The sequence below is a fragment of the Schistocerca cancellata genome, chromosome 6 (assembly GCF_023864275.1).
Source record: "Schistocerca cancellata isolate TAMUIC-IGC-003103 chromosome 6, iqSchCanc2.1, whole genome shotgun sequence".
NCBI classification, from domain to species: Eukaryota; Metazoa; Arthropoda; class Insecta; order Orthoptera; family Acrididae; genus Schistocerca; species Schistocerca cancellata.
In genome coordinates, this window is record NC_064631.1 from 303,455,709 (window position 1) to 303,599,887 (window position 144,179).

Sequence of the window (144,179 nt, forward strand, 5' to 3'; positions counted from 1 at the left end):
TACTGTTAGCAGAATATGGAATCGGTGGGTTCAGGAGGGTAATACGGAACACCGTGCTGCATCCTAACGGCCTCGTATCACTAGCAGTCGAGATGATAGGCATCTTATCAGCATGGCTGTAACGGACCGTGCAGCCACGGCTCGATCCCTGAGTCAACAGATGGGGACGTTTGCAATACAACAACCATCTGCACGAACAGTTCGACGACGTTTGCAGCAGTATGGACTATCAGACTATTGCTGCGGTTACCCTTGACGCTGCATCACAGACAGGAGCGCCTGCGATGGTGTGTACTCAACGACGAACCTGGGTGCACGAATGGTAAAACGTAATTTTTTCGGATGAATTCAGGTTCTGTTTACAGCATCATGATGGTCGCATCCGCGTTTGGCGACATCGCGGTGAACGCACTTTGGAAGCGTGTATTGGTAATCGCCATACTGGCGTATCACCCGGCGTGATGGTATGGGGTGCCATTGGTTACACGTCTCGGTCACCTCTTGTTCGCATTGACGGCACTTTGAACAGTGGAAGTTACATTTCAAATGTGTTACGACCCGTTGCTGTACCCTTCATTCGATCCCTGGGAAACCCTACATTTCAGCGGGATAATGCTCGACCGCATGTTGCAGATCCTGTAGGGGCCTTTCTGGATACAGAAAATGTTCGACTGCTGCCCTGGCCAGCACATTCTCCAGATCTCTCACCAATTGAAAACGTCTGGTCAATGGTGGCCGAGCAACTGGCTCGTCACAATACGCCAGTCACTACTCTTGATGAATTGTGGTATCGTGTTGAAGCTGCATGGGCAGCTGTACCTGTACACGCCATCCAAGCTCAGTTTAACTCAATGCCCAGGCGTGTCAAGGTCGTTATTACGGCCAGAGATGGTTGTTCTGCGTACTGATTTCTCAGGATCCATGCACCCAAATTGCGTGAAAATGTAATCACATGTCAGTTCTAGTATAACATATTTGTCCAATGGATACCCATTTATCATTTGCATTTCTTCTTGGTGTAGCAATTTTAATGGCCTGTAGTGTAAATACTGAACGTGTGCAACACAGGACGACGTTTGCAGGCTACCTCACGGGCGACTACAAGCTTCCGCTGACAGGACCAGGAAGCGCTACGAGCCGCAGGCCCGAGGCCAGCCGAGGGGAGGAGGAGATTAGCGCTTAACGTCCCGTCGACAACGAGGTCATTAGGGACGGAGCACAAGCTCGGATTAGGGAAGCATGCCTAAGGAAAGCTGCTGTGCCCTCTGGAAGGAACCATCCCGACATTTGTCTTAAGCGATTTAGGGAAATCACGGAGAACCTAAATCAGAATTGCCGGATGCTGGTTGAACCGTCATTCTCTCGAATGCGAGTCCAGTATGCTAACACTGCGCTACACCGCTCGGTCCGAGGCCAGCTGAGCGCACCGGTGTGCGGACATTTTCCACGCCGGACGTTTGCCACGATTTTACCTGCTCCGAGGGGCTGGGTCCCTCGTCTCCCCCCTCCTCGCCCTCATCGCCGTCGCGCAGTCAAGGTACTTAGTGAGCCTTTCCACCGGTTTACTTAACATAGGACCAGAATCTCTTTGGATTTTCCGCCACATTTCTAGAGAGACTTTCGTTGTGGAAAATATTAAGTGCATCTCGCATTGAAATCCACACCAAATTTCGAGCCTCAGTAAAACTTCGTCAAGCTTGGAGGTTTTGTGTTCGTCTAAATTATACGTGCCTTTTTCGGTGCTCCTGCAGCAGCTTTCTGTCGTGTTTTGTGTACCATGGGGTCTCAGTTCCGTCTGTTATTAATTTATTTGGTATGATTCTCTCGAGTGCTGTTGATACTATTTCTTTGAACTTAAGCCACATATGGTCTTCACTTACATAGTTTGGAAGGATTGGAGACTGTCTCTTAGAAAGACGTTAACCGAATTTTTACCTGCTTTTGTAAATAGATATATTTCGCGTTTACTTTTGGTGAATTTCTTTGTTACGGCATTGAGCCTCGCTCGACTGTATGTTCACTAATCCCTGTATCCGTCGTGATGCTCAGGATTAATTGTGGCTAAGAGGAGTCACAATTTGAATGGCCTCTTGAACTAATTGTTCAAAATAACTTTTTAAAAAGCATTTAGAACAATTACGGAATATGATTTCTGTCTACAATAGGGTCTGAAAATGTATTTTTGTCAACATACGGAAGGTAGATTTAAGTCACTGCCAGCTATAATTGTATGAGTAGCGTACCTATTTGCGATGAGACTCAAGTTTTCTTCGAACTGTTCAGCCACGGTTTTATCTGAGACCGGGGGTCGGTAAAAGGAACCAGTTATTAATTTATTCTGGTTGTCGAATATAACCTCTGCCCATACTAAGTCACAGGAACTATCTGCTTCAGTGTCGCTGCTGAGCTGAAACACACATTACATTATTTTTCCTTAAGTTGTGCTTCTTGTTTCTGATGTAGTGCAGATAATTACAATTACGGATTTTCCCTGCAAAACATAGGATGCTTTCTCTGTGCCCCTGTAAATACCAGAGCTAAACAGAACAACAACGTACGTTACAAGCATAGCATTCTGTATTACTTAATTTCCTTATTTATAGGGCGGCCGATGTGGCCGAGCTGTTCTAGACGCTTCAGTCTAGAACCGCGCGACTGCTACGGTCGCAGGTTCGAATCCTGCCTCGGGCATGGATGTGTGTGATGTCCTTAGGTTAGTTAGGATTAAGTAGTTCTAAGTTCTAGGGGACTGATGACTTCAGCTGTTAAGTCCCATAGTGCTCAGAGCCATTTGAATTTGAACCTTATTTCTAACATTTTAAAATTGTAGTCGACATTAGATGACATGTCAATAATAAACTAATGTTTCGCCGCAAGGGACATCGGATTTTAGAGCGTAAATTAATATGGAGTGTGTCGTTCTTCTTTTCAAACATTCACATACCCATTTCTTCTTTACTTATTGTCTTTTGGGCATGCAGTTGTAGCAATGAAAATAGGCACAAATGCACTCATGAAAGAGAAATGATTAGCGCACATTCGCATTCTCTTTACACCGTTCCTTTCTTGTTGCTCCCATGGCGATGGACTGTTTCTATAGCAATCAGTAAGTGTGAAAGGAAGCTACCGAACAGACAGAGGCATCTATATTTATACTTGGCGGAACTAATTACTTTCGTTTCCCAAAAGTTAAAAATATTTCTAATTCGGTAAAGAAGCTCTGTATTTCGCCAGGATGTCGAAGAAGAAGGTGCCTTACGTACTAGTTGTATCGAGTAAGATGTGGAGACGGCGGTTTGAAAGCGGACAGAAGAAGTACGAGGAAGGGCGTCCCTTACGCGAGGGATCGCTACTCAAGCTACCTGGCGAAGGGGCAAGTGTGGCAAATGTCTGGCGTGGCAAATGTCCGGCAATCGAGCGCACCTCACCAGCACCAAGATTTCCTGTCCTCAGACAGAAGTGTCGGTGTCGGCGCTGAGTGGCCCTCTGTAGGTGTCCGGCTTGCCCAGCCGCAGTCGTGGCCAGCCTGCGCGCTTGTTTGTTACGAGGCAGGGAGCTCTGCACTGGGCGGTCCGCAGCCCGTCAGAAGCGACAGTTGCAGGGAGCGGGCGGCTGCCCACCGTCCTGCCTGTCCACTGCGCGCGGCACCTGCAACCCTCGAGCCGTAGCCGCGCTGCTGTCGCAGACCATCTGCCTTCTCACTCAGTCCGTAATGAAACAATTAATGAACGTCCAATGTCAGCACAGTGCTCTATGCAAAAAGAAAACGTAACTCTAAGAGAAGAAGGGGGAGAATCTATCTTAATTACAATTATGTACAAACTGAGAACAAAAACACAAGAATACTTTTACAGAAAGTGCTTGCCATGTTTCATACCAATTTACAATAGTTAAACAAAAACAAAGGTACCCGAAGCCCACACAAGGAGTGGAAAAAAATTAAAGGACTGTGGTCAACAAGATACACAGAAAGACACGTAGAAATTACATACACTATGTGATCAAAAGATTTACAAAACAAACATCGAACTGCAAAGTCATCCGTGTGGTGACAATGACTATGATCATTACCTGATAGTGGCTGAAGTCAAGAGGATAAAGAGAAATGACTACAGTCAGAGAAATGCTAAAAATTTATTAGAGAAATGCTAAAAATTTATTAGAGAAATAAGTGGAAATTCTCAGAGACATTTCCTACGTAACAGTTGTGCGAAGAGCTCAGTAGATAATGAATGCAACGTACTGTAGAAAATAATGAAAGTACAATAGATAAAGCGGAAGCAAATTAACAAAACCCACGAGCAACTGAAGAAACTCCGCAGATTATGAAGTCCGCAGCTAAGAAGTCAACAGTTTCTGTAGGATCAAATAAACAGGATGCACACACTGAGTAAACAATTTTTCACTGGCTTCTTACTTGTGCTCTTTTCTTACATTAACTCATTGTTCTCAATCTTTGCGTAGACCATCGAAAGTACAATATGATCAAAAGTATCTGGACACCCCCAAAAACATACGTTTTCCATATTAGGTGCATTGTGCTGCCACCTACTGCCAGGTACTCCATATCAGCGACCTCAGCAGCCATTAGACATCGCGAGAGAGCAGAACGGGGCGCTCCGCGGTACTGACGGACTTCGAACGTGGTCAGGTGATCGGGTGTCACTTGTGTCATACGTCTGTACGCGAGATTTCCACACTCCTAAACATCCCTAGGTCCACTGTTTCCGATGTGAAAGTGAAGTGGAAACGTGAAGGGACACATACAGCACAATAGCGTACAGGCCGACCTCGTCTGTTGACTGGCAGAGACCGCCGGCAATTGAAGTGGGTCGTAATCTGTAATATCCAGACCAACACACATGAATTCTAAACTGCATCAGGATCCACTGCAAGTGCTATGACAGTTAGGCGGAAGGAAAGAAAACTGGGATTTCATGGTCGAGCGACTGCTCATAAGCCACACATCACGCCGGTAAATCCCAAACGACGCCTCGCTTGGTATAAGGAGAGTAAACATCGGACGACTGAACAGTGGACAAATGTTGTGTGGAATGACGAATCACGGTACACAATGTGGCGATCCGATGGCAGGGTATGGGTATGGCGAATGCCCGGCGAATGTCATCTGTCAGCGTGTGTAGCGCCAACAGTAAAATGCGGAGGCGGTGGTGTTACGGTATGGTCGTATTTTTTATGGAGTGGGCTTGCCCCCCTTGTTGTTTTTCGTGCCTCTGTAACAGCACAGGCCTACATTGATGTTTTAAGCACCTTCTTGCTTCCCACTGTTGAAGAGTAATTCAGGGATGGCGATTGCATGTTTCAACACGATCGAGCAACTGTTCATAATGCACAGTCTGTCGTGGAGTGGTTACACGACAATGACACCCCTGTAATGGACTGGTCTGCACAGAGTCCTGACCTGAATCCTACAGAACACATTTGGGATGTTTTGGAACACCAACTTCGTGCCAGGCCTCACCGACTGACATCGATTCCTCTCTTCAGCGCAGCACTCCGTGAAGAATGGGCTGCCATTCCCAAAGAAACCTGATTGGACGTGTATTTTGCTTGAGCGGAAGCTGTCATCAAGGCTAAGGGTGGGCCAACACCATATTGAATTCCAGCATTACTGATTGAGCGCGCCACGAACTTGTAAGTCATTTTCAACCAGCTGTCCGGATACTTTTGATCACATAGTGTATCTCTTACGCGAGATTACATTCCAGCACTTGTTCATTGTAACAGCTGAGAAAGGTTTCCTCCCTTTTAATCTTATTTCTATAGAAGATGCCACTCCGATGGCACATTGCATCACAAGGTGCGAGGATAAATTAATTATTTATGGGAGGTAAAAGGTATATGTGGTAAGATGGTCATATGTAACGAGAAGAAAGGCACCTCTAATTAGCACCACATGCACCACGTGCACCACATGCCTAACCGCCATCTCCTTCCCAGAACAGTTAGCACGCAAATTTGCTTATGCATGTTACCAATTAATGCTCTAGCAGGTCTATCAATTACCTTAATGCCTAAGTTTCGTGTCGTGACTTAGGAGATTGATTGGATACTGTCGCTTCATACACCCTGTTCAAATCCGTTTCGTTTCACCTATAGCCGATTGGTTTTATCGTCTTGTCATACGGTTCTCCGGTCTTCTTCATTGTTTTCGTTAAGCATTTCGGTATCCACTAATGCTGGACTTAGCTATTGAGAAATCCCTCTAATTCTCAAAGCAGTCGCACCTTCCAATCCACTATGACAATACCATTTATAATTGGTTCATATGAACCTGTAAAACAAATGAGAGATTGCTCCACAGTCACAAAAAGATACTGACTAATTAGAAATTGACAGATAAGAATACAGCTCGGCGACAATCACTTTTACTTATCTGCTTGCATACTAACTTCATTTTATATGGTGAAGTGGTTATTCCTCTTCTTTCCTCTGACTTCCTTTGCCTTTTAACGAATACAGTCTGCATACCAGGTGCCCTCCTGAGGGGTTCTTTGGATTAGTTCGCATTCCTCATTTCTTCCTGAAAAGAAATACCTTGAGAAACAAGGCATACGCACAGTATGCCGATTCCCGCGGATGGTGATTAAATCAGCAGTTTCCTTGAACTGTGGCAGTTCACCTGAAATGTGATGATGAGCCGCCTATTCCCGCACCTATCGAATAAACTATAGGCACAACGCACTTTTACAGTTGGCTACTACCATTAAGCATCCTCATACAGGTCAGGATATTTCATTCTCCATCCAAACAGCAGCCTACTGTAGAGCATATTATATACCGGGTGATCAAAAAGTCAGTATAAATTTGAAAACTTAATAAACCATAGAATAATATAGATAGAGAAGTAAAAATTGACACACATGTTTGGGATGACATGGGGTTTTATTAGAATAAAAAAAAGTATTACTAGACGCGTGAAAGATCTCTTGCGTGCGTCGTTTGGTGATGATCCTGTGCTCAGCGGCCACTTTCATCATGCTTGGCCTCCCAGGTCACCAGACCTCAGTCCGTGCGATTATTGGCTTTGGGGTTACCTGAAGTCGCAAGTGTATCGTGATCGACCGATATCTCTAGGGATGCTGAAAGACGACATCCGACGTCAATGCCTCACCATAACTCCGGACATGCTTTACAGTGATTTTCACAACATTATTCCTCGACTACAGCTGTTGTTGAGGAATGATGGTGGACATATTGAGCATTTCCTGTAAAGAACATCATCTTTGCTTTGTCTTACTTTGTTGTGCTAATTATTGCTATTCTGATCAGATGAAGCGCCATCTGTCGGACACTTTTTGAACATGTGTATTTTTTTGGTTATAATAAAACCCCATGCCATTCCAAGCATGTGTGTCAATTTGTACCTGTCTATCTACATTATTCCGTGATTTATTCAGTTTTCAAATTTATATTGACTTTTTGATCACCCGGTATTTGAACGCTTCAAACCTTTAATAATATAGGTGCCATAAGACTCCGCTCAAATGCTACAAAAACCCTACTAGCTTCCACCTTTGCATGCCTTCTACCATTCGCCCCTAATCTGAACAACTGTTTTCATTGTTTCTTGTATTTCCTCAAGTTAGCCACATGGTGCATACGAAGTGACCGCTTGGTTCTCATTGTCTCAATTTCGATGACATTCGAGAAAGAAATCTTCAAATTCTGGAAGAACCACAATAGATATTAAAAGCTTTTTACAAAGATGCCAGAGCTGCCCCTTTGTGTAGCTCCTTTCTCTTCCAAGCACGTTACCTGATCTATTCAATCGCTGACCGAAGAACTTCCTTGTGTCTACTTGTTCGCCGGCCAGAGTGGCCGTGCGGTTCTATGCGTTACAGTCTGGAACCGAGCGACCGCTACGGTCGCAGGTTCGAATCCTGCCTCGGGCATGGATGTGTGTGATATCCTTAGGTTAGTTAGGTTTAATTATTTCTAAGTTCTAGATGACTGATGGCCTCAGAAGTTAAGTCGCATAGTGCCCAGAGCCATTTGAACCATTTTTTGTCTACTTGTTCCCATACGCAGTAAACTGATCACTTTTCTTATGCTGTCAGTATGATGCCAATTCTTCAGCACACGAATAGGAATCTCGTCTGTGGATTCGTGGAGTGGTATACACAATTCTTAATAGTGGAACACAAATCCGAAAAAATCTATCGGTGATGACCAAGCAAACGTCTTACTTAGTCTCTGCACTAAGGAGTCTCAATATGACGGACTTTTTCCTCTGACATCATGTTTAATGACCTCTTAGCAATGGTGTTCTCTGCTTCTAACAGCTCTGATTCCGAAACCCAATCGCACTACCGTCTCCTACACTTGTTCCATCCAAGCAGTGCTCGAAACTTAGTCGTACTGCGTTGTCCTCTTCCTTAACCTCTACAAAGCATCGTTTCATATTCATACTCGCGATAGTAATCGAGGAAAAATAGCACAAGGATTGCGTCCTCTGAAAGAGAGGGAATGACAAAGAAGTTAGCGATAAGTGTCTGTGATTGGTACAGGGAATCTATGAGTACTTGTTTCGTGACCGGCACTGTCTCGTCCTCTATCGCGCCTATGATTTTCGTTTTCTGTGGCATTAACACCGGCCACTCGGCTCATTTCGCGGGCGCATAGAATACACTTTTATTAATAACTGACACACGGCTCCCTGTATCAATAAAACACTGTACATTATTATGAAAAGGAAGTTGCCACTCACCATATAGCGCAGGTGCTGAGTCGCAGATAGGCACAACAAAGAGACTGTCACAAAATAAGCTTCCGGCCAACAAGGGCTTTGTCAAAAATAGACAACAGACACACACACTTTCACGCAGACGCAACTCACACACACGTGACTCACAGAGTCTGGCAGCTGATGCCAGACTGTCTCTTTGTTGTGCCTATATGCGACTCATCATTTCCGCTATATGGTGAGTAGCGACCATCCTTTTCGAAAATGGATACACTGTACATTCTCATTTATAATATTTACAGAGTATACTGGACAGGAAACTAAACCAGTACTCCCCTTTTCCCGCAATCGGTCTTCTCTTACTGCTTCTGTCTCCACGAATAGCAACATGCGATCCACTAGCCGCCAGTAGGAAATACCCGGTCTAATTCTCTCGAGTCAGCTCTGTGCGTTGATTGGCATCTCCTTCAAGTGTCGCGTTATGTCGGGAGTCAGGGCCTCGAACCTCTATGATGCTCGCCGAAGGTACATCATCCCAGGCGAGTTCATTATGAGCGTACTCATGCCGTTCATTGTAACGGTTACGTGCGAATCATTTGCTTCTCCGCGAATCCGTATTCTACGGCTGGTTGTTTGCACGTTGGGGCCAGTCTCTCGCTCCGTTTACATGGGCTACCAAAACCGGATTTCGTAAACCCATTTCCCAATACCATTTCTGGGTGGTCGTGTGAACACTTCAAAATTGATTGGGCAAATCCGTTTCTGGTTGCCGGTTTTCCGATTCCGCAGTCGATTTTCGCTCCCATGTAAGCGCACACGGTTTTGAAACGTGCTTGGACTGTCAGGTTTCGCCTTGTTTTTAAAAACTGTCCTTTTTAGAGACGTCCATTCCTCTGCAGCTGTACTGCCTACTAAGCTGAGTTGCAGATAGGCACAACAAATAGACTGTCAGAGACCACAGTCTGTGGCAGATGAAGCCAGTTGCCTCAGAGGAATTCAAGCGTATCTCTTTTTTATTTAGTACTTCCGTATGCCACTTCTTTGGGCAAGATTTCAGTTAGATTAAATCATGGTCAGGCAGAGATTCCGAAATCAGAGTCGCTAATCGATGAAAGAAGGAAGTGCAAAACTGTTCAGGGAAATTCTGAAATACAGAAATACAAGTCACTTATGAATGAAATAAATAGGAATTTAAGGGAAGATAGAGCGAATGATTGCATGAAATATGTGAAGAACTAAAAAAAAGTCATGATTGTCGGAAGGACTAACTCAGCATACAGAAAAGTCGGACAAGCTTCGGTGACATTAAAAGCAACGGTGGTAACATTAAGTGTGCAATGGGAATCCATTCGTAAAATGCAGAGGAGAGACGGGATAATTGGAAAGAGCACACTAAAGGCCTTTATGAGGGGATAGACTAGTGTGACGACGCGATAGAAGGAGAAACAGGAGTCGATATAGAACAAATAGGGGACCCAGTTTTGGAATGAGAATTGGAGAGAGTTTTGGAAAACTTAAGATCGAATAATGCAGAAGGGACAGATAACATCATTTCAGAATTTCTGAATTGGGGGTAGTGGCAATAAAATGACTACTCATGTTGGTGTGTAGAATGGGTGAGACTGCCGATATACCACCTGACTTTCGGAAAAATATCGTCCACTCAGTTCCGCAGATTGCAGGAGCCGAGAAATCCGATCGCACGATCAGATTAATAGCTCATGCATCCAAGTTGCTGTCAAGAATAATATATAAGAGCCTGAAAAAGAAAATTGAGGATGTGTTAGATGACGATCAGTTTGGCTGCAGCACTGATAAACGCGCAAGAGAGGCAGTTAGGACATAACGGTTGATAATGGAAGCAAGACTAAAGAAAAATCAAGACAAGTTCGTAGGATTCGTCGAAATGGAAAAAGCGTTCGACAGTGTTAAATGGCGCAAGATGATCGAAATTCTGAGAAAAGCAGGGGAAGCTATGAGGAAAGATGTGTAATATACAATTTGTACAAGAGTCAAGAGGGAACGATAAGAATGGAAAACCAAGAATGAAGTGCGCAGTTTAAAAAGGGTGTAAGGCAGGCATGTAGTCTTTCGCCCGTACTGTTCGATCTATACATCGAAGAAGCTATGACGGATATAAGAGAAAGGTTCAGGAGTGTGATTAAAATTCAAAGAATATCTGTGATATGCTACGCTGATGACAACGCTATCTTCAGTGAAAGTGGAGAGGAATTACAAGATCTGAAGAATGGAATGAATGGAAGATGGTATCTTCATAATAGTTAAGGCTAACCGGCCATTGACCTCCTCCTCCTGTGCTGGGTGCACACGTATTGCCCGAACTCTTACGGGACTCGGTAAGATTGTATGCCGCGAGTAATGAGTGTAATGGGCCGGGGCACTACGAATGTAGTGTGTGGACATTAAGTTGGGAATGCGGGTCTCACGGGGAGCGTGAAAGGGATAAATCCCTGCAGTCGCACTCTGCTCTGTGCCCTGGGTGACTCAGCGGGATAGAGCGTCTTCCATGTACGCCGGCGATCCCGGATTCGAGTACCTGGCGGGGCACACATTTTCATCTGTCCCCGTCGATGTATATCAGCGCCTGTCGACAACTTTCTCCGAGAGCTGCATGGTCACCGTTGGTATCTGTTCTTTTGGACTTATCGGTAAGAACAAATACTATTTTCATAAAGAATGAGGAGGTTCTCCAGAGAATCGGAGAGGAAAGGAATATGTGGAAAACACTGACAAGAGGAAGGGACAGGGTGGTAGAACATTTTTTAAGACGTAATGGAATAACTTCCATGATACTAGAATGAGTTGCAGTGAGTTAAAACTGTAGATGAAAACGAAGATTGTAAGACATCCATCAAATATTTAAGGACATAGGTTGCAACAAGTGCTACTCTGAGATGTAAACGTTAAACTCAAAGGAATCGTAAGGGGCGTCTGGGAACTGGTTGCTTTGAACCATTTCCCTAAGTTATGCTACAGGATTCTGATTCGTCTCCCCGAATGGTTTCGGCATTGGAATGCTCAGCTTAACGAGTTCTTGCGTGCCTTTTGGCCAAAACTCGTCCGGGAAAGCCTCACGGAATTCTCGCTACGACATACGTGTACACTAACATTCGTAAACGTGCCGTAGCTTCTTTTCAGATATGCCCGCAAACAAAATTAATTTTAAGGGGAGAGTTTCGTGATCCTGGGAAAGCATCTTGGAGATGATCAATCCACATAAGTGGATGAATCAGTTAACTGGGTCTGGAAAGATGCTGTACTTGTGTACAGAGACGAAATGGCACCGATTCTCGTCTTCTTCTTCGTCGCTGATCTGTTCCTTTCCTAGTATCCCCTCTGACGTATTGCAGTTCCACTTCAAAATATTTCGTCTCTTTTGCACATTCTCTTTCGGTCTTCACTATATTGATTGTTGGTGGGCGAAATTTTACCTGGCATCGACTCTCCGCGCATGATTAATTAATGTAATTCGTGTAATACCTTCTGGTTTCTCTTTTCAATTTCATTTCTGGTTCTCCTTGAAGCGTAGTAACGACTGCACCACATCACTATCACTTATCCCTACTGCCTGTGTTTGGTCAGATCCTTCACTACATTTTGTGGACATAGGTCGAACTTGCGGATTTAGTGTTTCTAGGTCTTCTCTAAAATTGCTAAATTCTCTTTCACATCGCGGAACTTTCCGGCCTACTTCTTGTGACAACACAACGTGGTCTTTATTAACTTCGACAAGGACTTTGTGGATTTTATCCGGATCTAAATGGGTTCAAATGGCTCTGAGCACTGTGGGACTTAACATTTGAGGTCATTAGCCCCTTAGAACTTTGAACCATTTAAACCTAATACTAAAATGTAGACTTTCACGGGCGGAAATGTCATGTCCATTTTGATTATCCGGGCTGTTACGCCGTGGTCGGTTAATGAATTTTGTCTCAATTCCCAACGTTTCGTCCCCGTCTGCGGGAGACATCTTCAAGGGGGTCTGTAGCTCGATGGAAGGTCCAACACACACGCTAGCTCGCTACTGACGAGTAGCGAGCTGGCGGGTGTGTTGGACCTTCCATCGACGAAACGTTGGGAATTGAGACAAAATTCATTAACCGACCACGGCATAACAGCCCGGACAATCAAAATGGACATGACATTTAAACATAACTAATCTAAGGACATCACACACATCCATGCCCGAGGCAGGATTCGAACCTTCAACCGTAGCGGTCGCGCGGTTCCAGACTGAAGCGCCTAGAACCGCTCGGCCACACCGGCCGGCTATCCGGATCTGCCATAGCCGTTTTTATACCACCGATTGCACTATTTTCCACGGGTAAAAATACACTTTCCTACTCTCTCATTGATTTCTGCTTGGTCATCCGTTACTTCTCCCATCTATATGAGTCAGGTCTCCCTCCAAGAATCTATTGCTTCTAATCTCGTAGTTAGTCAGTCTCCGCTCTAAATTCTTCCGCTATGTTCTTGGTCTCCGCCATGACAGCGCCTATCCTCTTGCTCTGGTATTCTGTCGTTTTCTAGTTTCCAGTTAACGTAATCTAATATCTTTTCTAGGTTTGAATAGGCGGCCTTTCGTTCGTCTCTCGCGATTCTTTGCTCTTCTCTTGCAACTTTTTGTTCTTATCTTGCGACTTTTTGTTCTTCAATTTATGGCATTTTACCTAGCTGCAAAGCGGCAAGGTCGAAGGCGGGTGCTGTTGTTTGCTCCGCATGCGGGGTCCCGTCGGCCGTGCTGGGGTCACCGCCCTCTGCTTGTGTATGGGTGGGCTGTGGGCTGGAAGCCTGCCGCTGCGGCGAGACAACCTTTGTCCGGCTACGACTGAGGAGAGGGCAGGCCACCCCATAGCCTGTTTACGTGTTCAGCTGTAGCGACCTTCGCCGGTTCTCTTGTGTCAGGTAACGGGACCGAGGGATTCTCTGCCACCTACGCGAACGCTTGGCTCCCCTCCTTGTCTGGAGTGCTGCTGCTGCTGTCCGCTGTTCTTTTCGTGCCTAAAGGGGTTGTCTTCCTCACACTTACTGCAATGACAGCTAACAATGCTCAACGGACTAGTGAACTTGTGCCCTCTGTGGACTACCCACAAGCGAATCTCAACCTGATTTACCCCTTTGTTCAATTACACTCATTTAAATATTTTTTTCCCGAAACAGTATAGAAATATGAGACCTGAGTTTCTCCTGGCGTATACAACTTTCAAATAACTTCCGGGAATTCAGCCAGGTAACACTTTCAGCGACCGCCGATATTTCGGCGGGAGAACACCCCGCCATTTTCAAGGCAAACTGCAACGGACAGGCGGCGTACATGCAAATTTAAAACCTCGGTTCTCGGACTGAAGCAGGAAAGATAACACACGCACTGAACACTAGTGCCACCAAAGATGACCAAAGTCAGAGCTATCGATAGTGAGACTATGAATTCGTAGGTGAGGTAATGTTGACTCCGTCCCTCTGTTTTTTGACAAGAGAGAGAGCCGGATTCCAAACAGAGTTTAAACAGAAACCTCCATCCCTGTTACCGAGGTTGCTCGCTAATTTAGTCTCAACTGCCTCCCTAATAACACTGTCCCAATAGCTGCACGTGCATACCGATATCTCGGTGTTATTATATAACATGGGGTGACCAGTATCCAAGCAATGTTCGGCAATGGCAGATCTATTTGGCTGCTGTAATCGTGTGTGCCGTTTATGCTCCACGGTCCTGATAGTTTGATCAATATATGCCATGTCGCAGCTACAAGGAATACGATATACACCTGCCTTACGCAGTCCAAGTGCTCTAATTTTAGATGGAGGTCGGAAAACACATTTCACATCGTATTTCCGTAAAATACGACCGATCTTGTTGGACGTGTTTCCTATGTAAGGCAAAAAGGCAGTAGACTTAGGTGTTGACTCAGAATTATCATCAATCACCCGATGTACATTTGGTCGATAGCGCAACGCACGTTCAATCTGTCTATCACTATAACCATTTTGACGAAATGTAACTTCAAGATGGGACAGCTCAGCTGGCAAAATCTCAGCGTCAGAAACGACATGTGCCCTGTGTACCAAGGTACGAAGTACCCCTTCACGCTGAGCCGGATGGTGACAACTATTAGCCTGTAAGTACAAGTCGGTGTGAGTACGTTTCCTGTAGACTGCATGTCCCAATGATCCATCATCCTTCCTCCTAACCAACACGTCAAGAAAGGGAAGGAAACCATCCTCTTCCACCTCCATCGTAAAACGAATGTTCGGGTGGATCGAGTTCAGATGTTCTAGAAAGACATTCAAATTCTCCTTACCATGAGGCCAAACAACTGCGGTCGCTGAAAGTGTTACCTGGCTGAATTCCCGGAAGTTATTTGAAAGTATAGAAATAATTACAAAGGAAAACAACTAGGTAATACCAACGCACAGTCATTTCAAGAATGCAAACAGAACAGCAAACATCTGCTAAAAAGTGATGTCTTTTGAGTCATCAGTCTTCTGACTGGTTTGATGCGGCCCGCCACGAATTCCTCTCCTGTCCTAACGTCTTCATCTCAGAGTAGCAAACGCAACCTGCGCCCTTCAGTTCTTTGCTGCATCTATTCCAATTTCTGTCTTCCTCTACATTGTTACCCCCTACAGATCCCTCTAGTACTATGGATGTTATCCCGTGGTGTCTTAACAAAATGTCCTACCATCCCTTCCCTTTTTCTTGTCAGTGTTTTCCTTATTTCCGTTCCTTGCCGATTATCCGGAGAACCTCCTCATTCCTTATCTTATTAGTCCACCTGCTTTTCAACATTCTTGCGTAGCACCACATTTGCAACTCTTCAACTGTGCGGTTGGTCTCGGCGGAGGTTCGAGTCCTCCCTCGGGCATGGGTGTGTGTGTTTATCCTTAGGATAATTTAGGTTAAGTTGTGTGTAAGCTTAGGGACTGATGACCTTAGAAGTTAAGTCCCATAAGATTTCACACACATACACACACAACTCTTCGACTCTCATCTGATCCGGTTTTCCCACAGTACACGCTTCGATACCACGCAATACTGTGGCCAAACGTATAATCTCAGAAATTTCTTCCTCAAATTAAGTCTTATGGTTGATATTAGCAGCAGGCTGGTGTGGCCGAGCGGTTCTAGGCGCTTCAGTCTGGAACTGTGTGACCGCTACGGTCGCAGGTTCGAATCCTGCCTCGGGCATGGATGTGTGTGGTGTCCTTAGGTTAGTTAGGTTTAAGTAGTTCTAAGTTCTAGGGGACTGATGACCTCCGATGTTAAGTCCCATAGTGCTCAGAGCCATTTGAACCATTTTTTATATATATTAGCAGACTTTTCTTGGCCAGGAATTCCCTTTTTGTCAGTGATAGTCTACTTTTTATTTATCCTTGCTCCGTCCGTCATGGGTTTTTTGCTGCCTACATAGCATAATTCCTTGTCTTCGTATAATTCGTCATCCCCAATTCTGATGTTACGTTTCTCGCTGTTCTCATGTCTGCTACTTCTCATTACTTTTGTCTTTCTTCGATTTACTCTCAATCTACATTCTGTACACTTTAGATTGTTCATTCCATGCGTCAGATCCTGTAAATATTCTTGACTTTCACTGAGGATAACAATGTCATCAGCGAATCTTATCGCTGAGATCCTTCCACCAAGAATTTTCATCTCACTCCCGGACCTTGCTTTTACATCCGTCATTGCTTCTTCGTCTTACACGCTTTTTAATCTGAGGTCTTCATTCTTAGTCTTTCACTCTTCTTGTTCTCTCTTGACTCCTGTACAAATTGTGTATTACACATCTTTTCCTATAGCTAACCCTATTTTTCTCAGAATTTAGAGCATGTTGCACCAATTTACATTGTCGAAGGCTTTTTCCAGGTCGAAAAATCCTATGAACGTGTCTCGATTTTTCTTTGGTCTTGCTTCCATTATCAACCGCAACGTCAAAATTGCCTCTCTGGTGCTTGTACCTGTCCAGGAACCAAACTCATCGTCATACAACACATCTTCAGTTCTCTTTTCCATTCTCTTGTGTATTATTCTTGTCAGCATCTTGAATGCATGAGCTCTTAAGCTGATTGTGCGATAATTCTCGCACGTGTGAGCTCTGCAGTCTTCGGAACTGTGTGGATCATGTTTCTCAGAAATTCAGATGGTATATCGCCAGACTCATACATTCTACGTACCAACATGAATAGTAGTTTTGTTGCCACTTCCTCCAATGATTTTAGAAATTCTGATGGTTTGTTATCTGTCCCATCTGCCTTATTTGATCGAAAACTGATTCTAACAGTGGGTCCTGTTTCTCCTTCTATCACATCAGACAGATCTCCCACATCTTGGAGGCCTTCAGTATACTCTTTCCTCCTATCGCTCTCTCCTCTGCATTTATCAGTGGAATTCCCTTTGCCCTCTTAATATTACCGCCCTTTCCTTTAATTTCACCTAAGCTAGGTTTGACTTTTCTATACGCTGAATCAGTCGTTCCGATTATCGTTTCTTTTTCAATTTCTTCACATTTTTCATGCAGACATTTCGTCTTAGGTTCCCTGCACTTCATATGTACTTCATTCCTACGTTTTCTTCTGTCAGTGGGAGGATGAGTGGCTAGAAATAAGCTCCATCTAGTAAAGCCCACAACGCGGCCATGGGGTACCTTCTTCCAACCAAGTCGACGGGACGAGGTCCTCCTCACTCGTACAGATCACTGTGCGGCACATTTTGTAGGACTGTGTATACTTTTCCTACCAGCGGTCCACGGCGGATTTACCGACACACCTTCACTCTATTCGAAGTATCTTTCAGACTAATGTGGTTCGAGTTTTAAAGTGTAATAAACTGTCCAATATTTTTCCAACATTATAGGGTAATGGTTTAAATGCGTTCACAGGGTGACTGGCTCACCCATGTTTTTTAACAGCGCGGCGTGGTAGTGGGGGAAATAGGAAGCGAGGCTTTGGTACTCGGGGCCGGGCATGGCCGCGAGCCGAAATCTTGTCCACCCCAAGTCTAGAACATGATGCTTTATCTTTTTCCGCCTACAACAGTGTTCACTAAGGTGTAGCATTACAGAAAAAACGTGTAAAAACATCAGGTAATGACAGTTCGTTATATGAAGCACCGATAACATAGACACAGTTGAGATGCTAACACACTCTATGTATTTCGGATGTGAAGATTGTTAAGAGTATACAATGTGAAATAGCGCATTCTCTTAATTTTTCAGGCGGTTTGAAGGGTTTTGTGCTTAGTTGTAGAAGCAGACTTCCTTACTTAGTTTATGGCGAAGCTCCTCCGTTTTTGTCAAGTGATTTCTTTTTTTTCTTTATTTTGAGATTCATTGTTTAGTTCACAACGATAACGGTACCACCAATCTTTCCCAGTCCTCCTCGCTTGGCCATTACACGTACATATTATCTGCAGTCGTCTCAGGGTCGCGCTGCTGTATTTTCTAGCATAAGAAAAATGGCTCTGAGCACTATGCGACTTAACTTCTGAGGTCATCAGTCGCCTAGAACTAATTAAATCTAACTAACCTAAGGACATCACACACATCTATGCCCGAGGCACGATTCGAACTTGCGACCGTAGCGGTCGCTCGGTTCCAGACTGTCGCGCCTAGAACCGCACGGCCACTCCGGCCGGCGTGACGAAGAAGACACTGTGGAAACTATTGCTATTTGTATAGAGTCATGTTCAGTACAGGTGCAACCGTACCAAAAGCGCTTTTTCCATCTGTTGCTGAAAGAAGTTGAATTAATATCTTCTATCATCGTCAGCTGTTAAATCCATCGGAAATTTATTACCTATTGGGGTGTTTTTATCATATAGACAGCTGAGTACCCTTCACTGACTGGGTATATATTTAATCTAATCTTCTGTTAGTCCATCTTTTCCTTCCTCATCTCCTTGTCCTTCTGTCCATCTCCTCAACCTCCTCCTCCCTCTCTCTTTGTACATGTTCCTGCCAACCCTCTCTCTCCATCTCCTAACCCTCTCTCTGCCCATCTCCGCTTTTCTTTCTTTGTCCACCTCCTTCTCTCGCCTCTGTCTGCCGAATTCCTCCTCTTCTCTTTCTGTCCATTTCCATTTCCATTTCCATCTCTCTCTGTCCATCTCCTCCTCTACTCCTTCCCCGTATCTGCGCCCAACTCCTCCTTTCCCTCTATGTCTATTCATCTCCTTCTGGCCTCTCCTCTCTCACCTTTATTGCCGCTACCACAATACAAGTTTGCTGGTTCCTACCCCGGAAGTATTTCTTTCCAGATAGTAAGTAGTATGTGTACTAAGTTGGGTTGAAATCGATCCACGGGTTTAGGAGGAGCTTTTTACCCGTGGATTTACCTACGTACACGCGTATCACATACACTCCTGGAAATTGAAATAAGAACACCGTGAATTCATTGTCCCAGGAAGGGGAAACTTTATTGACACATTCCTGGGGTCAGATACATCACATGATCACACTGACAGAACCACAGGCACATAGACACAGGCAACAGAGCATTCACAATGTCGGCACTAGTACAGTGTATATCCACCTTTCGCAGCAATGCAGGCTGCTATTCTCCCATGGAGACGATCGTAGAGATGCTGGATGTAGTCCTGTGGAACGGCTTGCCATGCCATTTCCACCTGGCGCCTCAGTTGGACCAGCGTTCGTGCTGGACGTGCAGACCGCGTGAGACGACGCTTCATCCAGTCCCAAATATGCTCAATGGGGGACAGATCCGGAGATCTTGCTGGCCAGGGCAGTTGACTTACACCTTCTAGAGCACGTTGGGTGACACGGGATACATGCGGACGTGCATTGTCCTGTTGGAACAGCAAGTTCCCTTGCCGGTCTAGGAATGGTAGAACGATGGGTTCGATGACGGTTTGGATGTACCGTGCACTATTCAGTGTCCCCTCGACGATCACCAGTGGTGTACGGCCAGTGTAGGAGATCGCTCCCCACACCATGATGCCGGGTGTTGGCCCTGTGTGCCTCGGTCGTATGCAGTCCTGATTGTGGCGCTCACCTGCACGGCGCCAAACACGCATACGACCATCATTGGCACCAAGGCAGAAGCGACTCTCATCGCTGAAGACGACACGTCTCCATTCGTCCCTCCATTCACGCCTGTCGCGACACCACTGGAGGCGGGCTGCACGATGTTGGGGCGTGAGCGGAAGACGGCCTAACGGTGTGCGGGACCGTAGCCCAGCTTCATGGAGACGGTTGCAATTGGTCCTCGCCGATACCACAGGAGCAACAGTGTCCCTAATTTGCTGGGAAGTGGCTGTGCGGTCCCCTACGGCACTGCGTAGGTTCCTACGGTCTTGGCGTGCATCCGTGCGTCGCTGCGGTCCGGTCCCAGGTCGACGGGCACATGCACCTTCCGCCGACCACTGGCGACAACATCGATGTACTGTGGAGACCTCACGCCCCACGTGTTGAGCAATTCGGCGGTACGTCGACCCGGCCTCCCGCATGCCCACTATACGCCCTCGCTCAAAGTCCGTCAACTGCACATACGGTTCACGTCCACGCTGTCGCGGCATGCTACCAGTGTTAAAGACTGCGATGGAGCTCCGTATGCCACGGCAAACTGGCTGACACTGACGGCGGCGGTGCACAAATGCTGCGCAGCTAGCGCCATTCGAGGGCCAACACCGCGGTTCCTGGTGTGTCCGCTGTGCCGTGCGTGTGATCATTGCTTGTACAGCCCTCTCGCAGTGTCCGGAGCAAGTATGGTGGGTCTGACACACCGGTGTCAATGTGTTCTTTTTTCCATTTCCAGGAGTGTATATTCAACATGTTACGCACATATTTGCACACATAGTTCTGGTGTATTTTGCCCTGCAGTCTGGCAAGCTTCACAGAACAATTTACATGTAGAAATATTTAATTTGAGTATTCATTGCGCCTTTCATGAAGTGTAGGCCTAAAAATGGAATTTATTACGTTCTTCCATTAGCTGACAGAACTTCAGACTGCCTATTTGTTTGTGCGCTTGCGTGATTGGAAAAGAATATCAGCCAAGAAGAGTTTTCTGCAGTTATTAACTTAGACATGCTAGTTTTGCTGCATTGCTACAGTTATACCTGACATGAAATGTGAAGTGTCTGTTTAACATGTTATTTGTAACTATTTATGTACGAAAATAACAATAGAGCACCTAATTTGAGAGTTCACAGTCCTCTTTTAGGCAGAAATGTTGACAGATATCAAATGGTTCAAATGGCTCTGAGCACTATGGCACTTAACATGTGATGTCATCAGTCCCCTAGAACTTAGAACTACTTAAACCTAACTAACCTAAGGACATCACACACATCCATGCCCGAGGCAGGATTCGAACCTGCGACGGTAGCGGTCGCGCGGTTCCAGACTGAAGCGCCTAGAACCGCTCGGTCAACCAGCCGGCGACAGATATCACTCGACATAAACAGAACATTTGTTTTATATCGCAGACATATTATGCTTGGTGGGACATTGCAACACTTGAAAAGCATCATAGAACAATTTAGATGCGAACATTATTTAATACGATAGTCCATTGTTCTTAGACCGTGTCCTACGTAAGCGTCAGAAGCGACCGACAGCGCGCGACAGCTTCAGAGGACCCAACAGCACCGCAGGTGTGGTTACGGAAATGTCCACGGGCGACATCCATGGCGCTGCCTGTCCTCTGCTGCAACTGGCGACGTTTGAATTCAAACGTGTTTGAATCTCGTCGCTGCAGTATGCACGACAGTGGGAGCGACAGCAACGAGTCTTCTTTGCCAAGCAGTACAGCGGACGCCCCGGCAGCTATGAAATACTTACCATCCGATTTTAAGAAAACGATTCGGTGAAAAAATTTGATTCTTCAACATCCTACAGCTTGATATCTTTGTCCGATAAAGGTCTGAATTTCTTTTCGTCGTTTGTCATAGCCGCACGAGAGTGAATACATGGCTGCACAAGAGTTTGCAGAGGTAAAATCGCATTGCGTAGAGTTTCGTATAGTTCATTTTAGGCCATACATTGTTGGTGTGAAATGTAATCAATACACCCAAATTGTACTTAAAGTTGAGCGCTGAATGATATCTCTTTTCATTCTTGAGATATTCTTATATCCGCGGAAGGGTCGCTCGCGGCACGTCAGAATCCTTTCCTGCGCATCAGGAATCAAGTGGTTGTAAAAACGGTCGTATCTCATAAACGTTTCAGGATACAGAAACGTCATTTCTTTGGAAACGACAGCACATAGGAAGGACTATTTTATCGTATGATTAACACTCGATACGTTTTTGTCAAACGTGTGAGAAGAGCGAAAACAAGACTCGCTATAAATTACACCCTGAGGTTTTGTCTGAATTTTCATAGCCAAACAAAGAGAGAGAAACAGGCAAACGGCGTATCAAAGTGACCAGCGTGAGCTCTAGTTTTGCATGAAAATAGTTAATTACTTGAAAATAATCTGGGTATTTAAGGAAAACTTCATTACTGAGTTGAGGAAAAATTGAAATACCGTATTTCACGAAAAGCTGCCACTAAGCTATGGAAATGAAGTGTCAAAAAGTTCATCTGTTCAAGGCATAGGTATTTTACACATAATAAGAGACATTAATGCGATTTTAAATATCAAAAAGGCTTCCTTCGAATCAAGTATCAAAGTTAGAATTTTCGAAAACAGAATACTTGAGGAATGCAAATGAGGTGTCAGTAAGATCATGTTTACTGAATAAAACTTGAAAATAAAAAATGAAAGAAATCGGTCAAATATTTTGTTCAAAAAATGTGTGTGAAATCTTATGGGATTTAAATGCTAAGGTCATAAGTCCCTAAGCTTACACACTACTTAACCTAAAATATCCTAAGGACAAACACACACACCCATGCCCGAGGGAGGACTCGAACCTCCGCCGGGATCAGCCGCACAGTCCATGACTGCAGCGCACGAGACCGCTCGGCTAATCCCGCGCGGCAAATATTTTGTGAAATGAAATGTGTAAAAGAAATAAACATATCAGAGCAACATTCTACGTGCTTCTGAATGATGCTCGAAATCATGAGGTGCATGAAATGTTTCTCTAATATTTTTTATTTCGTACATTTAGTCAAATCATTGCACAAAACGTTTGACTTTCTTCTCAAAAATTTTGAATAATTTACTTATGCAGACTACTTAGACTAATTGAAACGCTTGGCCTTAATGTTGACTACAGATTAAATGCATCTGCAACATCAAACATGGGTAAAACTTCATGGTTGTTCACTGTATTTTATGAGGAGTTTAATGTGTGTGATATATGTAGTGGGATAGGTGTGTATACACTTAAAGATTAAGTACTTTGGCGTGACCTTAGAGCACTAGCCCGCGAAAGGCAAAGGTCCCGAGTCCGAGCGTCGGTCCGGCTCACAGTTTTAATCCGGCAGGAACATTCATATCAGCGCATTCTCCGCTACAGAGCAAAATTCCACTTTGAAGACCTTAAAAATACACTTAGCGCTGCTATGGAAACTGTATACACAAAACTTAGTATATAGATTTGCATCTGAATCAGTTAAAATGTAATAAGTAACTGCGACCGAACTCATGACCTTCAATCAATTGACATAGCAAACGGGGAACGCTACTGATACTCCACAGGTAGGTCTCGGGTACCACGATCATTCTTTTTTATTTATGGTTGTCAGTCACTCTTCCATATTTATCGGCTGTTAAAAGTTCTTGATTACGTGAAAAACGTTTGTCTTTAATTTCTTGATGAGATAGTCGAATGCTCTTCTGCTCATCCACTTGTATTCTTCGAAGACCTTGGTGACCTTCGTAGTTGATGAAATCAATTATGAAATTCTCCCTGAATGTTCCTCCCTTTGTAATTTCAGGTAGGACATTCCTTTTCGTTTTACTTTCCTGAGTAAAGCTAATTTTGTAGCCTAACTCTCCAGCTATAAAAACTTCCAGGCAGATTAAAACTGTGTGCCGGAACGAGACTCGAACTCGGGACCTTTGCCTTTCGCGGGCAAGTGCTCTACCAACTGAGCTACCCAAACACGACTCACGGCCCGTCCTCACAGCTTTGCTTCTGCCATTTCTATTCCATTTTTCTGCACAAATTCCGGAACTCTCGGAACCGGGGCGATGCAAAATTTTTTTGATGTGTGCAATTTATTTTTATTTTACACATCTAGACCCGTAGGACCAGAAAGCAGTCACAGATTGGTGCTAACACCTATGTGTCATTTTGTTTACCTCTTTGGATAAAAATAATAGTCCAGTGATACATCTCTAACACTTCCCCATTGAGTCCCGGTGGCGCTCTACCACGAGAGTTATCTATTATTGCAGATTCAGCAAACGAATTAATATCTTGCAGTATCGTTAGCTGTTAAATTCATTTGGTGTTTATTCGTCTGTTTTCATCATTTACATACGACGGGTATTTTTCAATCGCAAAATACGGTTATTGCGTTGCACATATATCCAAATTATTTAAAATTTTATTCCAGTGCGCATTTAATCAATGCTGTTAAATAATGATGTGTCCTTTGGTTACTGTTTAAAGTCCCTACACACACACACACACACACCAACCGACCGATGGACAGAATGGACCTGAATAGCCGCTTTGGCTTACTGACCAACTAACTTTTCTTGTCGGGCGTTCGGTCGAGTATGACCTTCGGCAACTGATCTCCCTCCACTTCAAGCGAATCATCCTCCACCCCGCACCCCCACCCTACCATTCTTCTTCTTCTTCTGCCAGTCCAGGGTTGCACCTACCGCCTGTACCGCTCTTACCATCTAAAAAAAATGGTTCAAATGGCTCTGAGCACAGTGGGACTTAACTTTTGAGGTCAGCAGTCTCCTAGAACTTAGAACTACTTAAACCTAACTAACCTAAGGACATCACACACATCCATGCCCGAGGCAGGATTCTAACTTGCGACCGTAGCGGTCTCGCGGTTCCAGACTGTAGCGCCTAGAACCGCTCGGCCACCCCTGAGGGCTCTTACCATCTCATTCTCGATCTTCCAATACTTGTTTTGCCCCATGTTTTATAATCAATTTCTGCTTTAGGAAGTCTTTGTGGCGACATACAAAGAACATATTCTTTATATTTATCTTTCTATGGGATGCCTTTTGGGTTATTGCTTGGATCCCTAATTGTTCCCTTATTACTTCGTTTCTCATTTTGTATTCCCTTGTGCAGCCTTTCACAGATCTTAGAAATTTCATTCCTGATGCTTCTATTGCCGTAAATCTTTCTCTCTCAGCGTCCAATACTACTTCACCGAGCAATCTGTGTCGTGGCGACTTCCCAACCAACGTTCGTCAGTCCTCTACGCCCTGAAAAAACTAAATACTCCAAACAGTAAACGAGGTATTTATTTACTCAGTTACTTTCCGCGGCGACAAAGTGGCGTTGCAGCCATTGAGTGAGCTTGGACGGGACGAGTGTAGATTGCACATGAAATTCGTTGTTCGTTCGGTCGAATGGTGACTGTGTAGGGTCCTTTAATGTTAATCACAGGGCATGCTGACAACAGTGCTACTTCTCCTGAAGCGTGGTGTATCGTTGCCTAGCAGTTACTTCCGTGTCCTCTCGAGTAGTTGAAGCGTCGATACGAATACGTCTTTTGTGTTACTGAGTGGAAGAAACTTCAGTTTTGATGCAGGTATTGTAGTGTTGGAAATTGTGTTTCGAGTACAGCTAACGAAACATTTTAAAGTTCTTGGGGAGCTTTAGAATCTTTGAACGAAGTGAACGCCTATCTTCAGAAGTGAGGTGCATTGTACCCGCAAGAGATGTGAGGCCGTTGACTGTCACCTATTTATTTACCATGCGGCACCATCTGCAGTTAAAAAATCGTATAAGAGTTTTAAATGACTGTGTATGTAGAATAAAAGTACTGGAAAACTGATGTGTGTGCTCCTAGGTTTAGTGGTGCACTTAGTTGTTGATGACTCTGACACAAAGAAGGGAGAGTGGAGCCCAGCAGAAATACACTGACTCAGACAGATAGGCAGCTGTAAAAATCGTAATCTCGTGAAATGTTTCCTAGTATTCTCTGCGACCGTTTCTGTTGAATAGTGCAGTACGTTAGTGGGGGGTAGGCTTATAATGTCAAAACGTATTTTTCTCGTTACCTACATCTTCACTTGAAAAAAATCTCTATCTCTTTCTCCAAATGGGCGTGCATCTATACCGTGTGAGCCTCGTATCACAGACTTCTGCTCCTTTTTGCCGTGCTGTTGAGTAATGAAAGCTCGACAACAGACTACTACTCTGCACACTACTAAATGAGAGGATTTTCTTCTTTAGTAAACGACATACCGTCTATGTACTTTTTACACACAGGAAACACTTTAAACAATTCTCTGTCTGCTTGGTGAGTACACTCCTGGAAATGGAAAAAAGAACACATTGACACCGGTGTGTCAGACCCACCATACTTGCTCCGGACACTGCGAGAGGGCTGTACAAGCAATGATCACACGCACGGCACAGCGGACACACCAGGAACCGCGGTGTTGGCCGTCGAATGGCGCTAGCTGCGCAGCATTTGTGCACCGCCGCCGTCAGTATCAGCCAGTTTGCCGTGGCATACGGAGCTCCATCGCAGTCTTTAACACTGGTAGCATGCCGCGACAGCGTGGACGTGAACCGTATGTGCAGTTGACGGACTTTGAGCGAGGGCGTATAGTGGGCATGCGGGAGGCCGGGTCGACGTACCGCCGAATTGCTCAACACGTGGGGCGTGAGGTCTCCACAGTACATCGATGTTGTCGCCAGTGGTCGGCGGAAGGTGCACGTGCCCGTCGACCTGGGACCGGACCGCAGCGACGCACGGATGCACACCAAGACCGTAGGATCCTACGCAGTGCCGCAGGGGACCGCACCGCCACTTCCCAGCAAATTAGGGACACTGTTGCTCCTGGGGTATCCGCGAGGACCATTCGCAACCGTCTCCATGAAGCTGGGCTACGGTCCCGCACACCGTTAGGCCGTCTTCCGCTCACGCCCCAACATCGTGCAGCCCGCCTCCAGTGGTGTCGCGACAGGCGTGAATGGAGGGACGAATGGAGACGTGTCGTCTTCAGCGATGAGAGTCGCTTCTGCCTTGGTGCCAATGATGGTCGTATGCGTGTTTGGCGCCGTGCAGGTGAGCGCCACAATCAGGACTGCATACGACCGAGGCACACAGGGCCAACACCCGGCATCATGGTGTGGGGAGCGATCTCCTACACTGGCCGTACACCACTGGTGATCGTCGAGGGGACACTGAATAGTGCACGGTACATCCAAACCGTCATCGAACCCATCGTTCTACCATTCCTAGACCGGCAAGGGAACTTGCTGTTCCAACAGGACAATGCACGTCCGCATGTATCCCGTGCCACCCAACGTGCTCTAGAAGGTGTAAGTCAACTACCCTGGCCAGCAAGATCTCCGGATCTGTCCCCCATTGAGCATGTTTGGGACTGGATGAAGCGTCGTCTCACGTGGTCTGCACGTCCAGCACGAACGCTGGTCCAACTGAGGCGCCAGGTGGAAATGGCATGGCAAGCCGTTCCACAGGACTACATCCAGCATCTCTACGATCGTCTCCATGGGAGAATAGCAGCCTGCATTGCTGCGAAAGGTGGATATACACTGTAGTAGTGCCGACATTGTGCATGCTGTGTTGCCTGTGTCTATGTGCCTGTGGTTCTGTCAGTGTGATCATGTGATGTATCTGACCCCAGGAATGTGTCAATAAAGTTTCCCCTTCCTGGGACAATGAATTCACGGTGTTCTTATTTCAATTTCCAGGAGTGTATATTTCAACAACATTCGCAACGGACCGATTTACAGTTCATAGCAGCCCTAATCTCGAATCTCTTCTTTCCTGTGACTTCCTTATGCATTTTCACTGATCTCTTCTCCCATGGAGCCCGGCGCAACACCGCTGCGGGGATCCGCTGCGCGGGGAAGACGTTAAAGAGCGGCAAGTGTGGCGAAACGCGAGCCACCACCAACGTCGCCTCGTTCCCGAGCCGTTGCTTCCCTTGCCGTTCAGTGAACTTGCGCATACTGAAAAGCCGCACACTCAACACATGTAGCCCATTTTTCACAATACATTAAATAAATGTGTCGGCGATCATCATCCGCCAGTCTTATACAGGGTGTTACAAAAAGTTGCGGCCAAACTTTCAGGAAACATTCCTCACACACAAATAAAGAAAAGATGTTATGTAGACATGTGTCCGGAAACGCTTAATTTCCATGTTAGAGCTCATTTTAGTTTCGTCAGTTTGTACTGTACTTCCTCGATTCACCGCCAGTTGGCCCAATTGAAGGAAGGTAATGTTGACTTCAGTGCTTGTGTTGACATGCGACTCATTGCTCTCCAGTACTAGCATCAAGCACATCAGTACGTAGCATCAACAGGTTAGTGTTCATCACGAACGTGGTTTTGCAGTCAGTGCAATGTTTACAAACGCGGAGTTGGCAGATGCCCATTTGATGTATGGATTAGCATGGGGCAATAGCCGTGGCGCGGTACGTTTGTATCGAGACAGATTTCCAGAACGAAGGTGTCCCGACAGGAAGACGTTCGAAGCAATTGATCGGCGTCTTAGGCAGCACAGGACATTCCAGCCTATGACTCGCGACTAGGGAAGACCTAGAACGACGAGGACACCTGCAATGGACGAGGCAATTGTTCGTGCAGTTGACGATAACCCTAATGTCAGCGTCAGAGAAGTTACTGCTTTACAAGGTAACGTGACCACGTCAATGTATGGAGAGTGCTACGGGAGAACTAATTGTTTCCGTACCATCTACAGCGTGTGCAGGCACTATCAGCAGCTGATTGGCCTCCACGGGTACACCTCTGTGAATGGTTCATCAAACAATGCGTCAATCCTCATTTCAGTGCATATGTTCTCTTTACGGATGAGGCTTCATTCCAACGTGATCAAATTGTAAATTTTCACAATCAACATGTGTGGGCTGACGAGAAGCCGCACGCAATTGTGCAATCACGTCATCAACACAGATTTTCTGTGAACGTTTGGGCAGGCATTGTTGGTAATGTCTTGATTAGGCCCCATGTTCTTCCATTTACGATCAATGGAGCACTTTATCATGATTTAATACGGGATACTCTACCTGTGATTCTAGAACATGTGCCTTTACAAGTACGACATAACATGTAGTTCATGCACGATGGAGCTCCTGCACATTTCAATCGAAGTGTTCGTACGCTTCTCAACAACAGATTCGGTGACCGATGGATTGGTAGAGGCGGACCAATTCCATGGCCTCCATGCTCTCCTGGCCTCAACCCTCATGACTTTTATTTATGGGGGCATTTGAAAGCTCTTGTCTACGCAACACCAGTACCAAATGTAGAGACTCTTCGTGCTCGTATTGTGGACGGCTGTGATACAATACGCCATTCTCCAGGGCTGCATCAGCGCATCAGGGATTCCATGCGACGGAGGGTGGATGCATGTATCCTCGCTAACGGAGGACATTTTGAACATTTCCTGTAACAAAGTGTTTGAAGTCACGCTGGTACGTTCTGTTGCTGTGAGCTTCCATTCCATGATTAATGTGATTTGAAGAGAAGTAATAAAATGAGCTCTAACATGGAAAGTAAGCGTTTCCGGACACATGTGCACATAACATATTTTCTTTCTTTGTGTGTGAGGAATGTTTCCTGGAAGTTTGGCCGTACCTTTTTGTAACACACTGTATACGAGTGCAACACATCACTTTAACATAGTGATATATTACACTACATTCGTCAGACACTGCGACGATAACATAATATGCAAAGCAGTGAAGTCTGAGAGCTATCTGATTGTACATAGCATGGTCAACAGATACTACAGACATAAACATCTCGTGTTACAAGTCATTATAAATAATGTATATTAGACAGCCATTACTACTAGAATGATGATTATGACGATTATGCGTTCGTTCCGGTGCAAAAACTTCGAAGAGGTTAATATTTAAGCCACCACGTTGCTGAATAGTTTATTAATTAGTAACTTCATGCCACCACCAACACGTTGCCATACATACGCACAAGTCAAAATAACGCTCCTGCCTCACAGCGCCATATTGAGGGAACGTAAGGTAGTTGCCAAATCACTCTGTAATGTCTAACCAAATACAAAGTTGTAATGACTAAACTTGGCAAATAACTGAAACTAGTGTAGTATTGTACTCTGTTGCATTTTAATGTTCTGTCTAGCAGTGAAAGCTTCAAATTATTGCTATCAAAACAAAACTATTCTTTGTAGATTAAATGTACCTCATAATGTACACGCCTTTGGTTGGCTTCGAAGAACTGGTGTTATTTTGATTCATGAATTCTTGACTAGTCATTATCGGATAAGCTTAATCAAGTAAAACAATGATATTTCATTGGTATGGATATTACAAGTCGTTTGAGACACCGACACCTGTTTTTATTACAAAAGCTAAGTTTACAGACATGACATCCCGGCCCCAGGTGTTCTGGCATTCCACTTAGGAGACATAGCTATAAAATTTACTCTTGGATACGGTCTAGCCACACCTAATGTGCTGCCTATTATCGAGGCAGCAACGTTCCGACGCATAAAGAAGTTTTCCTCCCGGTGTGAGGGAGAGGAGAAAGACGAAGATCTGCGGCAGGATAAGAACTGCGTCGCTGTTCGAGGTACTTTACAGGTGAGCCACGTCACATTGCACTACTGACGTCATAATATGCTGCAAAGCGGTAAAGTCTGAGAGCTACTTGATTGTACAAAGCTTGGGCAACAAATATTACGGGCTGCGACGATTTGCTGTAAATGAACGTGTTTGTCGTTATAAGCATCCCGCGAGACAAGTCATTATAAATAATACATCTTAGACAGGAATCTCTGCTTGAGTGATGATTATGAAGATTATGGGTGTAAAACAGAAAAAAATTCAACAAAACTTTAAGGTAAAAAATTCTCAAAAATCTCTACTATCTCCCTCTCTCCATCTCTCTCCCTCCCTCTCTCTCTCTCTCTCTCTCTCACACACACACACTCACACACGCGCGCGCGCACACACACACACACACACATACATTTTCATAATATTTATGGATTTCACCGAGAGTAATAGAAGGCTCGTCGGCCGTTGTGGCCGAGCGGTTCTAGGCTCTTCAGTCCGGAACTGCGCTGCTGCTACAGGTTCGAATCCTGCCTCGGGCATGGATGTGTGTGATGTATTTAGGTTAGTTAGGTTTAAGCAGTTCTAAGTCTAGGGGACTGATGATCTCAGATGCGAAGTCCATGGTGCTCAGAGCCATTTGAACCATTTGAAGAGAAGACTCATCTGCGAGATTTATGGGGGCTACGATATGTTTGTTACTTATCTCATATCATACTCTCCTTCAAGGAAAAAGTTCCTGTTCCCTTCGCATCAAATGGATTGTTGAGACATCTTGCTAGCGAATGAGAGAGTCTTTCGAATGTAGTGAACTGATTTTTGCCTCCACAATTTAACAGCGAGGCTTAAATCTGGGGCAAAAAGTGTGAGCTGCTTGGTCATTACGGTACCACAGCATATCGCTCTAACATTTTGACACTTAAATTTACCTTATTCGTCAAGTAACTGGCCACATGCGACGAAATAACGCATTATATCTTGACTAAATTATTAACGACTGTGGGAGGCCGTGATCTGATTTGAACAAATCCTTTGGACAGAACTGCTGTCTGGGCACCTCATAGTGGCTGCTGAAATATTGGGATAAGTCAGATCCTTCTAAACACTCGTCCACTTTGACTAATGACGTCATCGCAAGCCCAAAATGCGACACAAAATTGATTTAAAAATGGCGATCAGAACGCGATATTCACCAGCTCTCCCGGCACCAAAGTGTAAAATCAATTAGAAAATCCTACAAAAATAAAAATTGAACCTAATGGGGAAACCAAGGCGAAACGGGAATATTGGGCAGAGAGAAATAAAATTATCGAATAAAGGCGTCAAAATCACGAAAGTACTACAACATACAAACTAAAACAGCCAGAAGAACACGATGCGGCAATGAAGACTCAAAAATGGAATTTAAAAGCCAGTCATCAATATAAGAAATCAAAAGGAGTACCATTGCATATGGCTAAAAGTGGCGGCAATGAAAGAAGCGTTGTAACCAGAACAACACTTGACACCTTTTTGCCCCAAAGTACTGACAACTACGGTGTCCTTTCGCGTTAGTTTGTCAACCATATCTGGGCTAGTGTACCCGTCGTCGATGTAAGTACAGTAACCTTTTCCGAGCAGCTCATGAGCCATTTTCAAAACAATTCGGGTTTTTTCCCTTCAGAATGCAAAATGTCGTAATTTGCATCCTTACCAGTATAAACGATGTAAAACGATATAGCTGACCGAGAATAGATTATCTTGACCGACGATAGGTGCTGTCTAATGGATGAAGCATTAACTAATAGGGGTATGACACTTGCCGGCTTAAAACTCGTCGTTCCCACAAGCCACACGCTGTGGAAAGTTACGGGCAGATGTATTCGTCGAACCCCCCGAACGAGGAGCGGATGGACTGAGACAACCGTCACGCCCACTTAAAGGGTTAAACTTCGTGCATCATCGTGTTTTCTGTAATTTAATTGGTGCATAGGTTTTTACTAGAACTGAAAATACTCGTGGAGCCCTCAACTTACACTGTCAACATTTTAAATAATTTATTTATTGTCCGTTTGATTTTGTCATCTGCGGTTTGACTGGTTTGAACAGGCGCTCGACGAATTTCTGTCTAGTACAAATCTCTTCACCTCATATTAGCGCTTGTACCGTACACAATCGATTATTTGTTTGATGTATTCATGTCTCCGTCTTCCACTACAATTTGTACCCTCTACAGCTCTCTCTAGTATTTTGGAATTTATTTCCCGATGTCGTTGCTCATGTCCTGTTGTCCTGTCCCTTTTTTGTCAGTGTTTTCCATATGTTCACTTCTTCGCCAATTTTTAAGAAGCCCGTTTATGTGTTTGTATGTTGGGAGCGCTTTGGACAGCATTAATATCACTGACAGCGCTGCGCGCTCTCTGTAAGAGACTCTGTGGCTGGAAGGATTCGCAGTTGAGAAGTTAATAGTTAGCAGTGTTAGCGCGAGTGGACGGTCTGAACGTGGGTCCGTCATGGAGATTTAATATTGGTTGGACATGGATTGTAAAACGTGGGTAATGGAATTACTGACGATTTTATAATTTTTGGAACTGGATGTCACATGATTAAGGTAAAATCTGCTAAATACATTTTGTGCTCTGCAACAAAATCTTTCCTTTGTTAACCACATGTCTATTAGCAGTCAGAACCTTCAGTAGTTAGACTTTTTATTTGGCTGGCTGTATACTTGCTGCACTTGTTGTAGTTCGTGTCATGAAGATTTTCTTTGAGGTAAGTGACTTATGAAGTGTATGGGTTATTGTTAGGATTCTTTCTAATTCAGGGCCATTCTATTTGTCAGGGAGTATTCTGTAGGTCAGTGTCGAAACGATAAAGACAAGCAAAGTGACTGTACGTTCAGTTTCACTCAGCAGTTTTAGAAGGTTCAGTTGCATTAAGCAATATAAGTAGAAACGTAGAACTTTCGCCTTCTCATTTATTTCAATTAAAGTAAAAAAATATATATTTAGAAGTTTCAAATTCTGTGGGAAGTCTCCCCATTCCTTATGTTATCAGCCCACATAATTTTCAGCGTTGTTGTGTTGCACCACATCTCAACCAATTCGGTTGTCTTCTAATCCAGTTCCCTCACGATCTATGAGTCACTACCATAGAACACCATGCTCCAAACGCATCTTCTCAGAAATTTTTTTCTCAAGTTAAGGCCCATGTTTAATACTAATAGATATCTTTTGGCTAGAAATACCCTCTCGGCCCTAGCTAGTTTCATTTTTAGGTTCTCCTTGCTTCGAACGCCACCTGTTATTTTGTTTCTAAAATAATAGAATTGCCTCACTTCGTCTACTTCGCGCTCACCAATTTATATATTAAGTTTCTCCATAATCTAATTTCTGCTACTTCTCATTTTTTCTTCTTTCTTCGATTTATGAGTGTTACCAATCCATATTCTGTACTCATTAATCTGTTCATTGCATTTAACAGCAAATGTAATTCTGTTTCAATTTTACTGAGGATAGCAATACCATCAGCGTATCTTATTACTAAAGTCCTTTCACCTTGAATTTTAATTCCACACTTGAATCTTTGTTTCTTTGACATAGAGATAAAACAGTAGAGGAGAACGACTGTGCCTTGCCTTACAACTGTACACTGCCTTACATCCTTTTTAGATGGATCACTTCGTTCTCGATCTACAACCACTCTTATTGCTACCTTTTGTTTCTTAATCATATTGTGTATTACCCGTCTTTCCCTATACCTTACTCCTATTTTGTTAAGAATTGCGAACATCTTGCATCATTTTACGATGTCAAGTACTTTTACTAGGTGTCTTGATTTGTCTTAGGTCTTTCTTCCGTCATCAGGCGCAACATTAGAAATGCCTCTCTGGTGCCTTTACGTTACCTAAAGCAAAACTGATTATCATCCAAGGGATAATTTTCTTTTTCATTCTTCTGTATATTGTACTTTTCAGCAACTTCAATGCACGAGCTGTTAATATGGTTGTGCGATAGCTCTGATGCCTTCTTTGAAATAAGAATTACGAATTTTTGTTGGTGAATTCCCAGAATGTAGAGGAAGAGAGCCACAGGCTACGCACGTCAACAGAATTTCAGCGGTCCGTACCCGCGCTGGAGCGATTTTGTAGTCTCGGCATCCCACAGTGAAACCATCAGACCAAAGGAATATGATTCCTTTCGTGCGTGTAGAAGAATTTTATCAGAGAATAGGGAATTGCCGTGAACGAAACGGAAACTGACATTCATTGTCATAGTAAAAGATGCTTGATGTGTCAGCAGAAGGTGTTGTAGGAAAAATATATCAAGTTTATTCGGACACATATAAACAGTCTCCTCCGACGGGAGATAGTGAGAAAGACAACAATTGGAAATTAAGTTCTTGAAAATTTAAAGAACAGCAATAATATCTGAAGGCTAATGGCATGAAAATGTCACTGAATCGAATGTTCCAAATTCCAGTGTCCATATACTGAGCATGACAGAATCATATCCTGGAAGAGACATGCAAAATTTAAAGTCCCAAGGATACGAGTGAAAGTTAAATTCTCAAAGAAATGCACAAAATTTTAAGTCTGCGTATTGTCAATGAAAAACAAAAACACATCCAGTTGCTGGTAATGGCGTCAGAGGCCAGGTTTTTCCGTGTAGAGGCCACGAATGGAGTAGGTCTGCACCCGACAGCTGCTGGAGGTGAATTTTGATGTGGACCGTGATGTCGTCGTAGTTGTGGCTCCATAGTGAGATCCTGATTGCGGGATGTTTTTGCAATCGGTGCCTGGCCTAGGAAACTCATTCAGAGCAAACTGCTCAACTGTAACCAGTGTGTTGGCGTAAATATTGCTTAGGAGCTAGGATATTGCAGAAACTACTTTCAGTCACATGGCCCACTGAGGAGAAAAGGTTCGCAGGGCCTCTGTCAGTGCTTAGCAACGTTGCCGCCTGGTAGCTGGATGCAGTGCAGCAATACCTTGTCTGTCATCTAAAGAGCTCTCTACTGCAAGGTCTGTATCTTCCTAATTCATCTGTGTTTTTGGTTGCTGGCTAAGTAGGCACAAGGCCTCGACAAAGTATTGCTCCCCCTCCCCCAAGCGGCGGAGAAGTGGTAGCACATCTGGTCATCCCTGGAAGGGGCTGGATCCCCACTGGTGGCTGGTGCAGCTCTGGAGCTGAGGCTGATGTCCATCGGCATTATCGCTGGTGTGGCTTGTGGAGCAGCTGAGAATCCCTCCATGGAGCTGGCTGCATCCTGGAGCTGAGATGAGGCAGTGATATTCAGGATGCGCATTGTGGACTCCACCTCTGGAAAAGATATTGGTAACCTACCAGGCCCAGGTAGAAAACAATGGCAAAGCCAAATTTGATTAGGTGATTTTGGCACACTGTCAGTCTTGAAGTGTCACTTCAGCCATGACCCAGTCCAGAAGGTTGGAAACGACTGCAGGAAACCATTGCTGGCAGACTTTGCTAAATATGGGGATCTTGGAGAGAGTCGTGGTAACAGTAGCACTGTTGAGATGGGGGTTGGACGTGAACATTACAATAGTTCCTGGAGGCCCTTCAATTGAAAAAAAGTGGGATACGTTGTGAATGATTTGCCTGCCCTATGGGCATGGAAAGTTTCTGTGAGCCAAAAGGGAAGGCACAGCCGGAATCTATGGTGAGTAACCAGGAGTACCCAGGGAAAGGACCCACAAAATGCAGCTCTATCTAGACCACAGTTAAAAGGCTTTGGACAAGGGAAAAAAACCACATAGACGGGTGACCTGTTTGCTCTGGCAGGTGGGTCACCAAATAGGCATGTGGGTGATTGCCGCGACTATGCCCCGCCAGCAGATATGTTGACAGGCCAAGTGCTTCGCGAGGACAATGCCCCAGTGCCTGATAAGCAAGAGAGAGAAGACACGATGCTGGAGGGCTGATAGGATTGCAGTCCTGATGCTGCCACTGTCCTCCACCCCCACCCCCACCCCCACCCCCACCTGCCAGAGCAGGAGCACTCATCACTCATGGAGGGTGGACACCTCATTCCATAGATACCAGTATGTGTCACAGCATGCATGCACCAAACAGAGTACCTTATGGAGCACTGGGTTCTTGGTGGTGTGGCGTGCGACGAGTATGGCCTGCAATGAAAGATTGGCCATGGCTAACTGGGAAGCAATGTACAGGTGGAAACTGACTTCAGGTTCCATGTTCAAGGCAGGGTTATGGCCAAGGGGTAGTAACAAGAAGAGGTAAGCAGGAGGAGATTAGCATTAACATTTGAGGTTGCTGAATGGTACTAAATGTCAGAATTATAATTTGAAAGAAACAGAGCCTACTGTTGAAGGCGGCATGACTTTTGTTCAGAACATTTGCCAAGACTTTTAAAAGTGGAGTATGAGCCTGCAGATCGTGAACAGCGGCCATAGACACAGTCATGAAACATTTTAGGCCAAATATGATTGCTAGGGCTTCTTTCTTTATTTGACTGTAGTTACGATGTGGAGCAGTTGGTCGCTCCATACTATGAATCACATGTGGAACGAATATCTCCAACCCATTGACCGACACATCAACTGCGAAGATAAGGGCCGCAGAGGAACCTGTGTCTGTCTGCAGCTTGATAGGTCTGTTGTTACTGGGTACTGTAAATGACAGAGATACCCTCGTGTGAGTAAGCACGTATTAGATGTAAGATACATCTGGTTACAAGTCAGTCTGCAGACGACCCCAGCATTTGAGGGGTCTATGCATGCACAGTTGACATTCATTTTGAGTAATCCTTGGCACAATTCAGCCCTACTTCTGGATTCCGAGCACTGATGTCTCCGGTGATGACTCAGTCACTGGTTCCAAGAAGGGAGGGCTGCTGAGTCCTTACCTGCGTAGTGTGAATCCGACTGGGGTGGAGGGCGTGACTGGAGATGAGGGAGGCCCATTGGTCAGGGAGTGAACACTCGTGATAAGCCTTGCAGTGTGGCCGAGGGTCTGAGAGGCTGTTCAAAAGCTCTATACTGCCTGTGCAGGTTTCCAAGGAATGGTCCCTCAGTTTAAAGATATCTCTCTGCACAGACCTTCATTGGTGGATCAGGAATTGAACTTTACTAAATGCTTCCCTGTATCGTACCCTTACGGGATGTATGAGTTTAGTGATCAGAGGCATGCGGATGACGTGCTGATATGCATATTGGAGGCAATTTTAACTAACTAAATTGATAACACTATATATTCACAAAGTGGAACCTACACCGTAAGTTCATTAAAAATGTAACTTCTATAAAATCTTAACAGCACTGTTCCGTACTAGCAAACTGTATTGACCATCACTATTCAATTGGACTAGGCTGGGTCACGATGTAAATATGCAGAGACTGAAACACTCAAAGAATAACCGAAGTAAAGTTCAGTATTTTTAGCAGATTCAAATGGTTCAAATGGCTCTTAGCACTATGGGATTTAACTTCTGAGGTCATCAGTCCCCTAGAACTTAGAACTACTTAAACCTAACTAACCTAAGGACATTACACACATCCATGCCCGAGGCAGGATTCGAACCTACGACCGTAATGGTCGCACGGTTCCAGACTGTAGCGCCTAGAACCGTTCGGCCACACCGGCCGGCATTTTTAGCAGAAGTTGAGTCAATAAAACTGGCTTGTCCCTCACTGCAGAAAAAGACACGAAACACAATCGCAAACGCAATGCATGAAATGAGCAGCGATCGAGTAAAGAGCATACACTGCTCATCCGAATTTAGTTCATTCACAGCAAAATTATCATTCTTGATACCACCAGACAAATGACAGAAAGTTCATTACTCTAAAAATCTGAGCTAACTCACATCCAAAATCGCTGTGCACTCAGATGCGGTACACGATATTTGTCACAGACCTGCTGAGCAACTCCTTCACAACTGCATAAGCTACACAAAATCGAACCTTCCTTCGTTCCGCGCAGCCGCGCTGAGTAGCCGTGAGGTTTAAGGCGCCTTGCCACGATTCGCGCGGCTCTCCCTGTCGTAGGTTCGCGTCCTCTCTCGGGCATGGGTGTGTACCTTGTTCTTAGCGTTAAGTTTAAGTTAGACTAAGCAGTGTGTAAGCCTAGGGACCGATGACCTCAGCAGTTTGGTCCCATAGGAATTCACCTCAAATTTCCAAATTCCTTCTGTGCACCATGACAAAAAAAGACTTGGAACGGGCGAGCTGACCAGTCAGCAAGACGAACTTTTCAGTTGTTTCAGACGTCTCCTCTAATCAGAAGGCAGTAGAGACGACGCCCATTTACACCTCCTCAAAATTTTCCGCCCGTTCAAGGTGTACGATTTGAACAAACGTGACTCCTCATGCATGGGTTTGAAGTAGCTAATCACGATGGTGCCCTTTACAAAAACCTACGCTGACAACGCTTCGACGCTCTGCCTACATGGTTTCTCAAGCTACCTTTGAAAGATTAACTCAGTTACCATTCCGAAACCCCTGCTGCGAATCTGAAGCAATAAAATCCACCAAAAATCCATAAGTTGTTTACTTTTGCAGTTATACCCTCATTCACTGAATCCAGCGACCGTCTCTGTTTAGGTTCAAAAATGGCTCTGAGCACTATGGGACTTAACATCTATGGTCATCAGTCCCCTAGAACTTAGAACTACTTAAACCTAACTAACCTAAGGACAGCACACAACACCCAGCCATCACGAGGCAGAGAAAATCCCTGACCCCGCCGGGAATCGAACCCGGGAACCCGGGCGTGGGAAGCGAGAACGCTACCGCACGACCACGAGATGCGGGCCTCTGTTTAGGAAAGGTGGTTACAGGTGTGCTTAGTATCAGACACAATTATAACAAAACACACGGTTCCCAGAGAGATCTTCTCCTCTGGGATGGAAAAATATGAGGAAACATAGGCAGAAAAAGGATGCTCTGGAGATCTGGATACCACCACGAAATTATATGCAAGAGAAATTCAATGACGCCTTTCAGCGGTGCTGACATTAGCTGCCACTGTGTACACTGATGTGTACTGAGAAATGAATGAGCCCTAGCTGTTAACATTATGTAGCGCCTTCTTTGCAAGAGCCTATAAACGCTACGGTAATGGATGTCAGGGAGGACCAAGTTGCGTTATTTGAAAGAGACACGATCCGATCAAAAGAATCAGGGGACACTATGTAATGTGGAACTGACCACTAGATGTCACGAGAAGCGGACGCGCCATTACTGCGTAGAGTGGTTGTAAAAAACAGCATGAAATAAGCTAAAGGACTCGCTCTTGAGTTCCAGAATGCTACCAGCAGTGCAGCTAGCACTATAACTGTGTAGGGAGCTAGAAAGGCTGGGGTGCAGTCGACGAGCGGCTACTCGCAAGCTGCACATTTCTGTAGCGGTGTCTGAGTTTGTACACGCATCAAAAAATGTTTTGCATCACCTCGGTCCTGAGAGTTCCAGAACCTGTACAGGAAATTGGAATAAAGATCAATATAAACATCATTTCCGCCATTTTCATTACTCATGAAAACCACACATTGCATGTTGTACCACCATACAGCGAGACCTTCAGAGGTGGTCGTAAAGGTTGCTGTACACAGTGGTACCTCTAATACCCAGTATCACGTCCCCTTGCATTGATTCATGCCTGTATTCGTCGTGGCATACTATCCACAAGTACATCAAGGCACTGTTGGTCCAGACCCTCAACGGCGATTGGGCGTAGGTCCGTCAGAGTGGTTGGTGGGTCGCGTCGTCCATAAACAGCCCTTTTCAATCCATCCCAGGCATGTTCGATAGTATTCATCTCTGGAGAACATGCCGGCCACTCTAGTCGAGCAATGACGTTACTCTGAAGGAAGTCATTCACAATATGTGCATGATGGTGGCACGAATTGCCGTCCATGAAGACGAATGCCTCGCCAACATGCGGCCGATATGGTTGCACTATCGGTCGGAGGATGGCATTCACGTATCGTACAGCCGTTACGGCGCCTTCCATGACCACCAGTGGCATACGTCGGCCCCACATAATGCCACCCTAAAACAACAGGGAACCTCCACCTTGCTGAACTCCCTGGACAGTGTGTCTGAAGCGTTCAGACTGACCGAGTTACCTCCAAACACGTCTCCGACGATTGTCTGGTTGAAAGCAATGCGACACTCATCGGTGAAGAGAACGTGATGCCAATTGTGAGCGGTCCATTCAGCATGTTGTTCGGCCCATCTGTACCGCGCTGCATGGTGTCGTGGTTCCAAAGATTGACCTCGCCATGGACATCGGGAGTAAAGTTCCGCGTCGTGGAGGCTATTGCGCACAGTTTAAGTCGTAGCGCGATGTCCTGTGGCTGCACGAAAAGCACTATTCAACACGGTGGCGTTACTGTCAGGATTCCTCTGAGCCATAATCCGTAGGTAGCGGTCATCCACTGCAGTAGTAGCCCTTGGGCGGCTTGAGCGAGGCATGTCATCGATAGTTCCTGTCTCTCTGTATCCCCTACACGTCCGAACAACATCGCTTTGGTTCACGCCGAGACACATGGACACTTCCATTTTTGATAGCCCTTTCTGGCACAAATTAACAATGCGGACGCGATCGAACCGCGGTATTGACCGTCTAGGCGTGGTTGAACTAAAGACAACACGAGCTGTGTACCGCCTTCCTGGTGGAATGACTGGAACAGATCGGCTGTCGTACTCTCTCCGTCTATAGGCGCTGCTCATGCATGGTTGTTTACATCTTTGGGCGGGTTTAGTGACATCTCTGAACAGTCAAATGGACTGTGTCTGTGATACAATATCCACAGTCAACGTCTACCTTCAGGAGTTCTGGGAACCAGCGCGATGCAAAAACCTTTTTTGATGTGTGTATAAAGAGGAACACCGCTGCGCAGTGGAGGGTTGAAACGAGTAATTGATGAATCGTCCTTTACCCTGTGGCAGTACGATGGATGGGTCTTGGTTTGGCTTCTGTCTGGAGAACATTACCTGCCAACAGTGAATTACAAATGAGGTGGTGTAATGGTATGGAAGCATTTTCTGTGGTTAGCGGGATTTCTCCTAACTGCTCTTAAGAAAACTCTAATTTGGGAAGGATATGAACACATTTTTAGCACTATGCACCGCGTACAGCAGGGGAACACCTCGGAGTCCGTGACCTGTTTGTTTCAGCATGACGGTGCAATGTGTCATAAATCAGCATGCGTGGGGCAGTGGCTTATGGACAGTAAGATTCTTCAAATGGTCTGACTGCCCACAGTTGCGACCTGAACGAAACGGAATACTTTTTTTTGGATGAGCTAGACCCCACAGCCGAATACGGCTACCTTATCTGGTTTCTTCTCTTTACGAAGAATGGCAATCCATCCCTACAAAGACGTTAAGGTACATCAGTGGAAGTGTTCTCGGCAGAGTTCAAGTAGTAATAAAGGCGAAGGGTGGTGACACTCCATATTACTGCCCTCTAAAAATGGCTCTGAGCACTATGCGACTTAACTTCTAAGGTCATCAGTCGCCTAGAACTTAGAACTAATTAAACCTAACTAACCTAAGGACATCACACACATCCATGCCCGAGGCAGGATTCGAACCTGCGACCGTAGCGGTCGCGCGGTTCCAGACTGCAGCGCCTTTAACCGCTTGGCCACCACGGCCGGCTTACTGCCTTCTAATAGATCCTCAGATAGTGTATGTTTCATTTAGACATGCTCGTATTGTGATGCGAGTAAAAACGAACCTAATTGAATGGATTACATCGAAACAGTTTTCCAAGATTCCTACAAGACTAAAACCAAACATTTTTGATTCCAAATTTTTACTATAAGTACCCTCTTTGATTCCAAATTTTTACTATAAGTATCCTCCTTCTATTTCGTTATTAACATCTAATACACTCACTAACTCGAATTTTTAATGTGTAGGTGATGCTCCAATTGAATTGACGGCGTCTGAGCTCTCGAAGCAACCAAATCATTAATTTTATATCTTGCATAGCGATACAATTTTTTCTTGTGCAGGTTGATAGGACTCATACTGAGACATGAAGGAGTCGTCGGAATTGTAATGGAAACAGGTGGCAGGGTGAGAAAAACTGTAGAGGAAGGCAAAGCCTCGATTACAGAGAGCCGTTTCCTCTGCATGTTGGCTGCAATCCTTACGCAGCGACAGTCAGGTTAGATTAGCGGGTAGAACTCCATCAAACCAGTTTTCACACCGAAGACCACAACAACAATAATACATATTGTGTGGCAGATTTACTAGTTTCGGAAATAGAGGATACGGAGTTGACTTTTTACATGTGTCTTCTAGGGTATTGTCTACCACACAATCCGATTCTATTATTTTGTCCTTATTTTCATGAAAATAAAGAAATGTTATTTAGCGTAATTTTATTCCTTTGCTCTGTGGAGCAAGGGTTGATTGGTAGGAGTATATATTTCGTTTATCACTCAAATATGTTTAATAGTACTACCCAAGGATACAAGGAAAATATATGTAATGTATACATACAACGACAAAGCTGTCATTGACTTGAAAGGTGGTTCGAATGGCACAGTAATTTTCTAGCCCTGGTCGCGTTGTTTTCTGCGACTTTTCAACTCATTTAACGAGTCTGTTGTAAGCGGCGCAGCAGTTTAACACGGAATACGAGCCATAGTTCGACCTCCCATTACTCACATTAACAAATCATTGTCGAACGTGAAAGAACCGATACGTGTAAAAAAAAGTCTTTGGACCAATCCAGGATTGGTACTTGGCCCGTCGTGATTTGTAATCTGACACTTACCCACTGAACCACCGAGAAAATTTGATATGATAATATTTACACTTTTATCTGTTGTTGAAACATACATTGGTACATCAATAAAGTTAAAAACTCTTGATGGCATTTCCAAAATGAAATATTTACAGTATTTTGTGATCTGACTGAAGCACTTCATTGCAGGCATTTGATTGTGGAATGTCTCCTTTGAAAGGATAAGTTGGAGGTGGGGTGGTAGGTGTAGGTGTCCACGGAGAGAGAGCAGGAAAATTAGGGCTTAACAACCTGTAACATTTTGCAATATAGCGCTGTGATTGGGACGTAGGATATTCTACTCTTATTATACTACATTTACGGTTTGCATCAGCTGCGTAGACAATTTCAGTTTTTAGAAATTTCTTGATATGAAAGGATCAAAATTCGTCGTTACATGGTGAAGCAGTAATTCTACTGAGATTGGGTGAATGCGACTAATGATCGAATATTCACATTTTATATGTTCTCTAAAAAGGGGCTTGTTGTTGTTGTTGTTGTTGTTGTGGTCTTCAGTCCTGAGACTGATTTGATGCAGCTCTCCATGCTACTCTATCTTGTGCGAGCTTCTTCATCTCCCAATACCTACTGCAGCCTACATCCTTCTCAATCTGCTTAGTGTATTCATCTCTTGGTCTCCCTCTACGATTTTTACCCTTCACGCTGCCCTCCAGTACCAAATTGGTGATCCCTTGATGCCTCAGAACATGTCCTACCAACCGATCCCTTCTTCTAGTCAAGTTGTGCCACAAACTCCTCGTCTCCCCAATTCTGTTCAGTATCTCCTCATTAGTTATGTGATCTACCCATCTAATCTTCAGCATTCTTCTGTAGCACCACATTTCGAAAGCTTCTATTCTCTTCTTGTCTAAACTATTTATCGTCCATGTTTCACTTCCATACATGGCTACACTCCATACAAATACTTTCAGAAACGACTTCCTGACACTTAAATCAATACTCGATGTTAACAAATTTCTCTTCTTCAAAAACGCTTTCCTTGCCATTGCCAGTCTACATTTTATATCCTCTCTACTTCGACCATCATCAGTTATATTGCTCCCCAAATAGCAAAACTCCTTTACTACTTTAAGAGTCTCATTTCCTAATCTAATTCCCTCAGCATCACCCGATTTAATTCGACTACATTCCATTATCCTCGTTTTGCTTTTGTTGATGTTCATCTTATACCCTCCTTTCAAGACACTGTCCATTCCGTTCAACTGCTCTTCCAAGTCCTTTGCTGCCTCTGACAGAATTACAATGTCATCGGCAAACCTCAAAATTTTTATTTTTTCTCCATGGATTTTAATACCTACTCCGAACTTTTCTTTTGTTACCTTTACTGCTTGCTCAATATACAGAATGAATAGCATCGGGGAGAGGATACAACCCTGTCTCACTCCCTTCCCAACCACTGCTTCTCTTTCATGTCCTTCGACTCCCATCTGGTTTCTGTACAAATTGTAAATAGCCTTTCGCTCCCTGTATTTTACCCCTGCCACCTTCAGAACTTGAAACAGAGTATTCCAGTCAACATTGTCAAAAGCTTTCTCTAAGTCTACAAATGCTAGAAACGTAGGTTTGCCTTTCCTTAATCTTTCTTCTAAGATAAGTCGTAGGTTCAGTATTGCCTCACGTGTTCCAACATTTCTACGGAATCCAAACTGATCTTCCCCTAGGTCAGCTTCTACCAGTTTTTCCATTCGTCTGTAAAGAATTGGGATTGGAATTACTATATTCTTCTTCAGTTCTGAGGGAATTTCACCTGTCTCATACATCTTGCTCACCAGATGGTAGAGTTTTGTTAGGCCTGGCTCTCCCAAGGCTGTATGTAGTTCGAATGGAATGTTGTCTAGTCCCGGCGCCTTGTTTCGACTTAGGTCTTTCAGTGCTCTGTAAAACTCTTCACGCAGTATCATATCTCCCATTTCATCTTCATCCACCTCCTCTTCCATTGCCGGCCGCGGTGGTCTAGCGGTTCTAGGCGCTCAGTCCGGAACCGCGCGACTGCTACGGTCGCAGGTTCGAATCCTGCCTCGGGCATGGATGTGTGTGATGTCCTTAGGTTAGTTAGGTTTAAGTAGTTCTAAGTTCTAGGGGACTGATGACCACAGATGTTGAGTCCCATAGTGCTCAGAGCCATAAGTTTATCCAGGTCCCATGTCCTTAAATTCCCACTTTTTTGGAGTTTCTTCAGTTTCAATCTACAGTTCATAACCAATAGATTGTGGTCAGAGTCTACATCTGCCCCTGGAAATGTCTTACAATATAAAATCTGGTTCCTAAATCTCTGTCTTACCGTTATATAATCTATCTGAAACCTTTTAGTATCTCCAGGGTTCTTCCATGTATACAACCTTCTTTCATGATTCTTGAACCAAGGGTTAGCTATGATTAAGTTATACTCTGTGCAAAACTCTACCAGGCGGCTTCCTCTTTCATTTCTTAGCCCCAATACATATTCACCTACTACGTTTCCTTCTCTTCCTTTTCCTGCTATCGAATTCCAGTCACCCATGACTATTAAATTTTCGTCTCCGTTCACTACCTGAATAATTTCTTTTATCTCATCACACATTTCATCAATTTCTTCATCATCTGCAGAGCTAGTTGGCATATAAACTTGTACTACTGTAGTAAGCATGGGCTTTGTGTCTATCTTGGCCACTATAATGCGTTCAATATGCTGTTTGTAGTAGCTTACCCGCACTCGTATTTTTTTTATTCATTATTAAACCTACTCCTGCATTACTGCTATCTGATTTTGTATTTATAACCCTGTATTCACCTGACCAAAAGTCTTGTCCCTCCTGCTACCGAACTTCACTAAAACCCACTATATCTAACGTTATCCTATCCATTTCCCTTTTTAAATTTTCTAACCTACCTGCCCGATTAAGGGATCTGACATTCCACGCTCCAATCCGTAGAACGCCAGCTTTCTTTCTCTTGATGACGACGTCCTCTTGAGTAGACCCCACCCGGAGATCCGAATGAGGGATTATTTTACCTCCGGAATATTTTACCTAAGAGGACGCCATCATCATTTAATCATACAGTAAAGCTGTATGCCCTCGGGAAAAATTACGGCTGTAGTTTCCCCTTGCTTTCAGCCGTTCGCAGTACCACAACAGCAAGGCCGTTTTAGTTAGTGTTACAGGGCCAGATCAGTCAATCATCCAGACTGTTGCTCCTGCAACTACTGAAAAGGCTGCTGCCCCTCTTCAGGAACTACACGTTTGTCTGGCCTCTCAACAGATACCCCTCCGTTGTGGTTGTACCTACGGTACGGCTATCTGTATCGTTGAGGCACGCAAGCCTCCCCACAAACGGCAAGGTTCATGGTTCATGGGGGGGGGATCAACATGCTAATCAACTGTTATTCCTACAATGGAGTACAATGAAATGAAGCATCTGTCTGATTACACAAATAATGTATTCACTTAAGTTTCCTACTTGAAAAGAAACTCTTCATGCTTCTATTATGACCACTTGCTAAGTGTGTCAACATACCTTCTGTTTCGTACCCATATAGTTTTGCACCGAGCGAGGTGGCGCAGTGGTTAGCACACTGGACTCGCATTCGGGAGGAAGACGGCTCAATCCCGTCTCCGGCCATCCTGATTTAGGTTTTCCGTGATTTCCCTAAATCGCTTCAGGCAAATGCCGGGATGGTTCCTTTGAATGGGCACGGCCGATTTCCTTCCCCATCCTTCCCTCACCCGAGCTTGCGCTCCGTCTCTAATGACCTCGTTGTCGACGGGACGTTATACACTAATTTCCTCCTCCTCCATATAGTTTTGCAGGTACGAGTAAAGGTTGTCATAACGGGAAAAAAACGAACGGTGTGCTTATTAATACTATATAGTGACGATGTCAAATGTTGATTGCGGTTTAGTTTCTGTATTGTTTAGGACTATAGTACAAGTGGCTCACTGAGTTAACGAGTAAGCGGCGGGATTACAGAGACTATCTTATTACCCTTAGATGCGGAGACCCCTTAGCCATACAACTCTTGTAGTTGTTACCATTAGTGTCCGTGTTGGGGGGGGGGGGGGAAGAAAGGGGCTTATATTAGGTAATTTCCACCTTTCCTTACTTAACTGAATTTGCTTTGGAGTTACTAAAATATACACAGAGTATTTCAGATAAAAACACATTCCTTTATTTTTGGTTCGCTTTTCAGGATTATTTAGTTATATTTGCGAGGCATCTCATTGCACTTGCAAGGCTCTAGACGTCTATGTACATATCGTCTACATTTAGTAGTTGCATAGCATTTGCTGCAGCAGTCGTCGTAGGTGTTTGTGTGATGCCCTCACTAGTTCACATATCCCTGTTAAGCATTTAGGACTGCTGTGGCAGCGATGCTGCGTTACATAAGCTGAAAGGGATGCCAAAAGAATATTAACTGCGTGTCGCCACTGCTCTCATCTTATTCTCCTCCACTTATCAGACGCCGACGGAAGATCGTATTGGCGGTTGGATCTCCTTGTTCGTAGTTGTTAGACAACTGAGTGCTACAAAGAACGGAAAACTGTCACAGAACGACCCACAGTTTGAAGTGACTCATCTTTCCCAAAATTCTAATTGTTACATCTCCCAGTATCTATCAGTTTAAGTACACTATTCAATTGAAAACTGTCAGTGTTGACATCCAATTACAGGTACAAATGTTAGTGAACTGAGTGCTCTGGCACCATTATTTTAGTGGTGACACTTTTCCCACTTTCATCATCGTATACTCTCACTGAATGGTTGCCACCTTAATTAAGGTGAAAGTTACCTTTGGCCAGAGTGCAGCAACGTACACACACATTTCGGTACACTTGATCCTAGCTACTCAGCTATAAAGCTACTATGAGAAAATATTATACGTAAAGAAAACAAGCCCAAAAAAGCAGCTTTTCTGTCTTGAGTATGACGTCCGCTGTTGCGACTGGATCTAGCTGTGACCGCCGGCCGAAGTGGCCGTGCGGTTAAAGGCGCTGCAGTCTGGAACCGCAAGACCGCTACGGTCGCAGGTTCGAATCCTGCCTCGGGCATGGATGTTTGTGATGTCCTTAGGTTAGTTAGGTTTAACTAGTTCTAAGTTCTAGGGGACTAATGACCTCAGCAGTTGAGTCCCATAGTGCTCAGAGCCATTTGAACCATCTAGCTGTGACCAGACAAAGCCTCACCTGAATCAACAGGCGTGGGACGGCGAGAGTGAAAGCAGGACTGCGTGACATCGGGACTTCCTACCTCGACCGACTACTTCGTTTTCTGCTCCTAGTGTGCAGGCGATAGCTCGTATTCTGTCCTTGAAACTTTTTGCAGTTTACATTCCTTCCTACACCTTATTTCTCTACATTTAATGACGTGCCGATAGTATCAGCTTCATGGGGTCTCTCGTGTAGTAATAAAAATTTCGAGACACAAAGAGGCCTCGCCATCGCAGGGAATGACCTGGCAGAGAATCTAAGCGGCATCTTTCTTTCTTGCCAGTATTCCTCGCATGAGAACTCAAGAAAAAGTTACAGGATGCAAGACTCGCTTTCTAAGCGAAATATTTTGGATTAGTTCTCTAAGCCAGCCTTGCTTAGTTAGAAAATGAAAGTTTGCACTCTATAACCTTTTCAGGACAATACCAATTGAAATATGTAAGAGGAATCATCTTTACCTTTATAAGTTACATGTATAATAAAGTTTTAAAATACGCTGACGGGGAAAAACATCGCAACATCAAAAAATAATTTGTGTAGGTTAATGAAATTCCAGGAAAACAATTTTCTAGGTAACATACTTAGGTGATTAACAGTGCAAGAGCAGAGATTAATGGAAGCACTAAGTAAGCCATGGCAAGTGTAAAATACTGGTAGATTAATAACACGTGTAATGTTGAATGCAAGCGTGCAAACGTGCATGCATTGCGTTATACAAGCGGCGGATGTCAGTTTCTGGGACGGAGTTCCACGCCTGTTGCACTGGTTTGGACAATACAGGGAGGGTTAATGCTGGTTGTGGATGATGCTGAAATTGTCGTCTGAAGATGTCCCATATTGCTCGACTGGAGACAGATCAAAGCAGGTCAAAGCAACGTGACGACATTCTGTAGAGCATTTTGAGTTACAGTAGCGGTACGTTTGAGAGTGTGATCCCGTTGTATAACACACACTGGAATGCTGTTCATGACTGGCAGGACAAGTCGAATCACCAGATTGACGTACAGTTTTGCTGTCAAGGTTCATGGGATGACCACAAGAGTGCTCGTGCTGTCATACGAAATCGCACTCCAGACCGCACTGTCGCAGAAGGAACATCCAGCTTTTCGTACCCCTACTACACTGCCTCATTCTTACTGGTTGTGGAGCTGATGATGTCTCTTGACTATTATCAACTCACCTGGTTCAATCTCAAAGGTAAGTAACTCTCACAACCTCTGCAGTGTGTATCTAAAGCAAACATGATTTGAATTCTCATAGTGGCGCTACTGGGTTGTTTCAGCTTTTTCCGTCAGTGTATGTGGAATAAAAGTACTTATTGCCCATGTGATCCGTCTCATTAACAAATCTTCCATTTTAATGACGCAGAGATTCAGCGAAAGATATAGGAAATTAATACACCAGAAAATGTGTTAGTGGTATCACACAAACGGACATATAACAAAGGCGGAAGTTCGCTGCGTTGAGTGAATCAACTTTTGCGCGTGTGAACACATTTAAACATATTACTTGAATGCGGGCTGGGGGACACGAGCGTGCGACGTTGCTTCGAAGCGATGTCATACTCTGAAAAGCTGCAACATATATTTAACTTATTTAAAATTTTATTTCAGTGGTCGTTTAACTATTGCTGTCGATGTTCCTATACAATGTTGTTCTCTGTTGTCTCTATGGTTGCTGCTTGATGTTGGGCATAGTGTATACTAACAACAATGCTGTGTTGCCTAAATCGTCGAAGACCTTTGTCTACCAATTACTTCCGAATTCTCTAGAGTACTAGAAGTGTCTGTACGAATTCTTTGTGTGAGTTATTGAGTAAAAGAAGCTCCGACTTTGAGTCAAGTGTTGTAGCCTTGAATTGTTTGTTTCAAGAACAACTAACGAAATATTTTAACGTTGTTGGGGAGCTTTAGAAACATTGAGCGAAGCGAACGCTCAGCTTCAGAAGAGAGGTGCATTGTACCTGCACGAGGTATGAGCCATTGACTTAACTGTGAACTACTATTTTACCAGGCAGAATGATCTACAGTTAGAATATCGTACAAGCATTTAAATGACTATGAGTTTAGTGGAGAAGAAGTGGCAAGTTAAAATTTAAAGACGGACTGTTTTGTGATTTCGTAACATCAAACTAGTACAGTGTAACATGTGAAAAAACTCTTTGTCTTGTGTTTTCTTACAGTTTCAAAGGTGGGTGCTTTACTTGTAGAGACAAGCTACTTTACTAAGTTTGTGACGTAGTTCACATATGTTTGTCATATCTTCACAAATTAACGAATTAGTTTCACAATGATATACGTGTCACCAATTTCCTTACTTTTCAATTGTACATACATCCTGCAAGCGATCATTGCACAGACATGCTGCTGGAACTTTCTGTCATCTGCGAAGAAGAAGATCCTTCGAAAATTGGTGGCAACTTCGTGGAGTAACATTGAGTCGAACTGACTCTGAAACACGCTACGGTCGCAGGTTCGAATCCTGCCTCGGGCATGGATTTGTGTGATATCCTTAGGTTAGTTAGGTTGAAGTAGTTCTAAGTTCTAGGGGACTGATGACCACAGTAGTTAAGTCCCATGGTGCTCAGAGCCATTTAACTCTGAAACAAAAGAGTTTTCTTTTCCTGTTGCTTAAAGAAATTGAATTAATATTTTTCAATGTCGTTAGCTGTTAAATCGAGTGGAAGTTGATGAGCTGTGCAGGTGTTTTATCAGAGACAGCTGGATATCACCTAGTCGCAGTATGATTATATGGTAAATATATTAACTTACTCAAATTTTTACAGCACTGCTCGTTTAAATGTTTTATCGACGTTGTTAAACAGTATAGAGCTTTGCAGTTACTGGCGTTGCTGTTTAATGTTGATCACGGGATATACTAACAACAAATCTATGTCAAATATTCCGTCGAGGACTGTTGACTCGCAATTACTTCCGTATTCACTCGAATACTTGAAACAACGATACGAATTAATTTTTTCACTTATTCTGCTAAAGAAGTTCCAGTTTTGAGTCATGTATTATTGTTACATTTACCGTTTCGAGTTCAAATAACGAAAAATTTTAAAGTTCTTGAGGACTTTTAGAAGCTTTGAACGAAGCGAACGCCCAGCTTCAGGAGCGATATTTAATGTAACGGCGGGAGGTATGAGCTACTGATTTAACTGTCACCTGTTTGTTTATGCTATAGAATCAGATGCAGTTTTAATATAGTATGGGATTTTAAATGACTGGGTATGTAGCAGAGAAGTACTGGAAAACTGAAGCGTTACGACGTATTGTGATACGATTTTGCAACATTTGAAAAGGAAAAAAAACCAGTTTCATTAACATTTCAGAATATTGTTTCAATACGTCATGCATCTACAAAAGTTACGAGAGTGCATGACTTGTAGAGACAGATCTCTTCGCTGAGGTTGTGGAAATGTTCAATTGCTGGAAACGTCTATTCTCAAATTTATTATTTAATTTCACAATGAGAACGGCGTCACCTATCTCTGTCACCAAATCTGTCATATCCAATAGTCTGTGAGGAAGAAGACAAGATGTAAACACGTTCCAGCTGTGTACGGTCATAGTTAGTTGACGTGGCACCGTAGCAAAAGTATTTCCTCTTTCTGTTACCCAAGGAAATTAAATTAATATCGTGGAGCATCGTTAAATGTTAATTCTGTTGATAGGCTGCACTTGTGTTTTCTTCATTCAGATATCACTGGGTAAATTTCAATCGGAAATATGGTTGTCACCTCGTAAGTGATGTTCAATTTACATGGCGATGAAGAGTGCTTCTAGGTTTAGTGTTGAACCTGGGTTGTTGGCGACTCTGCCACAAAGAAGGAAAGGTGCAGCCCGGTGAGAATACACTGCCACAGACAACGGGTAGTTGTAAAAATCGTTATCTCGTCAGTCACTGCGGTGAGAATTTGGATTTCAACAATCAAATTGGATTTAAACCACCAAATTGTTGCATAGATTATTAACCAGTAACTTCATATCACCAACAAGACGCTCCCTTAAGTACACATAAACTAAATTACCGATCCTGCCGCACGGTGCCATATTGAACGAACTTAGGGTAGTAACCAAATCGCGGCGTAATGCCTGGCCAAATACGAAGTTTAAATAACTATACTTGGAGTATATCTGAAACTAGTGTAACGTTGTAATGTCTTGGTAATAGTACTGTCTCTTTGTCTAATAGTGATAGCTTTAAATAACTGCTATCAAAACAAAATTATTCATTGCAGAAAAAATGTACCACATAATGAACGCACATCTGGTTGTCATCGAAGAACTAGCGTTATTTTAATTAGTCTATTAGGAATTAGTAAAAAGGAATTAAAATAATTAATTCCTGGCCAGTCATAAATGAATAAACTTTTTCAAGTAAATCGATGATATCTAATCGATCTGGACATTGTAGATGTTTGTAACACTGGCAGATATTATTATCATTACAAAAGTTAAAATTAAAGGCATCACATCAAGATCCCAAGTTTTTCCTTGCGATACACTTGTGAGACTTCGCAATAAGATTAACTCGTGGAGATGGTCTTGCCATATCTAACGTGCTGCCCGTTATCATTGCAGAATGTTGCGAAGCATCAAGGCGTTTTTCTCCCGGTGTGTGGGAGGGGAGAAAGACGAAGGTCTACGACTGGACGAGAACTTGGTCGCTGCTCGACGTACCTTTGAGGTGGGCGACGTCACGTTGCATTACTGATATCATAACATGTAAAGCAGTAAAGTTTTAGAGCTACTTCACTGTACATAGGTTGGTCAACAGGTGTTACAGACTGTCACGATCAACTGTAAATGAATCTGCGGCTCGCTTTAAACATCCCATGTGAGAAGTCATTATGAGTAATACATCTTAGACAGACTCTCTTTTAGAGTATTGACTATGACGATTGTGTGTCGGTTACCGTGCAAGAAAGCAGTATGTTCATGAGAAGAGTGAGGTTAAAACGGTATAAATTAAACAAAAAATTAAAATGTAAAAAATCTCTAAAAACCTTACTTACACACGCACGCACGCATGCTTACACACACACACACACACACACACACACACACATAATTATAAAAATTATATAAATTATAAAAATTTCGATGACTGGTAATAAAAGTGACTGCGTTTCACTAGTTTAGTAGAGTGATCTTGTTGTGAATTGGCAGGAGCCAATTCACGGGGTTTGGAGGAAGCCGAAAGGCACGCGTCTAAGCTCACGCAGGCTGGCGTGAGGTCTGGAACAGGTCAGAGAAATAAGACTAGCAAAACAGGAGGGAACTGGTAGAATATTTAACTTTAATCCACAATTGGTGAACATCTCTCTTGACTGTACATGCTTCACGAAACAAATATCAATTGATAGCGGCGCCTTGCCAGGTCGCAGCAAATGACGTAGCTGAAGGCTATGCCAACTATCGTCTCGGCAAATGATAGCGTAATTTGTCAGTGAACCATTGCTCGCAATGTCGGCTGTACAACTGGGGCGAGTGCTAGGACGTCTCTCTAGACCTGCCGTGTGGCGGCGCTCGGTCTGCAATCACTGACAGTGGCGACACGCGGGTCCGTCGTATATTAGCGGACCGCGGCCGTTTTAAAGGCTACCACCTAGCAAGTGTGGTGTCTGGCGGTCACACCACAGATCTAAAGTACCAGCTAAGAAACTTACTACGTCAGAACAAGCCTCGGCAGGCCTAACGGTACTGACGGACGGGAACGTCGTACTCAACAGGTAGGAATCACTGGCTGCAGAAATGGAGGGATCGTTGTCACTTTTCGTGACCGTATCTAAACAACCTCCACAGATGAATGTCATCACTGGAGCGAAATGGAATTTGTTGGTCACTCAGCAACACACTCACACAGCCTTCAACCTCGTCTCCAGAAATACACAAAATGTTTAAAATTTACCATACCTCTACTTCAAATAAAATAAATGGCGGGTATCCACTTAAATTCACTTCTGCCTTCTGATCAAAAGATAACGTGCACATAAAATATTTATGCCACAGCCATTAGAACTTTAGCTGTCTTCTCACCATATTATGAAAACCTTAGTTAGAAATGTATCCTATTGGGACAGGAATCATGGTAACTTCAGTGTGTGAAAGTGATATATATGATATCGGACTTGGCCCGATGACTGTCCAGTCATACCTTTTCCAACAGTCGTATTTCTTTCTCGCCCGAATGATAATGGCACGTTGTCTCGTTCGGTTGGTTTCTTACAGGCCTCCTTGGCTGCAAGACATGCTTGCTCTTTCACCACAGCCCACAGGCCCCAGCTTGTCCCCTCTATGTTATGAGCACATTGCTTTCCCACTTCTGGCATTAGATAAGATAAAGTTGATAGTCTAGCCGAAAGTCGATTGAATTGTTGTAACAACCCTATTGGGAGGCATGAAATTTAAGACTGATAAGACGTAGTGTGTTTATAGTAGCAAGATAATTAATATACCGGGAAGGTGTGTACGGCATTAGTTAAAGAGTGTCCCAACTATGATGTTAATACAAAGGAGGCTAGAGAATGGAAAATACCCTGTTAAGTTGTAGAGAATTATGCTGAAATGTCTTGTAAGAGCAGAGCTTTACGTAATATGTGTCCAAGACAAGTGACTGGCTGAAGACAACATTGGAAACCATCTAGCTGCTTTACGGGTTACCTGCTAACCGCGATTAACACCTGGTGACCGAAGTAAAAGTATTCTTGAATTTCAGGCTTCGAAGCCTAATGTTGTGCTCGCAAGAGTCAGAGATAGAGAAACTGGAACTGTCAATAAAAACTGTCACAGTTTCACTTACATTCCTTTCCAGAGAAAGAACACACCAGAATACAGAATAGAAGGATCAGTTAGTTTTACGCCTTTTTTGCTTTCTCAGACTCTTTTGGGGAATGGTTTTAATCCGAGACTCGTTTAAATGAGTTAATGGGGACTAATGACCCTGCAGTTTAGTCCCTTTACTGAACAAACCAACCAACGAACCATAACTGAAGCTTGCATTATTCGTGATAAATGTAACACTTCGTTACACCCGGACATGTTAGCAGATAGCGCATATTCTGCATTATTTCAGATGTTGGGTATCATAAAACTAAAAATTTCTTTTCCAACAGAAGCGTCAATTTTCACTTGACGCGTTTTTCGTGGAGCTGCTGCAAAAACGGCTGCAGGAAGAAGAAGAAGAAATATGTGCTGCTCTGGTGAGTGTAAATTAGATTTGTGCAGGGTATGATAGCAATTTTTGGTTCATAATGTAATTTTCGTTTCATGTTCACATCATCATTCACTTACGAACATGATATTAGTTAAGGCTCCGCGTCCGGGTGTTTTGCCGAGTTGTTTGTATTTTGTGCACAATGCTTCGGAGATCGTGGTAGCCATCTTGCTAAGAGTAGACAGTTTGCTGTTACGTGTATTCGCTCCCGGGACTGCAACCAGTCAGGGAATGTCATACGATCTGAAGGAGGCGGTTCTGCAGGTCTTTGAAATATTGTTCCTACAACAGAAAGCACATCAATAACCAATCGCGCAAAGAAAAACTTGTACATCATGAAATATTAGTATTACCAGATGTCAGACATGGACTGAATAGCCATGGTACTTGAATATTAAAATCAATCACTGTATACACAATATCAATAAATGTAGCTTGCAAAATTCGTGGTAAATGTAACACATCGTACAAAACTGACATGTTAGCAACTAGCACATATTCTGAATTAGACCACATGTTGGATATCAGAAAACTAATAAGCTCTTTTCCAACAGGAACGTCAATTTACGCTTGACACGTTTTCTGTGGAGGTACTAAAGAGATGTCTGCAGTGAGAAGAAGATAGCTACGCTATTGCGTTGAGTGAAATATCGATCTCTATAAGATAACAGTAGACTTTAGTTTCAACGGGTATTTTTCGTTTCATGGTTATATCATTACTCCCTTCATAACGGTAATCTGCGTTATTTTTCCGAATCTAGAATTTTACGATTTTAATATCACTGAAATGCTATTAGCATAGGTACAGTGACAAGCATACAAAATGCAAAAATCTAAGACCGACTCGTACATTTTGTTTTACTTAACTGAGGGTGGTTTGCACGATGCTTGCAATACTGATCTTCTGTAACAGTTTTCAATTTTGAGCAGATACGTAGTCTTTTTCGCACTGATATTGTTAGGTTCTACATAATCTTGACAATCAATGGTACAATATGGTTGCCTATCCTTACACAGTATGGAGAGAGCCTATTAAACAGTTAGCAATTTTCAGTATAGTTTCACCTTTAGCATAACACGCTGCTTTTACTTTGTCTTTTAGTTCCGTTCTTATATACTAAATCAATGTTTGTTTTTCTGTCATATAATTATCCGTGACGCCCTCCGAATTTCAGTTCAACATTTAGGGATCGTGTTTTAAGAAACTAAGTTTCTGGCATAAGGGCATATACCAACAGCCTAAGTTGTCTCGGTTGCTTTATGCGTAGACCGTAGTTCAGTATAACGGTCGGTATAATGGTAGAAATATTCTGATACTTGTAACAGCTACCTGCCATCATGATGCAATGATTTTGCTGTCCATTTCATCAGAAAGAACTTTACTCAGGGAGTAGGGTAGAGGCAAACAATCTTTGCTAGTAGTTCTCACATTTAAATTGTTATTTATGATACTTTCCATCCTTGGGTTGATGAGTACAGGAGACTGAAACATCCTTTCGCTAAACCCATATTTGGGGCGCACTTGTTCCAATAGCTATCAACTAGTAGCTGAGTTTCGCGTCTGTATTACAGTCTTAAGAATATCGATACAGTAATCGACCCTATATTACCCTTGGGTCCTACGATAATATAGCAGTTTTCTTTACATATATCAACCCACCATAATGTGATAACGTTTTTAATTCACAAATTTAAATTTTTCCTCAGGTCATTCCAGTGGCCTCCCTGCCAACCACGGGAGCTCCATACTACACACCATGCAGCTCTTTATAGCCACCAAATCTCATGCTGCCTGCTGGGGGCGCAGTCGTCAAGTCGGCGCCTGGAGAAGGCCGTCTGGCTGCTCAACTGTTCGACCACGACACCGCGGCCAATAACACCTGAAACCAAAGTTGCCGATTCAATAAAATTTCGGCTTAATGGGATAACGTGGTCTCATTATTTATTTTATTTCTAGTGAGGTGGCATTAAGGTAGCACACGGGGCTCACATTTGGATTGACAGTGGTACAGGCGCTATTCGTCCATCAACACCTTGGGTTTCGATGGGGTTCTCTAAGCAGATTAAGGCAAGAGCATGAATAGTTCCTTCGTAATAAGGCTCGGTCGATTTTCTCCCCAATGCGTGCTCCGTCTGTCATTACCTCTCCTTCCGTGGTCGTTTTGCCCGAATAATTTCTACGTCTTTTCTTTATTTGAGTAAGAATAGCATTTCAGCAATATTTTTAAAAAACTGTTGTGATACTGGAACACGAATGAAGGCACTTAGAGCCCAAAGAAGAAAGCTTTTAAAATTTGCTAAGCCAGCTTAACCACAAAATCATCGACACTAATGGTAACAATTACAAGAGTTTTATGGCTTAAGGGTCTCCGCATCTAAGGGTAATAAGTCTCTGTAATCCCGCCGCTTACTCGTTAACTCAGTGAGCCACATGTATACTCCTAGCTCACTCATTTGTTACATAGTTTAATTCTTAATTTCTTTGCGTGTTTTTGGTACTTGCATTGTTTAATTCATAAATTTCGGGCGTATTATAGTATTTGAGAGTTGTAACATCGCGTTTTAGTACCTGAATAGTGTAAATTCGCGTAGTCGTCTGTCATCTGTTTTTGTTTTGAACGGCCAGTGTCGGTTGGTCACAGTCAGTGTGCTCCCTGCCGCCGTTGGATAAGCAGCTGCAGCAGCAAGTCGTATACTCCTAGCTCACTCATTTGTTACATAGTTTAATTCTTAATTTCTTTGCGTGTTTTTGGTACTTGCATTGTTTAATTCATAAATTTCGGGCGTATTATAGTATTTGAGAGTTGTAGCATCACGTTTTAGTACTCGAATAGTGTTAAATCGCGTAGTCTCCTTCCGCCGCCGAGCAGTGTGTCAACAGTGCACAAGTGGCAGCATTACTGCATTTACTAGGCAATCTTGTATTTTAATAACCGCTTCAATTTTGTGTCGTTTTGTTTGCGCTCTCTGTAGATTAGTTCAGACGTTCTTTGCACAAGTTTTTAGCATGGATAGGGACTGCAACTGCTGTGTTCGGATGCAGGCTGAGTTGGCATCCCTTCGCTCCCAGCTTCAGGCGGTGTTGGCTTCGGTCACACAGCTTGAGGCTGTTGCCAATGGGCATCACTGTGGGGGTCCGGATGGGGGTTTGTCGGGGACGGCCAGCTCATCCCACGCATCCCCCGATCGGACTACGACTGTGGTTGCCCGGGATACTGCCCGCATTGAGGCTGATCCCTCACCTGTGGTAGAGTGGGAGGTCGTCTCAAGGTGTGGCAGGGGGCGAAAGACATTCCGGAGGGCTGAACGGAAGGCCTCTCCAGTTTGTCTGACGAACCGGTTTCAGGCTCTGTCTCGGGTTGATACTGATCTTCAGCCTGACATGGCTGCTTGTCCTGTTCCAGAGGTTGCCCCTCAGTCTGCAAGATCCGGGCAGTCGCAGAGGGTGGGCTTACTGGTAGTTGGGAGCTCCAACGTCAGGCGCGTAATGGGGCCCCTTAGGGATATGGCAGCAAGGGAGGGGAAGAAAACCAAAGTGCACTCCGTGTGCATACCGGGGGGAGTCATTCCAGATGTGGAAAGGGTCCTTCCGGATGCCATGAAGGGTACAGGGTGCACCCATCTGCAGGTGGTCGCTCATGTCGGCACCAATGATGTGTGTCGCTATGGATCGGAGGAAATCCTCTCTGGCTTCCGGAGGCTATCTGATTTGGTGAAGACTGCCAGTCTCGCTAGCGGGATGAAAGCAGAGCTCACCATCTGCAGCATCGTCGACAGGACTGACTGCGGACCTTTGGTACAGAGCCGAGTGGAGGGTCTGAATCAGAGGCTGAGACGGTTCTGCGACCATGTGGGCTGCAGATTCCTCGACTTGCGCCATAGGGTGGTGGGGTTTCGGGTTCCGCTGGATAGGTCAGGAGTCCACTACACGCAACAAGCGGCTACACGGGTAGCAGGGATTGTGTGGCGTGGGCTGGGCGGTTTTTTAGGTTAGATGGCCTCGGGCAAGTGCAGAAAGGGCAACAGCCTCAACGGGTGCGGGGCAAAGTCAGGACATGCGGGGACCAAGCAGCAATCGGTATTGTAATTGTAAACTGTCGAAGCTGCGTTGGTAAAGTACCGGAACTTCAAGCGCTGATAGAAAGCACCGAAGCTGAAATCGTTATAGGTACAGAAAGCTGGCTGAAGCCAGAGATAAATTCTGCCGAAATTTTTACAAAGGCACAGACGGTGTTTAGAAAGGATAGATTGCATGCAACCGGTGGTGGAGTGTTCGTCGCTGTTAGTAGTAGTTTATCCTGTAGTGAAGTAGAAGTGGATAGTTCCTGTGAATTATTATGGGTGGAGGTTACACTCAACAACCGAGCTAGGTTAATAATTGGCTCCTTTTACCGACCCCCCGACTCAGCAGCATTAGTGGCAGAACAACTGAGAGAAAATTTGGAATACATTTCACATAAATTTTCTCAGCATGTTATGGTCTTAGGTGGAGATTTCAATTTACCAGATATAGACTGGGACACTCAGATGTTTAGGACGGGTGGTAGGGACAGAGCATCGAGTGACACTATACTGAGTGCACTATCCGAAAATTACCTCGAGGAATTAAACAGAGAACCGACTCGTGGAGATAACATCTTGGACCTACTGATAACAAACAGACCCGAACTTTTCGACTCTGTAAGTGCAGAACAGGGAATCAGTGATCATAAGGCCGTTGCAGCATCCCTGAATATGGAAGTTAATAGGAATATAAAAAAAGGGAGGAAGGTTTATCTGTTTAGCAAGAGTAATAGAAGGCAGATTTCAGACTACCTAACAGATCAAAACGAAAATTTCTGTTCCGACACTGACAATGTTGAGTGTTTATGGAAAAAGTTCAAGGCAATCGTAAAATGCGTTTTAGACAGGTACGTGCCGAGCAAAACTGTGAGGGACGGGAAAAACCCACCGTGGTACAACAACAAAGTTAGGAAACTACTGCGAAAGCAAAGAGAGCTTCACTCCAAGTTTAAACGCAGCCAAAACCTCTCAGACAAACAGAAGCTAAACGATGTCAAAGTTAGCGTAAGGAGGGCTATGCGTGAAGCGTTCAGTGAATTCGAAAGTAAAATACTAGGTACCGACTTGACAGAAAATCCTAGGAAGTTCTGGTCTTACGTTAAATCAGTAAGTGGCTCGAAACATCATGTCCAGACACTCCGGGATGATGATGGCATTGAAACAGAGGATGACAAGCGTAAAGCTGAAATACTAAACACCTTTTTCCAAAGCTGTTTCACAGAGGAAGACCGCACTGCAGTTCCTTCTCTAAATCCTCGCACCAACGAAAAAATGGCTGACATTGAAATAAGTGTCCAAGGAATAGAAAAGCAACTGGAATCACTCAACAGAGGAAAGTCCACTGGACCTGACGGGATACCAATTCGATTCTACACAGAGTACGCGAAAGAACTTGCCCCCCTTCTAACAGCCGTGTACCGCAAATCTCTAGAGGAACGGAAGGTTCCAAATGATTGGAAAAGAGCACAGGTAGTCCCAGTCTTCAAGAAGGGTCGTCGAGCAGATGCGCAAAACTATAGACCTATCTCTCTGACGTCGATCTGTTGTAGAATTTTAGAACATGTCTTTTGCTCGAGTATCATGTCGTTTTTGGAAACTCAGAATCTACTATGTAGGAATCAACATGGATTCCGGAAACAGCGATCGTGTGAAACCCAACTCGCTTTATTTGTTCATGAGACCCAGAAAATATTAGATACAGGCTCCCAGGTAGATGCCATTTTCCTTGACTTCCGGAAGGCGTTCGATACAGTTCCGCACTGTCGCCTGATAAACAAAGTAAGAGCCTACGGAATATCAGACCAGCTGTGTGGCTGGATTGAAGAGTTTTTAGCAAACAGAACACAGCATGTTGTTCTCAATGGAGAGACATCTACAGACGTTAAAGTAACCTCTGGCGTGCCACAGGGGAGTGTTATGGGACCATTGCTTTTCACAATATATATAAATGACCTAGTAGATAGTGTCGGAAGTTCCATGCGGCTTTTCGCGGATGATGCTGTAGTATACAGAGAAGTTGCAGCATTAGAAAATTGTAGCGAAATGCAGGAAGATCTGCAGCGGATAGGCACTTGGTGCAGGGAGTGGCAACTGACCCTTAACATAGACAAATGTAATGTATTGCGAATACATAGAAAGAAGGATCCTTTATTGTATGATTATATGATAGCGGAACAAACACTGGTAGCAGTTACTTCTGTAAAATATCTGGGAGTATGCGTGCGGAACGATTTGAAGTGGAATGATCATATAAAATTAATTGTTGGTAAGGCGGGTACCAGGTTGAGATTCATTGGGAGAGTCCTTAGAAAATGTAGTCCATCAACAAAGGAGGTGGCTTACAAAACACTCGTTCGACCTATACTTGAGTATTGCTCATCAGTGTGGGATCCGTACCAGATCGGGTTGACGGAGGAGATAGAGAAGATCCAAAGAAGAGCGGCGCGTTTCGTCACAGGGTTATTTGGTAACCGTGATAGCGTTACGGAGATGTTTAACAAACTCAAGTGGCAGACTCTGCAAGAGAGGCGCTCTGCATCGCGGTGTAGCTTGCTCGCCAGGTTTCGAGAGGGTGCGTTTCTGGATGAGGTATCGAATATATTGCTTCCCCCTACTTATACCTCCCGAGGAGATCACGAATGTAAAATTAGAGAGATTAGAGCGCGCACAGAGGCTTTCAGACAGTCGTTCTTCCCGCGAACCATACGCGACTGGAACAGGAAAGGGAGATAATGACAGTGGCACGTAAAGTGCCCTCCGCCACACACCGTTGGGTGGCTTGCGGAGTACAAATGTAGATGTAGATGTAGATGTACTATAATCCTAAACAATACAGAAACCAAACCGCAATCAACATTTGACATCGTCACGATACAGTATCAATAAGCACACCGTTAGTTTTTCTTTTCATTATGACAACCTTTACTCGTACCTGCAAAACTATATGGGTACGAAAGAGAAGGTATGTTGACACACTTACCAAGTGGTCATAACAGAAGCATGAAGAGTTTCTTTTCAAGTAGGAAACTTAAGTGAATACATTATTTGTGTAATCAGACAGATGCTTTATTTCATTGTACACCATTGTACGAAAAACAGTTGATTAGCAAGTCGATGCAGCCCCAAACAAGTAAACGAAGGAACTGATGCTACGATCTTTCACTCAGCTGTAAAACCTATGCACAATTCACTGAGCATGCTTGACCAGTACTGCTTACTTTGGGGACGTCGCTTCTTATGACATATCCGTTCCCTTAATATTTTTAATACTCTCAGTTTGTTAGGCAGGTAAATTCCATTACAGGAGACTCATTTTTAATTTTTCTTCCCTTTTCCCCAAAAGTCGAGAGTAATTTTCATTTGGAAGGTTTATGGGGGCTACGATATATTTGTTAACTATCTTATCCTTGTATAATACTCTCTTTCAAGGTAAAAATTCCTGTTCCCTTAACAGTACATGCACTGTTGAGACGTCTTGCTCTTGAATATTAAAGTCTTTCGGGTGTAGCGAACTGGTCTTTGCCCCCACCATTTAACAAAGAGGCTTTAATCTCGAGAAAAACTTTGAGGTACTTAGTCATTATGGTACCACCTCACTCGTCAAATAACTAGCCACTTGCGACATAATAACGCATTACATCTTTACTAAACTGATTTGCAGCTGTTACCGGTTGTAACGTAATTTGGACAAAGTGCTCGAGGTGACTCACATCGCTGACTGAACCGCTAGTGCCTCGTGAATTATCGAGATAAGCTAGAGCCCTCTGCAACATCTATCCACTTTGACCAATGACGTCATCAAAAGCCCCAAAAAGCAACACAAATTTGATTTAATAATCTTAATCAGGCCTTCGTAAATACCTGTTCCTATGCGCCAAAATATAAAAATCAATTACAGAATTATACGAATTTCGAATAATAAATACTGAACCAAAAGGGGTAAAAGAGGCTAATTAGGGTTTTTGGCCACAGAGAAATTAAATTGTAAAGTAAAAACAACAAAATCTCAAACACAGTAAACATAAAAACCAAAACAAACTGAAGGACACGATATGACAGCTGGCGTCGAAGATGTATAAAGGAAATGCATCAAATTAGCACCATGCGTCTGGTATCAAAAACATCGGCTGTATTCTAGACAGGGCCAGCGGCAGTCACGGCGCTGCTTATCTGCTGCTCATAGGTTGGCAATGCGTCAGTTTCGCGTAGCCAGTGGGATGACTCTTCGACATAACCAATGAGAGGCGAGAACAGAGGAAATGTCTTGTTTACTGTATTTCGGTGTTTAATGAGTTTCGAGAGAAATGTTTTGTGATATCAGCGAGTGGTATAAAGTGGACTAATTTAAGTGATTTAGACCTGCACGGCTACGTCGTTCGTAGGTGAGCATCTCATGTATTAATTGCAGAGACACGAAAGGTATCAAATGTGGTGGTGAAATTACTACGCAGTCGATCTGTGCAATCATAATGAGTAAGTGGATCAATGTTTATTCGATGTATTAGCACTGATCCATTTACCTTCTCCCATAAATTAATTAAAAATTGTTGATCATCCTACCTTGTCCCATGATTTAATTAAAAAACATTGATCCTCCGATGCAATAAATGAACTACGGGTTTCTATGTACAAGGGTGTGCTGGATAGTAGTGCCTCCGAATTTTTTATGAGAAAGTTCTTAAATCTTTTTAAATAAAACAAACGTTATTGACATTCTACAGCTTTATTCTACATCTGTACATAATTGCAGCTCTCTGCCGCTAGAGCGCTCCGAATTGAAGCCCGCTACAGGAAGGTGTGTAACTGGAGTACGGCAGTGCGTGAGAACCAGGCTGCTGTGATCTAATTTCGAATTCGTAGAGTTCATCCAAACATGAGCAGCCTGACAATGCCATTACACACCAAAGCGCTGCGGCTTTTGCAATAATTTGACGCCTAGGGTTTCCTGTCATCGATCATCCTCCATACAGTCCCCACTTGGAACTATCTGATTTTCAGCTGTTTCCAAAACTTAAAGAAAACCCTCAACAATTTCACTTTGCTAGTGATGAAGCGTTGCAAGCAGAGGTGATGTGACTCGGTCAACAAACCCAAAGATTCTACAGTAACGGTATGTACAAACTGGTCTCTCGTTGGAGGAAATGTGTCGTCACCAGAGTGACTGTGTTGAGAAAGAAATGTATAGACATGAAGGATAAAGATATAAAATGGTAATACAGGGCTATTACAAATGATTGAAGCGATTTCATAAATTCACTGTAGCTCCATTCATTGACATATTGTCACGACACACTACAGATACGTAGAAAAACTCATAAAGTTTTGTTCGGCTGAAGCCGCACTTCAGGTTTCTGCCACCAGAACGCTCGAGAGCGCAGTGAGACAAAATGGCGACAGGAGCCGAGAAAGCGTATGTCGTGCTTGAAATGCACTCACATCAGTCAGTCATAACAGTGCAACGACACTTCAGGACGAAGTTCAACAAAGATCCACCAACTGCTATCTCCATTCGGCGATGGTATGCGCAGTTTAAAGCTTCTGGATGCCTCTGTAAGGGGAAATCAACGGGTCGGCCTGCAGTGAGCGAGGAAACGGTTGAACGCGTGCGGGCAAGTTTCACGCGTGTATCTGGACATGCTGGAAAATTGGCTCATGCCACAACTGGAGACCGACAGCGCCGACTTCATCTTTCAACAGGATGGTGCTCCACCACACTTCCATCATGATGTTCGGCATTTCTTAAACAGAAGATTGGAAAACCGATGTATCGGTCGTGGTGGAGATCATGATCAGCAATTCATGTCATGGCCTCCACGCTCTCCCGACTTAACCCCATACGATTTCTTTCTGTGGGGTTATGTGAAAGATTCAGTGTTTAAACCTCCTCTACCAAGAAACGTGCCAGAACTTCGAGCTCGCATCAACGATGCTTTCGAACTCATTGATGGGGACATGCTGTGCCGAGTGTGGGAGGAACTTGATTATCGGCTTGATGTCTGCCGAATCACTAAAGGGGCACATATCGAACATTTGTGAATGCCTAAAAAAACTTTTTGAGTTTTTGTATGTGTGTGCAAAGCATTGTGAAAATATCTCAAATAATAAAGTTATTGTAGAGCTGTGAAATCGCTTCAATCATTTGTAATAACCCTGTAGTTTTTGTTTTATTTAAAAAGCTTATAGACCTTTGACATAAAAAAATCTGGAGGATCTGCTTCTCAGCACTCTCTCATACAAATGAGAAACACCTGATATTACTTTAGTTTAATGTTTCAATAAATTATAGCCAATCTCACCACAGTTAGTAAATAGTTACTGAGCATTGTACATCGCTAATATACAGGTCGTAGGCATATACCGAGTAACTAACGACTGCAGTCAAGAACGCCACCCTGCTCTTCCCACTAGCAGACAGAAAACTGAAATCTCGTACATCGAAATACATAAATGATAAACACAATTTAATGAGTGATATGATATAATAGTGTCTATTAGATTATCTGTTTCAAGGATCAATAACTTAATACAAATGTGTTTATGTGAAAACGAAACAGTAAAATATGATTCACATATTACGCACCCTGACCCGACAAAAGTAGATGAGTGAAGCGAGAAGCGTCTAGAACCGTTTGCAGTACTTGGGCGATGACAGATTCTGAGCCGAGTGCACGCGCCAGCAGTGTTAGCAGCAGCAGCAGTCGTCTGATACACAGTAATTTAGTTTAGTTTCTATTTTTTTCCGTGTGTTTTTGTAAAGAAGTGAACTATACCTGTGTATTTTCTATGGGGATTAGTGGTTAGCAAAATAACCTAAGGTTTTGTTTTTGCGTAAATCTTGGTGCGTATCCTTGTCTAAGGCGGCATCCTAGTGTAATTTTCGCGCCGTCAGAAGCTCCACGTCACTCCACTAAATTTAAATCTCGTGTTTAAGAGCTTGTCGTGTCAGGTTATAGTGGGAAATCTTCAGAGCAATTTTTATTGTTTCTTTATTCTCCTCGTTATATTTTTCGTACACTACTAACTTAGTAGAGCCATTTGAGATCTTATATATATTTTTAACACACTGCGATATGGCTATCGACTATGCTTGTTCTGAGCGGCCACAAGGAGAACTGCCTGCTGTCCGTAAACAGCTGGAAGCTGGGTTGGCTGACTACCTTTCCTTCTGGCAAATGCTCGAAGTTGCGGCGACTTGAAGGCGCTGGTGACGAGACCTGCCTCACTTTGGTTCCGTTCTAATCTCCTGGTGATCTGGGTGTCATTGCATCTTCTGATGCGCACCATCCGACCAGTCCGTCCTTATTCGAAACTGGGTGGCAGACAGTGGTGGGTTCGCGTGTCACTGGACGGCACGCGAAGATGGAGCAAGCCTCGCTCCTTAGCAACAGGTACGAGGCGCTGCCCTGTGTTAGTGACGTCTCTGAGCCAGCACGGGAAGCTTCTCCTGTTGGGCCAGTGGTGACTTTCTTGCCCAATGCAGATGGGGGTATGTTTGTCATTGGGTGCTCTAATGTTTGGCAGGTCATTCCCATTTTTATGAAGGGCCGTAGGACAGATGCACACAATTACACAACTATATAATTGACGTCAATCTGTTGTAGAATTAAGGGACATGTTTTATGCTCAAGAATTATGACAGTTTTCGAGAATGAAAATCTCCTCCATAAAAATCATCATGATTCCGCAAAGAGAGACCCTCCGAAACTCAGCTCTCTCTGCTGCTCTTTGAGATACACAGCGTCGTAAATGACGGCGCTTAGGTTGATGCCGTGTTCCTTGACTTCAGGAAGGCATTTGACATAGGCCCACGCTGTCGTTTAATGAAAAACATTCCAAAGAGTATCGAAGCAGATTTTCGTCTGGATTCAAGACTTCCTTGCAGAACTCAACACGCTGCTCTTAACGTAACAAAATCGACAGATTTAAAGGTAATTTCCGGAGTGTCCCAAGGAAGTGTGACAGGACCTTTACTGTTTACAATATATATACATTATGTAGAAGAAAGCGTCCTATTCTCTCCAAGGCTGTCACAGATGATGCGGTTCTCTGTAACAAAGTAGCAACGCCAGAAAATAGAAACGATTTGCAGAATGACCACAAAAGAATTGATGAACAGTGCAGGCTCTGGCAGTTGACCCTGTACGTAAATAAATGTGACATATTGTGCATATATAGGACAAGAAATTCACTACTGTAGAGCTACACTATTGATGACAAACCGCTGGAAACAGTATCCACCGTAAAATATCGAGATGTAACTATTCAGAGTGACCGTAAGCGGAATGACCGTATAAAACAAATAGTGGGGAAAACAGATGTTAGACTCAGCTTCATATGTAGAATCTTAATGAAATGTAGCTCATCCACGAAGGAAGTGTCTTATAAGGCACTTGCTCGACCAATTCTTGAGTACTGTTTATCTGTCTCGTATCCCTACTAGGTAGGACTGATAGAAGAGATAGAGAAGGTCCACGAAGAGTGGCGTATTTCATCACGGGATCGTTACGGAGATGCTAAACGAACTCAATTGGCAGACGTTACAAGAGAGACGTTGTGCATCACAAAAGAGATTGACTATTGAAATTTCGAGATAGCTCTTTCCAGGAGGAGTTGGACAACATACATCCCCCCACATGCGTCTCGTGTAATGACTAGGAGCAGAAAATTTGAGAAATTAAAACCAATACAGAGGTTTTATCGGCAAGCAACCTTCCCACGCGCTATTCGCTAGTAGAACATGTTCGGAGCGCTCGGTTAGTGGTACAAAAAGTACCCTTCGTCACACACCACTAGGTCTCTTGCGGAGTATGACGTAGACGTAGATGGAGAGAAGAGTCAACATGTATTTCACGAGCTTACCTGTTCCCCGTTATGACGCTCTGTTCCCACTAGCGGCACACGACTCGGTGTGAGCACAGTGGCTCGTCTCAGCTTAGCAGAGACACCTCAACCTCAGATGAAAGCACACCAGGCCCCTAGCTGGTCACAGTGATGAGTTCAAGTCTTAATGTCATGAGGGCTTGATAGCACCAGACGTAGAGTGAAATGGTCGCGCACTAAATGGAACTCACTGCGTAAATTCCAAGAGTCTCGCTGGATAACAAGTTAAAAGGAGCCAACACTAAGGTAATCGAGAAGAACAGTTCATTTTGTTTTGCCTTTAGGAAATTCTCTTATTCAGATAACCTAAAGACAAGCGTGTTGTTATCTTTTGCATATATTCATTCCTTCGTCTTATGGAACTACCACCGAACTCCCTGTCCTTTAAAAAATCGAACTCCCATATATAAAACAGCGTCAAACGGCAGATTACTTTACAAATGAATTGATGTGTTAAATATTTGAGTTTAAATAGGTAAGTGATAGAAAGTTTGGAAAAGTTTTGATATTATGCTTAAAGTTTGTTCTAAGCGTCTAAGTGCTCACCTAATGAAGCGTCGAAAGAAAATAGTATGGGTGTTTTGCGCTCCAGTTTAAGCAAAAGCATGTTTATGACTTAGTTTGTCCCGAACTATACGTCCTACAATGATGTAATTTTGCAGGAACTTTCAATGATATGAGTGGACGCTGTCTGACAAATGTGTTGCAAATCTTCGACAGTAAATAAGTAATAAATTAAAGTGACATACCTGTTAGTGAACCGTAAGATATAAATTCTTTTTCGTTTACTGCAGACCATACACAGTGAGGAAAATTATTCATAATAACCTTTGGGGTGGCCATGCGGTTTGAGGAGCCATGTCACGGATTGCGTGGACCCTCCCGCAGAAGGTTCGAGTCCTCCCTCGGACATGGGTGTGTGTTGTTCTTAGCATAAGTTAGTTTAAGTAGTGTGTAAGTGTAGGGACCGATGACCTCAGCAGTTTAGTCCCTTAGGAATTCACACACATTTGAACATTTGAACATAATAGCGTTGTTGAGAGTGAGATCAACAGGAGTCGCAAATCGAAAAGTCGACTACACATTTAGCGCATCAACAGATTCATTGAATGGATGACAAACACTTTCATAACTCTGGGCTGGTGCAGAAGGAAGAAGAATGTGACGTTTGTATGTGGGCGACATGTGGTGGGTGGTGTTTAAACAGTTGAGGCAGTACATGACTTGCGAGTTGTAGTTAATATTTGATGCCATAAGTAAGATGCATTGAGCGATTGTAACCGGTAGCTATGGAGAGCTCAGGTTGTTAGGTTTAGCCAGAAGCGATGGAACGTTGAGCCGATGAGGATTCTTACTGTAAAATACAGCTTAGTATGACACACCAAACGGCTGTGTAATAACATTCTACGTCAGGTATAGGTACGTATGTATGTATTAAACTGGGGACCTAGAAACGACGGAGGAGCTTCGTCCCGCCGTAGCCCTGAGTGAAAAACAGGTATAGGTATGTGAGATCAAGAAATCGAAGATGCAGGACTTTTTCCACTGTTTTGTATCTACTGTTTACACGGGATGCGACTGTCATCCGGAGGAAGTCAACTTTTTTGATGTTAACAGAGTTTTACAACAATACGAATACTGCCCTTGGAAGGAATGACTTGGTGAGAAAAACCTTAATTTAAAAATGGAGGTAACCTTTGCTCACATTTACAGGTGTGGTAGCTACAATAAGTAAATATTTTGTAATTGTAATGAATATCATGTTATATTATCAACCTCATGCTCATATATCTTTGCGTGTTTCAGAAAAATGATAAGAGATGGAGATTAATAAGAATACTTTTACTCAGGGACAACAAGTGAAAGTAAACATAAGAGGAGAGAGAGAGAGAGAGAGAGAGAGAGAGAGAGAAAGAGGTAGGCCCACCACGATAAACAGGTAGTACGTCAATGCACAGTCCCACCTCAGTAGTTAGCTGCAGCGCGTGCCAATAATTTATAAATTGTGAATGCACAAAATATGTCCACGAACTTCCGTTTAGCATCCGTGGATACCTCGGAAAACCCTTCTAATTTCTCATCTTTCTTCCAGAGAACTTCATCGGTAAGAGTTTTAAAGGCCCTGGATTCGAGTCAGGTTTGTAAAGTAATAAACACTTCACTTTTATTACTGTTGAAGGCCTCAGAGCCACAGTTTTTTTTGTTGCTAAAATATGCCGCCAAAATCCGTATTTGGTAGTAGCATTAAACTAAACAAGATTATTGTATTTACTGGTTTTACGTAAATTTTATTGGTCAAATATTCTGAAGTACTGCTGCTTTGCTGCTTCAGGGCTCTGCAAGTTCTAAAAGTCAGTATCAATTTGAAAACGTAATAAACCACGGAATAATGTAGATAGAGAGGTAAAACTTGACACTCATGCTTGGAATGACATGGGGTTTGATTAGAACTAAAAAAAAGGTCACAAAATGTCCGACAGATGGCGCTGGACAGAAAAACTGCTACCGTGACGGGTGAGAGGTACGACGATATGTTACAGAATCGCATCATCCCCAGCCTGGCTGATAAACACCTGCTGGAACGTACGATGTTTATGCAGGATGGCACTCCACCCCATATTGCTGGAAGCGTGAAAGATCTCTTGTGCGCGTCGTTTGGTGATGATCCTGTGCTCAGCCCGCCACTTTCGTCATGCTTGGCCTCCCAGGTCCCCAGACCTCAGTCCGTGCGATTACTGGCTTTGGGGTTACCTGAAGTCGCAAGTGTATCGTGACCGACCGACATCTCGAGGGATGCTGAAAGACAACATCCGACGCCAATGCCTCACTGCCTCACCATGAAACGTCCCCTTTGAACAATTATATAAGACTGTGCTTAAACTGACACACAATATTTTTAGCGCAACGCAATCTGACTTTCAAAAATCCCTACAAAAGAATGGCACTGACTAACATTAACCTATACCTTTTACAGATCACTTACCTCACAAAAATCTTCGTTACTCGAACTAGTGCAATACAGCGAGCGCCACTACTGCCAGCTAAATAAAAGATTCAAACTACGGAAGGCACTAACTACTGATAGGCATAGTTAGCAAATGAAAGATTTTAATAGAGAACAAACAAGGTATTTACCTTAATAGTCATAATATATATAGCAGTTCTGGACATCCTTTCTGTACTCCAAAATCCGCCATCTTATTTCCCACATCCACCACTGCTGGCGGCTCACCTCCAACTGCGCAACGCTACGCGCTGTTCACGTTCAGCTGCCTAACACTACAATGGCAGACAACAATGCAAACTAGCCACAGATTGCACACAGCACAGCCAGTGATTTTCATACAGAGAGCGCTACGTGGCGGCGGCGTTACCAATGTAAGAACCTAAACAGCCTACCTACATAGCTCCCATGCTCCCCATAAAAAATTTTACAAATCGTTTTGGGCACTGGGCAATACATATTTGTTAAAATTTTTCATAATCGGAATTACAATAACAAAGAAATCAAATGCACACACTTATTGATACAATGTTGGTCAAAAGCTAAAATTTTCTCACTGTCCATAAAGATAGTCCTGATCATTCATCATAATAGTAATTACAGTTTTTTTTCACAAAGTCTCATTAGTAAAAGAAATTGCACACAGAAGTAGTGGATTTCCATGCAGTCTTGAAGAAGTAGTGTTGTCCTTCCAATGGAAAGACAGTGCTGACTCTTGACATGCAGACAGGTAATGGGCCACAACAGAGCAAACCCACCGCAGAGTCATTCGACGTTTTGAAGAATATTGGTAGGTAGGTCATCACAGAGCAGACCCACTGTAGTCCTGGTAGAGATTACGGTATTGGTGGGCCACCAGAGGTGCAGACCCACTGCAGTCCTTGTAGAAATAATGGTACTGGTGAGTCAGCAAAGGTGTAGACCCACTGTAGTCCTTGTAGAGACGGCCAGCAGCCATCTGTTGCGACTGTGCAGGTGCACAATCACCATCGAAGAGTCTTGCAGAGAATGTAGCAAGTCCATAAACCACCACTTGTGCACGCACAAAGTTTTTGGAATTGTCCTTAGAAGTCTTGCAGACAATATAGCAAGTCCATAAACCAGCACTTGTACACTCACGAACTTTTTGGAATTGTCCTTAGAACCAGCAATGCTGTTAACCGGTCCCTTGCTGAATTATTAACACATGTGCAAACACTAACAGTCCCTACTTCTCACATATTGTCCATATACTATGACCAACAGAAACGTGTGCAGTGAAATGTAACTTACAAGTTACTTAATACGATGAACTGGTGTCAATTACAATTTTATAACATAAGAATACAATAATAATGGTACAAAATACATCATTAAAGTACATAACAATACAGATAGCATTTGTAGTACAGGCTTTACAACAGAATCGAAATAACATATACATCAGTGTTACAGGAATTATGACATGAGTACATACATAAACGATCAGAATAAATTTTGAAACATCAACTTCACACATGAGCATTAAAGAAAACAGAATAAATAATGTCTAAGCATATTTACAAAGTAAATAACATAGATTTAGAAAAATTCTACAACATAACAACATCAGCTAAACACATAAAGACAGGAAAAACACAAATACGCAATGGTACACAAACACATAGAGGGATAAGACAAAAGGAAAGGGCAGGGTTTGTTTTACTGCAGTATTTTGCATGGAGATCTCCCTTCGTTCATCATTATTCACAAAAAGTCCTATCTAAGCCTGCTTTCTGTATTCTGTTCACATCCTCTTTCAAAAATAGTTTTTCTCCACTGTACACTACTTTTTTTGGCCAAACCATTTTCTTATATATTCTCAATGCATTTCTTCCAATTCATCATAGTTAGTTTCTTATATAGTCTACCCCCTCTTAAGCTAACTTAAATCTACTGAGCTCAGATATATATACTAAGGGACGAGGCAATGCAGCAGCACAAAACAATTAACCCAAACAGATTTGCGAAGCAAGCAGCATTATAGAAATTAGCAAAGCAATTGCAATATTACAACTAATATAAGGCAGTGTGCAGCAAACAAGAAAAATAAATCAGTAGTAAACTGGCTTAGAAGAGTAACACACAGTCAAATTCAGTAACACTGTGCCTGCCAAACAGCAACAGCAAATGAAATAACTTATATCTAAACATGACAAAGCTCAAGCAGAAAAAATATTACAGTAAAAATGGCCATGTTTAATACCTATGTCACATCTTAACACTAGAGTGATGCATCACAATTTATTCTACAAAAGAAATTACCAAGTACTTGAAAAGAAAATTCTGTATGCAATTCCTGTGAAGGGAAATGTGTTTTTGTGCTCCTTCGTTTTTTTTTAAGTACATCAAAGTTATTCTTTACTGGGTCTGTAGGCCTAAAATATTTATATTAGTACATCTATAAAATTTTATTTTAACCATTGCTGCAGTGCAGCTTGAAACTAGATATTAAACAAATGAGCAAATATATACATAGAGCAAGCCATATGGCATTTCTCTCAACTAGCAAGACAATAGCCGTGAAATGTTTCTCATCATTTCATTATGCATTTTAGTAAATATCATAAATTAAGAGCTCCACAGTATAATCATATGTTTTCAAGTTTGAGCGTGTCGTATTTGCGATGGTTTCTACAAAGGAATGCCAATAGCGAGGATAATGGCCTCCCCTTTTTTGTTCTACCTGTGCCTCTGAAAACGCACACACTAATGGCTTTTTCTCCAGGCATCTGATGCAGCTGGGTGCCCACGACGCATTACGTGCAGGTGGTCACTTAACTTTCTTACGGAAATATTTACGACAGCAGTTTCCGCTACAGTGACAGTCTCATATACAAAATTTCACGGGTCGAGAATTTGCGTTGCAAATGTGTAGAAACAAAATCTTATGAATATAACAGAGTCCAAAAATTTTCGTTGGCATTGTAATACATTCACACATTTACATACATTTCATAACTCTTAAAGTACGATTCTTGGTTTCCAACAACCTTTTTCACAAACCAGAGTCCCTAACCACTACTCATTATTCCTTACCTTATTCGTAGACACTTCAATATTTCATCATAACAGATGCATAGCATAATCAGATAACTCATATAGCATCAGATTAATGATCATAAACATACCGCAACAGCATAATACACATAGTCATCGTAATAATAACATCATAACACCTCAGTCAACTCTCAAAATCGTCGTAGCTTCCTCCAATAATTAAAAAAAATTCTCTGCTCATGTCAAAAGTGTCATCGGCCTCAAACATACTTTAAAAATCGTGATCCCATACCAAATATATCATTCAAAGCTCTCATAATATCACAATGGGTCTGAAAAAATATGAACAGTTCACAAAGTACAGACAAAATACAATTTCGTAAGTGTGAAGTTATCCAACAGTGTAATTACGTAAACATCTGTCACTGACGTAGAAAAAAAATGTTTGTCTCTCAGTTGAATGATCAGATAGCTGTGTAATTTATTTATTAGAGAAATATGGTACCGATGTGTAAAGTTGTATAAGCAAATACCATATTAGCTAGGGCTCCTTGTGCTCGCCAAACACATGGTACACAAAGTAGGCGTGTACCCCCTGAGGATTAATGTAATTATACCCTCAGGTGTTACAGATTACAACAATGGAATGAAATGTATTATGGAAAACCTTTGTATCATTGTACTTCAAATATCTTTAAAAATAAATGATTTAAGTACAAAATTAATCGCTCAAATACGTGTCCTGTAGCGCTAAATGTGCGTCTTGCTGTAAGATAATCTCTGTGGAAGTGTCGTAGTTATTGTCCTCTGAAAGCTAAGTTCTGCAGAAGTCAATGTACTTACCTCATGATAAACAAAAGTGAAATGCTTTGCGTATAGATATCTTAGTTATTACGCTTATTGTTGTGATGAAGAAAGTACTGTGCTGTAACGTATTGTTGTGCTACGAAAGAGGCTGTCTCATTGTAGCTATACCACAAAAGTTACTACTAAAACATGTTTTACTTTTCAGAACAATTCAGAAAAACTGTGCAGATATAAAACAGAAACACCGCAAAAGCAACATTGTAAATTGTCACTCATTAGTAGTGTCGTGATAAAATCGTGTAGCTGTCACATAAACTAACCACTGTGTCATCTGGTATCTCACAGAAAGTACTTTAAATCCAGAACGTATTTTCAAGTAAACCAAAATGTTGCAGTAAAATCTCATTAGCAGTACTGGTTCTAAGTATGTGAGCCTTATAGTCATTACGTAATTGTGCAACTAACAAGCAAGAATGCACACACACAATAACACTGTGTTGTCTGTTCACAATAACAATGCATTCGTAATTTCTGTTTAAATAAGTTCTCTTGGTTCTTGACTGGATATTTAACTTCAAACATTGTTGCATGGTAACAGATTCTAAGACTGAAAAAGAGTACTAGTAACGTGAAGTGAAAAATTTTATAGCAAAGACTAAGATAAAAAGCAGATTATCTCACAGGTGGCTGCCGGCGGTGCGAGCCATTGTCTGCTATATCTTTGTTGGTGTGCGTCGTTATTGGGATTAGGAGACCTAACTTCTACAAATTCGCCTTGCCGAGAGGGCCCAACCCTGTGAGAATCCCGCCAGTTCTGATGAAATTCACGTCTGTCGTTATGATTATATCGTCTGTCGTCATATCGGTAGTTCCTGTAATTTCTTTCTTGTCAGTGACGTGGTGGAAAATTTCTCCCTGAATTAACACTGCACGGTGAACCATTGCATCTGAAGTTATTCTGTCTCCCGTGATAATAATAGTTCTGGTTGCGAAATTGTCTGCTTCTATGATTGTCTCTGTCATATTCATTACTACGGAAATGCGATCTTTCCCTGTAATTATTACTACTCTGCCAACGGTTGTCATACGGGTGGTGTCTGTTTCGGTCACGATTTACATTGAAAGAATAGCCTTGTCGTATATGATTTCTGTCATCGTGGAATTGTGACGGATGTGATCTGTAATTGTTGTGCTCCTGTTTTCGCAGTTCTTGTAACAGTCCCTGAAAAGCTTCAGTGTCGTCTTTGCAACGTCTTGCCAAAATAATATGCCGTAAATGTTCAGGTAATTTGATTAAGCAAATGCGGATGAGTTCTGAGGGGCTGTATGGGTTTGACAAGTACTGATTCTTGTGCAACATGTCTTCAAAATATTTCACAAGACTGGAAAATTCAGATTGTTCGAAATGTTTCATCATTATGATGCCATGTTTTACTTGGTCTTGTGTGGCTTGAGACCAATATGCTGAGAGGAAGGCATGATAAAATTCTCCTTCACTGTGGCAATCGTGAATGACCGATTGCATTCTTACAGCTGGTTCATTCTCCAAGTAGCCACACCGAAATTCTAATCTGTGCTCTAATGACCAGTTGGGAGGAAAACAATGAGAGAATGGATGGATGAATGTCGTTGCCAGAATTCTAAAATGTTTTGATTTTACGTGTAGTAATGAACATCTTATAGTCAAAATCATCATGTCGGCGAGTCGCATACCGGTCATTGTTACGTCGTTTCGGCGGTTCCATTTCAAAATTCGGTGCACCTAGCCAATTTCTTTCATAATTTCCGAAGTGCCCTGTGTTATTATTTTGTGGCTGTTCCGTATTTCTATGTCCCTCTTCTCGTATTGGGGCGCTAGTGTCCTCTGAAATACGTAATTCTTGTATTGCCTGTGTCAGCTGATCTTGTACTTCCCGGATTTCTCTTTTGTATTGCGTATTAATTTGATTCTGAATTTGTTTGAATTTCCTAATTTGTTCGCACTGTTCTGTGTCATTAAAGACTGCTGGTTTTGTGTCATTCAGATTATCATCTACCTTCGTAGATAAATTATTTAGCTGATCCGAAAGTTCAACTACTTTATCTGATAATGAACTAATTTCCTCCATGTGTCTTTCTACTGTGTCCTTTAAGTTTTCCTGAGTTTTTGCAAGTTGCGTAACCGAATCGGTAGATGCAAGTGAGTCCATTTTAGCTTGCAAGGTCTCATGATTTTCATGAAGAACAGTTTGCAGTTCTTTTATGGCTGCTTCGTGATTCTGTAATGCATTTTCATGACGCGAAAAAATAGGTTGGAAATACTCGCAAATTTGTGTTTTTACATCATTACAGACTTATTGACATTTCGATTCTATTTTATGTAACTCAGTAGTTATATCTTCACGTGTTTGTTCAAGTGTGGTGTGAAGATTTTGTTCCATTGCGTCTAACTGTTGCTGTATTTGTCTCTGGTGCTGTTCCATTGTGTCTAACTTTTCAAGATTTTGTTCCATTGTGTCTAACTTTTAAAGATTTTGTTCCATTGTATCTAACTTTTGAAGCTTTTGCTGTGTTTGTCTCTGATTTTGTTCCATTGTGTCTAACTTTTGAAGCTTTTGTCCCATTTGTTGCATTAATTGTAATAACAATGCACTGGTGTCTGAAACATGTTCCTCAGTGCTATTCGGCAATGCATTTGAACCGGCAATATTCGCAGTTTGAAAAGCAGAAAATGTGTCTTGACTTATTTGAGAAAAGGGTGAGGACGCAAAACCTGAATCTACAGTATTTGCAAGATTGTGTTCACTAATTGTTTCATTGTCTACACCATTGTTTGCAGCCCGCTCCATTTCCATATGTAGAATTACCAAATTACTACTTTCAACATTAGTTAATTCATTACTCGGTGGTGCTAACACACTGCTTTCGTGTTCACTGTCATTTCTTAGTTTACTTTGGAGCCCAGTATTACGTTTTTCACACGCCATAATTGTCACAATATTTCACACAATAACACAGAAAAACACAATTTGAAGAGCAAAAATAGGGGAACACATTGACATAGCACTGAAAATGATATCTAGTTAATTGCAAGCGCAGCTGCGAAAAACTTGGTGCAAATCTACATGCATGCCACAACTGTTTTACTGTACAAGAATGAAAAACTACAACTACAAAGGAAATTCTCTCTACAATTATGCACTAGCAATAAACAATAGCTACACTAATTACACAAACTACAAGAAAAAATCAGAAGATTCCAGTGAGGTATCCTGGCAGGGTCGCCATATGTAACGTCCCCTTAGAACAATTTATACACAACTGTGTTTAAACTGACACACAATATTTTTAGCGCAACGGAATCTGACTTTCAATAATCCCTACAAAACAATGGCCCTGACTAACATTAACCTATACCTTTTACAAATCACTTACCTCACAAAAATCTTCGTTACTCGAACTACTGCAATACAGCGAGCTCCACTACTGCCAGCTAAATAAAAGATTCAAACTACGGAAGGCACTAACTACTGATAGGCATAGTTAGCAAATGAAAGATTTTAATAGAGAACAAACAATGTATTTACCTTAATAATGATAATATATATGCCATCCAGTCTTACAAATTTCAAATCTCCGCCATTTCTCTCCCCACATCCACCACTGCTGGCAGCTCACCTCCCACTGCGCAACGCTACGCTCTGTTCACATCCAGCTGCCACTGCCCAACACTACAATGGCAGACAACAATGCATACTAGCCACAGACTGCACACAGCACAGCCAGTGATTTTCATACAGAGCGCTACATAACGTTGCCAATAAGAAAGCATAAACAGCCTACTTACAACCATAACTCCGGACATGCTTTACAGTGCTGTTCACAACATTATACCTCGATTACAGCTATTGTTGAGGAATGATGGTGGACATAATTAGCATTTCCTGTAAAGAACATAATCTTTGCTTTGTCTTACTTTGTTGCACTAATTATTGCTATTCTGATCAGATGAAGCGCTATCTGTCGGACATTTTTTGAACTTTTGTATTTTTTTTGTTCTAATATAAGCCCATGTCATTCCAAGCATGTGTGTCAATTTGTACCTCTCTATCTACATTATTCCGTGATTTATTCATATATATATATATATATATATATATATATATATATATATATATATATATGTGTGTGTGTGTGTGTGTGTGTGTGTGTGAGTGTGTGTGTGTGGGTGGGTGGGTGTGTGGGTGTGGGTGTGGGTGGGTGTGTTTGACCAGTGAAAGTGATGCGACCTTGACTGACAACGGTGACGGCGCCCAGCAGAGCGACTTGTTTCCAGTAAACACAGTCGTTCTCCTCTCAGCTGCCTGCCGAGAGCCACGTACGTATCTGTCGGCTCATACCTGCTGCTACTTGAGGTAGCAGCTCACCACTTTGTGACTGGTTCCTTGCAGCTCACTCCACTCGACTTGCGACACCGACCCAAAAGCTTCTGGCTTGCTCGACCAATTTACGACAGCCTCGTGTCAACCATCTGTCACACAACGAGGTTCTGCTTCTGAGGTCGTCCAACCTATGGCTATGGTTATAACTGAGTGAATGATTTGCTATTGCAATATGATGATTGTGAATGGAGTAATTAATTGTAGATGGATATGAGTATCTGTGGATTGTGACAACAAGCCACCCACGTGTGTGGGACCATCAGTGCACTGCCTTCATTCATGAGTATTTTCAGAACATTCAGATTCTGTGTAATGTTGTGTGCCTGGTGTTTCTTCTTCTAGTTTTATGTACCCAGAAATAAAATTACAGTTTCAACAGTACATAAAAGTGAATGTGCGGAGGCTTGTAAATAAGTGCACTTGTGTAATTTCTAGGTGTTTACTTAAGAACCAGCTTTACCCTTGTAATCCAAAGCATGGTGTTCATCATAAGATGAGTATGTGAAACGTAAAGTAAAAACTACGATCATGTACCAATTAAAACGTCCTTGACGAATTTCTGCTACAGGTGAAGCTCAGCACAATTTGTCAGCAGCTCGTTTTGTAATGGTTAGCCTTGCTGCGTCTGGATCACGGGGTCCCAAGTTCGATATCTGACCGGGTTGGAACTTTTCTCTACCCGGGGACTGGGTGTTTGAGTTGCCCTCTTCATTTCATCTTCATCATCATCATTCGTGACAGCGGTTGGCTTGGACTGTGTAAAAATTGGACTGTGTAAAAATTGGGACTTTGTACGGGCGCTGATGACCGCGCGGTTAAGCGCCCCACAAACCAAACACCAAAACTTCAACAGCGTCGGTTGTATTCACATTGAGAAGGTGATGTTATACAGCTGTTTATCCCTAACTCTTACGAAACATTTAATGTCATATGCACATCCTTATGGCCATTGAAGTCAACCCTTTAATGCTGCATAATAACTTTAGATGATATTTAGTATTGCCATTGACTGCACAGCTAATTAAACTCTTATTTTACATTTCTTTTATTACAGTGAAGGCAGTCGTTTTCTGCAGTCATGGTGAGCTTTTTGTAGGTGGCTCACAACAAGGGAGTTTACTTAAAGCAACAAGGAGAGCAATAAATTGGTTCAGTGCAGAAAGCTGCCCTTGAAAGCAGGTTAAAGAGTGCAGAATTCACTTCGTCCCTACTCCTCACAATTTGTTCCGGCAGACGCGCTACACATCAATGTTCGTTTAAAATACTTGTGATCAATTTCCTTTATGTGGAATAATTTTATACTGCTGCAGTCACTTATTACTAATATTTTACTATCACAATGCATTTCGGCAGCAGGCTGCCATCATCAGGAACGTTAAACAGTTACTTATATATCAGCTGATAGGATACGTACATTAGCTGTGTGTGCCAGTGGGTTTAAGAATCGAAAAATAAACCTGTGTGGAAGCCTAAATCTGTTACAGTGTGTACGTTATGTGAATAGCATGATTAGGTAATATATATTAATACGTTTACTTACATTTTTGCTAGCGGTTTCATTTTCTGGCACACAGAGCACAGTAACTCTTGAAAATCGTAAACGGTCTTTGAAATTGTAAGTAGTTTATCTAAGATTTTAAAACTCTTTGGAAAGTTGTAAACAGACGTTTTTGAAAATGCTAAGTTGTGTTATACCTGTTACTGTGCTCTGTGTGCCAGAAAATGAAATCGCCAACGACAATGTAAGTAAACGTATTAATATATATTACCTAATTATGCTATTCACATAATGTACACACGGTAACAGATTTATCCTTCCACATAGGTTTATTTTTCGATTCTTAACCCCACTGGCTCGTACAGCTAATTCACATAACGTCATAACCTATCAGCTGATGTATAAGTAACTGTATAATGCATCTGATGATGACAGCAAGCTGCTGAAATGCATTGCGCTAATAAAATATTAGTAAAAAGTGACTGCAGCAGTATAAAATTATTACACATAAACTTATAATATAGTCAGAAACCTCAAACAACATCCATATAAAATTGATAAATTTAAACCAGTTTTCTCACTGAAAGCACGTGCTTTCTTGTGTGTATCTACGTGCAAGCCATTCAACTCGTCAGCTTCGGAACCCTTTCATGGAGTGGGAGAAGTTTTCTGTCTTCCTCCCCACACCTTGGAATCATTGATTAATGAAAACAAAATACGCAGGAGTATGAGTTTGTTTAATTTATGTACAAATTCATTACTGAACAGAACTCGCAGCGTCCGCCGCAATTTGCCAGTGATTTTCCTACACTTGTACAAACAGCCAAGTTTCAGGTGGTTAAAATAGATCACACTTGTTGCTAGCAGAAGGAACAATAAATTCCTGCGGACAGGCGACTGAGAAGAAAAGACTTGCCCCCAGTTGACACTTGCACCCATATGGAAGGATGTCTCCATTTTAGTTCCGAGTCTAGAGGTCAAGTCAGGCTCAACTGTTACCACCGCTGCCTACCGCATTCATACTGTATGAGAGTGGTAAGAATGAGCTTTCAATAGAATCACCAAGTCGATTTAGTTAACTTCCATGAGGGATTAAATGCAAAGTTTTAACATTCTCAGCCATTCAATTGCTTGTATCATGAACTTCAATGATTCTGTTGATGTTCGTCCTTATTTTTCCGGTTTCTTGCTTTCGACTACAACCCATTCTTGCAGTATCCACGACCTATTCTCGTGATCATACTTTTATTGTGCTCACTCACCTGACACATAGTTATATTTCATGAATACAATCCTTCGTTCACCCATTAAATGTTCACTTGCTTACCTCAGTGAGTCTTACAGTGACTGCTTCTCTCGTTTACAGATAAAAGTCTCCCTCTCAGTAATATACTCACGTGTGGTATGGTACCTATAGAGGCTCAACATTATTTTTTCTTTACTTTCTTCTTTAAATGAAATTTATTTCGTTTGAAAGAGATATGATATGGAATATGTTATCTGGCTTTAAACTGTAAAATCCTAAAAATGGTACCACTTAAAATTCAGCGGAGTAGAGTGAATGAATCGACCAGCTTTGTCAAATTAATATTCGTGTTTCTACTGACATCCTTCACCTACCACTTTCCTCTACATCTTTGGTGTGTTAAGATGTATGCGTCATTGTAAATGTATTGGTGCAAATAATTGTCTATTTTACGCCAGTAATGAGTTTATTTTTATTATTTCTTAGCATTAAACTGTCTGTTATATTATTAACAAGTTACCAAATGGAAAAGAGGGTGAATGTTGTATAAACCTCAGGATACGCAGTTAAGTTTTCATATACGTTTTCTGGGGTATTGTCCAATGCACCACCAAGTTATATTATTTTAGCCGTATTTTCAGAAAAATAAGGATATTTCTTTAGTGTAATTTTATTCCCTTGGTACGAGGAGCAAAAGCTGGTTGGTGAGAGTATACCTTTCATTTCTCACTCAAAAGTATTTAATAATGTTACCGAAGGCTACAAAGGAAATTTATGACGTGTACACATATAACGACAAAGATGTCATCAACTCAAAAGGTGGTTCGAACAGCAGTGTAATTTTCTAACCATGGTTCCTTTGCTTTCTCTGACCTCTCAACTCATTTAGCCAGTCTATTGTAAGCGGCCCTGCAGTATAACACGAAAAACAGTCATGGTTCGACCCCGCATTACTGACATTAACAAATCATTGTCGAACGTGAAAGAACCGTTACGTGTAAAAAAATTCATTGGACCAATCCCGGATTAGTACTTGGACCGTCGTGATTCTTAATCTGATACTTACCCACTGTACAGCCGAGAAAATTGGAAATGAAAATATTTACAGTTTTATTAGTTAGTAAAACAGTCCGTCGCACAATAATAAAGTTAAAAATTCTTGGTGAATGAAGTATTGAAGGTATCTTATAATGAGAATGTAGCACTTCACAAATGATAATAATCCGTCCCCCCGGTTGCTGAGTGGTCAGCGTGACAGAATGTCAATCCTAAGGGCCCGGGTTCGATTCCCAGCTGGGTCGGAGATTTTCTCCGCTCAGGGACTGGGTGTTGTGTTGTCCTAATCATCATCATTTCGCCTCCATCGACGCGCAAGTCGCCGAAGTGGCGTCAAATCGAAAGACTTGCAGCCGGCGGACAGTCTACCCGACGGAAGGCCCTAGTCACACGACAAAAACTAATAGTAGAATGTCTGCTTTTAAAGGATAAGCTGGAGATAGGTCGGTAGGTGCAGGGTCGCAATAGAGAGGGTACAGCAGAATTAGGGCTTGACAAGCCGTAACATGTTGCTATATACCACTGTGGTTGACATGTAGGCTCTTTTACTCTTTTCCAATTACTGTCACGATTTGCATCAGCTGTGTTGGCAACTACTGTTTTTAATTATTTCTTAGTCTGCAAGGTTCAAAATTCGACGTTACATGACGAAGCGATAAATTTACTGAGGTTGCGTGAATGCCACCAATGATCTATTTTTCACATTTTCGATATTCTTTAGTAAGGGTATGTACATTAAGCTATTCCCACCTTTCCTTACTTTATTGGATTTGCTGTAGAGTTATTAATTTCATCTTAGTGTGTTTCAGTTGAAACACACTAAGTTTTTTTAGTTCCCTTTCAGGATTATTTCGTTATAATTGCCTGGCATCTCTCTGCAGTTGGAAAGCTCTATGCGACCACGTACACGTCGTCTACGTTTAGCAGTTGCGGAGCATTTGTTGCAGGGTCGACGTAGATATTAGTGTGATGCCCTCACAAGTTCACATATCCCTGTTAAGCGTTTAGGACTCGCGTGGCAGCTCTGCGTTATATAAGCTGGAAGAGACGGCAACATTATCTTAACTACGTGTCGATGCCGCTCTCATCCTATTCAGCTCCCCTTTCCAGGGGCCGACGGAAGATTGTATTGATGCTTGGTTCCCCTTGTTCATAGTGGTTAGTCAAATCAATTACTACAAAGAGCGGAAAATTGTCAGAGAACAATCCACCATTTGAAGTGACTAATCTTCCCTAAAAGTATATTTGTTACATGTTTCGGTTTTTGGCGGTTTAAGTACAAATTCAATTCAAAACCGTCAGTGTTGAAATTCAACTACAAGTACAAATGTTAGTGAAAAGGGTGCTAATAGCATCGTGATTATAGAGGTGACAGTTTTCTCACTTTCATCTTCGTATGCTCCCACTGAATGGCTGCCACGTTGATTAAGGCTAAAGATACGTCAAGAAAATGTCCCAGATTTGGCCACAGTGAAGCAACTTAAAGAAACTTTACGACACGCTTGACCCTAGCAACTCAGCTATAGTGCTACTCTGCAAATTATGATACGTGAGGAATACAAGTTCAAAAAAGCACTTTTTCGGTCTTTAGTATGACGTCAACTGTTGCGATTATCTGATCTATGATCAGACCTCGCCTCACCTGAAACTGGTGGCGAAAGACAAAGCAGGGTTCCGTGAAGTTCCGACTTCGTAACTCGACAGACTGCTTCGTTCTCTGCTCGTGCAGGCGATAGCTCGTATTCTGTCCTTGAAACTTTTTGCAGTTTACATTCCTCTCTACACCGCATTTCCCTACATTTAATGACGTGTCGATAGTATAATCTTCACAGGATCTCTCATGTGGCAATAAAAATGTCGAAACACAGAGAGGCCTCGAGAACGCAGGGTATGACCTCGCAGAGAACCTAAGCAGTATCTTTCTTTCTTGCCATTATTCCTCTGAGTGGGAAGTGAAGAAAAAGTTCCAGGATGCAAGACTCGCTTTAAAGGCGAAATGTTTGGCCTTTATTCTCTAAGCCAGCCTAGAATAGTTAGACAGTGAAAGTTTGCCCTTTTAAATGGAGAATACCAATTAAATTACATAAAAGGAATCATACTTTTATTTTAAAATTTAGAAGTACTAATCAAGTTATAAAGTAAACTGGTGGCAGAAACATCGAACACCAAAAGACAATTAGTGTAGATTAATGAAATTCCCGGAATATATTTGTCAAGGTAATATATTTAAGTAATTAACAATATAAGAGCACAGGCTAACGTAAAGACTAGATAAGCCATGGCAAATATAAAATTCAGGTACATTAATGAAAGATGTAAACGCCAGAATCTTGAATCCAAGCGTGCAAACGTGAATGCATTGCGTAATACAAATGCCGGATGTCAGTTTGTGCTATTGGTCGGCCAACACACGGACGGCTAATCCTGGTTGTGGAATGACGCCGGAATTGTCGTCCAATGACGTCCGATATTGCTCGACTGGAGACAGATCTGGTAATCAAGCAGGCCAAGCAACATGTCGACATTCAGTAGAGCACTTTAGGTTACAACAAACAGCGGTATGTGAGAAAGCGTTATCGTGTTGGATCACACAACCTGGAATGCTGTTAATGAGTGGCAGCAGGACAGGTGGAATCGCCAGACTGACGTACAGTTTTGCTGTCAAGGTTCATGGGATGACCACAAGAGTGCTCGTTCTGTCATATGAAATCCCACCCGAGACTGCAGTATCGCAGAATGAACATCCAGCTTTTCGTACCCCTACTACACTGCCTCATTCTTACTGGTTGTGGAGCTGATAATGTCTCTTGACTAACATCAACTCACCTCGTTCAGTCTCACGAAATTCCCGTGTGGTTTTGAAGCAAACATGATTTACATTCTCATCGTGGCGGCACTGGGTTGTTTCAGTTTTTTTCCGTAAGTGTATGTGGAATAAAAGTACTTATTACCCATTTGATCCGTCTCATTGATAAATCTTCCATTTTCATGACGGAGAGATTCAGCGAAAGATTTAGGAAGTTAATACACCAGAAAATGTGTTAGTGGTGTTTCACAAACGGCCGTAGAGCAAAGGTGGAAGTTCACTGCGCTGAGGCAATCAAGTTTTTCGCCTGTGAAAACATTTAAACATATTACGTGAATGCGGAATCGAAAACATGAGCGTGCGACGTTGCTTCCTAGCGATGCTATAATCTGAAAAGCTGCAACATATATTTAAATTACTCAAAATTTTATTTCAGTGGTCGCCTAACCATTGCTGTCGTGGTTCCTATGAAATGTTGTACTCTGTTGTCTCTATGGTTACTGTTTAATGTTGGTCATAGGGTATGCTAACAACAATGCTGTGTCACCTAAACCGTCGAGAACCGTTGCCTAGCAATTACTTCCGTATTCTCTCGAATACCAGAAGTGCCTATTCGAATTCGTTGCGTGAGTTATTGAGTTAAAGAAGCTTCAGCTTTGATTCAAGTGTTGTAGAGTTGAATTTTGTGTTTCGAGAACAACTATAGAAACATTTTAAAGTTCTTAGGGAGCTTTAGAAGCTTTGAGCGAAGCGAACGCCCAGCTTCAGAAGTGAGGAGCATTGTACCAGCAAGAGGTATGAGACATTCGCCCACGTGTTACATATTCATCTACCTCACAGAATCATCTATAGTTAGAATATCGTACAAGCTTTTAACGGTATATGTACTTAGTGGAGAAATATTATCAGATTGAAGCGTGTGATGGAGTGTTATATCATTACAGAACCTGAAGTTAGTAACAGTATACAACGTGAAACACCATTTTGTTTTTAAATTTTTCATGAAGATTCAAATACTAAGTGTATGCTTTTTTTAGCCAGACCTCTATACTTACTTTTTGGCGTAGTTCATGCGTTTCATCTTGTGCTCTCAAACTAAAGGATGAAGTTGATGTTATGTGGGTGTTGTTTTGTATTCCTGTCCCCGCTTAAGGAAAAGAGTTCACACGAAATATCATACCAACTGTCCATGGGTATGTCTTTTTCTCTCTTTTGTTCGGTTTATTCTGGAGATTCATGTACGTCATTCTCGCATAATGAAATTCGTGTGTGTGTGTGTTGTGTGTATGTGTGTGTGTGTGTATGTGTGTGTGTGTGCTGTGGGGGAGGGGGGGAGAATAGTCTGGTATATACTCCGATACCAACTATATGTTATTTTTTATATTTTCAGGTTTGTCACAGAAAAGAGCCTATGCGATATTGATCGATTATATTGTTTTGTCGAACTGTGTTATATCGCTGTCTTCCTTTGATCCACTGACCAAGCGAAGAGTTCGATTCCAATTCTGCCATTTTTGTAGTTTTTCTCTCTATGTTAAAGAGATTTCTGGGGGATCTGTTATAGCTGTCTGTTAAAGCTATATAGGTACAGCGTACGCTGCGATTACGCTTGTTTTTTTATTACTATATATTTTCGTTCGGTTTATTCTAGAGAGGTTCTTAAATGTTCTTAGATCTATTAACCGTTTTTAGTAGGTCCCCAAGCAAAATTCTCCCATTCCTGCTAGTGTCCCGATGCTTTCTTTTCATGTGCTGATTCAAATACCTCCCATGGGTTTTGGTTTGTTAAACGCTGCATTATACAATACACATCGGTATATTTTAGCAGAAAACCTGTTAATCGTATTACACAAACGGACGCAGAAAAAAAAGTTGGAATTTCGATGGACTTAGAGTAATAATTTTTGCGCGTGTGAAAACATTTAAACGTACTACGTGAATGTGTGATCGAGGACACAAGCGTGAGACGTTGCTTCAAGGCGATGCCATAATCTGAAAAGCTGCAACAAGTACTTACCTTCATTAAAATTTTATTTCACTGGTCGTTTAATGTTTGTTGTCGTCGTTACTATACGATGTTGTGCTCTGCTGTCTCTATTGTTGCTGTTTGATGGTGGTCACAGGGTATCCAAACAACAATGCCATGCCACCTAAACCGTCGAAGATTGTTGCCTAGCAATTACTTCCGTATTCTATCGAGTACTAGAAGTGCCTATTCGAATTCGCTGTGTGAGTTATTGAGTTAAGGAAGCTTCAGCTTTGATTCAAGTGTTTTAGAGTTGAATTTTGTGTTTCGAGAACAACTACCGAAACGTTTTAAAGTTCTTGGGGAGCTTTAGAAGCTTTGAGCGAAGCGAGGCTTCAGAAGCGGGAAGCATTGTACCCGCAAGAGGTATGAGGCATTCGCGTATCTGTCAGTTATTTATTTACCTAGCGGATTCATCAGTAGTTAGAATATCGTAAAAGCTTTTAGTTGTCTGCGTAATTAGTGGAGAAATTCTAGCAGATTGAAACGCGTGGCGGAGTGTGAAGTGATTACAGAACCTGAAGTATTTAACGTGAAACAGCACTTTGTGTCAATTTTTCATGGAGATTCAAATATTAAGTGCTTGCTTTTTTCAGGTAGACCTCTATACTTACTTTTTGGCGTAGTTCATACGCTTTCTTCTTTTATTCTCAAACTAATTTTTTGGTTCCACAATGGCAAACGTGTCAAGCGCAGTATCCTTTTCCTCCCATTTGCTTTGATCCATGACATCTTATGTGACGTAATGACTTTATGTTGAATTGGATGTTAGCGGATTGCTATTAAAGGTTGGCCTGCGGTTGTGTTACTTATCAGTGAATTCTGTGATGTCTGTAAACTATGCTGTTGTTCCAAATACGTCGCGACATAGGAGGGTTTGGTCTGGGTGGAACTTGAGACCACAGCTTAAACTGCCGTGGAGAAACTAGTAACGATTATATTTTTATTATGTTTTCTGACAAATATTTGGCTGTTTCTTTCTGCGTTTCGCACGATTTCCCAGGGTCAGGGTAGGCAGGACCTTCAGAGCACAAGATAAATTTTTGATTATGCTTATCATTTGATTCTTATAGTTATTTACCTGTCTATTTAATGTGGGAAGTTCGTCGAGGGTGAGGATAGCCTTAATCAAAGTGCATTACTCAAAAGGTCGTGAGTGAAACGAGTGGTATTGGCATTCATAATTTTTTAATTTACAAAAAATTCCTTGTTTCGAATGTAAATCTTTGAGGCGCTGTGCTTATGAACTCCATTGTTCCTAAGAATCTCAATTTGTTTTTATCGGTGGCTCACTCTTGCGGTGCGTAACTGATTTTTGCTGTGGCTCGCAGTATTTGTTTAGCTCAATTGGATCGAGTTTTTGCTACTTATTGGTGACTTATTTGTATTCAGGTTTTGAGCTATTTATTTCTGTTTGTAGTGTGATGCCAGTTTCTCGTACATATTTTCTTTCGGTTTATGTGTGATCATGTGCGTGTGTGTTTGTGTGTTATTTTCCAGTTATGTTGTTTTATGGAGGTGTCTAGTACCACTGTCTCCGTTTCATCTATACAGGTCAAGCGAATTGTTCGAACCCAATTTTGTGTTTACTGTATAATTTCGTTCGGTTTATTCTAGAGAAGTTCTTAAATGTTCTTAGATTTATTAACCTTTTTTAGTATGTCCCCACCCAAAACTCTCCCATTCCTGCGAATGTCCCGATACTTTCTTTTCATTTGTTGATTCAGATACTTCCCATGGTTTTTTGTTTGTTAAGAACTGCTTCATGCAATACACAGCGGTATATTTTAGCAGAAACGATCGATTTCGGTCTAGGATCAGACCATCATCGAGTCCAACAACCGTCTCGTCTACCCGTCTGAGTAAATGGAATTGCAGTTATTGGATGCAGATTGTTCCATCATTGATACTAGCTGTGCACACATAACATTATGTCCGTTTATACTCGATCAGTTTTTTTCCTAATATTCGACATATATAGTGAATATTAATGGTGGAGCTTTGTACATCTGCTAACTACTATTCCAATTAAGTAAACGCAGAGGATATATGGTTTTTGGCCCCGATGATTTCCTGATTCTTGACCGAAATCGATAGTCTGTTATACAATATGCCGTTACAGCTGTGCGCTGCGTATGGCAGATCTTAACATTCATTAAAGCTGTACAAAACCACCACCACAAAATATTTTATGTTCGTTTTTTATGTTAAAGGTCTATATTGCGGTCTCCGTCTTGAACAATGTCATCGGACTGTTATTAAATGTTATCTGTGGTTGTCGTAGTATCACGTGTAAATTATCCACTTCACTCTAAATATGACGCCTTGGGTCAGAGCAGACGGACAGAATTGTGCCATGCTATATCCCTTTTAATTGTTGAGATTCACCACTACAACGATGTTAGCGATCTTTCTCGCTTATCGATTACACATACGTAGTGTCTGTGGTCTTAACAGGGGGATGTTGCTGGAATTTACTTCCGTCTGTGAAAACGAACATATTTTGGAAATTGGATCTAACTAAGTGGTGTCATAGTGAGCTGAGCTTTCACCGTAACAAAGGAGCATACCTATATTGTTAATTAAAGACCTTAGAGTATATTTAATTGGTAAATTCTTTGTAAGTTTATTAGCTATTTGTGCGTTTTCATACCTTATACCCTGCTGTATATCTTTCAATAGCAAGGAATGATTATTTCGTGTTACATAGATTTAAATTACATAAAATTTTATTGCAGTGCTTGTTTACCTATTGATAACGAAGATTCTATAAAAAGATGCGCTCTGCATTTCCTGGGGTTTAATGTTGATCACAGGGTATGCTAACAAAAATGCTATGTCACCTAAATCGTGAAGGACCGTTGCCTAGCAATTACTTCCGCATTCTCTCGACTACTAGAAGTGCCTATACGAATTCGTTGCGTGAGTTATTGAGTGAAAGAATCTTGAGCTTTGATTCAAGTGTTGTAGCGTTGAAGTTTGTGTTTCAAGAACAACTAAGGAACATTTTTAAAGCTTTGAAGGAAACAAACGCCGAGCTTCAGAGGCGAGGTGCATTCTACCCGCAAAAGGTTTGAGCCATTCACTTAAATGTAACCTCTTTATTTACCATCTGAAATCATCTGCAGTTAGAATAACGCACAAGCATTTAAATGAACTTGAGTTTAGTGGAGAAGCACTGGCAAGTTGAAGTTTTACGACGGACCTTGTTGTGATATCGAAACATGTAATTAGTGCAGAGTAACATGTGAAAGATCGCTTTGTCGTAATTTTTTATACAGGTTAAAATGTTAGATGCCTGACTTGTAGTGACAAACACTTTACTGAATTTTTTACGAAGTTCACGTACGTTTGTCACACCTTCACAAATTATTTACTTAGTTTCACAATGATAAGTGTGTCACCAATCCCCTTGCTTCTCAGTTGTACATACATGTTGTCTGTGATCATTGCACAGCCGTGCCGCTGGAACTTTCTTTCGTCTGTGAAGAAGAAGACGCTTTGGAATCTGATGGCAGCTGCATAGAGTGACAATAAGTCGAGTTGCCTCTGTTACAAAAGAGTTTTCGTCTCATATTGCTTCAGGAAATTGAATTAATTTCTTGGAATGTCATTAGCTGTTAAATCCATTGGGAGTTGATTAGCTAGTCAGGTTTTTCATTAGATACTGCTGGATATGTCCCAATCGCAAAATACCTTTATTTTTTGGTACATACAATGGTTTACTTAAAAATTTTCAGCACCCTCGTTTAACCATGCCTATCGACGTTGCTAAACAGTGTAGAGCTCTGCAGTTATTGGCGTTGCTGTTTGATGTTGATCACAGGGTATGCTAACACCAATGCTATGTTACCTAAAACGTAGAGGACCGTTGCCTAGCTGTTACTTGCGTGTTCACTCGATTACTTGAAATAACGACACGAATTCGTCGTGTGAGTTGTTGAATTAAAGGAGGTCCAGTTTTGATTCATATATTGAACTGCTAGACTTTGTGTTTTGAGTTTAAGTAAGGGAACATTTTAAAGTTCTTGAGGACATTTAGAATCTTTGAAGGAAGCGAACGCTCAACTTCAGGAGCATGATACAGTATATCCGCGAGAGGTATGAGCTACTGACTTAATTATCTCCAGTTTATGGACTGTACAGAATCAGATACGGCTTTCATATTACGTGTAAGCTTTTAAATGACTGGATGTGTAGCGGATAAGTATTGGAAAACTGAAGCGTTACTTAGTGTGATGTGATTTCGCGGTATGTAAAAAGAAAAAAAGAAAAAAAAGCCACTTCCATTCACATACCAGTACATTGTTCCAATATGTCATGCAGCTACAAAGGTTACGAGAGAGCTTGAGTTTTAGGGACAGGTCTCTTTGCTGAGGTTTTGACAAATTCAGTTGCTGGAATCATCTATTATCAAATTTGTTATTTAGTTTCACAACGAGAACTGCATCAATACCTCTATCACGAAATGTGTTACATCCAATCGTATGTGAAGGAGAAGACAAGACGTAAACAGGTTCCAGCTGCGTATGGTCATAGTGAGTTGACATAGCACCATACCAAAAGTATTTTCTCTTTCTGTGGCTCAAGTAAATTAAATTAATACCGTGGAGCATCGTTCTATATTGATTTCTTTGGGACTTATTAAGCTGTACTTAAGTTTTCTTCGTTCAAATATCACTGGGAAAATTTATATCGTAAAAATGGTTATTACATCGTACGTGTTGTTGTTTAGACCACATGGCGCTGAAGAGTGCTTCTAGGATTAGTGTTGAACTTGGGTGGTTGATGATTCTGCCGCAAAGAAGGAAAGGTGCAGCCTGTGGAGAAAACACTGACACAGACAACGAGTAGTTGTAGAAATCGTAATCTCGTCAGTCACTGCGGTGAGATTTTGGATTTAAACCGCCATTTTGTTGCATGGATTATTAACCAGTAACTTAATATCACCAACAAGACGTTCCCTTAAGTAAACATAAATTAAATTACCAATCCTGCCTCACGGTGACATATTGAACGAACGTAGGTTAGTAACCAAATCGCGGCCTAATGTATGACCAAATACGAAGTTTAAATAACTATACTAGGTGTATATCTGAAACTAATGTAACGTTGTTATGTCTTGGTACTAGTACTGTCTCTCTGTCTATAGTGATAGCTTTGAATAACTGCTATCGAAACAAAAATATTAATTGCAGAATAAATGTACCACATAATGAACACACCTTTCGCTGTCATCGAAGAACTAGCGTTATTTTAATTCATCTATTAGGAATTAGTAAAAAGGAATTAAAATAATGAATTCCTGACCAGTCATAAATGGATAGACTTTTTCAAGTAAATCAACGACATTTAATCGATCTGGATATTATAGATGTTTGTAACACTGACAGCTATTATTATTATTATAAAAGTTAAAATTAAAGGCATGACATCATGGTCCCAAGTTTTTCCTTGCGATACACTTGTGAGAGTTTGCAATAATGTTTACTCGTGGTCGTATCTAACATAGTATCCGTTATCGTTGCAGCAATGTTCCGACGCATCAAGACGTTTTTCTCCCGGTGTGTGGGAGGGGAGAAAGACGAGGGTCTGCGACTGGACAAGACCTTGGTTGCTGCTCGACGTACCTTTGAGGTGAGCCACGTCACGTTGCATTACTGACATCATAATAAGCAAAGCACTAAAGTTGTAGAGCTACTTCACTGTACATAGGTTGGCCAACAGGTATTACAGACTGTCACGATTTACTGTAAATGAATCTGCGGTTCGCTATAAACATCCCATGAGACAAGTCATTATGAATAATACATCTAAGAAAGGAAACTCTGCTAGAGGATTAACTATGACGATTGTGTGTTGATTTCCGTGCAAGAAAGCAGTACGTTTATGAGAAGAGTGAGGTTCGATGTGCTAAAACAGTAAAAATTCAACAAATAATTAAAATGTACAATATCTCTAAAAACCTTACTTACGCACGCACGCGAGCCTACACACACACACACACACACACACACACACACACACACAGACACACAAACACACACACAAATAATTACAAAATTAAATGCCTGGTGTCCTCTTAAATTTACTTCTGCCTTCTCATCAAAACATAACGGGCACAGAAAATATGGCATATAAGAATATTTACGCCACAGCCATTACAGATTTATATGTCTTCTCACCAGACTACGAAGACATTAATTAGAAATCTGTCCTATTCGTATAGGAGTCAGCGTAACTTCAGTGTGTGAAAGTGATATACATAAGGTCGGACTTAACCTGATGATTGGCCAGTCACACCTTTTCCAACAGTCGTATGTCTTTCTCACCTGCAGGATAATGGCACGTTGTCTCGATGGGTTAGTTGCCCACAGGCCTCCTTGGTTGCATGATATGCTTGCTCTTTTCCCCAAATCCCACAGGCCCCTGCTTGTCTCTTCCATGTTACTAGCACATTATATGCCCACTTCTGGCATTAGATAAGATAAAGTTGATAGTCTAGCAGAAAGCCGATTAAATGGTTACAACAACTCTACTGACGGTCATTAAAATTAACACTGACCAACCGGAAAGTTGTGTCTGGCATTAGTTAAGAGTGACTGGACTATGTACTGATACGGAGGTGTTTGAGAATCGAAAAGACCCTATTAAGTTGTAGAGATTACGCTGAAATGTCTTGTAAGAGCAGAGCTGCACATAATATGCTTCCGAGTCAAGTAACTGGCTGAATAAAACATTGCAAAACCAACTGGCTGCTCTACAAGTTACCTGCTAACTGGGATTAATATCTGATGACCAAAATAAATGTATTCCTGAATGCCAGACTTGGAAGCCTAATGTTGTTTTCGGAGGAGTCAGAGACTAGAGAAACTGGACCTGTCAGTAAAAACTGTCACAGTCCCACTTACTTTCCTTTCCACAGAAAGAACACAGCGGAACAGAGAATAGAAAGATCATGGCGACGCTGTACCTAGTCAAACAATCTATACTCACTATCGCTATCTACATGCCCATACATTCTTAATAAAAGTTACACATCTTAACACCTATACATGTTAAGAAGTAGCGCTATCTCTGAATTATTAACGTGCTCTTTATGATAAAACTAATAAGTTCTTTTCCTACAGGAGCGTCAGTTTACACTGGACGTGTTCTTTGTCGAGCTGCTGCAGAAACGGCTGATGGAAGAAGAAGAAATCCGTGCTGCTCCGGTGAGTGTAAATTAGACCTCTATATGGAATAATAGCGTTTGGTTTCAAAGTTTTTTTGTGTTTACTGTTCACATGATAGCTCACTCACAAAAGTGATACTTGTTAATGCTCTGCTTCCGGGTATTTTGCCGAGGTCTTGTCTATATTTTGTGCACAATTCTTCGATGTTCGACCCAGGCGTCTTCGTCGGGTGCAGAGAGTTTTGTTGTTATGTGCACTCAGTGCCTGCACTCCAACCAGTCGGGAAACGCCACACGATATGACGGCTCTGTTAGTAATTGAAGTATTGTGCATAAAATAGGTATAAAAACACAGCAAAATACCCGGAAACATATCATTAATCAACAGCGCCTAGAAAACCTTAGATATGATGGTATATTAGTTATGTGTTAGAATTACTATTTGCTGAGATGTGGGGAAGGGTGTCATTACTTGGATTCTAAAGTGAATCGCTGTATGCATTATACGGTTCCATCCTCCTTCCATTTAACTCTTCCCCGCTCTTTCTTTGCAGTTTGTTCGCCATGATGTTCATCTCTTCCCTATAGGTGTTTCTCTAGCCTTGCGGTTGTAGGCTCGAAATTATAGTGTTTTTCAGAGTGGCTGGCTCATCCTTTTTTATTCTTGCGATCAGCCTTCCCAGCAATTTGATATATTTCTTAATACTTTCTACTCCTTTTTTTTTTCTTTTAGTGCACATTATCCACATTTGGCTTGATTCTTCCCTTTTCTCTTTCTGTAATATTGGGAGTTACTTTTGCGCCTTATATACTTTCCCAGACTCTTTTGGGGAATGGTTTTTATCCGAGAGCCTTTTGAATAAGGAAATGGGGACTGATTAAGCTGTAGTTTAGTCTCTTTACTTGTCGAGCCAAGCAAAAAACCAATAACTGAATCTTGCGTAATTCGTGATAAATATAACACTTTGCTACATTCGGACATATTAGCAAATAGCATATATTCTGTTTTATTACACACGTTGGATATCATAAAACTAAAAATTTCTTTTCCAACAGGACCGTCAATTTACTCTTGACGAGTTTTTTATGGAGCTACTGCAGAAACGGCTGCACGAAGAAGCAGAAATCCGTGTTGCTCCGGTGAGTGTAAATTAGTTCAGTATAGGTAACAATAGCATTAGGTTTCAACGTGTACTACTCTTTTCATGTTCAGATCAATACACTCTTACGAGCGTGATAGTAGTTAGTGCAATGCTTCGGGTGTTTTGCCGAGTTGTTTGGATTTGTGCACAATGTTTCGATGACCGTGACTGGAGTGCAGCGAGCTTTGCCGTTATGTGCACTCGATCATTGGACTCCATCTAGTCAGGGAATGTCATACGACCTGAAGGACACGGCGCGGTCGATGGTTGAAATATTCTGCATACAACAGGAACAACAACTCTGCATAACTGTCAGAAGTAATTCAGTTACCAATCGCGCAAACAAAAACTTGTGCATCATGAGATACTAGTATTTGTTTAGTATTACTAGTTGGTCAGTCGTGGACTGAGTAGTGACGTTACTTGAGTATTAAAATCGATTACTGTAGAAATATTATCAATAAGTGTAGCTAGCAAATTTATTGATAAATGTAGCACTTTGTAAAATACGGTCATGTTAAGAAATAGCACATGTTCTGTATTACTCCACATGTTGGATGTCAGAAAACTAATTAGTTCTTTTCCCACAGGAGCGTCAGTTTACGCTTGACGCGTTTTTTGAGGAGCTACTGCAGAGACGTCTGCAGTGAGAAGAAGAGAGATACACTGCTACGGTGAGTGAAACTTCGATCTCTATAAAACAACAGTAGATTACGGATTAAAAGTGTAAATCTCGTTTCATGGCTACGTTGTAACTCCCTTCAGAACAGTAACCGCGTTTCCGTTATTTTTCCGACTCTACAATTGTACGTTTTTAATGTCAATGAAATGCTCTCAGCTTAGGCACATCGACAAGCCTACAAAATGCAAAATTCTATGGTCGAACCGTAAATTTTATTGTACTGAGCTGTTTGTGGTTATCACGATGCTTGCAATACTGTTCTACAACAGTTTTGAATTGTGAGCGGATACGCAGTCTTTTTCCACAGTATACTCTTTCGCCCTAGTATTGTTAGGGTCCACTAAACGGTACAATATGATCGCCTACCCTTTCACAGAATGACCAGAGTTTCAGAAAACCTTCTTATATCCTCTCTCCCATGCAACAATTATCAAGTTTTCAGTATAGTTTCACCTTGAGCATCGCACGCAGCTTTTTCTTGTTCTCTTGGTTCCGTTCTCTTATGCTGCATCAGCGTTTATTTTTCTGTCACATAATTTTGCACAGTATATTCTTTCGCCCTAGTATTGCTACGGTCCACTAAATCTTAAGAATCAACGGTACAATATGATTGACCTCCCTTTCACAGAATGGCCAGAGTTTCAGAAAACATTCCTATATCCTCCCGCCCATGAAACAATTATCAAGTTTTCAGTATAGTTTCACCTTGAGAATCGCACGCAGATTTTTCTTGGTCTTTTGGTTCCGTTCTTTTATCCTGAATCAACCTTTTTTTCTGTCATATAATTATCCATGGCGCCCTCTGAATTTCAATTCAACATTTTAGGAACTTGTTTTAAGAAACTCTACAATTCTGGCATAAGTGCATATAGAAATAGTCTCAGTTGCCTTGGTTGCTTTATGCATAGAACTTAGTTAAGTATAATGGTCACTATAATGGTAGAAATATTCTGATACTTGTAACAACCATCTACCATCATGATACAATGACTATCTAATCCATTTCATCAGAAGGAACTGTACTCAGGGAGCAGGATAGAGGCAAACAGCCATTGCTGGTAGTTCTCACATTTAAATTCTTATTTATGATACTTAGCATCCTTCGGCTGATTCGTATGGGCGGGAGGAGCATCCGTCTGGTGAGCCAGTATCAAGGGTGCAGAACAAATTAAAAAATTTTGTCATTACACTATTTTATTGGCCCGTAACAACGAAGCGTCCTACACTTGTTCAGTAGCTATAAACTAGTAACTGTGCTTCGCATCTACTTTGCAGGCTGAGCAATATCGCTACAGAAATCTATCCTATATATGCTCAGGGTCGAATGATAATTTATCAATTTTATTTACATATTATGTCATATCAACCCATCATAATGTGATCACGTTTCTAAATCTGAAATTTAAATTTGTCGACAGGTTACTCCAGTGGCCTCCCCGCCAACCACAGAGGCTCAACACTCGACACCATGTCGCTCTTCATAGCCACCAAATGTTATGCTACCTGTTGGGGTCGCCGCCGTCAACTCGGCGCCTGGAGAAGAGTCACTCCAGTGGCCTCCCCGCCAACCACGGAGGTTCAGCACGCAGCTCTTCATAGCCACCAGATTTCGTGCTGCCTGCTGGGGGCGCCGTCGTCAACTCGCAGTCTGGAGAAGACCATCTGGCTGCTAATCTGTTCGACCACAATACCGTGGCCAATACCACCTGAAACCATATTGCCGATTCAATAAACCTTCGGCTTAATGGGATAACATGGTTTCGTTATTTATTTTATTTCTAGCGAGGTGCCATTATGGTAACACACGGGCCTCGCATTTGGATTCTCAGTGGATAAGCCCCATCACATCAAGGGTTTCGGAGGTATCTTTAAGCAGATTAAGGTAACCGCAACTTCGTAATAAGTCTGGTACTATTTCGTCCACAATACGAGCTCCGTCTGTTATCACCTCTTCTTCGATGGACGTTAGGCCCGAATAATTTCTACATCTTTTCTATATCTGAGAAAGAAATTCATTTGAGCAATATTTTTTTAAAAAGCTCTTGTGATATTGGTGCACTAATACAAGCATGTAGAACCCACAGAATTTTCCTTTCAGAATTTGTACCACATGCAATACAACCCTAAACTATGCAGAAACTATACCGTAATCAACATCTGACATCGTCATTATGCACTGTTATCGGCAGTCGATTGGTTTATTTTCATTATTGACCCCATTTACTCGTACGTGCAAAACTATATGAGTGTGAAATAGAAGGTGCGTTCACACACTTAGCAACTGGTAATAACAGTAGCATTTGCAACTAGGAAACATAAGTAAAAGCACTCTTAGGTGTTAATTTAACTGATGCTGCATTTAATTGTACTACGTTGTGCGAACAGTAATTGGTTAGCATAGTGATGCAACTACAAACAAGTAAATGAAGCAATTGTGCTTCGAACGTATAACTCTGCCGGAAGACCTAAATACAGTTCACAGAGCATGCGTGACCATTACCGCTTACATTGCGGACCTCGCTTCTTATTACGTACCCCTTCCCTTGTGATTTTTAATACTTTATCTTTCACTCTGTGCACTGTAGTAATGTCAGAGTAGAAAATTCTGTAGCAGGAGACTCATTTTGACTTGCGGGTATCAAATGTGGTGCGGAAATGAATATGCAATCGATCTGCGCAAGGTCAGTGAATAAGTGGATCAATGTTAATCACAAGGGAGGTGCACGCACGTTCGATATATTTACATGGACCCACGTACTTTTCCACATATTTTAATTAAAAAACATTGTTTAACCTACTTCGTTTCATGATTCAAAAGAAAAAAAAAGAGGAGAAGCAAAGACATTGATCCACACAGTTCCGCCATTGACTTAATTAAAAAACATTGACCTACTTACTGAGTGTGCTCACACAGATCGATTGCGTGACAATAGGAAGCACAGAAATATTTCACTACATTTTCTTACATATCATGAGTCGCTAAACTTGGTTTGCAGATACTAGCACAGTTTAAATAGCTACGACTCAAACAAGTAGAAATAAATCTATACTCCCCTTTTACGGCATTTTATCGCCATTTCTTCCGAAAGTATTACTTCGAAGCACGTTGTCTGCCTGCTGGTCTCTCATTGGCTGTATAACATAAACAGCTGACACGCATTCTTTTGCTCCCATAGCACATTACAACAAGCACTGACAACAATCCTGCACGAAACACGTAAGTACGACCCTGGCCCTATTCTAGACTTTTCCTAAAACATCACTCGACATACATAACTCAACAGAAAAACTAGCCACCGAGACGAAGAGCAGAAAGTGGTACCATTACAGCAAGCCAAATACTGATGTCAATACATACGCTCAAAAGTCGCCGAAATTGACGGAACGCGGTAACAAGAATAACATTTGGAATTAGCACACGTTCCGATTCCACGCGTCTACTCTGAGCTATTACGTTATATCGGGAATATAAAGCGTACTTTACTCTACTTATTATGAAAACTACAGATTTAACAGTCCGCTGGCATACTTCAAGAAAGATCACGACCACAAGATAGACCATTACGGCAGCTAACGAACATGAGGAAGATGCGAAATATTTCAGTCACTTAATGAAATGAAACTAATGGGACAACCACAGGAATTAGGCAGTTCTGGGCGGGGTCAATCTGAAAATACTACAATAAGACTAACATCATTCCAAGAGGGTCACATAATCGAAAAATAACTCTCACTAAATCCTCCAGAATAAACCCCACTAAAAAGTACAAGAAACACACAGCTGGAATAGAATATTTTTCTTCTAGAACTATGTAGCCCAAACGAAGACAGTGATACCAGCCCCCCCGATCCGCTCAGTGCAAAGGGAGGAAACCCATAATGATCAGATTGGAAATCTCATTTGACATACATAGCTGAAACGAAGACAGCGATGTTGACAATCCCCTATCTAGAATGCTATAATAATAAGGAGAACGAATTTCATCACTAGATCTGTATAGCCCCAGCGAAGACATCGGTACCATAAGTCCCCCCGCCCCCTCAAATAAAATTAACCAAGCACAATTCTGAGAACCTCATATCAAAGAAATTTCCCTTCCACAAACTACATCTCACACTAAACAAAAAAAATCATAAAAACGGTCTGACCAATCACAGTTCATACTGCTCTGTATACACTTGGTATTAGTGTGTTTGCTGTCGTGTCGTATTTTGATATTCCTGACACATTCTACGCATTAAGTAAGTAATGACAAATGTTACCTTGTGGTTTAACCCATTTTAACCCTTATCCGTAAAGATGGTCGATGACTGAAACCAGTCGAGATATATGGGTTTTATAATAAAGCAGCTGACGGTCAAACATTTTATACATTACTTGACGGCCGTTGATGGTCACCTTCCAAAAATGTTTAATCAAAGTGGCCCCAAAACACACACACACACACACACAAACACAAACCATACTGCAAACAACAAATTATTTAAACACAACTCCACGGCAAAATTCCACACAAATATACAACTTTCACTCTAGAAAACCAAACCGTAAACTATAAGAAACAGTTCATAAACAAGAAACAATTAGATAACCAATAACTACTGAAGAGTCGTTCTCATTCAACTGCACCTTTACTGCAAACCGAATCACAAACCTAAACGTCCACCACGAAGACTCAGCAACCGCCTACAACATGTCTACTACAAAAATAATCCATATCTAATACGCCGTGTCTCAGCGACGTCACATTCGAAAAAAAAATCTTTAAGAATCAAGATTATAAATACAATCACTACTTGTAGTGCCCATAACGATCTAACCTGTGTTCCTGGGTTCGTACCTAACAACTCCATTAACAAACGTGGCAGATTCAGAAAAACAGCTAAATATTTGTAGGAAGCAAGATATTAAAGATAATCACAAATCGTTTCTCTCGCAAAAATTTAAGCTTTGCTCTTAGTTTCCTACCTAACCCTACCCTCGGAAACTAGGCCACATACGGAAAGAAACAGCCAGACATTTGGGGATTGTCGCATGATCTGATTCCACCAGTCGGCTTTGATCCAAGACTTCATCTTTGGAATAAACAGCATATACAGTTTACACCAGTCACTAAGGCCAAGCCGCTCACATTCTTCGCATCGTAAACTCAGGAGTCACACAGAACGTCACTGGTCAAATCAATGGACAAAACGCGGTATCGACAACATGGCTTCACCAAAACAGTGCAATTTAAAACAGCAAAATCACTTAAATGGAAGTTGTACGCTCTAATCTGGATCTGGAAACGGCGAATTACTTTATTCAATAGCCGTTTATCGTCTTAGCGACTGTCTTACTCAGGTAAGTCTGGTATACCGCAAAAGATCAGTTTCAGTTATTAACATCACATGTTTTATACTTACGTTAAAATAGCCACTTATTATTTAGAATTATATTTCTGCAGACTTACGCATTTCGTAATCATCGAAGGATCACCCTTTTTCTATTTCAGTGGTAGTACGATTAAAGTTCATTAAATAAATTGAGAAAAATAAATTCCGCAGGAAAATGATTTTACAAGTACTCCCTAGTACACAGATGGTGTTACTCATTGTTTACTCTCGTTACTAAGATAATAATAATAAGTTCATAGATAAAGTTTAAGCTCTGACTGATTAGGAGTGTAAGCAGATTCACAGTCGAACATACAGAGTCGCGTCACTTCGCGATTGCAGCGCGCCAAGCGGCCAGGAAGTTATACTGGTGAGTTCGCCGTGATTTTATGAAAGCGCAAGTGAATGTTAACTGTTCATATTGGTCTGTACAAAGATTTTTACAAACAGGAGCGTCTGCAGCGCAATATATTGAAGCAATAAGAAAAAGAAGGCACCATATTTGCCATTTTTTAGGTTTCTTAACAACAGTAGTGGGTGTTAATCGCTGTGTCACAGAACGGTTTATTTACGACTTTCTTGGTTTATTTACAACTTTCTTGTAAACTACAGATATTTACTTGAGAATGTTTTTTTTTAAGAATAGAAAAAGTGCTAGTAAACAGCAGGAAACCTGACCTCTTGCAAAAAAGCGTCGTATATTTGCTTCAAAACGTAAGTTTTCTTCCATAAACTTTCAGTCAAATCAGTGAATATGGAAAGAAGGAAACCATTAGGGAATGCAATACCTACATTTTTTAACGTAGCAGACAAGCTACTATAACTGTAGTTGGAGAAAAAACCCACACATTTGTGGCAATAAAGAAAAGCAATAAAATATCTCCCAACACAGAGGAAAACATTTCCACAATTGTTGTTGCATCTGAGCCAAAAATGGCAAGAATCATCAACACATCCGCTTTTGAAACAAAAGTAATTACATTTACAAAACTATTTATGCGTTAAAAAGTCGATGAAGTGTAAGACTTTGCGAAACATTACGTTCAATAAAAAGTTGTTGTGTGTCAAGGAGAGTGCCTGGCACAATACGAACAGGAAAAAAATTCTTCTCATGCATGGAATGTGTGTTTGTATGGCCTTATTTTCAGTGGAGTAAGCTACAATTATACACATATTCGGAAGTATTTCTTTGTAATTATATTGAAGCTTTTGCCACTGAATCAAGGTGATTCGGTCGTTTTTACATGTCTGATAATAATTTAATAATTATTTATCTAATTAAATAGAAAAATGATTAAAAACGAACTATGATTTTACTGCTGCTTTGTCGCTTTTTCTGTATGGCATAAGCTGACACTACTAGCATGCGTAAACAAAACAAACCATCGCTCCGCACAATTATGTCATTCGCCACGCCAGTACATCACAGCTCAAACCCGACGAGCGATATTGAAGTCCGAACCTGAGAGAATTACTATGCTGTCGTTTTGCCTGCATCCTATCCTCTCTACGCCAAAACATTGTACTGGTCAAGCTAAAGCGATAATCCTGTAGCTCAGCACCATAATGACATTGATGACTGCTGCGTGTCGACGGAAGGTTCTGACCTGAAACAACCCCTATTCTTTGCAACTCACGCACTTTTTCCTTTCAGACCGCTATAGATAGATATCTCCCTTGTTTGTGATTGTTTGAAGATAATGGGAGGCATCTAACGAGAACGATGTGTCCCGCAGAATTTCATAGGGCAAGCCGTACAATTTTGCCATTCCCCTCCTTATGGCTGCGATCTACATGTTACCAAAACACTCTGCACGAATAATTTTTGTTTTGTATTCAACGCACAACGCTTAACTCTTTTGAGCCTTTTTTGCATCATGTTGCTGTTTCTACAACCATTTCTTGTGTTGCCAACTTACTAACAAGTAAAGAATCCCAGAAGCAGTAAACCAACGTTTCTGGTTGTATATAAACGCTCAGTTTCACTCAAGCTTCCCCATTGTACCAACTTTTTACAACCGTGCAGATCGGTGAGAATTTACATATCGGAAGCAGCCAAGGGATATGTTAAAAACAATGTCGTGTGACTAGGGCCTCCCGTCGGGTAGACGGTTCGCCAGGTACAATTCTTTCGATTTGACGCCACTTCGGCGACTTGCGCGTCGATGATGATGAAATGATGATGATAAGGACAACACAACACCCAGTCTCTGAGCGGAGAAAATCTCCGACCCAGCTGGGAATCTAACCCGTGCCCTTAGGATTGATATTCTGTTGCGCTGACCATTTTTCTTTAATTTTTGTCTTTCCTTTCCTTTTTTTTACAGGGTAGATAAAGGAATGCCGTTCCTCTTCGGCTACATAACCAGAATAAGAAAAGTCGTCCCGTTACGACGTATGGATGCCCCATGCTATAGCCCGCTGCGTCTCGTCACTGCGTTGCTTCCGTTGTTTGTTCATTCTCGTTAACGAAAGAAACTGGAAAGAGGTCCGAATGTTATCTTCTCATGTCGTGGGTGATCCCGGTGCGAGGCGGGTTATGGAATGTGCTCCAAAGAAAATTAGAAAACTATTGACTGCATTTAGGTTTCTTGACGATCGCACAAAGTCTTTCGTTGAGATCATACCAAAAATTAGGTATTGCTTTTTGCCATTACCGATTACGTAGTGAACAACGTGGCCGCTAATCCACGTCTCAGAGTTCATTTTTCCTCTTGCGAAACACAACCCATCTGAGAAAAGAAGTGATCGTGTAGTTATCCTGTCGGGTGTCGTGCGTGTGAGGAAAAAAAAGCAATATCTGACGCACCAAATACCAAACGTCCTTTTCCGACCCGCATTCCAAACGATGTTCATCCGTGTCAGTCACTTGGCATGTAGCACACGAGGGTGAGTCGGCGAGGTGGATGTGATGTAGGTGGGACTGGCAGAACTGTTTCCCATTAACAGTTACGTAGCATGCAGATTGCACATCAGTAGCAAGGGTGGTGGCTACCACACAGCACGCCACTTTGTAGTGGGGTACCGGCGTGTGTGACCGAGCGGTTATAGGCACTTCAGTCCGGAACCGCGCTGCTGCTACGGTCGCAGGTTCGAATCCTGCCTCGGGAATGGACGTGTGTGATGTCCTTAGGTTAGTTAGGTTTAAGTAGTTATAAGTCCAGGGGACTGATGACCTCAGATGCTAAGTCCCATACTGCTCCTGCTCCTTTACATCTGCAGTCAAATCCGCTGCAGCTGTCAGAGAGATCGTGCCATAAGTGAGTTGAGAGACTTCGGCGATCGCCTCTGGGGGATGTCGATGTTCCGAGTGCTGCCTAGGTAGTGAGCATGAAGGGCGTTTCCTACATCGCACTGGGTATCGAGGCGTCGTCCGGCTTCCGTCGTGACATCTTGGATCAGTGTCCTGCGTCAGCGCCGTCGTTCTGCAATGACGTAGTACATGGACGGTTCCTCCTAGGCCACTCTGTCTTGGATGCGCGCTCTGACGATCGTATCCTCAAGGTGGCAACGTGTAAATCTCATCATCTGTGCCTTGGCACGGTTCACAGTCACGTGCCTTGCAGGAGAGTACGGCAATGTTGTAAAAAAATGTTCAAATGTGTGTGAAATCTTATGGGACTTAACTGCTAAGGTCATCAGTACCTAAGCTTACACACTACTTAACCTAAATTATCCTAAGGACAAACACACACACCATTCCCGAGGAATACTCTAACCTCCACCCGGACCAGCCGCACAGGCCATGACTGCAGCGCCCTAGACCGCTCGGCTAATTCCGCGCGGCAGGCAGTGTTGTACATTCCCTTAAGATGCTGTAATGAAAGTCCATGGTATGTTAGTTCCATGCTGCTACATCTCGACCGTAGCCTATCAAGGTCTCCTGGAGGGCTAGTTTGGCGCAGAGTAACCACCACGACAGAGTAGACCGGTAGTTGCCACGTCGGTGACTAAAGGAATCCCACGTGTTCTGTATAAGGCGCCGACATTCCTCAGAGGCTAGGTGGGCGACGTTCAACTTCCAAGGATCACGGCTGTGCCATACCTTCTAGCGGCCGATGGTAATGACGCAGATGTAGGCCTCGTGGTCAGGAAACGCTGTGGGCCAAACTTCGGCAGTTCCCGTCCCCACGGTTATGGAGCGCGAGATGTAAATCCTGTCGATGCGGCTGGAGGAATAGGTGGTGTAGTGAGTAAATCCGGGCTGATTGCCACAAACATGTTCCCACAAATCCACCATTTGAAGATTATTTATAACTGGCGCGAGTTCTGTGCAGGGAGAATGGTGTGGTAACTGATCCTTAGGTGCTTGGCTACAGTTGAAGTCGCCTCCTAATATCAAGGCGTCCTGACGGCCCGGAAAGAGGGGTGTGATTGTATGAGCGAAAAAGGTGGAACGATCGCGACGCCGACCAGATCCTGACGGTGCATAGATGTTAATAAGTTTGACTCCTTGGATAGTAAGAGCCATGCCTCTGGCGTCAGGGAGTTACTCGACGTCTTCTGCGGGTATACCTTCGCGGAGGAGGATCGCCACACCACTGCCATTAGTCGACGCATGTGAGACCCAAGTCGTGTAACCAAAGGGTTCCTGGAAGTCTTCGACATACACCTCTTGAATGTCTGTGTCTGCTGCATTGAGAAGATCCTGTGGCATGGCTAGGTTATGTCGGGCACGTATGTTATTGATGTTAATCGTTGCTAGACAGTATGTTTGGTAAGCCAGATCGGCAAGTGGGTTGTTTAGGAGGCCCGATGTGGGCGGCATTGCGGCCCCACAGAGGCTGACGGTACAGCCGTAGTCAGTGTGTCTGGTTGGAGCTGGCGACAGCCGAGGGAGCATCTCTGCCTTCAGCATTCTCCGGGCGCTGTGGCTCATCCTCGACATCATCCGCCCAAGAATCAGATGCAGCAATTGGTAACTGTTGATGAGTGCTGTCAGTAGAGCGCTCGCGCGCATGTTCAGTAGCAGAAGTGGTGTTGTTAGTCTGAGGCTGAGGAACTGTATTCGCCGTAGCATCGTGACGGGACGGGCGGGTTGTAGTGGTAGAGCCCTGTGTGTCGTCCGACACCGGATGCTCGTCCGGGTCACACATCCGAAGCAGGCAATCATCGGATGGCGTATGGCGCCATTTCTTGCGCTTTGGCATGGACCGTTGTTTTCGGACGTGTTGTTCTGTGTCAGAGTGCGGGCGGCAATCGTCTGATGTGGTCTCCATTGATAGTAAGACAGAAGTCGGGACAATTTATGTTTCTACTTACATCTTCTCTTTAGGCTCGTCTTGGTGGCACAATTGATCACCGTCTTGAGTAAGTCTGCCGATGACGTCGTGGAGGTAGATATGGGGTCCACCACGCTGTCATCGACCATTGACTGCAATATGGCGTTTCGATCCTGGGCAGGAACAGCAGTTGCTGTTGTCGCCGTTACGTATGTGATGGGAAATGAAGCAGGTGTCGCTGGAGATGGAACTTCACCAACCGGTGTCTGAGTCAGTCGGCATTGAATACAGGCCGATCGGACATGTCCTTCCTGCCCACAGCCGGCCCAAGTACGCGGTTGTCCTTGGTTCATGACAATGGCTCTGCAGCCTCCAATTACTAGATAGGTACATGCTTCGCCAGTGCAATCTTAATTTGTCGCACTCCGTTTAAGACGGGGTATGTCTCAAACGTTTTGTATTTTTTCAGCAAGGTGGCATAGCACGTTGCCGTACGGTTTGAAAGCTGTCATCACAACATCTGACGGGACTTCGAATGGTAGCTCGAAGACCCTCAGAGTGCGAAGGCCTAATCCAGTGTGGCCTTCAGGATGCTTAAATTTAAGTCCACGAGTGTGTCTGCACACTACATTATAGCACGCCTCTTCATTGATCAGCTGTATGTATACGACACTGTTTGTTATAGAAAAGTGGATCCCAGTAAAGTCTTGAGGTGCAATATGAAGTTCTTCTCGGATGAAATGTTCAATTTCAAGTGCTCGAGGTCTAGCGTAGTACGCTTGAAATATGATCTTAATTATGGACTTGCGGTACGAGTGTGCCATGGCAATACCGGGAGACGTATGCGTTACATTCGTTGCAGCGGAAGGTGAAGAGGAAAACACTGGCGCGCGGGGTACGCCAAGAGGCGGGACCTAGGCACGACGACCTTGACCCACCGCTAACAGCGGAGTGCCTACCACTCAGCTACCGGGGATGGACAGCGATGTATTTACTGCACGAAATTATTAATACATCTAGAACAGAAATCACACACGGGAACACATTCAGTCGACAAGTAAAGTACAGACGATGCGTCGTCTTCTAACAGCAGCTTATCGCAGGTCGCTGGAGCAATGAAAGGTACTATTCGACTGAAAAACGGGCAGGTCAGTCTGGTTTTCGAGGAAACACACATAACTGTTGTCCTGTATCACTGATGTTATTTCGTCGTAGAACTGTGGGACACGTTTTACGATCGCACGTTACGGCCATCTTGGGGATCAGGAACCTCTTCTATAGAAATCAATATGCTTTCCGCAAACAGACATGCAGCAACGTTCATCTACCTATGATAGTCTGTGAGACCCAGAGCGCCGAAGAACACCGTGCCCAGGTGAACGCCGTGTTCCTCGCCTTCGGTACAGCTCAGCACTGTACTTCAGTGATGAAAATAGAGTTTGCCTAGTATCTGACCATAAGACTGTTTGCAGCACATGCTAGCAGACAGAGCTCCAAAAGTATAGCTTGAGGTCCAAGGGAGCTCTACAGGGCCGTTACTGTTTACAGTATTCAAAGTGTAACGGGTGTAAGTCCAGATATTTCTGTTGGTGACTATGAACGGTGTGCTGAAAGGCATTACATCAGTACATACATCATTTACAGACCAGTAATTATAATAGTAAAAGCCAAAATCGCTTAATGAGTAAAAGTTTATTTCATCACCAGACTCGACAATAAGTAGCTGTCATTCTGAGACTCTCAGATCTCCCAGAAATATAATTATACATCATTCAGTCGACGTTCTGAGAACACGCTCAGTTACAATAATAGTTCTGCATTTACTTGTAAGATACGACAAGCTAACCGGTATATTGCTTTATTATTATGTTTTCAGAAACTTTGCAGTATGTTGATGATATGATTTGTAATTATGTTTCTGAGAGAGCCGAGCGGTTCTAGGCGATTCAGTCCGGAACCGCACTCCTGCTAGGGTCGCAAGTTCGAATCCTGCCTCAGGCATGGATGTGTGTGATGTCCTTAGGTTAGTTAGGTTTAAGTAGTTCTAAGTCTAGGGGACTGATGACCTCAGGTGTTAAGCCCCACAGCACTTAGAGCCATTTGAATTTCTGAGAGATCAGAGAATCTGAGGATGACGGATAGGTACTGTCGAAATTGGTCTTGAAATAAACTATTTCAAATCAAGCGATCTTATCTTCCAATATTATAAATTAGAATATTAGATCGCCCCAAAAACGTGTGTGAATTATATAATAACTATAGAAGGGACATTTAATAAGTAATGCAATACTTTCTTTCTGAAAACGTTTTTTTTTTTTAATTCTAGATCCCAATACACCATATTATTCTTCCTCTTTTGGCTACAAAATCATAGTGTTGAACACAATTTCCGTACAGTATGGTGGCCTCACGCCGCCTCATTGGAAAGGCCTATATACACATAGTACCTCATCCAACGTCTTCTTGCATCAGTAACCTTTATGTTTGACCTCTGCTTAAGACAGTATACTACGCAGGGCACATATTGGTTCCGATGATGGCTGTTAATCAGTTGAAATCGATTTGCAAAAGTGAATAAATAAAACATGATTTTGCGACTGGTTGCCGCATATTCGGTAAATTTATGGTTTACGGTCGCTGCACGACTTGGGAACCACATGGAGCCCACCATTCATAAACAACGAAGTGTTGTGAGTTCCTCTTGGTTGGGCGGCCGCTTTGAGTCCTTGCATTGTTACGGAGAAATAAAACATCGTTTTCATTTTTGTGGCGATGAACATATTGATGTTGTTACTTCAATTTCCGGAGTGTAGCACAATACATTTCAGAGTAGAACGTTGCATAGTGAGGGAGGACATCTAACAGAATAACCGCTTCAGAGTGCCAGAAGACCGTTGCCATGACTTTACCCACTGTGGGTGCTGCTTTGAACTTTTTCTTTGGAGGAGAGGTGATGTACTGCCCCTCCACGGATTGCTGGTTTGTTTCTGGATCGAATAAAAACAGATTCACCTGCGACGTTGTTCGAAAAAATTTGTCACTCTTAGTCACATAACGGTCAAGCAATTCTGCACAGGTGGTCCTTCATTGGCCTTTATGGTTTTCTGTTAGGTAGGTAGGCAATTAGTGACGCCACACCTTCGAGTATCCCAATTGGTGGATGTGAGTTTCAACACTACCAACAGAGACGTCCAGTTGTGTAGAGAGGTGTTTGATTGTGGCATGTCAATCTCCTCGAATGAGAATATCCAGCCATGCCAGCAATGCAGGAGTCACGGCTGTGTGATTCTAGCTGGCAAGTGGGAGATCGGACATTGCTGGGATGATGACAGCCGATTTGTCCAATGACTCACCACGCTTTTGTTCACTGGCAGGTCTCCATAGACATTCTGTAAGCACCTTTTTACAATACCCTGATATTCCAATAAAAGAAAGCCACTGGCAGTTCTCTACTTCAAATGCACCTACTCCTATGGCCACTGTTTCAATGGATGCTTATACCTCTGCAACCTACAGCAAATTCACGAAATCATAGGGGTGGCGGTGATAATATTCGACAATGTTAAACAATAAATTCCGCATTTTTCAAAGGAAACCAGCTGTAAAAATGCGTTGCATTACTCACTGAACGCCCTTCCCAGATATTAGAAGTCGTATGTTTTGAGGCTGGTTAGTGCCTCCAAATATAGGTGGCAAGAGCAAGCCATTAATGTCTATTTCCCCTGGGCAGCAGGTCAGGTGTTGAAGCGTGGACGCATGGACGAGAAACGAGTTATCTATATGACTGGCGACGTCAGTTTGGTGGTGTAGTTTCTGCAAGCAGAAAACAACTGGTTGTAAAGTTTGTTACGTGTTTGTGGAAAGACTGTGTGATCAGAGGAAAAACAACTCACTCGTTGATGTCTGGACATATTAAGGTAGTGCATATAAAATGATCTGGACTTGTACCTGTTACATCCTGTATATAAATGGTGTAGTCGATAATGACGAAAATTCTATAAAGCTGTTTGCAGCGATGCTGGTTGTCTATGGAAAAGCTGCAATACCAGGAAACTTTATTTACATGCAGCAAGACCTGCAAAGGATTGAAGATTGTTGTAAGTGACTCTCATCACTCACAAAAGTAATGCGTAATTCCACCTATCCATTACTTTTCCATTGCACCCCTGGCGATAAATCACTGCCGGCCGGAGTGCGCGACCGGAACTGTGTACATATAGTGCTATCAGGATTTCACGAGATTAAGACATGAACTGTTCACTGTGACCTTCTAGGGGCCTGTTGAACTCTCATCTGAACTGTCCCTGCTAAGCTGAGACGAGCCACTGTGCTCACACCGAGTCGTGTGCCGCTAGTGGAACAGAGCGTCGTGAAACGGCTCAGGTGAGCTCGTGAAATACACGTCGACTCTCATGTACATCTACGTCATACTCCGCAAGCCATCTAATGGTGTATGGCGGAGGTTTCTCCTTGTACCACAAGCTGAGCCTTCCAACACTGTTCGACTAGCGATAACTACGTGGAAAGAATTATTATCCGTAAGCCTCAGTGTTGGCTCTAAATCCTGGAATTTTCTCCGAGTAGTCATTACGCGAGATGTATGCGGAGGAAAATAATAGGGTGCCAAACTCTTCCTAGAAAGTGATTTCTCTAGATTTCAGTAGTATGTCCCTCCGTGATGCAAAACGCCTCTCTTGTAACGTCTGCCAGTTGAGTTCGTTCAGCGCTTGCGTAGCGCTCTCGCACCGGTTAAGCGATCCAGCGACGAAACACACCGATCTTCGTTGGATCTTGTCTATCTTTTTTATCGATCTTACCTGGTAGGGACCCCAGACAGATGAACAGTACTCAAGAATCGATCGAACAAGCGGCTTACGAGCTACTTCCATCGTGGCTGAATTACATTTTCTTAAGAATCTTCCTATGAATCTAAGCCTGTCATTTGCTTCTCCCACTGTTTGTTTGGTCATTCCACTTAACGTCGCTACAGAACAGACTGTTTCGAGTGTAGGCGTACAGTAGGAATTTCTTTTTCTGTGTTATTACAGTATGTTACATTTATTCACGTTCGGTGTCAACGTCCTGAGATTGCTCTGTCCGTCATTTTCTGGCTTATCGTTATTATCTTCTGGCCTTGCTACTTTCTTATAGACAACCGCATCATCTGTGAACAGCCTTAAAGAGAGTCCAACGCTCTCTATTAGATCATTTACGTATATTGTAAACAGAAACGGTCCTATCACACTTCATTTGGGTACTCCTCGAATTACCTTATATCTGTCGATTTTGTTGCGTTAAATTGAGTTCTATCTGCAGGGAACTCTAGAATCCAGTCACAAATCTGCTCCGGTACTCGATAAATTCTTATTTTTTCACCAAATGGCAGTGCGAGACGGTCTTAAATGCCTTCCTGAAGTCAAGGAACACGGCATCAACCTAAGCCCCATTTGAAAGGGTACAGTACCGCCCGATATTGAAAATAGGTTGTAATATTGTAACTTTAATTTGGTATGCTGAGATCGGTGCTAATAGACAATAAAAGCTGGGTTAAAAGCCGTGATCTGTCTGGGGACGTTAACCGTGGATTACTGGGCAACTGTTTCATCAGATATTTAGTCTTGGTTTACCAACCAGACTAACATTAATGATAATCTTTTAATAGTCATACAAAACCGGTAATATATATATATATAAAGGATAATTTAAATAAAAAGAAAGAAATCAGTTTATATTTGGAAATTTATTTTAAGATTGTTCATTGAAATTTCAGCGTATTATACGTGAGTTATAACTGAGCTGGTGCCTTATTTACGATTTAAAAAAAAAATGTGAGATTGTAATTTTACGGAACACATAAAATATGGAGCCAAGATTGGGAGACTGTATACAACACTGCATTCATAAAATCACACACGAAGAACATTGAAACATAAGCAAGAAGAAATTAACCACAACCAACAGATTCAGTTTTTACCCAAAGAAATTACGTTCATACCACAATCCTGTCCGTCATGTAATTACCACACACTGGTATACTAAATTCATATTAACTCTTTGTGAAGTCTTCGCAAAAAGAATAGCTGAGGGCTACTTTGATGATTACACCACATGCTTCACGTGGTCAACTTGGTTTACACAAAGCGTACAACTCCACAATAATTTTGATAATTAAAATACATTAGATCGAAAAGCAATTGACAAAAGAAAAACCTTGAACTGGTTACTAACGTCTTACTATTAACCTGATGGGTCAAACAGTTATATAAGCACGTGGTAGTGGTCTCGCAAAGTACACCCCATGTGGGCTGAACATAAAGAAAAGTTGCTATATTGAAAATATAGTCAAGACGAGACGTTATAAACACACAAGCATTCGCATTTAAGATTGATCTTAGTTAGAGTTACTGATCAACACGTAGTTCCACTTTACTCACAAAGTAGTAACAAAGCAACTACCGGAAAATAATGTGAACTTCCCACGAGAATTATATTGCGCTGCAATTTAAGATAACATCGGATATTTTAGACCTAAACCCGAAATAAAGGTGATTAAATTTTCAGTTAGGCTGAACTTAAGAAATCCATTGTCCTACAGACTTAACAGACACGCGCTTAGCCGGAGATCTTACCACTTCAGACGCTCGCCACGGCCACACTGCAACTGCCCTACTGCCGAGCGTGCTTCCTGAGGGTGGCTCACAAAGACCAACGGAAGTGGCCAGAGGGGCAGCTTCCTATACCAACATGACAACGGACGGACAGGACCATACTAAGGATAGAAACCTCTTTGCTTTTAGGAAGCGTAGCTACCTGTTCCGACGTTGGTCCTACTGTTCTCTAGCAGACAGCCTTGTCTGCTACCCTCAAGCATGCAACTAGAAATACATATGCTCATTCATCCTCTCACACAAAAGGGAAGGGGGATGACAGTATCTTATCATATACAGTATATAAAAGAAAGCGGATGTAGGTTCCGTATGAGACTGTGTGACATGAATTACATATAAGAATTACATATAAACTGTGCTTTAAAGTGTAGTAGTGTGACAGATCGTTCTTGTTTATGTGTAAAAGTAACACGTTCCACTGCTCAGTCTCCTCCCAGATAGTCAGAAACGCCACAGTACATTTAGAAGAGGAATTTATTCCATAAATGGCAACAGATTTAAGAAATTAAACATGAAAGGAATCCAACAGAGACCTTTCATAACCCCAACGCTCCGGGAAAAGACTGTGCAGGGAATTTTCTGGCCATGCTAGGACATTCCCAAGCAGGCTTCTCACACCCTACTTAAACCAAAAGTGTAAAAGAAAAGGCAAAAGGACACCAGCTACTTGCTAAAACACAATAATTTCAACACATCTTTAGAATCTACCAATTTCAAACAGAAAAAAAAACACAATCTGTGACTCCTATTTAAAAGGTAGTGTAGACGTAATTCGGTCAGCAAGTAAAAACAATGGTTCCTGTGTCATTAATATGAAAACAATTTCTGGTTGTTACCCTTATGGAGTTCACCAGTATTTGTTCATTGCAAGAGCCAACTGATCACAGGAAAGTTTATGACTGTTTATTAACAAGCAAAATTTATGAAAATAGCAAAGGTGCCACAGCAATTAAAAAAAAGAACATCAAATAACATCGGTATTAAAAACAGAACATAACAATGCACAATTTGCAAAAGCAACAAAATGATAAGAGAAAAAACATGTTTTACAAAGTGGTTATCGCAAAAAAATTCTATATCGTATAAAACTAATAATTTGTAGAATTAAAATAACTATGTGGCACTCATTTAATCACTCTACTATATTTCAATTAGCTAGCAAACAATTATCACTGTCATTATACTGAAACTACAATAATTATGTGATTGTTACCCTTAAGGGGTTCCTCACAGTAAATATGCCCCATGCAAAGGCTAATCGATCACAGTTCAACGAGAATAAAAAGCTATCTGACTGACAAACGAAGCAATGCCACAGCAATGAATTTACGAAACAAAATATCACAAATCTAATACATCACACAAAAACAAACATTGATAAATAAAACAGCTCTCAAAGTTCAATAGTCACGTCTAAAACAAAAAACACCTATAAATAAAACACCTGCAAAAAACAAGAGTCAAAGACTAAAAAAGATAAATAGAACACCTGCAAAATACAAGAGTCAGTCTAATAAACACCAATAAATCGAACTCCTGCAAAACACACGAGTCAGAGTTTCTCTGACAGAAACACACGTATATGCACTGGACTAAGAACCGTATAATCACTGTTCACTGACACACTCAGTAGTTCCACTGTTCCGAGGCACAATATAGGGGAAAGAGGGGGGGTTCGTCGCCGCAGCTGTCAGTAGGGATTTTTTTGTCCATCTGTTGCATGCGATCCCGCCGTCTCTGCCCTCTCATGAAGTTTCTCCCGTGTCACGTCATCTCGATTTGGTTCCATGTTTGTGTTGTCAAATTTGTGCGGTATCCTCGTTTGATACGCCAGGTTGATATTCTCGGGCAAGGATGACACTTAATGGCTCTTCTTTTGTGCCACCCTTAGCGACCAGAGAACATCGAACCAAGATTTACTGTCGCTTGACAGTAGGCATCCATCAGGAAATGTCGATAGGCGTCGTTGACGTCTGCAAGTTTCTCTGGGCAGTACCTGTCAAAAGGCTCCACGCCCCTTGTGTTGTTTCACCGCGGCTGTCTCGTCACGGTCGCGTGCGTGTGGTGCGTTGCCAGCAGATGGATTTCCGCGCGGTGGACCGCTCGCCCATCTCAGGTCATCGTCTCCAGGAAAGGTCGCCCGGGGCGGCCGCCCATTAGCTCCAGGTACAAGGGAAAGTGTTTGCCACTTACTCTCCTTTTGTTGTCGGCCGCGCTCCCAAAGTGGCCCGGATGACAGCGTGTCCCGCTGGGAAACCCGCCAGTTTACAACTAGTCCGGCTGCTCTCGCTGTCTCTTAAGAGTTTTGCCGGTTCGCTTTCACGTTCTCAACTGCATTCACAGAAATTTTTCATCATCCTTATGTGATTACACAATGTCATACATAATACCACTTAGTATTGTCTTTCACAATTTTTAAGATTAAAGTGAGACTTAATTTTTTTTTAAATAAAAAAATTAGATGAATCGACAATATAAAATAAAATTTAAATGACTTGACAATGTAAAAAAAATAAAAGTGAAATGACTTGACAGTATAAAAATAAAAATTTAACTCATTAACTTCATTATTTTTGTCAGAACAACAGATTTCTTTTGTAAAATAACTCAATTTCAATTAATGCAACAAAGCCGGATACCAGTGTGGGAAATAATGACAATTTATTTATTTAATTGATCACATGTGCACTCCCACAAAGTAAATCCCTACATCCAATTTGGTGAGATCTGTGAAATGAATGAATGTATGGTCGTCTGCTAACCGCAGATAGTGAATGTGAATATATGATCATCTTTGAGACGATCCTTTGGCCACCTTTCGTGGAACCAAAGAGATGAAACTTACCGAAGCTTTGAGCGCCTGAAATGTGGCTGACCAATACGGTAGCATGGTCTTCCCCCACCTCGACAGAGGTGCAAGATGACCTGAAGAACGGCCATGTTTCAGCACTCTGCCGCTGGATCTTGTGCTGTTAAGACCTGTCTTAGTTGTGCTTCGTAAAGACAAAAGAGTGGAGACATGGTATGCATGTGGAATATTTAAGAGTAGTTTGAAATAATAATTTCTCTATTTCAGGAACTTTTGTGAGGAGAATTAAATGTCAGGCAGGTAATATTAATGGGATCGTAGTAATCTTTGGAAGTGACCAACGGTCACAATGAAACCATGTGTAGCAATAAGTTGAAATACTTCTGTGTGCTTAAGTTAAGCTGAATTACTAGCGTGTGTACAATAAGTTGAAATATTTAAGAAAAGCGTGTGTACCATAAGTTGAAATATTTAAGAAATGGCGTGTGCAGGACTTGAAATTAGAGACGAGTACTTCCACGTGGTGAGTACTGTGTGAGTCTCAAACTGTGTATGAGACAAAAGATAAAGAGAAGTACTCGTCCATGGTATCAGTTGAGGACTCGCGTGTGTGATGAATCTGTTCTTAATATTACTTTGCGTGATATGATTCCGTGTGATGCTAGATTCAAACTCTGAGAGAGAAGCAAGGTGAGTCGGCCGTCTATCCAGCAACGCCACTTGGCTTGCATTGCACAGGAAGACGTGCATATATCTCCAGAGTTCATAGTAGGAAAGTAGAATTACGAAGTGGGGCTGTGTCATGTGAAACTGGGATAAATATTAATTGAAGTGGGAAAGCTGAAAGTGATAATATTGTGACTATTCCCTGTGTAGTATTTCATATTGTAGTGTGGTGTATGTCATGTAATTTGGGTATGTGTGGTTTGCATGGGAGAGTAGCGAGGTAGTTTCAAAAGATTAGTGGGTTATGCGTGTTCCTTTTGTACTGTTCGGTCTGGAGGATAGTTTCGTGATGATGATTGTGAGAGTCGAAGTGTGAGAAATAATAAAAGATCCACCATCCTATCCAGAAAGTGCACTGTAGCGTTAAATAATTATGAGACCATAAGGTAGAGAATCACCAATGTAAAGACATGCCCACTGGGCGGAATTTCTCATGTTTTATTGTTGTAGGTTATAGAATTTGTGTGTTTAGGTTACAGAATTTATCGGAATAAATAAGATAGTGAAAAGAAAAAGATTGGTGGACCTTTCCTTCGAATTGCATGTTGTCATGATGTCCCGAATTTATAATGTGTGCGCCATTCACACTCAGTGCGGTGGCCACGTGTTGACAAAAGCCGTTAAATAAAAGACTAAAAGAAAATGTGGTATTGCCAGTGCGTAGTGAACAGTCAGAGTTCTGTAAACTACTGATAGTCAGATGTGCGTTTCCGTTGCGTATCATTCATACAGGAGGATAATTTGTAACTTAATTGAGAGTACGAGAGTTCATATTACTCGATAAATAAGAATGAATCCACTCGCTTGGCAGACCACTCATCTTGCACGCCTGACTGCTTGAAGCCACAGTATGAGCAAGGCATGTGGATGCCTCTCATAATTTCGACCCTGCCACGATATTTTGCCAGGATATTTTGCTGTTAGGGTTTGCTGTTAAAATTTTTTTTATTTGATGGAATATATTGTGATAGCGCTAAGAAGTAAAAATTTTTTTTGTTTGCAATTTCTTTCTGGATTGGTGAGGATTTTTTATTTTTTTATGTAATTAATTGCTATATCGCCCAAGGCTGGAAGATCGTTGTATAAATTTTTTTTTGCGTAATGTCCGTAGTAACTAGGTCGCAGTCGAAAAGTGTAGTCACCATGGAGAATAGTGATTCTAGGGTGAACGTAGCAGTGCAGCAGGAAGTAGCTGTTGACCATGGGTTAATGAGCGAGAACGACAAACACTCGGAAGGGGCAGAATTGTTCAGCGGACTGCGGCTAGATGATCCTTTATGCGGCGGGCTTTGTCCACAAACGGGGGCTTTTCCCGACGACGCAGGCGAGCTGGGACTAGGTCAGGTACGCAGTGAAAGTGAAGCTACCCTTAGCGAAGCTACTGCTTCTCAGGCGAACGAGGTGAGCGCGTCGAAAGTAGCAAATGACAATGTGCTACTGCAGTTTTTACAGAGGATGGATAAAGATAATAAGGAAAGATTGGAAGCGATGGATAGAGATAATAAGGAAAGAGATAGGGAGTATAAGGAAAGATTGGAAGCAAATAAGGAAAGATTGGAAGCGATGGATAGGGAAACTAAAGAAAAATTGGAAGCGATGAACAGAGATAATAAGGAGAGAGATAGGGAGATTAAGGAAATATTGAAAGCGATGGATACAGATAATAAGGAGAGAGATAGGGAGATTAAGTAAGTATTGAAAGAGATGGATAAAGATAATAAGGAAAGATGGGAAGCGATGGATAAAGGTAGTAAGGAAAGTATGGAGGCATTGGATAAGGGAAATAAAGAGGCAATGAGGAAGCTACACTCAGTTATCGATGAGCGTCTGCCCGCAGTCAATAATCGGTTAGATGAGGGGGAGAAGAATCTCGGTGCGTTGAAGCAAGTATGTGACGCCGTGAAAGAAAAAGCCAATAATTTGGAGGTACGAATAATTGCAATAGAGAGTGATAATACAGAACGTAGGGACGTGTTGCCAGATGAGCGAATCAAAGAGGTAGTGGAGGACTTACCTGCAGATAAACAAGGGGCATTAGACAGCGTGGAAGCTCAAATCACCCGGCAATGACTGTTAGCAGAATATGGAATTAGTGGGTTCAGGAGGGTAATACGGAACGCCGTGCTGGATCCCAACGGCCTCGTATCACTAGTAGTCGAGATGACAGGCATCTTATCCGCATGGTTGTAACGGATCGTGCAGCCACGTCTCGATCCCTGAGTCAACAAACGGGGACGTTTGCAAGACAATAACCATCTGCACGAACAGTTCGACGACGTTTGCAGCAATATGGACTATCAGCTCGGAGACCGTGGCTGCGGTTACCCTTGACGCTGCATCACAGACAGGAGCGCCTGCGATGGTGTACTCAACGACGAACCTGGGTGCACGAATGGCAAAACGTCTTTTTTTCGGATGAATCCAGATTCTGTTTGCAGCATCATGATGGTCGCATCCGTGTTTGGCGACATCGCGGTGAACGCACATTGGAAGCGTGTATTCGTCATCGCCATTCTGCCGTATCACCCGGCGTGATGGTATGGGGTGCCATTGGGTACACGTCTCGGACACCTCTTGTTGGCAATGACAGCACTTTGAACAGTGGATGTTACATTTCAGATGTGTTACGTCCCGTGGCTCTACCCTTCATTTGATCCCTACGAAACCCTACATTTCAGCATGATAATGCACGACCGCATGTTGCAGGTGCTGTACGGGCCTTTCTGGATACAGAAAATGTTCGACTGCTGCCCTGGCCAGCACATTCTCCAGATCTCACACCAATTGAAAATGTCTGGTCAATAGTGGCCGAGCAACTGGCTCGTCAGAATACAGCAGTCATTGCTCTTGATGAACTGTGGTATCGTGCTGAAGCTGCATGGGCAGCTGTACCTGTACACGCTTTCCAAGATCTGTTTTACCCAATGACCAGGCGTATCAAGGCCTTTATTACGGCCAGAGGTGGTTATTCTGGATACTGATTTCTCAGGATCTATGAACCCAAATTGCGTGAAAATGTAATCACGTGTCAGTTCCAGTATAATATATTTGTCCAATGAACACCCGTTTATCATCTGCATTTCTTCATGGTGTAGCAATTTTAATGGTCAGTAGTGTAATAAACAGTTCGTTTTTATGGTCTGTGAAGGCCTAAAAGAAAAAGAAAAAAGTAAAGTAATGTAGTGTGTTCCATTTAGCACGTGACCAGTAGTGTGTACGTATGGTGCTATCTGGATTTCACGAGATTAAGACTTGAACTGTGACCTGCTAGGGGCCTGTTGAACTCTGATTTGAACTGTATCTGGTATCAGGTAATCTCGTGAATTACATGTTGGCTCTCATGTACGTCTACGTCATACTCCGCAAACCACATACTGGTGTAAGGCGGATTGTACCACTGGCTTAGACCTCCAACCCTGTTCCACTAGGAATTACCGTTTGGAATGTACTGTATTATTATCGGTAAGCCTCAGTATTGGTTCTAATTCCTGGAGTTTTCTCCCCGTGGTCATTACGCGAGACACATACGGGTGAAAGTAATTTGTTGTCCGACTCTTTACAGAAAGTGCTATCTCGAGATTTCATTACTATATTTCTCCATGATGCAAAACGCGTCTCTTTTAACGTCTGCATTTGAGTTCGTTCGGCATCAGCGTAGCGCTCTCGCGCTGGTTAAGCGATCCCGTGACAAAACACACCGTTCTTCGTTGGATCTTGTCTATTTCTTTTATCGTTTCTACCTGGTAGGGACCCCAGGCAGATAAACAGTACTCAAGGATCGGTCGAACAAACGGCTTATGAGCTACTTCCTTCGTGGATGAATTACATTTTCTTAATATTCCTTCTATGAATCTGAGCCTGGAATTTGCTTCTCCCACTGTTTGTTTTATGTCGTCATACCACATAACGTCGCTACAGAACACACTGTTTCGAGTGTAGGCGTACAACAGGAATTAGTTTTTCTATGTATGCACAGTATGTTACATGCACGTTTGGTGTCAACATCCTGACACTGCTCGGTCCATCAATTTACTGGAGGTTATTCTGCTTATCGTTATTATCTTCTGGCGTCGCTCCTTTGTTATAGACTACCGCATCATCTGCGAACAGCCTTAAGGAGAATCCAACGCTATTAGATCATTTATGTATACTGTAAACAGCAACGGTCGTATCACCCTTCCTTTGGATACTCCTGGAATTACCTAACATTTGTCGATTTTGTTCCGTTAAGACTGACATGTTGAGTTCTACTGCAAGGTAGTCTAGAATCCAGCGGCAAATCTGCTCCGATACTCGATAAACTCTTATTGTTTCACCAAATGGCACTGCGGACGCTCTCAAATGCTTTCCTGAAGTCAAGAAACACGGCATCAACCTGGGCCACATTGTCTACGGCACTGTGGATCTCATGGAGGAAGAAAGCGAGATGAGTTTCGTAGGAGCTCTGTTTCTGTAGTCCTTCATCATTTTCACAGAGGAGATTTACATTCACCGAAAACCTCATAATTCTTAAGTATAAGACATGTTCCATTACTCTACAACATATTGACGTCAACGGTATAGTTATATAACTGTGTGTATCTCATCTAAGACCCGTCTTAAAAACCGGAATGATCTGCACTTTCTGCTATTCATTTTACGATTCTCAAGCGATCTACGATAATTTACTGCTAGAAGTGGAGTAAGTTCTTTCCCATGATCTTTGTAGACTGTTATAGATATGTCATCTGGTAGTGACCCCTCTGCGCTACTAAGGGATTGTAGTTGATTTTCTATTCCGCAATCGATTACCTCAATATCTGCCATTTCTAAGTTCCTACGACGATTGAAAGGAGGGATCGTTTTACTATCTTCCGCAGTGAAACACCTTCGAAAGACGAAATTCAGTAATTCAGCGTTTTCTCTGTTATCTTCCGTTTCGGTACCAATTTAGTCATTGTGTGAATGAATACATGATTCTACGTACGACCAAAACCACTTAGTATTTTTATTCAGATAGGTTAACGTAGCACTCATTTTCGCTTCGTTCAGCTTTTGTTTCTCGACTAGGTTTTTACTTCCCTTGAATATGAGATGAATCTCTCTTTGTTTGCGTAGCAGGTTTCTAACACGGCTATTAAATCATGGCGGGTCCGTCCCATCCCTTAGGACCTTACTCCATACATACTGTCTAGGGCATATCGCTGGACGCCTTGGAATTTTTTCCATTTTTTCACCACATCTCCGTATTTATCGCTGAATATTTTATCCTGATTGTTCAGGTTCTCTGAAATTTGTATCCTGTCTTTCTTGCTGAGCAAAAATATCTTCCTACCATCCTCAGAAATGAGCAGACGATGCCCTCACCCCAAGGACCATTGTGATAGAGGGTTCATCGAACCTAAAGAAGCCCCATGAGCAGGCAGCATGTACTCCGCTGCCCTAGTAGCCCATCCCTGCGTCTAGTACACTCCTAAGGTACTGAGGGGAACCCTATAGTTCTGCTCCCAATAGCTGTGGTCGAGAAATTCGCATCTGATTCCTTCGCAGAGGCGTGTGAACCTAGGGGTTAGACCTTCCACCCTGTCTATACCAGAGGACCACGAACATCCCTGGGTACGATGCTACAGACAGACAGCGTAGCCTACACCCTGTGTGGGACGCTAGTTGCCACCTCCAAAACAGCTATTCGACGAAAACGGTCGAGGATGTCCTCAGAATCCAAGAGGCAGGCGTCATTTACGCCGACATGTGCCACTACATGCAGCCGGTTGCACCCAGTGCGCTCGAAAGCTGCGGCAGGACCTCCTTTAGATCTCCGTCGTGGCTCACCAGCAAACATATCGACTTCAAACTGACATTCTTTCCCTCCATGCCTGCTATTTACCAGAGGGGCTCCATCACCCGCCTAACATTGGAGCTCCAAATCACAAGGAGAACTACGCAATGCATTGGTCGCTGGCCCAACATGAGAAGCATCCCGTGATGGCTCTGAGTTGTCATCAACACTGGGCAGCACCTCGTACTCATTGCTGAGGCGTTGGGAGCCAACCACGCGACCTCCTCTCTCCTTCGCCTTCCGTCCAGCTAACAAAAAACCGTCTCTCAGCAGCCCTCGAATGAGGACGGCCTGGTCAGACGTTGCGCATCAGAAGATGCAGACACACTCAGGTCAACAGGAGATTCGGACGGTGTCAAAGGTCTCGCAGGACCCGTCCACCAGCGCTCCGATTTCGCCGCAACTTTGAGCATTATCCAGAAACATGATGACGGCAGCAAACTCAGCTTGCAGATGTTTACGGACAGGAGCCAATTTTCCTTGTGTCCACTCACAACAATCACATTAACTAACGATTTCGCAGTGTGTAAAAAATAGATATAAGATCTCAAATGGCACTACTGAGTGTGGAATATATGTAAATAATAAAGAGGAGAATAAAGAAGTACTAAAAACTGCTGTGAAGATTTCCCGCTGCACCCTGAGACGGCAAGCACTCGAACAGAAAGAGATTTCTCTACTGGAATGGACGTATCTACAGCTACCTGTTACTAGAAACTCTGCTCACCGATAAAGCTACTACACGAAATACGTATGCTAACTAGAATACAATGATCGAAACTATTTGCCCTGTAATGACAGCCCGAGATTTGAACAACTTAGTGGCGTCAGGTGGTGCTCGTGGCCGCTGGGTGGGGAGGGGGGGGGGGAAATTACACTAGTATACCACTTTACACAGAGATGTGCACCATGATTTACGCAAAAACAGAAACTTAGGTTAATTTGGAAACCACTAGTCCACACAGTAAAATACACAGGTATAGATAACTGCACTGCAGAAGAACGTGAGAAAAAAATAAATAAATAAACTGAATTACTGTGTATCAGGCGAATGCTGCTGCTGCTGCCACCGCTACTGGCGGGTCCACTAGGCTCGGCGTCTGTCGTCGCGCGTATACTTCCTAACGATTCTACATGATTCTCGCTTCGCACACCCATTTTTGTCGCATCGGTGTGTGTTATATGTGTATTATATTTCTCTGTTTTCTGTTCCCGTAAATATATTTGCATTAAGTGATTGATCCTCGAAGCACTTCACCTAATAGTTCCCATTTAGCATTTCATTCCTTAAATTACATTTCTCATTTATATAATTCTATGTACGAGATTTCAGTGTCTTGTCTTCACTCTGTCTGCCACTGGGACTTCAAAGAGCAGGGTGCCGTTCTCGACTGCTGACGATAGTTACATGTTTTATGTCTAGAACCTCTATATCATCGATACAGACGCTTAGTAGTTTTTTAATTAATCTTGGTGAGATAGGGTGGAATTTATTTGGAAGATGAAAGTGAGGTAAAAGTAATAGAAGTCATTTCTAATTCGTGCAAGAGCGTGCTGAAAAGCAGTGCTTGAGGATTTCTCATGGGAATATTCTTATATATTTTTAAATAAAACGTTACTAATATTTTACATCTTTGTTCTTCACGTCTATACATTTATTTCTCAAATAATCACCGTCATGACGAACACATTTCTCCCATAGAGAGATCAGTTTTTGATACCGTCACTGTAGAATGTTTTGTCTGTTCACTGAGTCACATCACCTCTGCTTGCACCGCTTCGTCACTGTACAAAATGCGGATGTCGAAGGTTTTCTTTAAGTTACGGAAACAGATGAAAATCGGATGTGGCCAAGTGGGGACTGTATGCAGGACGACGATGACAATATTGCACTGGACGATGTGGTCAAGCAGTGGAGAGCAATAAACGAGGAAATGGGAATACCAAAGACCCATGTGGGGGACAAAAAGGACAACAGGGCTCAAGTAGACTGCCTAGCCCTTGCAGATGACATAGCAATAGTAAGTGAGACGGAAGAAGACGCAAAGACACAACTCGACAACTTAAGTAAGGTAGCCAGAAAGGTGGGACTGAGGATCGCCTATAACAAGACAAAGACCTTAAACACCACTGCAAAAGGGGAAACACCGGAAGGCAATGTACAAATGGTGGACAAATTTAAATACCTGGGAGAATTTATAACAGGAAGGAAGAGGAGCAAGGAGGGAATAACAGAGAGGATAAAGAAGATGAGGCCAGCCTTCTGCATGACGAGAGAGGTATACAATAAAAAGAATATATCCACAGAGGTAAAGATAAGCCACTACAAGGCAACAGTGAGGAATCAGTATTATATGCTGCTGAGACGATGACACTAGGAAGAAACGGGGCAGAGCAACTAGAGAAAGAAGAGAGGAAAATACTGAGAAAAATACTAGGTCCCAAAAGAGGTGGAGAGAGGTGGATGCGAAGACATAGGGAAGAACTGTACCGGAACATGAGAACAATATCCGGGAAAATCAGACTCAAAAGGGCAAGGTTTGCTGGACATGTAGTTAGAATGAGTATTGACAGAATGACGAAGAGAGTGTGGGAAACAACAGGAAGGACAAGGGGAAAGACAGGAACCAAGTGGATTGTTGAACTTCGGAAGGACTGGTTGGAAATGGCGATCAAGGTCGAAGGAAAGGAAAATTGGAGGAACAAATATACACCGACAAATAAGCCGGAGATTAATGACAGAGAAGAATACAGGAAAAGATTAGAATGTCACCAGTGGAGCCGCCAGGAGAAACGGAAACTGAAGGTCTCTGAAGAAGAGCGGGAGAGGAGAAGAGAAAGAATGAAGAGGTTCTGCGAGAAGAAGAGGAAAATGCAGTCCACGAAGGGGCTACCCGTGGTCGTACAGAGGCAGCAACGCAAGAAGAAGAAGAAGAAGAAGAAGAAGAAGAAGACGATCGATGACAGGGAAGCCAAGGCGTCAAATTGCTGCAGAAGTCGCAGCGCTTGCGTTCGTTATGGCATTGCCATTCTGAAACAGAGGTTGCTCTTGTTTCGACGAACTCTTGGAATTCGAAGTTCGATTACAGCAGGCTATTTCTCAGCACAGATTTAGTCCCTTTACACGAATATCCCATTTAACTCACTACAATTCGGAGACCTCTAGGGGAAGAGGCCTGCAAAAATGTATAAATGAAGATTAAAGAGGTGGAATGTTAATAACGTTTGTTTTATTTAAAAAGCTTTAAGAGTTATCAGATTAAAAATTTGGAGGCACCTCGTCCTTGTATTTAGAAATTTGCACTTCATTTCTTCTTCCTAATTTTCGAATTTCTTCAATTATGTATAAATGAAGAATAAAGATATGGAATCTTAATAACATTTGTTTTATTTATAAAGCTTTAAGAGTTTCACACAAAAAATTCGGAGGCACCACGTCCTCGTATTTAGAAACCTGTACTTCATTTCTTATTCACTAATTATTCGCATTTTCTGTTACGATTATTTACATATATGGTGTCGTTTTATTCATGTTATTCAACCAATCAGTTACGAGAACTAGTTGTGAAGGATACTGTCGAGGTATTTTATACTTTCGGACTGTTGGGAATGTTTTGTGACGAACTGACTCTATAAAAGTAGTACGGTGTCGCATGTTCAATTATTTATCTTTGAAATTAGTGAACAAACCAATACAGAGAATATTCTCAGTTAATAAAATTATTGTTATGTATGTCATTTTTATCACTCGGTGATTCACTCTATTGTTTTATATTTTATGCTACAGCTGAAGTACGGAAGATAATTTTGAACATCGTCAAGTAACATTCGTTAAAGAAACTACGTGCCAGTGGCGTTCTGAGCCCTCGTCATCTGACCATTCGTCTGCTCTTTGTGAAACAGGAAAATTCAAAGAAACTTGAACAAACCATCTGCCGCTAAATCTATACTCTGTAAACCGCGTTATCCTGTTTCTTGTTCCATTCTCGAATAGTGCGTGCTAAGAACACCTTGCGGCAAACCTAATTTCTCTAACTTTTTCGTCCTTTCGTGGAGCTTCTATCTGAAAAAGATATGGCGCACGCCTATTCTTCGAATGTACGCTCTCAGAATTTCAACAGCAAACCTTTTTTTGGCACACAACGACTCCTTTATAATGTCTGCCACTTCAGTTTGCTAAGTATTTCAGATAAATCTTGCGCTTACGAGCAAAACGCGTAGCTCTTCACTGCATCATCTTTCTCTTTTCTAGTAACTGGTATTGATCGATTATTGATGGCCGCCCGCCATGGCCGAGCGCTTTTACTCGCTTCAGTCCGCAACCACGCGCCTGCAACGGTCGCTGGTTCGAATCCTCCCTCGGGCATGGATGTGTGATGTCCTTAGGAGAGTTAGGTTTAAGTAGTTCTAGACTAGGGGACTTATGACCTCAGACGCTAAGTCCCATAGTGCTTAGAGCCATTTCGAATATTGATGAGCGATATACGGATAATGATAATCATAATGTTTTGAAACCCACTTCTTTCACGGATGGGTTAACGTTCTCTTCAGGTTGATCAAACAGACCTCAGCTTGGCATCTGCTCGCTATACTCAAGTATTTTCCATTTCTTCCTGTATCCAGTGATTGGTAGCCAGAGGTGCAATAGAAAAGTGATGGATATCTGGAATTATGCCTTACATTTCTATGTGGTCAGAGTCAGTTACACCAGTCTTCATTCCTTTGCAGGTCTTCCTGCATTAATTAAAGTTTCCTGGTGTTGCAGCCTTTCCATAGACAACCAGCATCGTCTGCAAACAGCCTCGTAGAACTTTCGTCATTATCGACTACACCATTTATATGTAGGGTGTAACAGGTTTAAGTGCAGATAATTTTATATGCGATACCTTAATATGTCCACACATCATGTGTGAGTTGTTTTTTCTCTGTATCACGCAGTATTTCCACAAACACGTATCAAACTTTCCAACGTGATGCTATCTGCGTGCAGTAATTACACCACCAAACGGACATCGCTAGTCATACAGATAACTCGTATCACGACGATGCGTCTACACTTTAACACCTGACCTGCTGCCCAGGAGAAATAGACATTAATGGCATGCTCTTGCCACCTATATTCGGAGGCATTAACCAGCATCAAAACAAACAATTTGTAATATTTACGAGGCGCGTTCAGTAAGCAATGCAACACATTTTTTACAGCCGGTTTCCTTTGAGAACATGCGGAATTTATTGTGGAAAATTGTGGAATATTATTACACCCGCCCCTATAGCTTCGTGTAGTTCCTATAGGTCGCAGAGGTATAAGCAGCTATCAAAACAGTGACCACAACGTAGGTGAATTTCAAGCAGTAAACTGTCATTGGGTTTCTCTTGCTGGAATGTCAGCATTGCCTACAGATGTCTATCTGGACCTGGCAGTGAACAAAAGCGTGGTGAGTCGTTGGGCTTGTCGGCTGTCATCATCGCAACTATGCCCGATGTCCCACTAGTCGCCTGGAAGCACACAGCCGTGACTCTTGCACTGCTGGTATGGGTGGATACTCTCATCCGAGGAAATTGACACTCCACAGTCAAACACCTTGCTACACAACTGAACGCCTCTGTTGGTAGTGTTGAATCTCTCATCCACCAGTAGGGATACTGAAGGTGTGGCGCAACCAATTGCCTCGCTGCCAAACAGAAAACCATAAATATCAGTGAAGGACCATCTGTGCAGAGTCGTTTGACCGTTATGAGACTAATACAGGCGAATCTCCTTCCATTCGATCCGGAAACAAACGAGGAATCCATGGAGGGGCAGGATATCACCTCCCCTCCGAAGAAAAATTTCAAAGCAGCACCCGTAGTCGGTAAAGTCAGGGCATAGGTATTCTGGCACTCTGTAGCTGTTATTCGGTTTGATGTACTCCCTCATTTTGCAACGTTCAACTCTGAAATGTATTGTGATACCATCAGGAAATTGAAGAAACAACATCAGGATGTTCATCGCCATAAAAATCCAAACGGTATTCTCCTTCTCCGTAACAATGCAATGACTCAAAATGGCCGCACAACCAAGAGGAACTCACAACACTTCTTTGTTTCTTCTCATCCACCCTCCAGCGCAGATCTGGTACCTTCCAAATTCCATCTGTTTGGCCCAATGTGGGATGCACTCTGGCACTCTGTGTGGAGCAGTATGTGGATGATGGGGAGGTTACTGGTGCAGGAAGACGTTGGCTGTGGTACCATGCGTGTATATAGGCCCTACCAATGAGGTGGCATGAGACCACCATATTGAAAGGAATTATGTTGAGCACTATGGTTTTGTAGTCAAAAGAGGGAAGAATAATATGGTACATTGGGATCAAGAACAGAAAAACAGTTTTCAGAAAGAAAGTATTGCATTACTTATTAAATGTCCCTTCAATAGGTATTATATAATTCAAATCGCTCTGAGCACTATGGGCATAACATCTGAGGTCGTTAGTCCCCTACAACGTAGAAGTACTTAAACCTAACTAACCTAAGGACATCACACACACCCATGCCCGAGGGAGGATTCGAACCTGCGACCGTAGCGGGAGCGGGGTTCCAGACTGAAGTGCCTAGAACCGCTCGGCCAAAACGTATCCTATAATCTACACATGTTTTTGTGGAGATCAATTTTTAACATCACCCATCGATCATCCTCAGATCTCCCAGAAGCATAATTACACATCATCTAATCTATATTCTGCGAACTTTCTCCAAATATAATAATAAAGCTATATACCGGTTTGCTTTATGTATTTTACAAACAAATGTGGAACTGTTATTGTAATTGAGCGTGTTCTCAGAACGTCGACTGAATCATGTATAATTATCCAGAATGAGAAGGTTCGCAGAAGAGCTTCTGTAAAGTTTGGAAGATAGGGGACGAGATACTGGAAGAAGTAAGGCTGTGATGACCGGGCCTGAGTCGTGCTTCGGTAGCTCAGATGGTAGAGCACTTGCCCGCGAAAGGCAAAGGTCCCGAGTTCGAGTCTCGGTCGGGCACACAGTTTTAATCTGCCAGGAAGTTTCATGTACAATTATATTTCTCGGTGATCTGAGCAACTCAGGATGACAGCTACTTCATTGTTGACTCTGGTGATGAAATAAACTATTTCACATCGTAGTAAATGAAAAGCACCAGTTTGCTTCTGTTCTACAAACTGGTGTTTTTCATTTATTATAATGTTGTTCTACCAAGAACCGAGGGAAGATTTTGTTAATATTTCACATCGAGCGATCTTGGCTTTTACTATTATGAACTATAATTATTAGTCTGTAAATGATGTATGTACTGAAGAAATGCATTTCAGCACATCGTCCATAGTCACCAATAGAAGTATCTGGACTTACACCCGTTTCGCCCTTTATACTGTAAACAGTAACGGCCCTTTAGAGCTCCCTTGGACCTCAAGCTATACGTTTGGAGCTTCATCTCATAGCATGTGCTGTAACCAGCCTTCTGGTCCACTACTCGACAAGCACTACTTTCTTCACTAAAGTACAGTGCTGGACTGTACCGAAGTCGAGGGACACGTCGTTCACCTAGGTACCGTATTCTTCGGCGCTCTGGATCTCACGGACTATCATAGCGAGATGAATGTCGTTACATCCATGTTTGCGGAATGCATATGGATTTCTGTAGAGAATGTTCCTGATGCCCAAGATGGACCCGCAATTCTACAACGAAATAACGTCAGTGATATAGGCGTATAGTTATGTGTGTTTTCTTGTAAACCAGAATGACCTGCCCTTTTATCAGGCAAATAGAACCTTTCACTGCTGCAGCGACCTGCTATAGGCTGCCGTTAGAAGAGGAACTGTCGTCTGTATTTAAATTGTAGACTGAATGTGTTCCCGTGTGTGATTTCTGTTCTAGATGTATTAAAAATTTGTAGGCAGTAAAGATATCCCTTGGTTCCTTCCGAGATGTAAGTTCTCACCGCTCTGCGCAGTTGTAAGAAATTGGTCGGATGGGGAAGCTTATATTGAAACTGAGCGATTATATAAAATTAGAAAAGTTAAATTGGTTTTCTGCTTCTGGAATTATTTACTTGTTAGTGAGATGTAACACTAGAAATGGTTGGAGAAACAGCAACATCATGCAAAAAAGGCTAAAAAATTCATCGCTAAGCGTTGAATACAGAAACAAAATTATTCGTAGAGAGCCTTTTGGCAACATGTAGATCGAAGCGATAAGTAGGGGAATGGCAAGAACGTACGGCCAGCTCTATGAATTTCAGCAGGACACATCGTTAGCATCTGATGCCTCCCATTATCTTCAAACAATGAAAGTAAGGGACATATCTGTCTACAGCGGGCTGAAAGGAAAAAGTGCGTGAGCTAAAAAGGATAGGGGTTCTTTCAGGACAGAACCTCCCGTCTACACGCAGCAGTCATCAAAGTCATTGCGGTGCTGAGCTACAGAATTTTCGCTTTAGCTTCAATAGTGCAATGATTTGCCGTAGAAGAGATGGAATGCAGACAATACGACAGCATAGTAATTGGCTCAGCTTGAGACATCGATATCGCTCGTGGGGTTTGAGCTGTGATGTACTGGCGTGCCGAATGACGTACGTGTGCGGAGAGATGGTTTTTATTACTTAGACGTGGTAGTAGTGTCAGCATGTGCCATACTTGTAATTTAAATTGGATTCATAGAGAGAGTTGCAAATTACGATGGTATGGGCACGTGATTAATCCAGAAGTTTAGTTAACAGAAAATAATGAGTTTACGCTTCACTCTGTCACAGTCTAACACATACAGTCACGTCACTCACTGCTGAGAAAATTGTTACCATCTGACAGTATGTGCGACTCTAGCGACAAAGCAGCGGTAATATTATAGTTCGTTTTAATCATTTTCTGGTTAATTAGCTAAATAATTATCAAATTACTATAAGACATGAATGATCATGAGATACATGTAAAAACGACCGAATCTATTAGATTCAGTGACATGTCACAAAATAATTATAAAGAAATACTTTTGATTATGTGTATAACTGCAGCATACTCCATTGAAAACAAGACCATACAAACACACATTTCATGTATGAGAATAATATTTTTTTTTGTCTTTTCGTAATATGCCAGACCCTTGCCTTGACACGTAACAACTTTTATGTAATATAATGTTTCGCACAGTCATACACTTCATCGACTGTTTAACACATAAATATTTTTGTAAATGTAATTACTTTTGTTTCAAACGCGGATGTGTTGCTGATACTTGCCATTTGTGGTTCAAATGCAGCAACAATTGTGGAATTGATTTCTTCTGTATTGGGAAATAGTTTTATTGCTTTTTTTCTTTTATTGTCATATCTGTATGGGATTTTTGCTCCAGCTACAGTTATGGTAGCTTGTCTGCTACGTAAAATAATGTAGGTATTGGATTCCATATTGGTTTCCATTGTTCCATATTCACTGATTCGACTGGAAGTGTAGCGAAGAAATCGTAAGATGCATAGACAATATACGACGCTTTTCTGCAAAAGGTCAGGTCTGCTGCTGTTTACTAGCACTTTTTCTGTTCTTAAGGAACACGAAGTTCTCAAGAAAATATCTTTTGGTTAGAAGAAAGCCGTAAATATACTGTTCTGTCACATAGCGATTCACACCTACTAAGGTTGATAAGAAACTTAAAAAATGGCAAATATCGTGCCTTCTTCTTTTTCTTGATTCAATTTATTGCGGTGCAAACGCTAATGTTTGTGAAAACCATTCTACAGACCAATATAAACAGTTAAGATTCGCTTTCGCTTTCACAAAACCATAGCGAACTCAACAGTTTAACTTCGTGGCCGCTTGGTGCGCTGCAATCGCAGTTGCCAACAGAAAAGAGGCGGAGTGCCGCGACTGTATATGTCCGACTGTGACTGGGCTTACACTCCTAATCAGGCAGAGCTTAAACATTATCTTTGATCTTATTTTTATTATCTTAGTAACGCGAGTAAACAAAGATTAACAACGTATGTTTACTAGGAATTACTTGTAAAAGCATTTTGGTGCAACATTTATTTTTCTCAATTTATTTAATGAACATTAATCGTAATATCACTCAAATAAAAAAAAGGCGATGCTTCGATGACTACGAAATGCGTAAGTCTGCAGAGATTTAATTCTAAATAATAATTGGCTACTTTTACGTAAGTGTAAAAAATATGATATTAATAACTGAAAGTGGTCTATAGCGATGTACCATACTTACCTGTGTAAGTCAGCCAATAAGACGTAAAGAGCGATAGACTAAAGTAATTCACCATTGCCATGTCCAGATTAGGGCGTACAGCTCCCATCTAAGTGATTTTACTGTTTTAAATTGCGCTGTGTTGGTGAAGCCATGTTTTCGATACCGCGTTTTGTACATTGCTTTGACCAGTGACATTATATGTGACTCTTGAGTTTGCGATGCGAGGGCTATGACAGGCCTGGGCTTAGGGACTGGTGTAAACTGTGTATGCTGTTTATTGGCTCAAATGGCTCTGAGCACTATGGGACTCAACATCTGTGGTCATCAGTCCCCTAGAACTTAGAACTACTTAAACCTAACTAACCTAAGGACATCACACACATCCATGCCCGAGGCAGGATTCGAACCTGCGACCGTAGCGGTCACACGGTTCCAGACTGAAGCGCCTAGAACCGCACGGTGCTGTTTATTCCAAAGATGAAGTCATGTATCAAAGCCGACTGGAATCAGACCACGCGCCAATCCCCAAATGTATGGCTGTTTTTTTCCGTATGTGGCACGAGTTCCGAAGCTAAGGTTAGGCAGGAACGTTTTGTGATTATGTTTTTTCCCATGATTCGCACAAATATTTAGTTGTTTTTGGAATTTGACATGTTTGTCGATTGAGATGTTAGGTACGAACATAGGAACTCAGCTTAGATTGTTACGAGAGAAACAATTAGTGATCATATTTATAATGTTGATTCTTAAAGCTTTTTTTCGAATGTGACGCCGTGGAGGGGCGGCATATTCGAAATTGATTGTTTTTGAAAGAGACATATTGTGTGCGTTTGCTGAGTGTTTGTGGTGAACGTTTAGATTTGTCATTCGTTTACAGTAAAGGTGCAGTTGAATAAGAACGAGTCTTCAGTAGTTATTGGTTTTCTAATTGTTTTTGGTTTTTAAACTGTTGCTTTTAATTTACAGTTTGGTTTTCTAGAGTGAAAGTTGTGTGTTTTTGTGGAGTTTTGCCTTGGAGTTGTGTTTAAATAAATTGTTGTTGGCAGTATGGTTTGTTCTTGTGTGTGTGTGTGTGTGTGTGTTTTGCGGCCATTTTGATTAAACATTTTTGTAAGGTGACCATCAATGGCCGTCAAGTAATGTATAAAATGTTTGTATTTATTTTAAATCCATATATCTCGACTGGTTTCAGTCATCTTCACGGATAAGGATTAAAATAGTTTAAGCCACAGTGTAACATCTTTCATTACTTAAATAATGATTAGAACGTGTCTGGCAAATCAAAATATGACGCAGGACTTTCAGAAGCAAATATACTAATACCAAGTGAATACAGAGCAATACTGAACTGTGATTGGTAACAACGTTTTTATGATCTTTTCTCTTTAGTGTGAGATTGTAGTTTGTTTATGGAAAGGATATTTCTTTGAAATTAGGTTCTTAGATTTGTGTCTGGTTAATTTTACTTGAGGGAAGTGGGAGGGGGGGGGGGGATTATGGTACCGATGTCTTCATTGGCGCTTTATAGATGTAGCGAAATTCGTTACCCTTATTAGCTTTGTTGGTGGGGAACTGTCTACATCACTGTCTTCGTTTTAGCTATGTGTGTCAGGTGTAATTTTCGAATATTGATCATAATAGATTTCCTTCTTTGACGTGGGCTGGGGGGGGGGGGGGGAGGGTGATTTGTATCTCTGTCTACGTTTCAGCTACATAGGTCTAGATATTTATTCTATTCCAGTTGTGTGTTACTTATACTTTTTGATTGGGTTTATATTGGAGGAATTCGTGAGAACTATTTTTTCGATTATGTAACTCTCTTGGAATGATGTTAGTCTTACTGTAGTATTTTTTGTTTTTCCCCGCCCAGAACTGCCTAATTCCAGTGATTGTCCCATTAGCTTTTTTTCATTAAGTGACTGAAATATTTCGCATCTTTCTTATGTTCATTTACGACCGTAATGGTCTATCTTGAGCTAGTAATTTTGAAGTATGCCTGAGGCCTGTTTTTAAATCTGTGGTTGTCATAATATATAAAGTACGCTTTGTATCCCCGATATAACTTCTTAGATCAAAGTAGACATGTAGAATCGTAACGTGCACTAATCCCGAATGTTGTCCTTGTTACCGCGTTCCGTCAAATTCAGCAACTTTTGGCCGTATGTGTTGGCATCAATTTTTGGCTTTCTGTATTGGTATCACTTTCCGCACTTTGTATTGGTGACTGGTTGCGTTGTGTAGGTCGACTGATGTTTCAGGAAAAGTTTAGAATAGGGCCACTGGCGTACTTACGTGTTTCGTGCAGGATTGTTGTCAGTGTTTGCCGTGATGTACTATGGGAGCAAAAGAAGGTGTGTCAGCTGTTCATGTTACACAGCCAATGTAGGTCCAGCAGGCAGACAACGTATTTCGAAGTAATACTTTCGGAAGAAAGGGCGAAACTTTGCCGTAAAAGGGGATTATAGATTTATTTGCTCCTTCTTTGGGTCGTAGCTATTTAAGCTGTGCTAGTATCTGCAAACCAAGGACAGCATGACAACTCATGATATACCAGAAAAAGTAGTGAAATATTTCTGTGCTTCCTATTGCTACGAAATCGATCTGTGTGAGCACACTCAGTAGGTGTTCAATGTTTTTTAATTAAGTCATGGGAGGAACAGTGTGAATCAATGTTTTTGTTGCATTTCTTTTTTTAGTTTGAATCATGGAATGAAGTTGGTTGATCAATGTTTTTTAATTACGATATGGGAAAAGGTTCGTGGCTCAATGTTAATATATCGAACTTGCACCTCCCTTGTGATTAACATCAATCCAGTTATTCACTGAGTTTGCGCAGATCTATTGCATATTCATTTCCGCACCACATTTGTTACTTGATATTTCCGTGAGACATGCACCAACACATTATTTTCGGGGAAATGGAAAGAAAAAGTAAAAATGAGTCTCCTGCTACAGAATTTTCTTGTCTGACACTTCTACAGTGCTCAAAGTGAAAGGTAAAGTATTGGAAATCACAGGGGAAAGGGTACGTAATAAGAAGCGACGTCTGCGCTGTAAGCGTGTATGGTCACACATGCTCTGTGAATTGTATATAGGTCTTACGGCTGAGCCATGCATTTGTAGTTGCATCACAATGCTAAACAATTATTGTTCGCACGATGAAATACAATGAAAAGCAGCATCAGTTAGATTACGCTAAGAGTGCTTTAGCTTATGTTTCCTAGTTGCAAATGCTACTTTTATGACGAATTGCTAAATGTGTCAACAAATCTTCTATTTCTCACCCATATAGTTTTTCAGGTACGAGTGTGGGGTCATTAATGAAAACAAACTAACCGAGTGCCGATAACTGTGTATAATGACGATGTTGATTATGGTTTAGTTTCTGCATAGTTTAGGCTTATATTACATGTGGCGCGCTGAGTTAATAAGTAACCGTCGGGATGACCGGCACACACTTGTTATCCTTAGATGCAGAGGTCCTTTAGTCACATTACTCTTTTAAGTGTTATCATTCGTTTTAATGAATTTGCAGATTAACTTACTTAGCAAATTTTGAAAGGCAAGTTCTGTGGATTCTAAATGCTTGTACTGGCGCACCAGTATCACAATAGCTTTTTTTTAAAAAAGTATTGCTCAAATGAATCTCTTACTCAATTAAGAAAAGATGTAGGACTTATTCGGACCTAACGTCCATCGAAGAAGAGGTAATAACAAAGAGGGCTCGCATTGTGGAGAAAATAGTATGAGTCATATTACGAGGGAATCATACTTATGGTTTCCTTAATCTACTTAGAGAAACCATAGAAACTCTAGATGTTGATTATTGACTTGTACCACTGTCAATCCAAATGCGAGGCCCGTGTGTTACTATAATGCCATCTCACTAGAACTAAAATAAATAACGAGATTATATTATCCCATTAAGCCGACGTTTTATTGAGTCGTCAACTTTGGTTCCAGGTGGTATTGGCCACGGTATCGCGGTCGAACAGTTGAGCGGCCAGATGGTCTTCTCCACTCGCCGAGTTGCCGACGGCGCCCCCAGCAGGCAGCATGATATTTGGTGGCTATGAAAAGCTGTATGCTGTGAACTGTTGAGCCTCCATGGTTGGCGGGGAGGCAACTGGAGTGACTCTTCTCCAGGCGCCGAGTTGACGGCGGCGCCCCCAGGAGGCAGCATAAGTTTTGGTGGCTATGAAGAACTGCATGGTGAGTGTTGAGTCTCCGTGGTTGGCAGGGAGGTCTCTGGAGTCACCTGTCGACAAATTTAAATTTCAGAATTAAAAACTTGATCATATTATGGTGGGTTGATATATGTAAAGAAAACTGCAAAATTATTGTTGGACCCAAGGGTAATACTGGGTCGTTTTCTGTATCGATATTGTTGAGAGTAAAATAGGCACGAAATAGAGTTACTAGTTTATAAATATTGGAACAAGTGTAATAAGAGTGCAATGACAATATATTTTATAAATTGTTTTGTGTCCCAGATTCGGGTGTAGTGAAGGGATGTTTCTGTTTCCCCTACTCATCAACTCAAGATTGCTAAGTATTATAAATAAAAATTTAAATTTGAAAACTACCAACAATGGCTATTTGCCTCCATCCTGTTCCCTGAGCACAGTTCCTTTTGATCGTTGCATCATGATGGCAGGTGGCTGTCACAACAACTTCCCAAAATGTTGAATTGAAATTCCGAGGGCGTCATTGTTTATTATAGGACAGAAAACTAAACCTTGATGCAGTATAATAGAAGAGAACCAAAAGACCAGCGTACGATGATCAAGGTGAAACTATACTGAAGACTTGATATCTCTTTCATGGGCGGCAGGAGATAAAAATGTTTTCTGACACTCCCTCCATACTGTGAAAGGGTAGGCAAACATATTGTACCGTTCATATTTAATATTAAGTAGAACCTAGCAATAGTAGGGCCAATGAATACACTGTCGAAATAGGCTGCGTATCCGCTCAAAATTCAAGACTGTTATAGAAGAAGAGGATTGCAAGCATCGTGATAACCAACCACAGCTCAGTACAACAAAATTTACGGTTCGACCATAGAAATTTGCATCTTGTAGGCTTGTTTATGTACCTAAGCTGACAGCATTTCAGTGACATTAAAAAGGTACAATTGCAGAGTAGGAAAAATAACGCAAACGCAGGTTACCGTTCTGAAGGGAGTTACCATGTGGCCATGAAACCAGAAATACCCTCAGAAACTAATATCCACAGATCGAAGTTTCACTCACCGTAGCAGTGTGGCTTTCCTCTTCTCACTGCAGACGTCTCTGCAGTAGCTCCTCAAAAAACGCGTCCAGCGTAAACTGACGCTCCTGTTGGAAAAGAACTTATTAGTTTTCCGATATCCAACATGTGGAGTGATACAGAACATGTGCTAGATTCTAAGATGGCCGAAATTTCCGAAGTGCTACATTTATGAATCATTTTGCTAGCTACATTTATTGATAACATTTAAACAGTGATCGATTTTAATATTCAAGTAACATCACTACTCAGTCCATGTCTGACCAACTAATAATACTAAACAAATACTAGTGGCCCATGATGTACAAGTTTTTAATTTGCATGATTGGTTATTGAAGTACTTGTGGGAGTTATGTCGAGTTGTTGTTCCTGTTGTATGCAGAATATTGCAACGACCAAAAGATCCGTGTCCTTCAGGCCATTAGACATTCCCTGACTAGATGGAGTCAAAGGATCGAGTACACATATAGGCAAAGCTCGCTTCACTCCAGTCACGGTCATCGAAGCATTGTGCACAAATCCAAACAACTCGGCAAAACACCCGAAGCAGGGCACTAACTACTATCACGTTCGTAAGAGAGTATTGATCTGAACATGAAACGAATAGTACACGTTGAAACCTAATGCCACTATTCCGAAAACTAAACTAACTTACACTCACCGGAGCAACACGGATTTCTTCTCCTTCGTGCAGCCGTTTCTGCAGTAGCTCCAGAAAAAACTCGTCAAGTGTAAATTGACGGTCCTGTTGGAGAAAAGAAATTTTTAGTTTTACAATGTCGAACGTGTGTAATAATACAGGGTATATGCTATTTGCTATTATGTCCCAGTGTAACAAAGTGTTATATTTATCATGAATTTCGCAGCTATCAGATATTGGTTTTATGGATGTTTTATACGTTAAAAAATCTAAACTACATGGTCATCAGTTCTCATTTCTTTATTCAAAAGGGTCTCGGATTAAAACCATTCCCCGAAACAATCTGGAGAAGTAAAAAAGTCTTAAAAGTAACTCGGAACATTACTCGAAGGGAAAACGGAAAAAGGAAACCAAAAGGGGGAAACGTGCACTAAAAGAAACAAATGCCGAAGAAAGTATTAAAAAATATAGCAGATGGCGTGGGCTGACTGGTCGCAAGAATAGAAAAGGATGAGCCAGCCACTCTGAAACACACTGAAACCTCCAACCTAAAACTGCAAGGCTAGAGAAACAAAGATAGAGAAGAGACGAACATCATGGGGAACAAAGAGCAAAGAAAGAGCGGGGAAGAGTTGATATGGAGGGAGAATGAAACCCTGGAGAAAAGATCAAACGCACATCCTTACGTTGATATAATGTATACAGCGATTAATTTGAATATCCAAGGAACGTCACTCTTACCCACATCTTAGGAAATAGTAATTCTAACACATAACTAATATCCCGTAATTGCTAAGGTTTTCTAGGCGAAGTTGATTAATAATACACTTCCGGGAATTTTGCTGTGTTTTTATCCCTATTTTATGCACAATACTTTCAACGATTGACCGAGCCGTCATCTTCATGTCGTGTGGCGTTTCCGGACTGGTTGGAGTGCAGGCAGTGAGTGCACGTAACAGAAAAACTCGCTACACCCGAGGAAGACGCCTGGGACTATCGTCGAAGAATTGTGCACAAAATACAAACAACTCGGCAGAATACCCGGAAGCAGAGCAATAACAAGATCACGTTCGTGAGTGAGTGATCATGTGAACAGGAAATGAAAAATACACTTTGAAACAAAACGCCATTATTCCATATACAGATCTAATTTACACTCACTGGAGCAGCACGGATTTCTTCTGCTTCCTGCAGCCGTTTCTGCAGCAGCTCGACAAAGAACGCGTCGAGTGTAAACTGACGTACCTGTTGGAAAAGAACTTATTAGTTTTATCATAAAGAGAACGTTTTAATTCAGATATAGCGCTACTTCTGAATATGTACAGGTGTTACGAAGTGTAACACTTATTAAGAATGTATGGGCCTGTAGATAGCGATAGTAAGAATACATTGTTTGGCTGTAATAGCTACCATTATGCTATGAGTGAACTGTTAAGCTGGAACGACAACGGGCTATAGAGGAATTATTTAAGGTGCAGCGTCGCCATTATCTTTTCATTCTCAGTTCTGGGGTGTTGTTTTCCTGGAAAGGAACGTAAGTGGGTCTGTGACAATTTTTACTGACACTTCCACTTTCTCTGTTCTCTGATTCCTCCGAAAACAACATTAGTCTTCGAAGTGTGAAATTCAGGAATACATTTCCTTTGGTCATCAGGTATTAATCCCAGTTAGCAAGTAACTCGTAGAGCAGCCAGATGGTTTGCAAAGTTGTCTTCAGCCAGTCACTTGTCTTTGACGCATATTATGTGAAGATCTGCTTTTGTAACGAAATTAAGCATAATTCTCTGCAACTTATTAGGGTCTTTGCCATTCTCAAGCACCTCCGTATCAGCATCGTAGTCCAGGCATTCTTAATTAATGCCAGACACAACTTTTTGGTTAGTCAGTGTTAATTTTAATGGCTGTAAGGAGAGTTGTTGCCACCATTTAACCGGCTTTCGGTTAGACTATCAAATTTATCTTATCTAATGCCAGAAGTTGGGATATAATGAGGCAGTAATATGGATGAGACTGGCAGGAGCCTGTGGGATCTGGGGAAAAGATCATGCTCATCATGCAGCCAAGGAGGTCTGTGGGCAACTAACCCATCGAGAAAACGTGCCATTATCCTACAATTGAGAAGACATACGACTGTTGGAAAAGGTGTGACTGGCCAATCATCAGGCCAAGTCAGACGTTATATATATATCACTTCACACACTGAAGTTACCCTCACTTCTATCCCAATAGGATACATTTCTAAGTAATGTCTCCATAGTCTGGTGAGAGGACAGTTAAATTGGTAATGGCTGTGGCGTAATTATTCTTATACGCTATATTTTTTGTTCACGTTATCTTTCCACACACACACACACACACACATATATATATATATATATATATATATATATATATATATATATATATATATATATATATATATATATATAAAGTCAAGATACAGTGAACTTTAAAAAAAATTGTGTATCACTGGAGACGAGGTTGAAGACTTTAGTTTGTTGCTGGGTGACCAGCACATTGCATTTCGCTCCAGTGATGAAGAAATCAATCCATTCGCCAGTGACGTTCATCTGTGGCTGTACATTAGATACGGTCACAAAAACTGACAACGATCCCTCCATATATGCAGCCAGTGAAGCTTATCTGTTGAGTGTGACGTGGCCGTCGGACAGTACCGCTGGACGTAATAAGTTTCTTAGTTGGTACTTTAGATCATTCTGCTAAATTGGTGAAACGGAGTCACTTTTATTACCAGGTATCGAAATAGTATTAAAAATAATTTTTGTAATTATGTGTGTGTTAGGAAGATTTTTAGACATATTTTACATTTTGATTCTTTATTGAATTTTTACTGTTTTAGCGCATTGAACCTCACTCTTCCCATAAAGCTACTGCTCTCTTGCACGGAAACCAACACACAATCGTCATAGTCAATAGTATAGTACAGGGTTCTGTCTTAGATGTATTATTCATAATGACATGTCTCTTGGGATGTTGATAGCGAATCACAGATTCATTTACAGTAAATCGTGACAGTCTGTAATACCTGTTGACCACCCTATCGACAATGAAGTAGCTCTAAAACATTAGTGCTTTGCTTATTATGATGTCAGTAATGCAACGTGACATGGCTTACCTCAAAGGTACGTCGAGCAGCGACCAAGGTCTTGTCCAGTCGCAGACCTTCGTCTTTCTCCCCTCCCACACACCGGGAGAAAAACGTCTTGATGCGTCGGAACATTGCTGAAACGATAACGGGCACCATGTTAGATACGACCAGACCGTGTCCACGAGTAAATCTTATTGCGTTGTCTCAGAAGTCTATCCCAAGGGAAAACTTGAGACCGTGGTGTCATGTTTTTAAATTTATCTTCTGTTATAATAAGAGCTGTCAGTGTTACAAACGATCTATAACATCCAGATAGATTAAACACCATTGATTTACTTGAAAAAGTTTATCCATTTTTGACAGGTGAGGAATTCATTATTTTAATTCCCTTTTACTAATTCCTAATAGATGAATTAAAATCATACTAGTTCTTCGACGACAGCCAAAGGTGTGTTCATTACGTGGTACCTTTATTATTCAATGAATGATTTTGTTTTGATAGCAATTATTTAAAGCTATCACTATTAGACAGACAGTCAGTACTATTAGCAAGAGAGTGCAACGCTACACTAGTTTCAGATATTCACTAAGTATAGTTATTTAAACTTCGCCTTTGGACAGACATTATGCCGCGATTTGGTTACTACTCTACGTTACTGACGCAGGATCGGAAATTTAATTAGTGTCTACATAATTGAACATCCTGTTGGTATTAAGAAGTTACTGGTAAATAATCTATGCAACAGTGTGGTGGTTTAAATCCCAAATCTCTCCGCAGTGTCTGACGAGATTACGATTTTCACAAATACCCGTTGCCTGAGTGGGTGTATTCTAAGCGGGCTGCGCATTTCCTTCTTTGTGGCAGAGTCATCAACAACCTAAGTTCAGCACTAAAGCTAGAATCACTCTTCATCCCCGTGTGAACTAAAGAACAAC